The sequence below is a fragment of the Callorhinchus milii genome, unplaced genomic scaffold (genome assembly GCF_018977255.1).
Source record: "Callorhinchus milii isolate IMCB2004 unplaced genomic scaffold, IMCB_Cmil_1.0 Scaffold6, whole genome shotgun sequence".
NCBI lineage: Eukaryota > Metazoa > Chordata > Chondrichthyes > Chimaeriformes > Callorhinchidae > Callorhinchus > Callorhinchus milii.
The window spans coordinates 10739984-10875994 of NW_024704747.1; the positions used below are offsets into that span (position 1 = coordinate 10739984).

General features: G+C 42.2%; 4 protein-coding genes across 10 annotated transcripts; 2 read left to right on the forward strand and 2 right to left on the reverse strand.

Annotated features, from left to right (window-relative positions):
* Positions 1-6628: 6628 nt before the first annotated feature.
* lmln (leishmanolysin-like (metallopeptidase M8 family)) lies at positions 6629-37883 on the forward strand. Of its 4 annotated transcripts, none has more exons than XM_007909110.1 (17): positions 6629-6781; positions 7758-7855; positions 7980-8010; positions 8418-8500; positions 9040-9157; positions 11563-11741; positions 12392-12497; positions 13480-13574; positions 14211-14328; positions 14715-14822; positions 18084-18160; positions 23045-23155; positions 23571-23703; positions 25189-25348; positions 25592-25722; positions 26401-26459; positions 37825-37883. In XM_007909110.1, exons 1-16 carry the CDS (start codon positions 6686-6688, stop codon positions 26419-26421), a joined length of 1665 nt encoding a protein of 554 aa, XP_007907301.1. In that variant the 5' UTR covers positions 6629-6685; the 3' UTR covers positions 26422-26459; positions 37825-37883. The 4 variants fall into 4 exon arrangements, with proteins under 4 accessions (XP_007907301.1, XP_007907298.1, XP_007907300.1 ...); XM_007909107.2 differs by lacking the exon at positions 37825-37883 and adding an exon at positions 32169-33234 and having other exon boundaries at positions 26249-26459; XM_007909109.1 differs by lacking the exon at positions 37825-37883 and adding an exon at positions 32169-32228.
* On the reverse strand, positions 35268-49745 carry LOC103188923 (glycerol-3-phosphate dehydrogenase [NAD(+)], cytoplasmic). The gene is made up of 8 exons (XM_007909106.2): positions 49614-49745; positions 47410-47587; positions 44048-44188; positions 40737-40875; positions 39576-39688; positions 37282-37515; positions 36612-36718; positions 35268-36228 (listed from the first exon to the last, which is right to left on the reverse strand). The coding sequence occupies exons 1-8, from the start codon at positions 49655-49657 to the stop codon at positions 36132-36134; spliced, it is 1053 nt and encodes a 350-aa protein (XP_007907297.1). The 5' UTR covers positions 49658-49745; the 3' UTR covers positions 35268-36131.
* A 649-nt stretch (positions 49746-50394) lies between these two features.
* osbpl11 (oxysterol binding protein-like 11) lies at positions 50395-99459 on the forward strand. Of its 4 annotated transcripts, none has more exons than XM_042336130.1 (14): positions 50395-50414; positions 67160-67228; positions 68412-68587; positions 70141-70220; positions 70475-70660; positions 71744-71948; positions 74850-74998; positions 79163-79303; positions 89115-89613; positions 92880-93066; positions 93244-93327; positions 94579-94761; positions 95871-96024; positions 97083-99459. In XM_042336130.1, the coding sequence occupies exons 2-14, from the start codon at positions 67167-67169 to the stop codon at positions 97158-97160; spliced, it is 2184 nt and encodes a 727-aa protein (XP_042192064.1). In that variant the 5' UTR covers positions 50395-50414; positions 67160-67166; the 3' UTR covers positions 97161-99459. The 4 variants fall into 4 exon arrangements, with proteins under 4 accessions (XP_042192064.1, XP_007907303.1, XP_007907304.1 ...); XM_007909112.1 differs by lacking the exon at positions 50395-50414 and adding an exon at positions 54341-54836; XM_007909113.1 differs by lacking the exon at positions 50395-50414 and adding an exon at positions 54341-54836 and having other exon boundaries at positions 70520-70660.
* Positions 99460-103130: 3671 nt separating this feature from the next.
* tgfbr2l (transforming growth factor beta receptor-like) lies at positions 103131-111200 on the reverse strand. Its single transcript, XM_042336213.1, has 6 exons — positions 111193-111200; positions 110265-110467; positions 109038-109858; positions 106603-106744; positions 105452-105579; positions 103131-103725 (listed from the first exon to the last, which is right to left on the reverse strand). Exons 1-6 carry the CDS (start codon positions 111198-111200, stop codon positions 103492-103494), a joined length of 1536 nt encoding a protein of 511 aa, XP_042192147.1. The 3' UTR covers positions 103131-103491.
* Positions 111201-136011: the final 24811 nt, after the last annotated feature.

The window sequence follows — 136011 nt, forward strand, 5'->3', positions numbered from 1 at the left end:
CTATCCTGCTTCTGACATAACTTTTCCCGCATTGGAGAAGTCTTGACAATGTTTTTTTTGCATCAACATCATGTTCCTTGTTTCTTTCCATAAAGATATTAAATGCCCAATGACAGACTTTGTGATTCCTTCTTCATTCCTCGTGACAGGCTCTGCCACTCCACCCTTATTCCTGCAGCAGTTTGTGCAGTTATTGTGCAGTAGACACACAAATCTACTTCTCCTCCAGCTGCAGGTCCGCCGATGTTCTCTCGGCTTGTCTGGCGGACATCAGGCCTGGATGAGCGAAAACTTCCTACAACTCATTGTTGACAAGACAGAAGCCATACTCATTGGTTCCCGTCAATGTCTTCTATCCTGCAGCTCTGACCTCCTCAACCTCACCAGCCTATCCCTCAGACTTACCAAATACAACCTAGAGGTCAGGTTCAATCCACAGCTGTCTTTCCCTCGCCACATCTGGTCCCTAAACAGGACCACCTTCCTCCTCCTTCACTACATTACCCGCCTCCAACCATGCCTTACCTCAGATGCAGCCAAAATACTTGTCCCTGCATTCGTCACCTCCCGACTTGACTTTTCAAATGCCCCCTCTGTCGGTCTCCCCAGCTCCACTATGCACAGGATCCAGCTGATCCAAAACTCCACCACCCGTATACTCACCCGTAATAAATCCCATCACACCAGTTCTAGCCAGGATCCGGGGAGGTTGAGGAGGTCTAGCCTGGTTGTTGTTGTACCCCAACATCTAGAGCTCAGTACTGTCAAAAAAGGTAAAAGTGTCTTTCAACTTTCTGAGAAAGAAATCTACAGGGTATCTTTCAGTTATTAGAACTGGGGGTGTAGGATATCCTTTTAAGAAGTAAAAAGCAATTAAGAAAGAGTCAATGAGACAGGAATTGGTGGAACCATCGCTCAATGGAGTCCTGTAGCTCAGTGGTTAGAGCACTCGCTTTGCAAGTGAGACCTGAGTTCAATTCCAGGCAGAGCAAATGAAAGGATTATTATTATTATTATTAATGGGACAGAATGTGTTCCTGAGCTGTGGACAAGAAGATGATGGCAATGTTCGCCCCACTGGGAAGTTCACAGGGAGTTCCTGGTACCTACCATCAATGTAGTTAGGGCTTAAACCCACGCTTGTCGGATGTTGATCGACCAACTGGTGACTCTTCCTTGGAGGGGAAGCAAGTGGGGTCTTTTGGAGCTGAACTGGCTCCAAGGTGATATGCCTGGCAATGGAATGTCGGAATTGAGCCAACCCTCTGTGGCGGTCTCGATAGTCAGGTTCCTGAGCCAGGCAATTCCACAGTATTCCAGGGCATTGCTGATGACAGCACAGCCTGGCTCATTGGCAGAACCTGGAAAGGCAGACCAGTCACTGGGGGCAGGGAGTCATCCCACTCAGCTCCTGTTAATCCTCCAAGCCCTGGATAGGACAAGCAGCGGGAAAGCTTGCCAGACAGCAATATCAATGGCAAGCTTTGTGGTTTTAGCTGGTTAGACTCCAGCAGTACCCCAAGGGGTCCCGAAGCCTTGGCTCTCGCTATCCTGCGCCTAATACTTTCCGGAATTAGGTAAGCAGGATGTGTCCCTCCAGGGAGAGAGTCTGCATTCCATTCCAACAATCTATCTCTGGGATTTCCATGGTGGGTGAGACGCATGGAAATCTCAGCTTGGTTTGAATACTCTTAAGCATGGTGATTGGTATCCGCACGTGTCAGACACCCGGCCGACCAAAAAAAGACAGGAAGTACAAAAGGACACTGGGAGTGGGATAAATTTGTGTGATTATGATTATTGGATTGGAGTGCTTTGAGTCAAGGATAAATTGACTTCTGAACACACGCAGGCTTTGAATTGAGAGTTATTACACAGTGTTAGAAGCAAACCAAACATGGAATGGAATAAAGTATGAGATGGGAAATGGACATTAAAAGAAGCAGAATGTATTCAGGAAGAATATTTTCAGATTAAGTGTAAATACTGGGACTGCTGAAGTTATTGGGAAATGTGAGACAATTGGCACTGGTTTGAAAGGGGTTTTCAGAATCTGCAATGGCCTCAAATTTGCTGCAACTGCAGCAAAGACAGCAAACTGCTATTTTCCTGAATGTAGCAGAAGAAACAAGAGAATACTTTGAGACTCAACAGTGGAAATGCCTCTGGAGGATATAATGAACATTATGTGAGTAAGGTGCCTTGGACAATGTGATTATTGCCCGATATAAATTTGGCACAAGAAAGCACCAGCCCATTCAACTATTCACCCATTATTTTGCAGTGTTTAGATTATTAAGCATGACATGCAACTATGAAGCATCTATGGCTTCCAACTATGGAGTGATGATCAAGGATCAGGTTGTGATTGGGATCAGAACCAACAGAATACGCGGTAAGCTTCTAAAACAGGAAGATTTGGCTTTGCAGACAGCATTACAGATAATAAATGTGGAATAATAACAAGAATAATCTTTTCATTTGATATAGCACCTTATCACGTCTTTAACACTTCTCATAGCGCTTCACAAAATATACTGTAAAATGTGATGACTATCTTTTGTGGGCAAAATGTAAATGTGGACATGAAGGATACTGAGCAAAATACGGAACAAGAAAGGGAAATAGATGAACTCACTAAGAATTAGAGCTATAACGACTTGGATGTGGAGTATGCAGTACAGCAGGTAAACAGACCACGACAGGACAAATCCAAAAGAAAAGTGAGAAATGCAGATGAGAGCACTCTTCCAGATGATGTCCAGCGAAGGGAAGGAATGTTATATTTGTAATAAATATGGGCACTATGCAAGGAAATGTGAAAATAGACATCAAGAGCCCTGAGAGGAAATATAAAACAAGGCAAGAGTTCTCAGGAGAGAAGGATTCGAGCCAGAAAGAAATACAAAAGGACAAACATACAGAGAACAAGAATAGTGAGTGAGATCAAGGTGCAATAAAATGGTGGACAGCTCGAATATGGAATCCAGCAGTAATGAAAAGGAAGACAAGTACATTATTGATGTGATTTGAATACAGTAGACGAGGATGATGATAAGAAAGAATCTGTGAAGAAACATGCCTGAGAGGTTACCTCTATGTCTAACAGTGTGAGTGGTAACATTGAGGGAGAAAAACAGATCAATGACTGGAATAAAAGTGATGAGTAGCAGAATAGGGAGCTGGAGGAGAGAAGCACACAGCAGAAGAACGAGCTGAGGAAGCTGGAGAAAAAGGAATGGAGAGGGATAAAGAAAAGATACACCAAAGGGGAAAGAAGACAAAAGCTGGAAATAGAAAAACAAGAATTTGAATAAAAGTGACAGCAAATGGGAGAGGATGAAGTCAATGATAACCCTAAAGTTTTGAATTTAGAATATGATGAGATTATGAACCTTAAACAGACTGGGTCTCTTCAAGTAAAGAACTTAAAACAAAGTTTGAAAAATGGGGAAGGTTATCAGTAGGAAAAAATGCAACAAAGAGAGAAGAAAAAAACATTAGAAGAGCAATGGATCTTGAAAAGAAAAAAGGAACTGAATCAGTTTAAAAAAGAAGAAATTTGGAAGCAAATTAAATACATTACCCTCTTATGATAACATGGAGGTAGATTCTGCTTCCAAATTTTATAATGGATTGGTCACTCAATCCATGACTGTTTGTGGGACGCTGCTGTGCGCAATTGGCAGCCGCATATCGCCCACAAATATACAGTTAAATCACTTTACAGCATATTCAGTGAAACACTTTGAGACATCTAGAAGACGTGAAAAGTGTTATATCAAATGCAAGGATTATTATTATTACAGTGACAGTCGCTATTGCCTGTCTCCCCTCTCTCCAGTCACAGTCTGTATTGCCTGACTCGCTCTCTCCAATCACAGGGTCTATGCCTGCCCCCCCCCCCCCCCCGCCCCCCCTCTCTCCTATCATAGGTTCTTTTGCCAATCACTCCTCTCCCCTGTCGCAGGCTCTATTGCTTGTCCCCACTCTCTCCAGTGACAGGCTCTAATGCCTGTCCTGGTTCTCTCCAGTCACAGACTCTGTTGCCTGACCCCCCTCCCTCCAGTCACAGGCTCTATTGCCTGTCCCCACCTTCTCCAATCACAGGCTCTTTTGCCTGACCACCATCTCTCCAGTCACAGGCTCTATTGCGTGTTTCCCTCTCTCTATTCACAGGCTCTGTTGCCTGTTCCCCCCTCTCAGCAGTCACAGGCTACATCCCTGTTCCCCTTCTCTCCAGTCACAGGTTCTATTGTTTGTCCCCACTCTCTCCAGTGACAGGCTCTAATGCCTGTCCCGGTTCTCTCCAGTCACAGGCTCTATTGCCTGTCACCCACTCTCTCCAGTCACAGGCTCCATTGCCTGTCACCCACGCTCTCCAGTCACAGGCTCCATTGCCTGTCCCCACTCTGTTCAATCACAGGCTCTTTTGTCTGTCCACACTCCAGTCACAGGCTCTATTGCGTGTCCCTCTCCAGTCGCAGGCTCTGTTGCCTGTTCTCCCTCTCTCCAGTCACAGTCTACATTGCCTGTCCCCACACTCTCCAGTCAGAAGCTCTATTGCACTTCACTCCTCTCTCCAGTGACAGGATCTAATGCGTGTGTCCCTTCTCTGCATTCACAGGCTCTATTGCTTGTCCCCCCTCTCTCCATTCACAGGCTCTATAGCCTGTCCCCCTCTCTCCAGTCCCCACACACTCCAGTCACAGGCTCTATTGCCTGTCACTCCTCTCTCCAGTGACAGGCTCCATTGCCTGTACCCACACTCTCCACTCACAGGCTCCATTGCCTGTCCTCACACTCTCCAGTCACAGGCTCTTTTGCCTTTCATTCCTCTCTCCAGTCACAGGATCTATTGCCTGTTATCCCTCTCTTCAGTCACAGGCTATATTGCCTGTCCCCACTCTCTCCGGTGACAGGCTCTGATGCCTGTTCCCCCACTCACTCCAGTCACAGGTTCAAGTGCATGTTCCCCCTCTCTCCAGTCACAGGCTCCATTGCCTGTCCCCACTCTGTTCAATCACAGGCTCTTTTGTCTGTCCCCACTCTCTCCGGTGACAGGCTCTGATGCCTGTCCCCCACACTCTCCAGTCACAGGCTCTTTTGCCTTTCCACTCTCTCCAGTCACAGGCTCTTTTGCCTTTCCACTCTCTCTCCAGTCACAGGCTTTGTTGCCTGTCCACCTTGTCTACAGTCACATGCTCTATTGCCTGTCCACCCTGTTGCCAGTCACAGGCTCTGTTGCCAGTCCACCCTCTCTCCAGTCACAGGCTCTATTGCATGTCCCCCTCTCTCCAGTCACAGGCTCTATTGCCTGTTCCCCCACTTTCCAGTCACAAGCTCTATTGCCTGTCCCCCTCTGTCCAGTCACAGGCTCTATTACCTTTCCCCCTCTGTCCAGTCACAGGCTTTATTGCCGGTCCCCTTCTGTCCAGTCACAGGCTCTAGTGCCTGTCCCCCTCTGTCCACTCACAGGCTCTATTGCCTGTCCCCCTTTGTCCAGTCACAGGCTCCATTGCCTGTCCCTCTGTCCAGTCACAGGCTCCATTGCCTGTCCCCTCTGTCCAGTCACAGGCTCTATTGCCTATCCCCTCTGTCCAGTCACAGGGATATTGCCTGTCCCCCTGTCCAGTCATAGTCTCTATTGCCTGTCCCCCTCTGTTCAGTCACAGGCTCTATTGCCTGTCCCCCTCTGCCAACTCACAGGCTCTATTGCCTGTCCCCCTCTGTCCAGTCACAGGCTCCATTGCCTGTCCCCTCTGTCCAGTCACAGGCTCCATTGCCTGTCCCCCTCTGTCCAGTCACAGGCTCCATTGCCTGTCCCTCTGTCCAGTCACAGGCTCCATTGCCTGTCCCCTCTGTCCAGTCACAGGCTCTATTGCCTATCCCTCTGTCCAGTCACAGGGATATTGCCTGTCCCCCTGTCCAGTCATAGTCTCTATTGCCTGTCCCCCTCTGTTCAGTCACAGGCTCTATTGCCTGTCCCCCTCTGCCAACTCACAGGCTCTATTGCCTGTCCCCTCTGTCCAGTCACAGGCTCCATTGCCTGTCCCCTCTGTCCAGTCACAGGCTCCATTGCCTGTCCCCCTCTGTCCAGTCACAGGCTCCATTGCCTGTCCCCCTCTGTCCAGTCACAGGCTCCATTGCCTGTCCCCCTCTGTCCAGTCACGGGCTCTATTGCCTGTCCCCCTCTGTCCAGTCATGGGTTCTATTGCCTGTCCCCCTCTGTCCAGTCACGTGCTCTATTGCCTGTCCCCCTCTCTCCAGTCACGGGCTCTATTGCCTGTCCCCCTCTGTCCAGTCACGTGCTCTATTGCCTGTCCCCCTCTCTCCAGTCACGTGCTCTATTGCCTGTCCCCCTCTCTCCACTCACGGGCTCTATTGCCTGTCCCCCTCTGTCCACTCACGGGCTGTGTGTCCCTGAGGCCGGAGCTGCTCGGCTCGGGTTGAGGGAATGCGCTTGCGTGGCCGGTGATTGCCGGGCGGGCGGTGCGGTGCGGTGCGGGCGGTGATTGCCGGGCGGGCGGTGCGGTGCGTGGCCGGTGATTGCCGGGCGGGCGGTGCGGGCGGTGATTGCCGGGCGGGCGGTGCGGTGCGGTGCGGGCGGTGATTGCCGGGCGGGCGGTGCGGTGCGGGCGGTGATTGCCGGGCGGGGCCGCGGGGCCTGTGCTGCCGCCTCAGGATGTGGTGCCTTTACATTGTGGCGGCGATGGTCTGTGGCGGCTTTGACCCGAGCACTGGCCATGTGTGTCAGCACCGTGTGCCCGTGTCCGGGGAGGTGAGTGGGTGAGTGGGTAAGTGGGTGATGGGCGGCGCTGAGAGCACTGATCGGCCTTTTTCATACTTGAATGCAAATTGAAGGATTATTGTTCAGGTTGACATTCCCCTCTGTGGTGGTGTTGTATTTGTCACCGACTCATCCGTTATATCGGGCGGTGCTGATTGTGAGGTGAGGCCGAGCCCCGGGGCCGTGTCCGCGGGTCTGAGGCTCCGGCGGTCACACTGACGGGGCTCAGGGCCGTTTATACTCGTGGTTTGGGGCGTCCAACCGGAACAGTGTGTGGCCCAACAGCTATTATATAATATAGCCAAACAACAACAACAACTTGCACTCACACCGCGCCCTTCAGGCGGACAGTGGCGGAGTCTGACCCCGAGCCGCGAAGTGACCATAAACACGATCGAAAAGTAATGTCTTTAGGTGGGATCTGGAGGGGCGGAGAGAGCGCCAGAGTTTCAGGGCGTAGCGGCTGAAGGCACAACCACCAGTGGTGGAGAAGAGGGGACGAGGGACAAACGGGAGGCCAGAGCCGAGACAACAGGTGGAGGCGTGGGGGGGGCGGGGAGCAAAACTACAGGCAAATACACTATTTGGTTGGTAGAGGTATTAAGGTCAGTCAATAATATGGTAAACGATAATAATCATTGCATTTAATATTGGGCTTTTTGTAGAGAGGATGTTTCAAAGAACGTCACAGGATTTATTGTAACTGTAGAGCTGTCTATGATGGTGAACGTGGCGGCTGGTCAGTGTGCGGCTGGTCTGTGTGCGGCTGGTCTGTGTGCGGCCGTGTCCCATGAATGAAGTGAAGAGGTGATGAACGGGTGGGACGTTGGGTTTAAAACATTCTCCAAGTTTTAATAAACTGGTGGAACAGTGGGCTGAATGTCCTCCTATTCCAGTTTTCCTGTTAAAGTATCATTCATTGTGTTTTGGTACTTTTATATTAATCTTTCTTCAATTTTTTTCCTAGGTGGTTTACCAAGTTTATTTAGAGCCAAATCAAATTGCTAAGAGAAGTATTGATCAGCAATTAAGAATCAAAATTGTATATGATTTAAGCATCGAATAGTGAGTATTTTCAAAATTCAAGTTAGTCATTTTAGGAATGTTGAATTCACCAAATTGAATTATTAGTTTTTAATAGTTTTTAACTTTGAAATTAATCAGTTTTATTTTAAAATTCTTATTGCAGTCTAACCTGGGATAAAAAACGTTTAGTAAAGGTATGTATAAAAAAGTTTTAATATCACTATTTAGCGCTCCGACATGTCTTTCCGACATGAAGGGAGCTTTACAAGTGTAATTTGTTGTTGTGTATTTTTTACCTATAAAGCACACTAAATTCTATTTTTATTATACTATTGCTTAAAAACACAAAATTAAACCAGTGATTTGTTTCTTTTAGATTTATAGGTCCAAATAAATATGTAAAATGGGTTTAAAGTTGAGACATATTCGATTATCTGAATACTCCGAAACGCTAAGAAAATATAGTAAATTTAGAATCAGATGGAATTTCTTCCCACTGATGTTTTTTGTCAAATTAGAATTAGGTTGGATAATTCTCATTAGATTTAACTCTAGTTGATGCATAACATAATCATCTCTATTTGTTTCCTTTCTGTTTTAGAATAAGTTGTTTCCAAAAGCAATTGATTATTTGCAGAAAACAATCCAGATTCGCAAAAGAGTTGGTTCAATTCTGCTAAGCAGGTATGAAGAGACTCTGTCTTGTATTATCCTGCAAAACATTTCATAAATGATAATTACTTTGTTTTTCTACATTAAACTTGGGCAAGTTTCCTTACTCCACACGCCTAATAACAATCCCTCCAAAAACAATAATAAATTGGTCATTTTCAATCTACGACTGTTTGTGGGACATTCCTGTACGCAATTGGCTGCCGCGTTCGCCCACAAATATACAGTCAATTCACTTTACAGTGTGTTCTGTGAAGCGCTTTGGGACATCCTCCTGACGTGAAAAGCGCTATATCAAATGCAAGGATTATTATTAGTAGTAACTAATATGTTGAGATCCATGCATTATGCCAATAATTTTAAATGTTTGTATTTATTAATCAACTACTTTTTAAACAAGAATGCAAATACTGTATTACCAATTACAGAAATGCCCAGATGGATGTTAGTGCGCACTATCAATGAAATCACTGCTATGTGCTTTACTTTATATTTATTAATTATTTACACTATAAAATAGTAAAACTAAAATGTTAATCTAATTTTTAAAGGAAATGTGCAACTGATCAATATTTAAGAAAGAAAGATGACCCATACAAATATTGTCAAGGTGCCTGTGCTGAGATCACGAATTGTGGTCCAGTGATAGTGCCAGAAGAACATCTACAGGTAATATTCCAACATTCAATTCTTTATCTTCATTGGTGACTATGAAGGGTCAAAATGTACAGCCTGCAAGGCAAGTGGTGATTTGAAAGTGGATACACTTTAGTTGTTAATTTTCTTTCTTTCCTCTGACTCCTGTGAGGAAATGCTGGACTTCCTCGAGTCCAAAATCGAGGGAATCCTCGATTTTGGACTCGAGGATTCTGCCACTGCAGCCACTGCCAGCTGCCACTGCCCTCCCAACTTCCAGCCCCTCCCTACACCACCACCCCCCCCCCCCACCACACTCCGACCACTACCAATCCCTTCTGCCACACCTTTGAACCTGTCACCCCCTCCTTTGTCATCACCATCATATCCTCCATGAAGCTCACCACCTGCTCCCTGGACCCCATTCCCCACCCCTCCTTAAATCCCAGCTCCACCTCCTTACCCCACTACTCGCCGACATCATCAACCTCTCCCTGTCATCTGGCACTGTTCCTACCCCCCTCAAAAGAGCCACTATCACCCCCACCTTGAAGAAACCTTCCCTTGACCCATCACAGCTATCTAGCTACCAGCCCATCTCCAACCTCCTTTAAGGTACTTGAGAGAGCCATTGCCTCCCAGCTTCACTCTTTTCTCCTACTCCCTCCATGAGCCCCTCCAATTGGGTTTCTGTACCTCTCACAGCAAAGAAACTGCTCTGGTCAAGGTCACAAATTACATCCTGACCACGTGTGACCAGGGCTCCCTCTGCCTCCTCGTCCTCCTCTACCTCTCCGCTGCTTTTGACACTATGGACCACTCAATCCTCCTCCACCGCCTCTCCACCCATCTCAACCTTCAAGGTTCTGTCCTTGTCTGGTTCAGGTCCTACCTTTCACGCGCCTTCACTTCGTCTCAGCAAATGGCTTCTCCTCCAGCCCCCCGCATGGTCTCGTGCGGAATTCCTCGGGGCTGTGTCCTTAGTCCCCTCCTCTTCACCCTCTATATGCTCCCCCTTGGTGACATAATCCGCCAACATGTTGTAAATTTCCACGTATGCGGATGACACCCAACTCTATCTCTCTGCCTCCACCCTCAACTCTAGGACTAGTGGCGTCCTGACCGACTGCCTGTCCGACATCAAGTCCTGGATGAGGGACAACTTTCTCCAACTGAACATCAGCAAGACCGAGGCCCTCCTGATTGGCTCGCGCCAGCACCTCCGCACCTCAGGCGCTGGTAGCATCAGCCTCCACGGCTGCACACTCAACCTCACTAAGCCAGTCAGGAACCTGGGTGTCTTGTTTGACCCTGAACTGTCCTTTCTCCCCCACATCCACACCATAACCGGCACTGCCTACCACCACCTCTGCAACATTGCCAGATTCCGCCACTGGGTCACCCCTCAGGCTACCGAAACCCTCACCCACACATTTGTCACTTCAAGGCTCGATTATGGAAACTCTCTCCTCATCGGCCTTCCCAACTCTTCCCTTCACAAGCTGCAGATCATCCAAAACTCTGCAGCTTGTGTACTTTCGCGCACCAGGCTCCGTGACCCCATCACTCCCACTCTCGCCCGACTCCACTGGCTCCCCATCCCCCAGAGGATTGAGTTCAAGATTCTCGTCCTCACTTTCAAGGCCATCCATGGCCATGCCCCCTCTTACCTCTCTGACCTGCTGACTCCCTACCAACCTGCCCACTCCCTCCGTTCAGCTGTAACCCGCCCTACCATCGGTGGCCGGGCTTTCAGCCTCTCTGCCCCCACACTCTGGAACGCCATCGTACAGTCCCTTCGCCTCACTTCCTCCCTTACCTCCTTCAAGGCTAGTCTCAAGACCCTCCTCTTCAATCATGCCTTCGGTCGCCCTCCCACCTCTCTGCCTTCCCTCACCCCTACCCCACCCCTCCCCCACGCTCGTGTCCTGACCCCTGACTGTCCAGGGCCTTGGAACGTCCTCCTGACGTGAAAGGCGCTCTATAAATGTAATTTTGTTGTTGTTGTTTCAGCGGCAGAGTTCGGAACTCTGCTGCCCACATATTGACCCGGACTAAACTCCACTGGCTCCCCATCACCGAATGGATCAACTTCAAGATCTTCACACTCGTGTTCAAATCCATTCACTCCCTGGCACCTCCCTACCTCTCCGAACTCCTCACTCCCCAATCCACCACCTCTGCTCAATTGGCACCGGCCTCCTGCTCGTCCCTCATAACCTCCGCCCCACCATCGGAGGTCGCGCTTTCAGCCACTACCCCCCCCCCAAAACACTCTGGAACACTCTCCTTCAATCCCTCCGCCTTGCCCCCATTCTCCCCTCTTTGAAGTCCGCCTGAAACGCAACACTAATCTTTTTTAAGAATGTAATTTTGCTGCATTGGTCATTGTAACATTATGGTAAGATATTAATGATTTGTTATTGGTGGCTATCCAGCAATGCAGGCTATGTAGTGAAACTGGAGGATCTTGTGGGTTCTCAGGGCTACCGAATGGTCCAGGAGTCCAGGATGCTGACTTTATCCTGTACGTGAGTGCACTAACTACAGAGCGCTGTGGACAGGAGAATATTGTAGCCTATTCAGCTTCTTGCCAGCTTGAAGCACAGCTGGATAGGTAAGGTTTACAACAGTGAGCTTTTGCATAAATTGTTTTCAAACAATGAACCATCAAAGTGTTTGCTGTACCAAGTTTTGCACTATTTGTATGAAAAAGCAAAAGGAGAAATATAACTTTTGATGCAAAGATATAGTGTTAAAAATGCGAAATAGGTTGGGGTTTATGAGTATCTTGTCAATGTATCATATATTGGGGTAGCTGATCATTGTTTACCTCAGTTAAGAATCCATAAAAGATTGCTAGTTGTTCCCCATGTTCCTTAGTGCAAGAGAAGTTTTCTTTAGACATACTGCAAATTGTTTATTTATATATAAAAACTAGACCTTTATATATGTATAGTCTGAGATTGTTAATGAATAATACTGTAGTTCCACTATTATTGGTTACTAATGTTGAGGTCTTCATTTATACAATAAACTGAGTTCTCCTCTGTTGTCCATTGTGTGTGTAAAAGTTTTTTTTATACACCAACTTGCAAACAATTCTGCTTTCTTTATCATTTTTAATAAAACTATTACATAATCATTGCATTTTGGTTGAATTTGGTACTTAATAAAAAATGAGTTTTAATCTTCAACTATCGTAAAATGCAAAAACCTGTACACTGTTGCATTTAATTTGTAATTTTTTTTGTTAAAATATTCCAGGCCAATTGCAGGATATGCAAACCTATGTCCAAACATGATCTCTGCTGAGCCACAGAAGTTTGTAGGCATGTTGTCTACAGTAAAGCATGAAATTGTCCATGCATTGGTATGTAAATGTGAATGTTGGTCTTTCCTCTTAGAAATGAAAGCTCATGTTTTACAATTTCATTGGGATTTAGGAACTTTTCTACGGCAAAACTTTCATTTTGAAATTTTAAAGTTTTGTTTCATCACAAATGAAATGGTACACTTAAATCAGAATTTTTCCCAAATTTAGTACTTAATTGAATTTAAAAAATCAGAAATTCAAGAAAAATAGCCCTTTTGTTAATTTTTTGAAATTGTTTGAAAAGTATGTTTGTTTTAGTAGCAAAATATTTATGGCTACTTCAAAGGATCATTTTATCCCATTACAGTAAATCTAGAGCATAGAGAGGGTTTTTCTTTTCAGGGAGAAGTTTTTTTTTTGCTCAGCTGGTGTCCTGACACATGCAGAAAACCCATCACTCTGCTTAAGAGTGTCCAAACCAAACTGAGAATTCCATTATTCCCACCTACACATAGAAATTCCAGAGATAGACTGTTGGAATGGAATGCATTCTCTCCCTGATGGGAAGCAACCTGCAAGCGTGTCTCCTTGGAGCCAATTCAGCTCCAAGGAGACCCCGCTTAAGGAGAGTTTGAGCTGCCTAATAAGCTGTTGATGATTCAAGTAAACTTATAGCATTATATTTGAAACAAGGCATTGAATTACTTTTGTGTGAAAAGACATGATTGGTGAAACGTGTTAAAAAAAACAGTGTTGATTTAAAAAAAAAGTAACAAACAAGAACGAGTAACTATAAACCAAAAGGAAAAGATATTGTAGTTTCAGTAATAAGTGGGAAGTGATAACGTCATGATATATGAAAAATGCATGGAAATAATTAAATAATTACTTCCCAAAAATCTGGAATTGACAATTGAGAATAATTATTATTGTCCTATAAACAAAAGTATAAACTTGTTATATTTATATTGTTGAATTATCTATTTTAAGTATATTTTCTTTAAAATATTATTTATATGTTTTCATTTGACTATTTTAGGGTTTCTCTGCAGGACTGTTTGCTTTCTATCGTGATAATGAGGGGAAACCACTGACTACTAGATATGCTAATGGTCTCCCACCTTTTAATGAAACGTAAGTTGAAGCAATTATTATCTAATTCTTAAACAATTTAAATTACTAATTATGAACAAACAATATGTAATATAGTCAGTATTGTTGTGGTTTCATAAATGCTAAATACAGTAGCTGTGGAAATGGTCATGGGGTTTGCGAGATATGGTCCAAAAAAAATTCAGTTCTGGACATATGTTGGATTACTAGGCCCACAATTTAGCCATGCAGTACAACTACTTTGCAAACTTAGATGCATGCTGCTTCATGCTTGTTTATAACTGGATTTTCTTCTGCCAGTAGTGCAAAGGTAACTATTTTTATGTACTCTTCTAGTGAGGCAGAAAAAGATATAGACAAGAGAAAGTCAGAGAGAGGAAGAAGTGGTGCAGTGTGGTACTATTGTGAAAGTACTTTCTGATGGAACAATGTAGCACTATAGTCTATTTGTATTTTGTGTGATACAAATTACCTGCACTGTTTGCTTATGCATAATGGGAGAGGACCAAACGAGTGCAGAAAATGTAACCATGCAACTTTCACCTACAAAACACAGTCTAAATGAAGTCCTGTGAAGCTCTTTGAAATATCCTCCCAATGTGAAAAGCACTATATGAAATACAAGTATTATTATTATCTATTATCGTACTTGAACAGACTTGGCTTGTATCAGTGGAGCGATAGAGTCGTACGCAAAGCAATAAGGTTATGGAATGTGAGAGGGAATAGCAAACTTCGCCATGAGGTCTTTCTTCTTGTAACTCCACATGTTGTTGTGAGTATAACAAAATTTATGTTTTATTCAAAAACAATTTAAGTTTTTATGATTTAGTATTTTTTCATGTGCTTAGTTGTGCTTGCATTTTCTTGGCTTAAATTAAAAAAGTGACGTTACCCACAATGAAACTCAGCTCAGCTACTCTCTTGAATGTGCCTTATAAGCTATTTGAAGCCTTATAAAGACACATAAAATTATGTTAAAATTAACCAATCAGAGTTGCCTTTGTCCAATTTACTTCCATAGAAATAAAATCAGCAGAGTTAAAATACCTACTTTGGTAATAAGTTCTGTTATGGTTTGGAGAAAATGATGCATAAAAGTTCAGGCATAGGACTGTTAATTTTCCCACCAGCAGTAAATTTCACCATCCCTCCCTGCAGAAAGAAGCTCAGAAACACTTTAACTGCACAATTCTTGAAGGAATGGAGCTTGAAAATCAAGGTGGAATGGGCACAGAATTGAATCACTGGGAAAAGAGATTGCTAGAGGTAAGATTATGTGAAAAGTAAATGTAAGTCACTTTAGTTCCTTAAATTCTGATTGTTAATTAGTTTTGGCAACAAAAGTTAAATTATGCAGAGAATGAATACAACAACAACGTAAGCACGGTCGAAGAGGAAAGTTTTCAGGCAGGACTTCATAGAGAAGGGGACAAGGCGGAGGGATTGAGGGACAGTGTTCCAGAGTTTCGGGGCAAAGTGGCTGAAAGCGCGACCTCCGATGGTGGAGTGGAGGGTGCGAGAGCCGAGTAGGAGGCCGGTGCTGGTCGAGCGGAGGCGCTGGGTAGTGGATTGGAAAGTTGGAGAGATGCCAGGGAGTGAATGGATTTGAACACGAGTGTGAGGATCTTGAAGTCGATCCATTCGGTGATTGTGAGCCAGTGGAGCCTGGCCAGAACTGGTGAGATGTGGGTACGGAATTTGGTTCGGGTCAGTATGCGGACTGTAGAGTTCTGAATGAGCTGGATCTTTTGAATGGTGGAGCTGGGGAGACTGACGAGGAGTGCATTTGAGTAATCCAAGCGCGATGTGAAAAACGCATGCACGAGGGTTTCGACTGCATTTAGGGTAAGGTACGGTCGGAGGTGGGCAATATGGCGGAAGTAGAAGAATGCGGTCTTGGCCAAGGACCGAACTTGAAAGAGGAAGGACAGCTGGGGGTCAAAACCGGACACCTAGGTTACGCACTGGTTCTGTGAGTCTGAGGGAGAGCCCAGGGAAGTTGAAGAGTTTAGATCCGCAAGACATTGACAGGAGCCAAGGAGTATGGCTTCTGTCTTTTCCATATTCAGCTGCAGGAAGTTTACACTGATCCAAGCCTTGATATCTGCCAGACAAGCTGATAGAACATCGACAGACCTGGAGTTGGTGCTGGAGTAGGCAAAGTAGATTTATATGTTATTCACATACATGTGGAAGTTTACACCATGTCTGTGGATGACGTCGCCCAGAGGGAGCATAGAGAAAAGGAAAAGAAGAGGGCAAAGGGTGGAGTCCTGGGGTACCCTGTAGATGACCAGGCGGGGGAAGGAGGAGAAACCATTTGCTGAGATGAAACGGAGGCGGTTGGTTCAGTAGCACTCGAACCATGCGAGTGCAGTCCCACTAAAGTAGATGAGGGAGGAGAGCCAATGGAGGAGGATGGCGTGGTCGACTGTGTTGAAAGCGGCAGAGAGATCCAGGAAGACGAGGAGGCAGAGGGAGCGCTGGTCACAGATAGAGAGGGTGTTGTTTGTGACTTTTACAAGCGCTGTCTCTGTGCTATGGGCAGGGCGAAAACCAGACTGCAGGGGCTCAAGGAGGGAGTGGAGGGAGCAGTATGAGCGAAGTTGATCTGCAACAATGCGTTCCAGGACTTTGGAAAGGAAGGATAGGTTGGAAAGGAAGGGACGGTAGTGTGAGAGATTAGAGGCATCGAGGGTGGGTTTTTTGAGGAGGGGTGTGATAACAGTGGTTTTCAGGGGGAGTGGAACAGAGCCTGAGGAGAGTGACTGGTTGACCATGGGAAGGGAAGCTTGGGAGATGAGGGCCACCCCACCCGCCACATTATTTGGGGTGGGGGGTGGTGGTGAAAAATGTAGCCAGGAGGAGAGGCTTCAACGAGGGGTAAAGAGTCATTGGGGAAGAGCCAGGTTTCTGTAAGCCCAAGAATATCAATGTGCTCACCCAGGATGAAGTCATGGATAGTAAGGGCTTTGTTGGAGATGAAGTGGACATTATGGAGGGAAATGCAGATAGGTTTGCAGGTGGGGGATGATGATAGGGAGCGTGGTACAGAAGATTTGGGGTGGTGGGAGAGAAGTGTCCATGGAGTTTGAAGTGCAGGGAGAGTTGGAGAGAGTATGGATGATGGAGGGGGAAGGGGTGTTTGCCTTTTGGAGGCGGTTGCTGCAGAGAGTGTGTGCAATGGGACAGTTGGGGTGGTTGCTCTGGGACAACCAACTCCGGAAGCCATAATGGGCCTGGTGGAGGATGCCCAGGTTGGAGCAGAGGGAGGTAATGGTGTGGTCCAGGAGAGAGAGAAATCGAGGAGGGTGGTGGGAGAGAAGAACAGTGGGAGTAGCGGAGTGTGGGGGGGTAGAAGCAGGAACATTTTCAGGGGGAGCAGCTCAGATCGGGCGGGAGCAAAAGTGCGCTCGCAGAGACCAGAATCGAACAATCAGTATCATCAATGATGCAAGCAGTAACAGCCCGCGAGCTACGGAAGACGGCGTGGGTGGGGAGAGAGAGGGGATGGCGGTCATGGCTTAGGTGGCAGAGACCAGGAGGGAAAGGAGGACAAGGTAGCAGAAGGAAAGTAGAATATACACTATACTTACCCTCCTTTGAGGGATTTGAAAAAGCTACCAGATGTAACGTCACACTATACTTACCTGGACGGATTTGAAAATGGCGCCCGGAAGTGATGACCGGCTTCAAGATTCGGACAATTTTTGGGCGGGGAATTTTGAAATGGCGTCACCGTGCTTGAAGCAGCCGAAACTTCGCTTTGCTGGTCGCTCACCCCCGTTCATTCATCTGCCTGTAGCCTCTGGTTAGGGTTCTCACCTAGCCAGTGGCTTCCACAGCCTACCTCGCCCAGCTTTTGTCGATCAAAATCTTCAACCCTCGCTCCTCATGTCTCCCTCTCGATTTACCTCGGTTTCCTGAGGCCCCGCCGCTCGCCGGCTGGCGACTGTCCCCGACGCTCGCTGACTGGAGACTCCAAAAAATTATTACCTTCTAAATCTGAACGCATCATAAAGTTTAAACTGTGTATAATACCATGAAGTGGAAGGTGACAGGTTCAATTTGTATTCTTTTATAAACTCTTCCAATTGTGCCTCCCCGCCCACACTACTCACCATTATCAACCAAATCCCCAAATCACCACTGATATTTGTTTTACATCTTCTGCCATGTTATGTTGCACAAGCAATGATGAAGACCAGGGAAGAGCTCTTGGTTGATAATGGTGAATGGTGACCAGTGTGGATGGGGAGGCACAATTGGAAGAAAGTAATTTATAAAGTGGGGATCATACCTTCACTCAAACAAATGCTTAATTTATCCATCAAAATTAATCTTATCCATTAGCGTTTTTGGATAAATCTTTTCCGTTTCCTTTGGGGCAGGAGGGATATGAAGTGGTCAATGTGGAGTCACAAATAGGATGTTTGGCTGGGTTGATGCCTTGTTTAAGTTTTTATTCTTGCATTAATTTGTGATGATAATTTGTCAAATACACTGCTTATATTTTCTTCCCTTCAGAATGAAGCAATGACGGGATTCCATACACAGAACAGGGTATTCTCTCGAATAACCTTAGCAATATTGGAAGATACTGGGTAAGATAAATAATTGTTCAAGAGCAACTTCATAAGAACATGGGAACTGTGTCATTGAGAACTTTTTTTCTTCTTGTAAGAACATAAGAAACAGGAGCAGGAGTAGACCATTCGGCCCCTCGAGCCTGCCCTGCCATTTAATAAAATCATGGCTTATCTTCTAACCTAATTCCATTTACCCGCCCTATTCCCATATCCCTTAATCCTTTTAGTTTTTAAAAATCTATCAATCTCAGTCTTGAATATGTTAAATTCTTGTATTCAGCTAGACAGTCATAATATTTAAATCTAATGGGATAAATTATCTTCTTTGTCCATTCTTGTTTTTGTGCGTATCTTACACTTTTGAGAAGTTATATCCTTGTATTGACATTTTTGGTGGAAAATGCTGCTTTGCACTTTAAGAAGAAAGAGTAGGAGGCAGAACTTCTAATGAGTTGCTCCAAAGAGAAATCCACAGATTTGTACATCTGTTTACTGGGCTCGTGCTGAATATTTAAGACATGGACATCTTTCAGTTGGTAGTCAGAACTAGCTCAGGTACTGCTGGATACCCCTTAAGAAAATAAGGACCAATTAACTAGTACTAATAATCCTTGCATTTGATATAGCGCTTTTCACGTCGGGAGGACGTCCCAAAGCGCTTCACAGAACACACTGTAAAGTGAATTGACTGTATATTTGTGGGCAAACGCGGCAGCCAATTGCGCACAGCAATATCCCACAAACAGTCGTAGATTGAAAATGACCAATTTTTATTATTGTTTTTGGTTTTGGAGGGATTATTATTAGGCGTGTAGAGTAAGGAAACTTGCCCAAGGTTTCGCCCCGCCTGGAATTAAACTCAGGTCTCTCACTTGCAAAGTGAGTGCTCTAACCACTGAGCTACAGGACCACTACCAATGAAAGGGGATCAAGAGCAGAAAGGAGGGAGAACTGACTAGAGGGTTATGTACTGTTTGATTTGTAACTTGTGAGCTGAGAATAAAAGAGTTTTCTACACATTGAGTGTTGAGAACATAACGTGTCAGAAGTAAAACTGACAGATTTGGAAAAGACTAAGAGATTGAACAAGGAAGATAAAAGAAGACAAAATGAGTGTTGGAGCAGCAGAGCCGGATGCCATGACAAGATATGTGCAAATACCACGAACATTGAGGTTAGATGGTAATTTAAGACATAATTGGCAAAGATTTGAGCAGGATTTTGAAATCTTTGCACTAGCCTCAAATGTGACGAAATTGCTACAAATACAGCAGTTGGCTATTTTCCTAATGTGGCAGGAGAAGAAACGAGGGATTACTTTGCAACTACGGACAAAAATGTGGACATGACATTAGGTGCGATGTTAGAGGTCATGCATCTAAGATGTTGTGAACATAACAATGTCACAATAGATAGATACAAACTTGGAACAATGAAGTAAGGGCCTATGGAATCATTTCATCAATACTATGCATTATTACAATCACAAGTATAACATAATCATGGACTTGAAGAGCTGATCAGTGACCAAATTGTAATAGGATTGAAAGATATTAAAATACACAGCAAGCTCTTGAAATAGAAGACTTTAACGCTCTAAAAAGCTCTGTGAATAGTTGGTATAGAAGAAATATCCAAAACACACATGAGGGACATTGATAGAGATGCAGAAGAGAAGATGGAAATTGATGAATTAGCTCAAAGAAGAAACTGGATTGATTCAGATGAGTACGGAGGATATACAGGCCTAAAAGGCAAACAAATATAGAGGAAACTTGAAAAGTGTGGATTAGTGCATCCTTTCGGAGATGATCAGCGGAAGGAAAAAAGTGCTATATGTTATATGTGAGCATTATGCAAGACAATGCAGACGTAGACAAAGAGAACTTGTAAGGAGCGATGACAGAGGAACCCTGGAGAAAAGACTTAACAGGATAAAATTATTACAGAAGAGCAAATAAGCCACAGAGAACTAGAATACAGCAAATAAGATCAAGGCAGTATGAAATATGGGACAATTCTGATATGGAATCTGGAGTGACTGAATAAGAAGAGGAGTATAATGTTGATGCAATAAAAATCATTAGGAGATTGCAATAAGAAAAAGGAAAAAAAGGAGTGGATGGTATCGCTATGGTGCACAGCGGAAAGGAAATGGTTACGGTGCAAATCAGATACAGGAGCTCAAGCCAGTGTAATGTCAATAGAAGAGATTCAGCTGGGAGAACCCAATAAAGACAACAACAACAACAAAACTCCATTTGTATAGTGCCCTTCACATCGGGAGGATGTCCCAAGGCGCTGGACAGGTAGAGTTACATACCCAAGCTGAGCGAAAAAAAATTGGAAAAAGGCAGGAGCAGATTATTGGCCTACAACAAAGAAGAGATTGAGACAGTGGGCTCCAGCACTAAAATTTTACAATGTAAGTGCAGCGGTGACAATATCTATGGATGCAAGTCAGTCAGGAATAGGAGCATTATTAATGCAAGAAGGAAATATCATAGCATATGCATCTAAGCCTCTCTCGGAAATGGAGAAAAGATATGCCCAGATAGAGAAGGAGTGTTTAGCTGTGGTGTTTGGGTGCAAAGGATTCAAGCAATATGTATTTGGGAAAAAAAGTGATTATAGAAAATGGTCACAAACCATTAGAGGCCATTCTGGAAAAAGGGTTCAATGAAACACCATCAAGACTACAAAGAATGAGAATACAGCTACAGTAATATAGCATTGAATTTCAGTACAAACCTGGGAAAACACGATATGTGGCAGCCACCAGTCAAAAGGCGAATAGAGAAGACAAGCAACTAGAAAAAGAAATGGAATTCTAGGTATGGGAAATAGCAAAGCAACAAGACAGGAGAAAGAGATTAGAGAAGCAAACGAAAGAGATAGGATAAGTAAGGAAATTCAGACAATGCTAAAAAAAGTCATGGTCTAAAAACCGAGAAGAGAGGCACCAGAAGAGGTCCGGCCATAGTGGGAGTACAGAAATGAAATATACCAGTGAAAAGGCATCATGTATTGAGGAGATACAATAATTATACCAAAAGAATTAAGGAATAAAGTATTGAGAAACATATGAAGGAGATTTCGGAAAAGAAAAAGCCAAAAGAGCGAGAGAAGTAGTGTTTGGGCCGGGCATAAATAAGCAGATAGAGGACTATATCGGAAAATGTGAAACATGTGCGAGATATCAAACCAGGAAAGACACAAACCAATGATATGGCACGAGAAACCAAGTAAAGCCTGGACCAAAATAGGAACTTGTTTTATTAGATATAGTGAACTGACTGCACCCGTACAGTTTCGCTTGCAACCAAAGGATCCAATCTGGAATGTAGATTTCAGTGATACCACACACAAACCATTTAACATGCCCTAAACACTTTCTGTACACCTTAAGCAAAACTGCCATACATGTGTGATGAGCTTTTTTAGGTCATAGCTCATCAACGATAGGTGATTTTCCCCCACCCCAACAAAAAATATGCCCATGCCATTCCACCTTTCAAGACCTTTCTGATGAGGTATAAATCGATGAGGTATATAACTTCAATCGGTTAATGCGTTATTGGTGGACAGACACACGTGCGATGTGTGAGCTGTGCTTGGATCTCTCTCGGATCCTGGTGCTTTGTTAGTCTGAGCTGGCCTCAGGCTTCATTTTAATCCTCTCCTCCCTCCCTCTTGACACACACTTATATATATGTGTGTGTGTATATATATATATATACACACGTAATATATATACACACATGCTTATATAACCTTTCACCTCTACCCCCTCCCTCCCCCAGAATCACTCTTATCCTTGAGAGATTATGGAACTCAGTGTATATTTTGGGGGGCAGAGATTTAATTTTAAAAATGTAGCATTGAATTATTTTCACCACTCTTCCCTCCTTCCCTCTCTCTGTCCACCTCCCGATGTATCGCTCTCAAAGTGTGTGTGATTTCCACAGTTGCTACTTTGTCACAGAATACGATGCATACCCAATATTTTGGGACTTAATTAAAGCATTTTTTAATATCATTCATCAACAATAGGAGATCCATCCCAAAACTATATGCCCATGACACTCCCCCATGCAAGACCTTTCCGGTGAGATAGAAATCATGTCTCTACGTCAGTTGCGTTCTTAGCAGAAGACACAAAGACAGACATTTATTAGTATTGATATACAGAATTGAATGACACAACTATAGTGGNAAAAAACAAGCCCAGCATAGAATACAAAAATACAGCATAAAATACAAAATTCATTAATTTAAAACGAAGGAGTGAATGACATCACTGTGGTGCACAGAATTAATTAATTTAAAACTAATTAATTTTCAAGCAAGGAATACAAGGCAGTGGGAAATAAAGCACAAAACTTCACCAGGGTATACCCAAAGCAATGGAATGGTGGAGCGGGAAATACAGGCTATAAAGAAAATGTGGAAGAAGACAGTCAACACAGTTCTTTTTAATGTGAACATTTCCCCTCTTGTTCTCCCCAGTTATAAATATTTTTCCTCTTCACATCCGAATTGAAATACAGTAATTACACTTTTCAGTAAAATCCTGTGAATCTATGTAAGTGCTTTTACTTGTTTCAATGTTGTTATAAAGCACTATATCAAATTCAAAGTTATTATTACTGTTGTCAATCAAAAACTCTTCCTACAAGCTTTGATTCTAACTCATCCTTTTCAGGACATCATGATTACAGAACCACTTATAACTCTCATTCTCAATTTTCTTATACAACTTTCAAGTAGTGCCAAATATAATGAAAACTGTAGCATTATTTTCTGAGTTACCTTCTGACAGATAAAAAAATGAATGTACTGTATTCATCAATCTTGATACTATTGCAAGTAACATTTCTATTCCTCTCATCCCTGCAGTTGGTACAAAGCTGATTATAGCATGGCAGAGAAACTAGAATGGGGTGAAGGCATGGGCTGTGACTTCGTAATGAAGAGTTGCAAGTTTTGGATCGATCAACAAAGACAAAAGTAAGATGGACTATGTTCTTTTTCTTAAAAAGACAGTGCCTCTATTACCTATCAGTTCCTTGAAAGTAGTGAGGTGTTTAATTATTAATCAAATTAATTGATACATTTTGTTTAAGGAGAAAATGGATGAAATAGCTATCTTAATTTGGTGAGAGAATGAGGTGCAATTTCTGCATATATTGGAGCTCACATTATTGTATGTTTCAGCTACTCTTTTAATTTCACAATTCTCAGTTGAAACTTTTCTGACCGCACTTAGGTGAGACATTGCAAATAAAAACCAAAAAAAAACAGTTAACAAAGATAGATTTAATGTGTTCAGCCATCTTTTCTCACTATTAAAAAAAAGTACTAAAAATGTTGGTCTTTTGAAAATGTAACCAAATTGTGGTAGTAATGATTCTTTTATTTTCAGGAATCGAAATGTAACCCCATATTGTGACACATTGAGAACAACACCATTGCAGTTGACATGTCGGCAAGACCAAAGGGCTGTGGCAGTGTGTAATTTACAAAAGTACTCAAAACATCTGCCAGCAGATTATCAGGTATATAATTATAAGCACTTTTAAGGTTGTCTACCAATGGAGTCGTCATTTTCTTTCATATAAGTGCTTGAACATAATAATAATAATCTTGCATTTGATATAGCGGTTTTCATGTCTTCTAGACGTCTCAAAGCGCTTCGCAGAATATGCTGTAAAGTGAAATGACTGTAAATTTGTGGGCGAAAAGCAGCAGCCAATTGTGCACAGCAGTGTCCCACAAACTGTCGTGGATTGAAAATGACCAATTTATTATTGTTTTTTGTTTTGGAGGGATTATTAGGCGTGTAGAGTAAGGAAACTTGCCCAAGGTTATAAACATGAAACAATACTGCTTCCTTATTATTTGCCAAATTTGTTTCGATAAAGATTTTTATTTCATGGCACATAGTGGAGTCCTGTAGCTTAGTTGGTAGAGCACTCGCCTCACAAGCAATAGTCCCTGGGTTCGATTCAACAACAACAACTTGCATTTATATAGCGCCCTTGACGTGGGGTAGCGTACTGGGCAGGGTGAAATGTTGGGCAAGTTTCCTTATTCTATACGCCTCTATTCACCTAGCAGTAAGTAGGAACCCGGTTATTAGTGATTGGCAGATCAGATTCTGGGGGTAATAATCCCTTAAAAAAATTCCAAAAAAGAATTAATAATTTGGTCACTCAATCTACGACTCTCTGTGAGACACTGCTGTGCGTAACTGGCTTCTGCGTTTCACGCAAAAAAAAACATCAATTCACTTTACAATATATTCTATGAAGTGCTTGAAGACGTCCAGAAGATGTGATCAGCCACTATATCAATTATTATTAGATTATTTACATAAATGGCATGGTTGTAGAAGTGTGAAAATCAAAATTTGACTATCTAAATAGAGATTAGGGCCCTTAATATAAATAAAGTCGTCTCCGTACAGAATTATCAGTGAAAGATAGTTCACATACAATACAAATTTAATTTTACATAGAGGCTTTCACTTTGGAAGGACATCACAAAGCACCACATAACACTACAGATTATTGAGGGACCTGGCATATCTTCTGTATCTCAGTTGTTGCAATTTTCCTATCACTTTGAGTTTTTTTTATGTCTGTGCTACTCCACTGTTTCCCAAACAAGCCCCTTGGGGTTAATATTGCTGCTGATGGTCAGTTACACAGGTATGGGGAAAGGACAGTCTTTTGCAAATATGATATTTAGGCCTCAGTGAAGTTGTATAATTATGTTTAAAAATGCGATAGTTTTCTACGTTCTAATGGTTGATTTTTATCATGAACTATAAAAAATTGGTTCTTGTTCCATTATTTATGCCCACATTGTACTTCATCACATTTGTCATTCTTTGTTTTGTTTACTTCTCATTTTAACAATATATACACCTCAATAATCGAATCCTCAGTATGCAAAAAAAAATTCTCAGTACTTGAACTTTCATTATCAAAACTAAATTGTTGTATTCTGTACTAAAGGTTTGTATTTCTGTTCTGCAGTATTTTGACTACCTTGATGGTATTCCATTCCGAGACCTGGAGTACTACGGTGGATCAGTGGAGATAGCTGACTACTGTCCTTTCAGTCAAGAGTTTAGCTGGCATCTAAGTGGAGAATTTCAGCGTGGCTCTGATTGCAGAATTTCTGAAAATCAACCAGGTCAGTTATTTAACACTGTGCCTAGTAATCTGGGTCATGGTGAAATAGACACTTTTGTAAACTTTGTATGATTTAGGAGGAAGAGGAGCTTTGACCTGGTTCAGGAACAGTATAAACATTCCATATATTTTTGTATGTTTTATACAAGAAGTACCACTAAAGTTATTCATTTTATAAAGTCATATCAGCTGCACTTCCTGCCCACAGTGCTCATTCACAAACTGAAATTAAATTTGATTTCAGAATCTTTGCGAAACTATGGTGCTGAAGAATATGGACCAGATTCTGTCTGCCTGGTTCAGAAGTCTCCATTTCTTATGCAGCAGTGTAACAGGAGACAAAGCCATCCAGACTGGGGCAGTGGATGTTATAAGGTGAGTTGAGGAAAGATTTTCTTTGAAGCTAATTATTCAACTAATTATGGATACTCGCATAGAGTATCCTTCAGAATATTTTTTTTGTAATTATATAAAAATTAGGGTATTTTGTAGGGTTTCTTTGTAAATTATTCTAACGATCATAAACTAATTTAAATGGTATTTCCAATTAAATGTAATTTTATCTTGTTTTATGTTGTTATTTTAATACTTCTAATTCTTTCAATGGGTATATATTTTTTTACATCAATGTACATCTTCATCTTGTAGAGTGATGGGAACTGACAAGAGAATAGAAATGGCAGAAGTTCATTTCCCAATTTTGATTTCCCTGATCTATACGTGCTCAAATATCAAACATACTAGTGAAGATAAAACAACAAAAGGGAAGGGAAAAACAAAATAAATTGTTTTAGTGGTTTGACTTTTTTTTAATGAACATTTGGAATGCAATATGAAACCGCCTATTGTAATTTGCTGAGGACAAATTAATTCATTAAAATACTTTTATTTTGTTGTCTAGATTTCCTGTTCAGCTGAAGGACTAATGATTTGGATAACTGACCAGTCTTATTTATGCAGTCAAGTTGGACAAGTCATATCAGTTAATGTTAAGATGAATGACTGGGTGTACACGGGAAAGCTTGTATGCCCATCTTGTTTTAATTTCTGCAGTTCCTGTCCACCGGAACATGATCTACCACCAAGAAATAAAACCAGGATGATTCCTATAGGTAATTCATTTTAATATTCTGCATCTTTCTTTGAAATGAGTTTGCACCAAATACAGGTATAAAAAGGCTATGGCTGATTAATTATATTTTGAACTTTAATTTAAAATTTGAGTTTAATTGAAGAATACCTTGTCTATGTATTACATTTTATAAGGTATTTTTATTTTGTAGATATAGTTTTAGTTTTTTCAAACTCGAGAGCATAAATGAACAGTCAAGGCTCATAGTGCAGTACATAAACAAGATTTTTTAAAAAAGACAGGAGAGAAGACAAGGTAAATCGATTAGAAGTGGTTAGTGACGGCAAGCTTGGGTTTTTAAAAACCTATATATTGTTAGGTTGAGACAAGCATCTGGGAAATAGTGTGTGCTAGGCTTAAGGCTGTGGAAAAGAACGTGTAGGTAGCTTGCTTAGAGTATGATGAACAAGACAATAATTTATTTTTGGAATTTGGTAAGTGAAAATCTCACAATTTTACCTTGTCCACAGAACTGAATAACATGCATAACATTCTCCAGAATATATCAATTAATGTAAATTTGTAATGTAATGTTCCTCGTACCTGCCATTCACTAGGGAGGTCTCAAACCTACACTTGTCATATGTCAAATGATCAATTAGTGATTATCCTCCTCGGGTGGGAGGTAAGCGAGGTCTCCTTGGAGCTGAACTCGCTCCAAGGTGACCTATTCAGTGATGGAATGTCAGAATCGAGCCCATCCTCTGTGGAGGTTTCGGTAATCCAGTTCCTGAACCAAGCAGGTCCACAGTACTCCAGGGCCCTGCTGATGACAGTGCCGAGGAGTTCTGTGGACCCGCTTGGCTCAGAAACTACCACCCTGGCTCACTGGCAGGACTAGGAATGGAAGATCAGTCACCGGGGGCAGGGAGTCTTCCCACTCAGCTCCATTAATCATGCAAGCCAAAGTCCTAACGGGTAGGGTGGCCCTAGCTGGACAAGCAGTGGGAATGCTTGACAGACTGTGATTTCATGGCAAACTATGCAGTTTTACCTGGTTAGACTACAGCACTATCCCAACGCACATTCACGGGTCCCCAAAGCTTGGCTTTTGTCAACCTGAGCCTAATACTCTCCAGAATTAGATACAAGCAGGATGCTTCCCTCCTGGGAGGGAGTGCATATTCCATTACAATAAATATCTCTGGAATTTCCATGTATAGGTAGGATGCATTGAAATCTGTTTGGTTTGGATAGTGTTAAGCATGGTATTGGGTTTCCGCATGTGTCAGACACCTAGCTGACCAAAGAAAAAAAGATGTAAGGAAACGACAACACAGAAGGCCATTCAACCCATTGTGCCTGTGCAACTCTTTGAAAGAACAATTCATTTGGTTTCATTTACCTGCCTTTTCTCCATATCCCCTCAAATTATTCATTTTTTAAAAAATGTGAGTTTAGTTACCTCTTGAAAATTAATATGGATCCTGCCCTAGCCACAGCCACATACATGGGTATGGCACATCCTAATAACCTTCTATGTTTAAAAAAACTTGCAAGGATTATTTAGGATTATTATACTCTTAACAACAACAATTCTTGCATTTGATATAGCAGCTTATCACATCTTCAAGACGTTTCAAAGCGCTTCACAGAATATACTGTAAAGTGAACTGTGAAATTGGGTTCAAGCGTTTGTCAGAAACCACACCAAGGATATTATTAAAACGTTTTATTAGCAATTGTAAAACCACACAAGTGTAAGCATCACATTACATCGACGCATTATCATTACTCGTCGCACTTAAATGACTACAAAAGCACTATCTTAACAAGAAACACTCAATACTAAAATTCTAAACATATATAAAAAAATTATGTGATATATGAAATGTGCCTAAATAATCTCTAACTGTTTTGTATATATGTTGGGTGCGTGTTTTAGTAAGTAGGAGAGATACTACCAAGCAGGCAAGAAATCATGACAAAGTTTTAAGGCTGGCACAAAAGTTAAACACAGTCTCTGTCTTGCTTCTAGCTGTAAATGTCTCTTGGTGGTCCACTCCGGCAAGAGCTGGACTTGTCCTCTTTCTCTCAAAGGCACTCTTCTTCCTCTCCATTGAGGTTCGTTCCCTTCCTCTCCTCAGAGGCTCACAGAGGCTCCTCAGAGACTCTCCCGAGGCTCTTCTCGAGGCTCTCTTTGAAATCTCCTCCCGCGACTCTTCTCTTTTCTTCTACAAACTAGTTCCCTTTGAAATCGTTTTGACCAGTTCACAAAGTTCTCACAGGTGGGACTGGCTTCTGATCCTTTAGGTCGCTCCCTTTGGGGTGGAGCATTACTGCTGTTGCACTTCTGAGGGCAGGTCTGTGCCCAATGCCCAAACTCACCACAAACATGACAGGGTGAGTTGCTTGGATTTCTGCCGGTACTGTCAGGGACACCAGCTCTGTTTTCCCCTGGCTTTCTGCCCTGCTTTCGTCCCTGGTCATTATACCGCGAGATCCACGTATTATACCCAGATTTTGGTCCTTCTACATAGCAAACCTCCTTTCTCCCCTCTGATCGTGATACCTGGTCTGAAGGTTTCTGACAGCCTTCCCATGCTTTAACTACCATTGAGAAAAGCTGGTTCCAATAATCCTCGGCTGTCACTATCATCCCTAGTTTAGCCTGGACTTTTGGGTGCAGTTTCTCCAAGAATCTTTGTTTATAACCTGCCTGTGGGGATCAGCATGGATACCGTTTACCTGGGATAACTCGAAAAGCACGGAGAATTGCCTATCGAACACGATCAGGTGCTCTCTTAAATCCTGTACAGCATTAACAAATTCCTGATCAGTATCAAACTGATTAATCCCTAACACCTGTTCTATCTACTCACTCACATACATTGCGCTCTTTCCCATTTTAAACACATCGGTAAGGAGCCTTTCCTGTAGTTTGGGGTTGATGGCTTTTAACAACACCCTGACCTGCTTGAAACTGTCTAGCTCGGGGTGTCGCTACACAAAAGCAGTCCACTCTCGGCTAAAAGTCAAGGGATGTTTTCCCGGGGATATTCTCCCTAGCTGTTTAGCCAGAGTGCTGCTGTCTGGCTGATAAAGGCGTGGTCTGGCAGAGGGGAACTCGTGGAGTGAGAATCGGACTATTTCCATTGCTCTGTCTTTGACGGGGAAGTGGTGTCGGGGAGTATCGGCTTTGGGATTCTGGGCGTGATAAGGCTTCGGAAGCGGAAGAGCAAGGGGACAGAGACCGTGCCCATCGACCTCCTACCTCATCCGAGACTGGTACAAAGCAAGGTGAAACTAGATCAGAACATCGGGCTCCAAGTTGGAGGGTAGATTGAACTGTGCAGGGGTCAGAAAGGGATTAGGGCAGGGGCGTTTATTGGGGGGTGACGTCTTGCTCAGGAAGGCTACGTTTCCTTGGTTTTGGCTGGGGGGGCTACCTTAGTCGACTCGTTCATGGGTTCGGTCTCGGGGAGCGGGGTGATTGCTACTGTTACCTCCTCCCTTGGGGTCAAAGGTTCGACTATCTGATCGCTCCGGGGTGCCGTTTTGATCATTGGATTGGTGGCAGCCGTCGCGATCTGGATAGCTGATACCAACGTCCTTTTCCAACCTAGTGCTGTCTGTAATTCAGCTATTTGTTTGGCGCACTCTGTGTGATCAGCAGCCCAATCTACCTCTTGTCTATGTTTCTCCATTTCTTCTCTTAATGCTCCCCGTGCATCTTCTAACTGGTGCTGACTTTCCTTAAACACGACCTCGAGTTCCGTTAACCGTTTCGCACTTTAAAATGCATTCTGACCCTGCTGTGCTGACGTGGTTACTAGATGTTGCTGCTAACGGTGCCAGTTAAATGGAAAATTTGCTTTACCTATTCACCATTCGTAGTTTGATGGTCATTGATTGGTTCAAGAAATACGCCTCTTGGTACTCTAACTGTTTGAGGGACTCCCTAATTATCTTTTTTAATTCCATATTCCTGCTATCTGCTCCGTTTTTATCAATGACCATGGCACAGTAAATTGCATATCGCAACACTTGCTCGGCTTGCTTTTCTGAGCGAATTGTTGTGACACCCAAACTTGATATGTCATCAAGCCAATCAACAGTTCCCTTTAGCGGATCTGCATGATTCTCCATGTTCTCATACAATACTTCTAACCCCGCATGGAGTACCTGTTTCCCTATGTTGTCAATATAGGTATCTAACATAGTTGGCCCTTCCTTTCCTAACATCTTGTTAGTCTTAATCCCCATCGTCTTCACTTATATTTTTGTGTGTATATATGTGACTTGAGTATGATTTGGTCAAACACTTGAGGTCCCTTTTGTTCGTACAGACAGTATTGCCGTATTGGCCCTTAGTCTCGTGACCAAGACTCTTGTCTGTCCCTTTGTGGTCGCTAAATTTGTGAAATTGGGTTCAAGCGTTTGTCAGAAACCACACCAAGGATATTATTAAAATGTTTTATTAGTAATTATAAAGCCACACAAGCATAAGCATCACATTACACCTGACGCATTATCATTACTCATTGCACTTAAATCACTACAAAAGCACGATCTTAACAAGATACACTCGATACTAAAATTCTAAACATATATAAAAAAATTATGTGATATATGAAATGTGCCTAAATAATCTCTAACTGTTTTGTATATATGTTGGGTGCGTGTTTTAGTAAGTAGGAGAGATACTACCAAGCAGGCAGAAAATCATGACGAAGTTCTAAGACTGGCATAAAAGTTAAACACTGTCTCTGGCTTGCTTCTGGCTACAAATGTCTCTGCTTGCCTCTAGCTGCAAACCCCTCTTGGTGGTCCACTCCAGCAAGGGCTAAATTTGTCCTCTTTGCGGTCCATTCCGGCAAGAGCTGGACTTGTCCTCTTTCCCTCAAAGGCACTCTTCTTTCTCTCTGTTGAGGTTCATTCCCTTCCTCTCCTCAGACCCTCCACTGAGGCTCCTCAGAGACTCTTGAGGCTCTTCCGAGTCTCCTCCCGCGACGTTTCTCATCTTCTACAAACTAGTTTTGGCTATTGATTTTTATACCCTTTCTCATACCCCTTTTTCTCCGTTCTATCTCTTTTCCAAAGACTTCTTTCTCACACTCTCTGCACTTTCCCAGGCATTCTTTACCTATCTTCAAGTTGTTTCTCCTTGTACCACTAGTAGTAGCTTCTGCAAGAGAACAATACTCCTCCTATTCCATCTTATCTAGCCTGACCAAACCACCTGACTCCATGTCCCTGAAGTTTCAGTCCTCCTTTCTAACTGTGTCCGTGTGACCTGCTCACTTTAAGCTTTTTCTCAGTTTTAATCCCTTCTCCAGCTGGTCCAATTATCCCAGATTCCTATCTCTCCTGCCCATAGGACACATGCCCTTGTAAGTGCACATGGCCTACCATCCATCCTCTAGATACAGCTATCCTTATCTTCTCTGGCCTTGGGTCACATTCCAGTGTACTCCTCCTGGCTCGGTGCCTCTTTACTAGAACTGTGTGTGTGTGTGTGCCACATGGTAGTATTTGTTTAATTTATTTTACTTAATTCATCTATTCACTACATGATCAATATTATTGATTTTTATACTATGATCCCAACTATAATCCTAACTATTACAGAATTGACTGTATATTTTGTGGGTAACAGAGTAATGTATCTATCTATGAAATATTGGTTAATAATAGTTAATTTCCTGCAGGAAATTTTGGTGAATAATGGCTTTTTGAACTCTTTCAGATCCCTGCTCCAGCTCATCAGGACTGGTGGTTACTCTTTGGTTGTTAGTGGCTAACGTCCTCCCTCTGGTGGCAGGATTTTTCCTCTGCGTATGGAACTAGTTACACTGTCCCACTGAGTAGCATAATAAGGTTGCACTGTTTGGACTAAAACACTGCAAGAGTACAGTACCCTTCTGAAGAAAGATACCAAGTGCTATTACCAAAAAGACTGAAGTCTTGTCTTGGACAAAGGAACAAAGCATGGATTGACCTTGTTACTTTTAGTTAATGAAACATTGTAAGAAATCATAAGTCAAAATGAAGAGGGTGCTGTTTTTGGTACTGAGCAAAAATGAACTACCTCTTTTAATACCATGTGGCAGAATAAACTAAATGTAATCTCTTCCGTGGCTGCAAAAACTCTAATATTCTGCAAATTCTCAGTGGATTTTAGCATTTGAATATTTTAAAACATAGGCACTAATGATTTGCACAGATGGTTTAATGGTCTTCAGTAGTGTGTCAATCCCACTTGATTACTTGCACTTCTGCTGCTTGCATTCTTTTCCTGTTTGCCTCTCAAAGGAACAAGCATTGCCTAGGTAATCTTGTTAATAATTGATTGAAATGCTAGAAAAATGATTCTAGTACTAACATCACAACTGTAAATCTAGATTTATTGCTTGAAGTACAGGAAGATATACTGTTGCTTATAATAAGGAGCATTGCTCCTTTCTCCATCACTATCTTGGCACTACAACAATTCTGGAAGCTGCAGTTTCACATTCTTGTGCAGTTATAAAGCAATGCATAGTAAACAATGTCCTCAGCAACAGACTCCATAACCTGGAGAGCAACAGAATCTGGTAGGAACTGCTATTTGAGGGTACATGACGCTATTTGAAAGAAAGTTACCTATTAAATATTTATTTGAGTTGGTACTAAACTTTTTTTTAAATAAACCAGTCAATCTTTTGTAACCATAAATTAAAGCACTCTTAAAATTAGCTTATCTGTTATCACTTAAATCTAATTGAATTTCTTCATAAAACTACAATGATTATTAATTTCCAATTATAATAATAATAATAATCCTTGCATTTGATATAGCGCTTTTCACGTCAGGAGGACGTCCCAAAGCGCTTCACAGAACACACTGTAAAGTGAATTGACTGTATATTTGTGGGCGAACGCGGCAGCCAATTGCGCACAGCAATGTCCCACAAACAGTCGTAGATTGAAAATGACCAATTTAATTATTGTTTTTGGTTTTTTGGAGGGATTATTATTAGGCGTGTGGAGTAAGGAAACTTGCCCAAGGTTTCGCCCTCTGCCTGGAATTGAACTCAGGTCTCTCGCTTGCAAAGCGAGTGCTCTAACCACTGAGCTACAGGACTCCACAAATTATTAATCTTGTCTGTGTGGGCAGCTTGTAGCGATTTGTGCAATACATAAATTATTTGACATTTATCAGACAATTCCAAAAGTATTAATCTCAGATAGAGTGCGTGGACATAGAACTTAGAACTGCTACTTACCATGTTCTTTCAATATCTTGTGTGTGATCCATCCGGCGCCACACCAAGAATCACAAGATGATGAAGGGGAGCAAATACTTTTTTGAGAAAAAAGTGACCATAGCTTTACCCTGAGGCTATGCATCCTGTTCTTAAGCTTTTGGCCAGAGGAGGGAATGGTTCTTCTCGAGTTTTGTGGGAAGAAATACAGTATGTGGATGTTAATCTGACTGTTCAAGAGCTACATGAATTATGTAAAGGAAAGCTTTCATATGAATTGGAATGTTTGAGTGGTTTTGAATATTGCTCTAAATGTGATCAACTTTTCTCAGTTTATATAAATGTTTACCAATCTTTATCTTCACTGTTGTAGCTTTCACAAGAATTGAGAACATTAATCTAAATGCTTTTAATACTTTTAGTTGTTGGCAACAATAAATTCCAGTGCTTGGAAACTAAGAATTGAATAGGAAACATGATTTCCAGGTGGAGCATGTTTTGTTATGAAGATCATATCCATTTGCTTTCACTTTGATTGACTGGGTCTTATCAGCCAAGTTGATGATGAGAAATGTCACTTAAAATGCCCTCTTACTTCATGGAACAGAAATGTATCAGTCATCCTGTTGTGAGACATAAAAATGAAAGCCAGGCTCCTTAACATTGGACATTTCTGCAATTTATTTGGTAGATACAGCAAAAATGCAAATTTTAAATGATTACTGAAGGCATTTATTTGATATTCCTTCTACTAGGTTACTGTTCCATGGGTAGCCTCTGAAATATTGGCCAAGTAACCTGTAGTTATTTGTGAGGCTTGACTAACATTTTGGTAGGTTATCAATCTTCAAAGGTCACCATTAGCCCTGCCGAGTGAGTTGATGGTTACACAAACACTTTTGAAATAAGAATCACTAGATAGCGATGAGGAATAAGAACTCTGACTTTTTTAACCCCTTTCCCTCACACAAACTTCTGCATATCTTAAAAACTAACTCAGCATAAGCCAGTGACCTTAAATGAGTGACCTTCTGGTCTGTATATTTTAGTGCTGAACCAGATGGTGCTTTTGCCCATTATGTTAATCCCGGTTTATCGCAGATTTTAATGGCACTGTGTGGAACAAAGATCACATTGAGAAGCCTTATAGTACAAATCTTAACATATTCGTGTACTTACAGAAAATTAGATCCGTATTCTCTTCAATATTCTATTTAACTCATAATGTGAATGGCCATAATTTTAAATTTTAGTTCAAAAAAGTGAAAGGTATTGCTTACTTATATTGGAACTGATCCACCCAATCAAAGCATTTTTTAATCTTTAATACTGAATTCAGTTTTTTTCTAAAAAAGAGGCTATTATCTATGCATTTGCATTGCAGAGTGAACATAATTTTTTTCTTTAAAAAAGCTCATTACAAACACTATCCCTTATTGTGCGTATTTTAATGATTAAGAGTTTTATGGATTAAGCCAGAGATGACATTCAAATTAGTTTTTTGTTTAAACAAGTGATTACCTTGACTACACCAATTGCAATAAAATGTACCCTAAGGCATACAAAATTGAAGTACATTCAAAGAAAATATAAAAACAAGCTCTTGGAAAGTTCTATTTTAATAACTGAGAGTTATGCAGTTGATGCCTGAGATATTCAGTTGGTTAAAATGTAGGCAATTACTGACCAGAAAAAAGCTTCTATAAATGAAATAGGAAAATAATGTAACATAGCAGGGTTATCTGGAATGTCAAGTTCTAGTTTTCATAATATTAAATCATTTTCCTTTTGATTATCTGGCCCCGATCCGATCATCGCATTGCTTCAGCTGACACTTCCATCTTTGACTCAACGTCCCCTCAATTTTCATCATATATAACTTTTAAAAGTTTCTATTTTTCATTTTCTGTGAGCAGTGTTTCATAACGTTTTATTTTGATTTGAACCTGCTATGCTTTCACTGTGTTTTAAAACACATTACACTAAAATTACATGGATAACCTGAGTTATCTAATTCTATTTATCCATGGAGGGGGTCCCTTGATTATAGCAAATCATCAAGTTCTAGAAATGACTACAAAGGTCAAAACTTATCAGTAACTCATTTAAGGCCAATATTTTTTGAAAGAATTCCAGGGCAGTATGCTTACACATTACACTAGAGTGAACCAGAAATTATTCATGACATTTTAGTAATAAAACATTAATAAATATCGAACATTTTGCAATGAGGTTTCACATATTGAAAACCATGTTTCCCTGCTTTGTTGAAAGGCAGAATTGTACAATATGTGGAAAACCATTTCCAGTGGTAAATCTCATTATAAAAAGCATTCTATTAAAAGATTAGCATAATTTTTCAAATACGATTGCTAAATAATTGGCTGCATTAATTGTTCTTCACCTGCAAACAAAAATGTATATGATTATAATATACCACATGAATTTCAGAGAGCCAGCTCAAGTTAGAAGTGCTCAGGGTGGTTTTGAAGGCATGTGATGAAGTCTTTGACTGGTCTACCCTCATAGCAGATTTCAAATACTGCAGCAAAGAGTGGAAATCTGTAAAAGAAAATCAAACACTTCAACCACCAACGTAATGTATGGGTATCCATGATGTCCTTGCATGGATTAGAACATGGGTTCATAACCTGATCCCCAACATAGCACAGGGACCAAGGGAAATTAAAAATGATTGTCCACAGGGAGCCTATTTCAGATTACCTTCATTCCTCTTGACAATAGAATGCTTTTTGCCCTTTTTCTTAAATTATTTATCACGGTTTCTAAGGTGCAAAAGCTAAACAGGATTATCCACTAATATTACCCTGTACCTGTCTGCAACTATGTCAGAAGGTTATTTTAAAAGTACATTCTATAAAATTCACACAACTCGTTGTTATTTTATGAACCAATAAAATTGTTAGTTTTTAAAAAAAACATACTTGTTCACTAAGTTCTTCTGTTTGAGAACCTTGTAAACCTCAGAGGATGTTTGAGGACCTTGAAGTTTTTGTCCATTCAGCAGCTCTTTCTCCAGCTCTTCAACAGACTGGCAAAATAGTGAATCAGTATGAGAGATATGACATCACAAGTATTCATTTTACTTGTACATAATTCTCAAAGAAAATTGTTCAACTAGGTTTTAAAGTGCTGCAACTCACTGCTCGATTCTCAAGTATTAAGATTTCTAGACTTTGTTCTTTGGTTCTCTAGGTTATGTTACATGTTCAGTATAAATATCACTGTAGTATTTATCTTGTATCTCAGAATTGATAGGCTCCTGAGCACAGGAATCCTGCTTATCGGCAGGACTTGGAAGGGCACACATTCACTGTGGGCAGGATTCCCTTCCGATGATCCAGGCTGGCTGTGTTGTCATCAGCGGTGCCCTGGAATACTGTGGACCAACCTGGCTCAGAAACCGGACTAAAGACCGCTACATTCCATTGTTCTAGCCTCGCTATAAACATGAAATGAAGAGAATGCACATAAACTAGGCACTATATTTACTCAGCTTTTTGTTAGACAAACACTGGAGTGAGTGAATTATAATTCTCAATTCACAGACCTATGGTGACTCACTTAAAAAAGACTAAATACTATAACACCTACCTTTCCAGTTCTCACAAACGCTTCTGCTACTCTTCTGTTTCGCCCTCCATAGCAGGTTGTGATGAGGTCAGCCACACCACAGCTCTCGAGGAATGTGGCTGATGTAACTGGTCCTTTACAAAACAATCTGGCAAAACATACCATTTCCATCAACCCCAGGCGGATTACGGCAGCTTTAGTGTTGTCACCAAACCCAAGCCCATCACAGAAACCAGCGCCAACGGCTACAATGTTCTAGACAGAAAAATGGAAGAAAAGACTTGGGTTGAAATCCAAAATAGAGAAGAAAATAGCTATACATCGTGAAGTTTGATAATGGGTTCTCATACGAAAATGTTATGTACAAAGTAAAATAGCAGAAACAAATAAAAATTCAGGGAAGCTTCCAGACTAAGGTTCTACTATTCAGCCTTTGCTAGTTCTGTAATAATTTAGGAAGAGTTACCTTATAAATGAAAGTTCAACTTTGAATTGTATTGCAGTATATATTCTGCAGTTTAATACATATTTTTAAACCTTTTTAAAAGATTTTTTTCCATGCAGCAGTGATTCCAAAATTCAAGAGAGAGCCTCAAGTGAAGAAACAGAGTCAACATCTTACTACGAAGAGCAAAACAGCAACTCTACAATATTTAACAACATTTCTGTAGGAGTCAATCTGGAGGCCAGATTAAGCAAATCAACTATAATAATTAAAGAATGAATAAACTAAAGCTAGTCGTAATCTAGTGAGAGTTTTGATAAGAACTAAGCTCTAGAATAACAGACATACAAGCATTACTGAACCTAAAATTTCAGTAATATCTCAACACACTGACTTAACAATGACTAAAACAGGGTGAGGCTTAACCATAGTTGCAAACAAAGCCTCTTAAAAACCAAATGTGCAATGAAAACAGAGGAGACTGCTTGATCCATCACCAGCTATGAGTATGTGTCCAGTGTAAAGTTCCAATCGAGAAATCAGCCGAACAAGGCAGACCAATAACTGGCGTTTGGCGATAATACCGGCCTGATAAGTTGAGCATTGTGACAGCTCAAAACTTTTCCGGTCACCTACAACTCTATGACCTGTAGAATCATTAAACGAATACTTATTGCATCACTTGCCATGTGCTAGCTCTCGTACTGTAGGAAAGCAGGTGAAGCTCACTAAAGTTGAATCACCCACATTCAAAATGGTTACTCTGGTAGACAAGCAGGAACACTACTCTCCAAACGAATACATTTTCTTTATGAATTCTCAGATTGTTATCTGTAAAAACTCAGTCTTTGGAATTCTAATAATGCTAACAGCCTTCGTTGAGATAGAGCTGACTTTCAATTCTGCCTAAAACTTTTTTTAGGGTAGGTTTTATAGTTATATATAATACATATATACACAAATCTGAAATGATTTTGCAGGTTTTGGTGGACAGCAGGATAATTGTATGTCCTGAATATAAAACTGGATAGAGAATAGAGCCTATGGGATTATAGAAATAAGATAGAAAAGGAATGTATTGTGATTATCTGGGATAGGCTTCACTAGTCCAGCTTGTTTGTTCACTAAATGAAGGCTAAATCCCTCCCTGTTGTGCAAGGCTTATGTAGCATGCCATCGAGATGACAAATGTGCTTACAGAGGGACAATTTTCCACATTTTCCATTCCCCTTCATATTGAAAATGCTAAGATAATCAATTTGACTAATACAATTTACTGCACATTAAACAGGTTGTGCAGGAAGGCACTAGTTACATATATATTACTATAAAATGTAAGCAACACACAGGCATTTGCTGATTGTGAAAAAGGATGAAAAAGTGATGCTAGTACTGAATACCAGTATATTGGGAATACTGAAAGTAAACAGCAAGGTTAAAAGAAAACAACAAGAAAATGATTTACCCAAACCGAATTAAATTAAAAGTAACCAATAAAGTGCTGCAAAAAAGATATGAATTAAGATCCATTAAGATAGAAACACATACATTGAAAAAATAAGTAAATATGTTTGCTAGAAAAAATAGCTACATATAATAATAACCACTTAAAAATATTATAAAATCATCTATTTAGAAAATAACCTCTATCACAAGCATGTTCTACATCAGGCAAGACTCCACTGTAGAATTGTTAAGGTGTATCTCTTCACACCACCCCATGCCCCTGAATAACTGAATATTCACTGTTTGCAGACTGATAGCTTTTTTTGTGCAGCCAATATGATTTTTTTACCATTAATTCCACAAGCTATTTAGGACCAAGACATAAATAAGACATAGCTCATAATTCATTAGCCCAAACAGTTACCTTTAAAGCACCACAAATTTCCACTGTGTCGCATTCCTCTACCACAGAAATTCTGAAATTCGGAGTTTGCATTAGGTCCTTGAGGATCTGTCCATGTTCTTTATTTCTGCAGCCTTAACACACAAATAAATGTCAGAGTTGCAGAATTCTGTCTTGACTGGAAACCCATATTTACCTGTTTCTAAAGATGAATAGATTACCCACATTTTACACTACCCATTACAACCAGGTTCTAAACCGGAATCTGCCATAGCAGCTTGGGAATTTAATGTTCCGCCTGCAAGAACATTTTCTGCACCCTATGTACTACGCACCTATTTTAAAGTATGGAGTTATGTTCTTTTTTCAGCCATGTAACCAGGAAGTGGATGGGCAAATCATGTTAAAAAATAATCTAAAACAGATCAGTTAATGAATTGCAACTTTTGTTTTTCAAATACTTTATTTTTTACTCAACCCGAGGCATTGACAGCATATTTTACGTTCAATTTCAGTGAAAAAGGGTCTAAAGTGCAACATTTGCAAACTGGATTTGTTGCATGAATTGCAACTTTTGGTTTCCGAATACAGTATTGTATAATTTGCAAACTGCAAAATGTTAGCTATTTTTCTTGTCAGTTTTTTTTCCAAACTTTGTTAGATTTCACTTCAGGAATGTTGCCACAGTTTTCACAATCTATTATTCAAAAAGCCAAGTTGTTGCATTAATTGCAACTTACATATTGCAAATATTCAATTTTAGCCTCACATTTTATTAAATATCACTGTTATTCACCCTCACTGAAACACAGTACCCTTCAATGTAGAATCAAAATCTGAAACAATCCCATAATTAACATATGGAAAGAATTCTGTTCTAGGTCAACCTAATTCTATGCAACCACATGAGAGTTTTGTAAAGTGCAGTTATTATAGTACATAAATAATATGGCCAGATCAGGCCCACTGACACCAAGGAAATGAAACCAAGAAAATGCAGTGTGAAATATTTTTGTGTGAAAGATTATTTCTATTTTTTAGGATTAAGAGCTTATGAAATCTGATTTCTAATGTGTTGTTTATGCATCCTCACACCATATTGAAAAACACCTTCAGTTAATGTTGGGCAAATACTAATATAGATCACCAAAGCTCAGAAACCCACAGGATCATATTTCTTACCAATTGTTGTTTCACAGAACTTCTCCTCTGCTACCTCACTGGCAATGTTGGCACCCATCAGTACACTCATTTCAATGCCAAGTTTCTCCCGAATAATATCAGATATTAGGTTCAGGCCTTCAGGACCTTCATCAATTCCCTATTAAATTAAGCACTAAAAGAATAAATTTGCAATAATACAGTTAAACCAACACTGTTAGACTGAAAGAATTTTGATGAAGCAATGTTTAAGGACTTGCATCTTAATACATCAGAACCTCTCAAAGCACTTCACACATAATTATTGTCCAATATTATTTGATTATATGTAGGCAAAAGTAAAAGCCGTATAACACCAATAAGGTCTGAAATAGCTGATTAATCTGAAGGATTATTAGTCTGGATATTAAATATGAAGATTAAAACCTGCTATCACATCAATTCCAAACTCATTTTCATAAAATTGGACAATTGGAGAAATATATACAAATTGTATTATAGCTCTTCATAAAGTTATAGCTTTTTTTCTATTTTCTAGATTCATACTGAAATTTATATTAAAACATATTGCTCCCAGTTCAAATGTTTACATCTACAACAAACATACATTGCACTTTGCTTTAAAAGACACCAATTTATGCCAATCATTTACAGTTCTAAGATTTTTTCCTATTTCTTTACTGCACATCAACTTAAATTACAGATAATAATAATCTGTGCATTTGATATAGCGTCTTATGACTTCTTCAAGATATCTCAAAGTGCTTCATAGAATATACTGTAAAGTGAACTCATTACATTTTATGGGTGAAACGCGACAGGCAGTGTCCCACAAACCGCAGTGTCCCACAAACAGTCGTGGATTGTGTGACCCAATTTTTTTTTGAATGGATTATTACCCCCGGAAAAGGGATCCACCAATCGACTAACAACCAGGTTCCTACTGACTGCTACGTGAACAGAGGTGTGTGGAGTAAGGAAACATGTCCAACATTTTGCCCTGCCAGGAATTGGCTCAAGCCTTCTTGCTTGCAAGAATAACCACTAAGTTATAGACTTCACAAATTTCACCAAGGTTTATAATTGCCCAGTTTTAAACTTGGCCAATATTGAAAAACAAGTTGTTGAGAAAAAATATCACTTATACTACCAAAGAGCTATAAACAACAGGAAGCAGTATTTGCCTGGATCACTCTGCAGTAGAACAATAAAGTTCCTTTTCTAAATAGATGTGCATTGGTCTGATTTCTTCCATTTATCTTTTTAATTTTTCTTAAAAGCTGATTGATCTGAGATCAGAAAACATTTCTGCATACTGGGGATTGTGAAAATGTGAAATGCTTGCCTCAGGGAGTTGCAGAGGCAGAAACATTTGGAATGTTTGAAAGTAAATTGATAGATACTTCAGAATTAACAGTATTGAGGAGGATGGAGCAAATGCAGGGAAAAGGAACTGAAACATTTGTCATGATCCAATTAACAGGTGGAACAGGACCATGGGTTGAATGAGCTTCTGCTGTTTACATTCCTATCCTCAGCAGAACCAACTTTCATTGTGTACTGACAGTTAGCCCTCATTCATTTCATCTCTAATACCCGAGTTCAAACTCACAATGATAAGTCTTTTGCTTTACTACCTCCGGTCCTAAAGGAATACATTTCAGCAGTTTAGTCCAGTTCTCACACTACAAAACTGATCATACTTCAGCATAAATTGAGACTAAAGTGTTTTCATTCAAAGAAGTCTGGTGCGGCAAGTGGAAAACGTCACACTGGTTCAATACCTTTTTGAGGCTGCAGTTAATGCATATTGTCGAGGGAGAAGGTTAAGGTTTACTTTGCATCATGGTTTTACTTATCTGGGATTTTTTTAAATTGAGAAATGTAGGTGAACAAGGCTGAAAAGACAATAAATTGTAGTTGGGTATCTCTAAGACTGAGTTTTAAAAGATTGAAGTTTATAAAAACAATACTGACCCAGAAAAAAACTTTAATGAAGGATAAAACTGAAAACAAATTCCACCATTATTCACCATCTTTACTTTGATAAGAAGAAAACATTTTATTGGTTGTCGCTTGCTCGCTGGCATGCCTTCTAACAAAAGTGTTCCACTTTAGGAGTGAAAGGTTAATTGCTGTGTTTCTATAGTGCCTATTTTGTCCTGTAAACTAATTCCTGGGCTCCTGCTGTGTTAGTGCTGGTGAATTCAGGATTGTTGCACTCTCACCGGTGAAGGACATTTTGTAGAAGAGATCTTCTGAGCAAACAATGTGGGGGGGTAGGGTTGAGCTACATATACTGTTCAGAAATGTTACTACCTGATATTCCTATGAACAGAAGGATCTCTGCTAACAGTATTTGTTTCTGCAATCCTTATTACCCCTCCTTTATCACATTGAAAAGATCAGCAAAATAGTAGACCAGGCAGTTTTGTAATGAGAGAATTATCTACTTAATCTTTTCACAAGTTTTTCTCAATAATTACTGTCTTGATATTGAATAGCAAAGCTTTAACATTATGAATGGAGCATTTTTCTTGTATCAATTCACACACCTTAATACAGTATTATAAATACATCTAATTATGGCCTATTAAGGAATTAATCAGTTACATAGCAGATAGTGTCTTCAGTAACATAAACATACTCAAGGTCAGGGAAGTGTACAATGGAAAATAAGTTAATAAAAAATTTGAAAACACTGAACCTGCAGGAAAAGGATTTTTTTTAAATTTCAGTTTCCAGCAGCATTTTCTTTTGTTATAAATAAAAGTCTGGCTATAATGTATTGAAAACATTGTACAATTTTGGTATTTAGTAAATATCTGAATACAAAAACAGTTAAAAATGTAGATTGTTACAAAACCTACTTATATTTAAAATCTGCTGTTCCCAAATTTCTATGATCAGATTTTAAAAAACACCACTCAATAACTAAATATATTACACAGTAATACATAATATATAATGATATTACATGTCAATTTTCAACTCCTTTTAAAAGCTTCCCTTGGTGTAAGACCTAACAGCGCATAAATTCTCTCTCCCTCAAATCACAGAAACTACATGAAAAATGTCTGCACCAAATACACATGTGTATTACTGTACTTGCAAAGACTGTTGTAAAGAAAATTGACTGAAATACTAACTTTATATATTCATGAAGATACACAAGAGATTAAAATTCTAACTAAACTGTTCTAAATAATAAGTGGAAAAATGAGCAAGGAAAAAGTATTGACACAAGTTTGTTTGAAAAATGTGCCTTTATTACGGTGAAACTTCCAGGCTGAAACATTATTTTTTTCATTTATTAAACTTTAAAACCTCACCTTAATCAATGAGATTCCAAATGCATCAGATTTCACACGATCTTTCATCTGATCACAAAGACGTCCAATAAATTGATGAGGTAAAACAAAGACAAAAATATCTGCTCCATCTGATGCTTCAAGGAGATCTGGCACAGCAACCTGTAAAGTAAAAATTATTTGAGAGCATTGTGCACTCAGTTACCTTACTAAAACATACCGAAGGCAACTTACAAGTATAAGATTCTGGGTGAACTGAAAAATAAGACTTGTTCCGAAGGTGGCTACCTCAATTTAATGCTGTGGGCATTTAGTTTCCACACAACTCCCCTACCCCATCCACCAAACAAGGCCTGATCGCTGATGGTGGAGGGGGTGGCGGTAGGGGAACTTGGAGCAGGCCGGAACCTGCTGAGCGGAGAGAGTGGGCAGGTCTATATGGAGTTAATAGTTCACAGAGGTAGGGAGGAGCAAGACTGTGGAGGGCTTTAAAGGTGAGGAGGACTTTGAACTATCCTCTGGGTGACAGGGAGCTAATGGAGCCAGGCAAGGATGGGGGTGATAGGGTCACAGAGCCTGGTGCAGGAGAGAACACGAGATTCAGAAGACACAAGTTCTGAATAATCTGCAGCTTGTGGAGTGAAAAATGGGGAAGGCCGACAAGTAGCGAGTTAGCATTGTCAAGACTGGATGTGATGATGAACACGTGGATGAGTGTCTCAGTGGCCTGAAGGGTGAGGCAGTGGCGATGCCAGGTGATGTTGTGGAGGTGGGGGAAGACAGAAAGGATCATGGTATGGAGAAAGGTCAGTTGAGAGTCAACAAGATGCCAAGGTTCTGTACTGGCTCAATGAGGTGGAGTGTGCATCCCTGGATGACGATGATGTTGTCAGTGCCTGAGGTGTGCAGGCACTGGCGGGAGCCAATCAGGAGATCAACAACAACAAATCACACTTGTGTAGCGCCCTTCACGTTGGAAAGGTGTTCCCAGGGCGCTGGATAATCAGGGGTTTTGGACCCAAGCTGGGAATTGGGGTCAAGAGAGGTGGAGGGCAGGGGAGGTTGAGGTGGGAGGGTGGCCATAGGCATGATCGAAGAGGAAGGTCTTCAGACAACAACAACAAAATTATATTTCACATCGGGAGGACGTCCCAAGGCGATGGACAGACAGAGTTACGGACCCGAGCTGAGGGTCGGGGTGGGGGAGGGGGGGAAGCAGGGAGATCGAAAGCACGGTCGAAGAGGAGGGTCTTGAGGTGGGTCTTGAAGGTGGCGAGGGAGGAGGCGAGATGGAGGGACGGCGGGATGGAGTTCCAGAGGGTTGGTGCAGAGTGGCAGAAGGCCCACCCGCCAATAGTGGGGCGAGCAAGGCGGGGGACATGAAGCAGGCCAGAGCCCGCTGAGCGGATGGAGCGAACGGGATGGTAGGGGGTTAGGAGGCCACAGAGGTAGGAGGGAGCAAAAACTTGGAGGGCTTTGAAGGTGAGGACCAGGATCTTGAACTGTATCCTCTGTGTGTTGGGAAGCCAGTGGAGTTGGGCGAGAATGGGGGTGATAGGGTCACAGAGGCTAGTACTGGAGAAGACACGGGCTGCAGAGTTCTAGATGATCTGCAGCCTGCGGAGGAAGGGGTTGGGGAGGCCGACAAGCAGTGCGTTTGCATAGTCAAGTCTCGATGTAATGAAGGCGTGTATGAGGGTTTTGGCGGCCTGCGGTGTGAGACAGTGTCGGAGCCGGGCGAAGTTGCAGAGGTGAGGGAAGGCAGAGCAGGTCATGGAGCAGATGTGGGGTAGAAAGGATAGTTGAGGGTCGAACAAGACCACAAGGTTCTGGACTGGCTTTGCAAGGTGGAGTGTGCAACCATGGATGGTAATATTCTCAGTGTTTGAGGTGAAGAGGCGCTGACGGGAGCCAATCAGGAGAGCCTCGGTCTTATTGACGTTCAACTGAAGAAAGTTTGCTCTCATCCAGGACTTGATGTCCGACAGACATTCTGTCAGTGCAGCAGTGGTCCTGGAGTCAAGGTTGGAGGCAGAGAGGTAGAGTTGGGTGTCATCCACATTCATGTGGAAGTTGAAGGACATGACTTGAAGGAGGCAAGAGAGGGTGAGGCGGAAGGATTTCAGGATAGGGTTCCAGAGTGTGGGGGCAAAGATGCTGAATGCCCGAATACCAATGGTGGAGCGGGAAGTGTGGGGGACCTGGAGCAGGCCAGTGCCCGCTGAGTCGAGAGAGCGTACAGGCTGTTATAGGGTTAGGAGGTCACAGAGAAAGTTAGCTCTTATCTAGGTCTTAATGTCTGACAGACATTCCGTCAGGGCATCACTAGTCCTGGAGTTGAGGGTGGAGGCAGAGAGATAAGAGTTGGGTGTCATATGGAAATTGATCCCATGTCTGTGGACAATGTCACCAAGGGAAAGCATGTAGATATTGATGAGGAGAGAACCAAGGACAGAGCCCTGAGGAATGCCATACAAGACTGTATGGGGACTGGAGGAGAAGCCGTTCGTAGAGACAAAGTGGAGGTGATGGGAAAGGTAAGATTTGAACTAGGCAAGGGCAGGAGAGTGAAGATTGAGCTGAGAGAATGGTCAACAGTGTCAATGGTGGCAGAGAAGTCAAGGAAACAGAGACCTGTGACCCTTGTTACAGGTGGACAAAATGTCATTCGTCATTTCAAATATAAGTTGAAATTTTNAAAAAAGGAATGGAGGACGAAGAGTAGAAATATGCACACAAATAAATGAGTAGAAGATCAATACAAAAAACAGTCAGGGAGAAACAGCCTCTAGAGATCTGAGGTGGGAAGGAAAGCTACAGATCTGGGCATGTAAGGCACATCAAGTGAGGACAGTCGAGTGAGAAAAGTTGTAGAACTTCCAAATGATCTCCTACAAGGCTGAATTCAATTAATTAGCATTTTGTATGAAATCCAATGTTCGTATTTTAGTTATAAGCTATTCATAACACTTTCATAACACTCGCGCACCAGGCTTCGTGACCCCTTCACTCCCACCCTCGTCCAACTCCACTGGCTCCCCATCCCTCAGAGGATCAAATTCAAGATCCTCGTCCTCACTTTTAATGGCCTTGACCCTTCCTACCTCTCTGACCTGCTGACTCAACTACCAACCTGCCCGCTCCCTCCGTTCAGCGGGCTCCAGCCTGCTCCATGTCTCCTGCCTTGAAATTGTAAGAGCACAAAATAAAGGCATGTCAATTTGTTGGTATCTGTGCCACCAGGATCTGATGAAGTTTTAGTTTTCCTACAATATTTCTTAGTAGCAAGCTGACCAAAAGCAAATCACTAAAGTGCCATTTTGGTGAATGGAAAGTGTGGAAGAGCCTTGCTTCAAGTTGATATCATAAGCTGAATAACTTACCACATTATCTGGAAGTTTGTGACCTGGCAGGTACTTTACATTCTCATGTTCTGTATTTATTATTTCTGTAAGTTTTCTACCATTTATTATTTCTTCAAAAACCCACATTTTGACTGTTGGGTCAAATTGGTTGGGTTTTGCAACATTTTTACCAATAATTATGGCCACTGCAGAGCCCCTGAAAGAGGTAAATACACAGAATAAGTTACAAATTATACCAAACACCTCAAAATAAGAGTGATCTTTTCAAAACTTCAGAAAACAATCACAATCAATAGAAAGTAACGCAGTAAATATATTGTCAATTAGAATGGTGCACCTTGTGGCACCTCTCCTCAACAGTTTGGGAAGACCTTATAAAAATGTCGTAATGTTTTAAAGATGTAATTACACTCATGAGAAGTTTTTTCCTATTTCTAGAACTACTGTACTTGGTTTACTTATTATTGTTCTAGAAGATGAAACACACTGGCAATATTGGAATAAGCATTCTACATTTACTTTGTGAACTTTAGTTTGAGGGTTAGACAAAAAAAAACATTACGGCACATGTGATCTCTTAATCCAGCCTTCTGAAGCACGCAACCTCTTATTCAATTTTCAAATGAAGCTTATTCTACATAACAGAGACTGGGTATTTTTGGTTTATAGTCTTTAGATCTGAGATTTAGTAATTTGACAAAATACAAAATAATAAAGGGAATTGAAGTGGTTGATAAAAACTTTTTTTTCTGCAGTAGCAGAATCCAGATAGGTGATAATTTTAAAATGAGAGCTAACCAATTAAACATGAATTCAGAAGATATTTATTTTACAAAAAAGAGTAGTGAGAATGTGGAGTACACCACTCGATGACATAGATACAAAATTAGTTGAGGTATATAAGTGGGAAATAGGTACTTCAGAAATTAGGGTATTAAAATGATGTGGAGAAAATGTGATGGTAAGCAGAGTTTCTTTAAAGCTGAGCTGACTCGAGGTGGTAGGGTATGGCAATGGAAAGTTGGACCCTCTGTGGTGATCTCATTGTGTGGTTCCTGAACTAGGGAGGTCCACAGTGCTGCAAGGCACTGTTGATAACAGACGAGCCAGCTGGCTTGTCAGCAGGACTTGGAGGGCAAACCAGTGTCTGAGAGCAAGGATTCTTCCCACTCGGGTCCAAAATCATGTCCAAATCCCTGACTGAGCAGCGCCTCGGGAAGTCCTCCCGACATGAAAGGCACTATACAAATGTAATTTTGTAATTGGATTAGATTGTATTGTTAACTGTGAAAGCCGAAGCCCTAATGGGGTAAGACGGTCCTAACTGGACAACCAACAGAAAGCTTGGCAGGTAGTACTTTCAATGGCAAACTGTGCATGTTTAATTGCTTATCTCCAGTAGTACCCTCATTGAACATTTTGATGTCCCCAAGCATTGGCCCTTTCAACTTGTGCCTAATTCTCTCTGGAGAAAATGCACATTCTATTCCAAAACCAGGAAACATTTCATGTGTCAGTGGCATTCATATGTGAAAAGCTCAGTCTGGTTTGGTGATACTTTTAAGTATGGTGATGGGTTTCCGCATGTCTCAGAAATCCAATTAACCAAAAACAAATCACTAATGTGCCATTTTGGTGAATGAAAAGTGCGAAGCCTCAAGCTGATGTCATAAGCAACCCAATATTTTAATTATGCAAATGTTACCATCACAACATAAATTAATCACATTAATCAAGTACATTAGAAAGTACATTTTCTGAACACTGCTCAGAGAAACACTGCCCCTTTAAAATATGATGCGAAGATCAGAGACGATACAGAATGTAAGTAAATGGTATTCTGGTACAGCGTTTTTCAAGGCTTCAATAGTATATGTATTTTTAAAGAGGGGACGCTGTCGTGTGTGCAACCCATTACCCCACATAGCGCTGTGGTTACCATTGCCAAACCGCTCCATTCTCTGGATGTGTAATCGTAGGTTAACGAATTTGACAACGCCGACCTGTTCAGCCACAATATCGCATAATACCCAGCAGGCGTTCATGTTCCCACACTGCAACGTTTATTGGGATAGAAAATAGTCCCGAGAATTTATGATCCATAATTAAAGAGTCACAAGACTGCATCTCCCTCGGGTAACGCGCCTCTCGTCGCCACCAGAAATCTACAAAGAATAGCAATGCCCAAAAGGGACAGTCGGTTACAGGAGTGTTGCACATACCAGTTGCCCGATCCAACGATACAGATCTTTTTAAGATCAGACATGTCCGCGGCGTGTTGTAGCTGACAGGTCGCTGGGATGGCTCGGGAGTGTTTTGGACTTTACACTCGGAGGGCAGTCACTCGGAGCTGCGGTGACTTCCTCACTGCCCTTCCCGTAGTCAGTGGTTGGTTCGAGGCGGTGTCGATCACTGGCGAAGTCCCACTGTGTGGAGGAGGAAGGAGGAGGAGCTGTTTATTGAAGGCTTTAATCTGTCGCTGCGATTTGGGCTATTTCTCCACTGAGAAATGATACATTCGTGCAACTTACAATGTTTCGGTGTTTTATTTTTAATTGTGGATTGAAAGGAAACATTATAATATTAAACAACAGTCCGTGGATTTCAGTGCACAAAAGCTGTAACTTCCTGGTTCAGTGAAGGTGTGGAAGCGACAGTAAGGCACCCAGACCGCAGCGCCATATCATTAGCATTTGGAACTGATTTTGTTCAAGTTAGAAAATAAACTGACAGAAATATACCATCGTTTAAAAAGCACAAAAACAAGATATCGTGGATCCAAAGAAATGTGCCCATTATGAGGCTGTCGAGCCATCTGACGAGGAGGGAGGAAAATCAATTACAAAAACTTGCATTTATATTAGTGCCTTTCATGTGGAACCTGGAACACTTTACACACACGCGGTTGGATGTGGAACACGGAAGGGAGAGACATAGCCATCGACATGATTGAAGAGGAGGGTTTTACGGCGAGAATTAAAGACAAATACGGGGAGGGAAGATGTTGGGGCGTAGTATCTGAGGTTCGGCCATTGAGCGTATTAGATTATATTCTGTTGCTTTTCCCATTATTTATTTCAATTTTGATTGCTTGCATTGCTTTCTTGTGTCATCTCTTTCTTTAGTTTTGATATGATTAAAGCTTTTGATTCCCACTTATTTTGCATTTTATAAAAGATATTCAGATATGACTAATAAAACATGCAGTCACTGATTTAGAGGTGTAACTGTGACCCATGGACCCCAAGGGAAAGATCAATTAGCATATTAGGAACTCACAATTTGCAGATTTGATTCAAAATGTTTGGATGTAAATATGTGAATTGTAGTTTCTTAAAGATCATTCTCATGATTAATGTGTAAAAAAAACACAGTACCCTGAGTTAATTTTCTGTCATTCGATGGAGTATCCTACAACATCTTGGTTTAAAAATTATATCACAAAAAAAAGGCAAAAAAGATGAAAAAATATTCTGAAGCAGAGATAAGTTTTTATGAGGAAGTAGCTCTGGCATGATGACATTTTAATGATTCTGTCTACATTGTTCTGGTATCTATTTGACAGAAGCCATATTTATTATTCTTAGTTATTCAACAAGTTTAATACATAATAATACAACAACTTGCATTTATATAGTGCCCTTGACACTCGGTAGCTTCCTGGAGCACTTGATAGTGGCAGAATCTGTCACTGAGCCAGGGGGACAGGGAGGGAGTAGGTGACTGTAAGGATCAAAAAGGAAGGTATTTTGGTAGATTTGAACGTGGGGAGGAAGGGGGCAAGGCAGAGGGATTTGAGGAGATAATTCTAGAGTTTCGGGGTGTAATAGCTGAAGGCACGGCCACCAATAGTGGAGCAGAGGGGATGAGGGACAAAGAGTAGTCCGGAGCCAGCCGAGTGGGAGGTAAGCAGGTCGGATAGGTAGGGAGGTGTGAGGAGGGCATGAACAAATTTGAAAACGATGTGATCCGTTCGGTAATTAGGAGCCAGTGGAGTCTGGTAAGGACTGGTTTGATGGGGTTACGGAGTTTTGTACGGGTGAATATCCGGGCGGTGGAGTTTTGGATTAATTCAGTTTTGTGTACAGTGGAGTTGGGGAGACAATAGCAACAAAATTACATTTATATTGCGCCTTTCACATCAGGAGAATGTCCCAAAGCAATGGACAATCAGTGTTTCGGACCCGAGCTGGGGGTTGGGATCGGGGAGGGTGGAGGGCAGGGGGAGGTAGGAGGGTGACCAAAGGCACGGTCAAAGAGGAGGGTCTTGAGACAGGTCTTGAAGGAGACAAGGAAGGGGCCGAGGCAGAGGGACTGTGGGATGGAGTTCCAGAGGGTGAAGGCAGAGTAGCTGAAAGCCCGCCCACCAATGGTGGGGCTGGTGAGGCAGGGAACGTAAAGCAGGCCAGAGCCTACTGAGCGGACGGAGCGGGCTGGTTGGTAGGGGGTTAGGAGGTCGCAGAGGTAGCTGGGAGCAAGGCCATGAAGAGCTTAGAAAGTGAGGACCAGGATCTTCAACTGTATCCTCTGAGTGATGGGAAGCCAGTGGAGTCGGGCGTAGATGGGGGTGATAGGGTCGCGGAACCTGGTGTGGGAGAGACCACAGAGTTCTGGAAGATCTGCAGCCTATGGAGGGAGGAGCTGGGGAGGCTGACAAGCAGGGAGTTTGCGTAGTCAAGTCTCAATGTTATGAATGCGTGTATGAGGCTTTTGGTGGTCTGCGGTGCAAGACAGTGGATGTGGGATATGAAGGGTAAGTGTAGCCGCGTTGTCTAGGTTCGCCTTGCTTCCAGGGTTGCCAGAAATTAAAATATGTTTGTAGCCCAAAGTCAACCAAGTACTAGCCCAAAAGTAGCACAATATTAAAGGTGGCATCCTATGGGTAGAGGAGTGGCCAATTTAGGTTTACTGCTTTTGAAACTATGTAAGAAAAGGTCTTTTTTTTAAAAAAGTTTTTGCAACAACAACTTACATTTATTTAGCACCCTTCACGCTGCGTAGTGTCCCGGAGTGCTTACCAGTGGTGGAGTCTGACCCCGAGCCAGAGGTAGAGACATCATCAACCTGTCCCTCTCCTCTGGCTCTGTTCCCATTCCCCTAAAAACTGCCACCATCACTCCCACTTTGAAAAAACCCTCCCTTGATGCGTTGCAGCTATCAAGCTACCGGCGCATCTCCAACCTCCCCTTCCTGTCCAAGGTCCTTGAAAGAGTTGTTGCCTCCCAGCTGCGCTCTTTCCTCTCCACCCATTCATTATTCAAACCCCTTCAGTCGGGTTTCTGTGCTGCCCATAGCACAGAAACCGCCCTGGTCAAGGTCACCAATGACATCTTGACCATCTGCGACCAGGGCTCCCTCTGCCTCCACGTCCTCCTCGACCTATCGGCCGCATTCGATACGGTCGACCACTCTATCCTCCTTCACCGCTTGTCCTCCCACCTCAACCTTCAAGGCCCTGTCCTTGATTGGTTTAGGTCGTACCTCTCCCACCGTCTTCATTTTGTTTCCACAAACGGCTTTTCCTCCAGCCCCCGCACTGTCTCGTGTGGTGTCCCTCAGGGCTCCGTCCTCGGTCCCCTCCTCTTCACCCTCTACATGCTCCCCCTTGGTGACATCATCCGCAGACATGGGGTTAACTTCCACATGTATGCCGATGACACCCAACTCTACCTTTCCTCCTCTACCCTCAACTCCATGGCCACGGCCGAGTCCTGGACGAGAGACAATTTTCTTCAGCTCAACGTGTGCAAAACTGAGGCCCTCCTGATTGGCTCACATCAGCACCTCCGCACCTCAGGCGCTGACAGCATCAGCATCCAAGGCTGCACTCTCCACCTCTCAAAGCCATCAGGAACCTCAGTGTTCTGTTCGACCCTGAAGCTATCCTTTCTTCCTCATATCCGCGCCACCGCCTTCCATCACCTCCGAAACATCACCAGACTACGGCACTACCTCACCTCTCCCGCTGCTGAAACTCTGGTCCACACCTTTATCACCGCAACGCTGGACTATGGGAACTCTCTCCTCGCCAGCCTTCCCGGCACCTCCCTCCACAAGCTGCAGGTCATTCAGAACTCTGCAGCTCGTGTACTGTTCCGCACCGGGCTTCGGGACCACATCACTCCCACCCTCGCTCGCCTTGAGTCTGAAGGAGAGCCCAGGGAAGTTGAGGAGTTTGGACCCGCAGGAAAGAAGATGTTGACGGGAGCCAAAGAGTATGGCCTCCATCTTGATGACATTCACTTGCAGGAAATTTGTGCTCATCCAGGCCCTGATGTCCCTCAGGCAAGTTGACAGGATATCAGCAGCCTGGCGACACAGCTGGAAGAGGGGAAGTAGATTTGGGTGACATCCGCCTACATGTGGAAGTTGACTCCATGTCTGCGGATGACATCGCCAAGAGTGAGTGCGTAAGTGACGAAAAGAAGGGGGCCAAGGATGCAACCTTGAGGTACCCCGAGGATGGGAGAAGGAGGAGAACCCATTTGCTGTGATAAATTCATAGAACCATAGAATTGTACAGAAGAGAGGGAGGCCATTCAGCACATCATGTCTGTGCCGGCTGTTTGAAAAGAGCTATCCAATTCAATCCCACTCCCCCGCTCTCACCCCATAGCCATCCCAAATAATTATCTACTTCTCTCTTAAAAGTTGTTATCGAATCGGCTTCCACCGCCCTTTCAGGTTGCATTCCAGAAATTGTTGGCAGTTTGTCAAATAGGACTCCCAGGTTTAAATTTTAAAAATGTTACAATTAGGCACCAGCCCAAAGCTGCTCTTTCACGCAACAAGAAGACGCCGCAATCGGGAGTAAACCCGCGCAACCTGTCTGGCCATAGTGCCGGGAAGGGGATTGGCTGTGCCCCTCACAAGGATGGCGCCCGGTGGCAGCGGCGCTTGACCCGGAAACGCTAGTCTGGGAGCCATGACCCTGCGCGGCCTCGGCTTGTGCGGGGGTCGCTCTCACTGCCAACGTTTTGGAGTCTCGCGGTTAAGTGGCGGCTTCATTAAAGCTGAAGGTTTATCATCATCGTCGTCGTCATTTGTTTTTGTTAAATCATTACCGCTGACCGTCAGACGTGCGCGACGCCGCGATGCGGGAAGAGGTAGCGCTGTAGTTGTGTGTTGTGCTGAAGGAAGCGACTCCGGAGCGGGGACAGTAACCGCGGCCCTGGAGCACAGGGGCACAGGGAGCACAGCCCCGCTCCGCGCTCTCACTCACGCTGTCCTGCCCCTGACTGACTCCCGCTCAGCCTCCGGCAACGGGCGGGAGGAGGACAAGCCGAGCTGCCCTGACTGACTGACTGACTGACGGGAGGCTCGATAATGCAAGGAGGGGACTCAACGGTTTCAATTCCAGCCTCCATGAAAGTGCTTGAACCTGAGGGGAAAGCGGAGCCACCCGTCCACAGACTCCCGGCCAGAGGGAAGGGATGGCAGTATAGGTAGGTCCTATGTGTGCATTAACTGCACGATCTAACCCGCAGTTCTGCTGGGCTCTGCATTACAGCCAGGTCCGAGAACACGGCTGGACATTACTGTTGTAGTTGTAAACCTTACTGTCTTCAACAACAATTTGTATTTATATAGAGCCTACACGTAAGGAGAACGCCTCCAATTTTATAGAGATCGGGTGGAAGGAAAGTGGCCAAAGAGAGTGGTCTTCGGGCAGTTTTTGAAAGCAGAGAGGGAGGGGTTGAGGTGGAGAGATTTCAGAAGATTGTACAGGAGCAAAGTAGCTGGAAGCTGATCTGCTGATTGCAGGGCAAAGTGGGTTGGGGCATGAAGCAGGCCAGAGTTGGCAAAGGGTAAAGAGTGGCCATGGAGTCGGGTCACAGGAGATCATGGTGTAGGGTGGAGAAAGACTGTGTATCCAGACTCCACTATGCAAACTCCCTGCTTGCCGGCCTCCCCACTCCACCCTCCACATCCTGCAGATCATCCAGAACTCTGTAGCTCGTGTCCTCTCCTGCACTAGGCTCCACGACCCTATCACCCCTATGCTCGCCCGCTGCACTAGCTTTCTATCACTCAGGATACAGTTCAACATTCTGGTCCTCACCTTCAAAGCCCTTCACGGTCTTGCTCCCCCCCCCCCCCCCACCACTGTGACCTTCTAACTGCCTACCAACCTGTCCGCTCCCTCCGCCTTGCCCGCCCCACCATTGTAGGGCAAGCCTTCAGCCACTTTGCCCCCAACCTCTGGAATTCCATCCCACAATCCCTTCCACCTCGCCCCCTCCATTGCCTCCTTCAAGACCTGTCTCAAGACCCTCATCTTCGACCATGCCTTTGGTCACCCTCCTACCCCTACCCTCCTTGCCCTCCACCCCTCATGATCCCAACCACCAGCTTGAGTAGGGATCCCTGACTTGTCCAGTGCCTTGGGATGTCCTCCTGACATGAAATGTAATTTGTTGGTATTGTATGTATTTGAAGGTAAGGAAAAGGATCTTAAAGGTTGGAGCTAGTTGAGGGTGATGGGTTTGTGGAGCTTAGCGTGTGAGAGAATATGGGCTGCATTTCTGCAGTGCTGGATGATGTGGAGCTTGTGGAGGGTTAAATTGGGGAGGCAAGAGAACAGGGTTCGAAAAGTCGAGTGTGGAGGTGACAAAGGTATAGATGAGGGTTTCAGCTGGATTGGAGGATGTGGAGGCAGGTGATGGAGAAAAACAGACTAAAGATTTCAAGGAGTGTTGAGGGTCAAATAAAATGTTGAGGTTTCACATCAGCTTTTGTGAGTTGGAGTGAGCAACCGGGAAGGTTGAATCAGTCAGTGCCTTAAGGTGAGGAAAGTGCTGGCCCAGGGAAGAATAGCTTCAGTTTTGTTGATGGTTAGTTGGAGAAAGATGATGTTCATCCAGAACCTTATGTCTGACAGGCAGTCTGTAGAGGCTGAGAGATAGTTGGATGTCATTTGCGTACATATGGAAGTGGACTGATGCATGCAGATAACATCACCAAGGCAGAGCATTCAGATGAGGAAAAGGAGAGATGAGGTAAGGATAGAGCTATGTGGAACAGCGAGGCAGTGGCAAGGGGAGAAGCTATTAAAGTAAAGATATGGGACAGGTAGGAGTGAAATGTGGTAAGTGTAGAGCTACTCAGGTGTACTAGGAAGAAGAGATGGTAAAGAAAGATGTAGTGGTTGACCATAACAAAAGCGACAGTGAGTTCAAGGAGGACAAGAAGTAGCCTTCTCAGACACAGAAGATTTCATAAATGCCTTTGTCCTGGGCTGTCTTGGTTCTATGGTCAGTAAATATTAGAAACATAAAGGGCAGACTGAATTCTGTTGGTGATTTGCACTAACAAAGGAAATGAAAGAGGTAACCAATTGAAAGTACTGCTAATCTCTCTTTTCCTCGACTCCCAATTAGATTACTGGGCTCTTAGACATATATGCTGCAATGTCATAAGAAATGGTGGAATTTACTGGAACTGAAATAAACAAAAGCAAACTACACATTCATTCTGGAATAATTCTGGTTAGAAAGCTTTCTGTAGCCAAATAAATCAAAAGTTTTTCTAACTTAAAACACAGTGTTGTTCAGTTACACTTTCCAGGAATTGTTTCAGTCGGAGTTTGTTTGACTGCAGTCTAGAGTTTATTTTAAAGGTGTACTATTCAAACTAATAGGGTCGTTTCACTTTTTCCTGTTGGAAAAGTGGCATAGTCCACTCTGCAGACATCCGTGTTTGTCTTTGTTTGTGCTGCCTTCAAGTCCATTTAATAATGTATGTAGAAAGGAATCTTACAAAATAGTTCACCCTCTGTTCAACCGTCTTGTTTTGGTCGATTAATTCATCCTCTACGATGTATTTGTATACATCCACAGATACTGTATTCCACCCTCGCCCCCCTCCACCCTCGGTCTCCGGGGCCCCACCCCTCCAACCTCGGTCTCCGGGGCCCCCCCCCTCCACCCTCGGTCTCCGGGGCCCCCCCCCTCCACCCTCGGTCTCCGGGGCCCCCCCCCTCCACCCTCGGTCTCCGGGGCCCCCCCCCTCCACCCTCGGTCTCCGGGGCCCTCCCTCCACCCTCGGTCTCCGGGGCCCTCCCTCCACCCTCGGTCTCCGGGGCCCTCCCTCCACCCTCGGTCTCCGGGGCCCTCCCTCCACCCTCGGTCTCCGGGGCCCTCCCTCCACCCTCGGTCTCCGGGGCCCTCCCTCCACCCTCGGTCTCCGGGGCCCTCCCTCCACCCTCGGTCTCCGGGGCCCTCCCTCCACCCTCGGTCTCCGGGGCCCTCCCTCCACCCTCGGTCTCCGGGGCCCTCCCTCCACCCTCGGTCTCCGGGGCCCTCCCTCCACCCTCGGTCTCCGGGGCCCTCCCTCCACCCTCGGTCTCCGGGGCCCTCCCTCCACCCTCGGTCTCCGGGGCCCTCCCTCCACCCTCGGTCTCCGGGGCCCTCCCTCCACCCTCGGTCTCCGGGGCCCTCCCTCCACCCTCGGTCTCCGGGGCCCTCCCTCCACCCTCGGTCTCCGGGGCCCTCCCTCCACCCTCGGTCTCCGGGGCCCTCCCTCCACCCTCGGTCTGCGGGGCCCCTCCACCCTCGGTCTGCGGGGCCCCTCCACCCTCGGTCTGCGGGCCCCCCCCCCCCCCCCCACCCTCGGTCTGCGGGCCCCTCCACCCTCGGTCTGCGGGGCCCCTCCACCCTCGGTCTGCGGGGCCCCTCCACCCTCGGTCTGCGGGGCCCCTCCACCCTCGGTCTGCGGGCCCCTCCACCCTCGGTCTGCGGGGCCCCTCCACCCTCGGTCTGCGGGGCCCCTCCACCCTCGGTCTGCGGGGCCCCTCCACCCTCGGTCTGCGGGGCCCCTCCACCCTCGGTCTGCGGGGCCCCTCCACCCTCGGTCTGCGGGGCCCCTCCACCCTCGGTCTGCGGGGCCCCTCCACCCTCGGTCTGCGGGGCCCCTCCACCCTCGGTCTGCGGGGCCCCTCCACCCTCGGTCTGCGGGGCCCCTCCACCCTCGGTCTGCGGGGCCCCTCCACCCTCGGTCTGCGGGGCCCCTCCACCCTCGGTCTGCGGGGCCCCTCCACCCTCGGTCTGCGGGGCCCCTCCACCCTCGGTCTGCGGGGCCCCTCCACCCTCGGTCTGCGGGGCCCCTCCACCCTCGGTCTGCGGGGCCCCCCACCCTCGGTCTGCGGGCCCCTCCACCCTCGGTCTGCGCCCCTCCGCCCCTCCACCCTCGGTCTGCCGGGCCCCTCCACCCTCGGTCTGCCGGGGCCCTCCACCCTCGGTCTGCCGGGGCCCCTCCACCCTCGGTCTGCCGGGGCCCCTCCACCCTCGGTCTGCCGGGGCCCCTCCACCCTCGGTCTGCCGGGGCCCCTCCACCCTCGGTCTGCCGGGGCCCCTCCACCCTCGGTCTGCCGGGGCCCCTCCACCCTCGGTCTGCCGGGGCCCCTCCACCCTCGGTCTGCCGGGGCCCCTCCACCCTCGGTCTGCCGGGGCCCCTCCACCCTCGGTCTGCCGGGGCCCCTCCACCCTCGGTCTGCCGGGGCCCCTCCACCCTCGGTCTGCCGGGGCCCCTCCACCCTCGGTCTGCCGGGGCCCCTCCACCCTCGGTCTGCCGGGGCCCCTCCACCCTCGGTCTGCCGGGGCCCCTCCACCCTCGGTCTGCCGGGGCCCCCCCACCCGCCCCTCCACCCTCGGTCTGCCGGGGCCCTCCACCCTCGGTCTGCCGGGGCCCCTCCACCCTCGGTCTGCCGGGGCCCCTCCACCCTCGGTCTGCCGGGGCCCCTCCACCCTCGGTCTGCCGGGGCCCCTCCACCCTCGGTCTGCCGGGGCCCCTCCACCCTCGGTCTGCCGGGGCCCCTCCACCCTCGGTCTGCCGGGGCCCCTCCACCCTCGGTCTGCCGGGGCCCCTCCACCCTCGGTCTGCCGGGGCCCCTCCACCCTCGGTCTGCCGGGGCCCCTCCACCCTCGGTCTGCCGGGGCCCCTCCACCCTCGGTCTGCCGGGGCCCCTCCACCCTCGGTCTGCCGGGGCCCCTCCACCCTCGGTCTGCCGGGGCCCCTCCACCCTCGGTCTGCCGGGCCCCTCCACCCTCGGTCTGCCGGGGCCCCTCCCCTCGGTCTGCCGGGGCCCCTCCACCCTCGGTCTGCCGGGGCCCCTCCACCCTCGGTCTGCCGGGGCCCCTCCACCCTCGGTCTGCCGGGGCCCCTCCACCCTCGGTCTGCCGGGGCCCCTCCACCCTCGGTCTGCCGGGGCCCCTCCACCCTCGGTCTGCCGGGGCCCCTCCACCCTCGGTCTGCCGGGGCCCCTCCACCCCGTGCCCCCTCCACCCTCGGTCTGCCGGGGCCCCTCCACCCTCGGTCTGCCGGGGCCCCTCCACCCTCGGTCTGCCGGGGCCCCTCCACCCTCGGTCTGCCGGGGCCCCTCCACCCTCGGTCTGCCGGGGCCCCTCCACCCTCGGTCTGCCGGGGCCCCTCCACCCTCGGTCTGCCGGGGCCCTCCACCCTCGGTCTGCCGGGGCCCCTCCACCCTCGGTCTGCCGGGGCCCCTCCACCCTCGGTCTGCCGGGGCCCCTCCACCCTCGGTCTGCCGGGGCCCCTCCACCCTCGGTCTGCCGGGGCCCCTCCACCCTCGGTCTGCCGGGGCCCCTCCACCCTCGGTCTGCCGGGGCCCCTCCACCCTCGGTCTGCCGGGGCCCCTCCACCCTCGGTCTGCCGGGGCCCCTCCACCCTCGGTCTGCCGGGGCCCCTCCACCCTCGGTCTGCCGGGGCCCCTCCACCCTCGGTCTGCCGGGGCCCCTCCACCCTCGGTCTGCCGGGGCCCCTCCACCCTCGGTCTGCCGGGGCCCCTCCACCCTCGGTCTGCCGGGGCCCCTCCACCCTCGGTCTGCCGGGGCCCCTCCACCCTCGGTCTGCCGGGGCCCCTCCACCCTCGGTCTGCCGGGGCCCCTCCACCCTCGGTCTGCCGGGGCCCCTCCACCCTCGGTCTGCCGGGGCCCCTCCACCCTCGGTCTGCCGGGCCCCTCCCCCTCGGTCTGCCGGGGCCCCTCCACCCTCGGTCTGCCGGGGCCCCTCCCCCTCGGTCTGCCGGGCCCCCCCCCTCCGCCCCTCCACCCTCGGTCTGCCGGGGCCCCTCCCCCTCGGTCTGCCGGGGCCCCTCCCCCCTCGGTCTGCCGGGCCCCCCCCCTCGGTCTGCCGGGGCCCCTCCACCCTCGGTCTGCCGGGGCCCCTCCACCCTCGGTCTGCCGGGCCCCTCCACCCTCGGTCTGCCGGGCCCCTCCACCCTCGGTCTGCCGGGCCCCTCCACCCTCGGTCTCCGGGGCCCCTCCACCCTCGGTCTCCGGGGCCCCTCCACCCTCGGTCTCCGGGGCCCCTCCACCCTCGGTCTCCGGGGCCCTCCACCCTCGGTCTCCCCCTCCACCCTCGGTCTCCGGGGCCCCTCCACCCTCGGTCTCCGGAGCCCCCCCCCTCCCACCCTCGGTCGGTATGGTGTGGTATCAGTGAGATATCTGTGAGGTTGCTGAAAATCTAAACTCTTCCAGTGATCTGTAGCCGAAAGGCATTACTTCCACGAGTGTCAGGTTGAATGAGTTTTTTTTGTATTTATTGAATTTTTTGTGTTCATCTGTCCCCACCCTTTAGAACTGCATCCCACGGTCCCTTTGCCTCATCCCCTCTGTTGCCTCCTTCAAGACCCATCGCAAGGCCTTTCTCTTTGACTGTGCCTTCGGTCACTCTCCTACCCTACCCTCCCTGTCCTCCACCCCTCCTGATTGCAACCTGATTGCTTTGGAATGTCCTCCCGATGTCAAAAGGCGCTATACAAATGTAATTTGTTGTGGATGGGTAATGGAGAAGAAATTAAAATTCCAGTGCAGTGTGATCTCTAATTCCACAATACAGGTGGTAAAGGTATATTGGTATCTAATGTCTAAATTGGTAATATCTGATTGTGTACAACACTAGTTAAACTACATCAAATAAACATTATACATTATTGCAATCTACAATGGTGTCTCAATAGCTTCATTTAAAAATTTGAACTTACAATTGATGTAGAAATTATATATATTTTGAGGGGAAACTGTTTGGTAAATGTTTATTGCTTCTGTTTGAACAATATATTACAATAATTTAGAATCATAGAATCAGCACAGAAGGAGGCCGTTTGGCCCATCGTGTCTGTACTGACTCTTTGAAAAGATTGGGGCCTTTGCCCAAATAAATCCCACTCCCCCGATCTCTCCCCAAAGCCCTGAAAACTTGTCCTCCCCAAATAGTTACATAATTTGTATGTATATACCAGAGGGCTGCAGAGTTTTGGATGATCTGCAGACTATAGAGGGAGCAGTTGGGGAGGCTGGCAAGCAAGGAGTTTGCATAGTTAAGCCTCGATGTAATGAAAGGGTGTATGAGCATTCTGACAGCCTGCGGTTTGAGACAGTGGTGGAGCCAGACAAATGTTGCGGAGGTGGGGGAAGGCAGAGCGGGACATGGCACAGATGTGTGATAGAAAGGATAGTTGAGGATCAAACAAGACCCCAAGGTTCCAAACTGGCTTATTAAGGTGGAGTGTGCAACCATGGATGGTGATGCTGTTGGCGCCTGAAGTGTGGAGGTGCTGACAGGAGCCAATCAGGAAAGCCTCGGTTCTTGTTGACGTTCAACTAAAGAAAATTAACTCTTATCCAGGACTTGATGCCTGACAGACATTCAGTCAGGACAGCAGTGGTCCTGGAGTCAAGGGTGGAGACAGAGAGGTACATCGCATACATGTGGAAGTTGACCTTATGCCTGTGGATGATGTCACCAAGAGGGAGCATATAGATGTTGAAGAGGAGGGTACCAAAGACAGAGCCCTGAGAAACGCTGCACTATACGGTGCAGGAGCTAGAGGAGAAACCGTTTGTGGAGATGAAGTAGAGGTGGTGTGAGAGGTACGATCTGAACCAGTCAAGGACAGAGCCTTGAAGGTTGAGGTGAGAGGCGAGGCGGTGGATGACTGGTTGACTGGTCACCTGTGCTTTAAGGGAGCGGAGGTGGCTGGTGTACCATTGTGACTGATGTGAATAGGAGACGGTTCAGGAAGAGAGGGAAGCAAGGAAATCGAGAGTGAAGGAGAGGGAGCTGTGGAGAAGAGTGACCGAGGAGGCCAGGTCATTGCGGGAGGAAGCCCAGAGGGGGAAGGAGTTCATGTGACTCCCAAGGCAGCTGAGAGGGAGGGTGTTGGGATTTCTTTCCAGGGGTGGTAGGAGATGGGGTTGGGTGGCGGTGGGAGAGGGATTGAGGAGTTAAGTTAGATGAAGTGATGGTCCGAGATCACTTTGTCGATGATGAGTGGGGTCTGAGGCCCTGAGTTATTACAAGGGGGTGACCACAAACGTGGGTGGCAAAGTGGATGTGGAAGGAGAGGTTGAGGGAGGAGATAAGGGAGGAGAAGTCAGCAGAGGTAGAGCAGGAGGGGGTGAAGTGAAGGTTTAATTTGCCTAGGATGAGGAGGCGTTCGGAGCAGAGGGACTGGGAAGATAGTGGGTAACATTAAAGGGAATTTTAAAATATTTTACAAATACATCAAGAAAAAAAGTTAGTCTAAGGTAGGGTGGGACCAATTAAGGACCAAGGCGGAAATCTTAGTGTGGAGGCAGAGGGCATGGCTGATGTACCAAATGAGTAGTTTGCATCTGTCTTCACAAAAGAAGTGGAAGCACCAAATGCCGCAGTATCGGAGGAGAGGGTAGAGGAAATGGATAGGATAAGTATAAACAGAGAGGAGGTACTGAAAAGGTTGACTGGGCTGAAGGTAGATAAGTTTCCCGGTCCGGACGGGATGCAGCCAAGGTTACTATGGGAGGCACAGGTACAAATAGCGGAGGCTTTGGCTACAATTTTTCAATCTTCGTTGGACACAGGAGTGGTGCCAGAGGACTGGAGAGTGGCCAATGTTACTCCCCTGTACAAAAAGGGACAGAAGGACAAACCTGGGAACCACAAGCCAGTCAGCCTAACATCAGTAGTGGGGAAACTTCTGGAGACTATAATCCGGGACAGAATAAATCTTCACTTAGAAAAATATGGGTTAATTAGGGACAGTCAGCACAGATTTGTTAAAGGCACATCTTGTCTAACGAATCTATTAGAATTTTTCGATGAGGTAATGGAGAGGGTGGATAATGGTAGTGCAGTTGATGTAGTTTATACGGACTTTCAAAAGGCATTTGACAAAGTGCCACATGAAAGACTTGTAAGAAAGATAGAAGCCCATGGTATAAAAGGGACAGTGGCAGCATGGATCCAGAACTGGCTGGGAGACAGAGAGCAGAGAGTTGTGGTGAACGGCTGCTTTTCTGACTGGAGGGAAGTGTACAGTGGTGTCCCCCAAGGATCGGTATTAGGACCACTGCTCTTCTTAATATACATAAATAATCCAGACTTGGGTAGAGCAAGTTAAGTAGGGTGGTAAACAATGAGACAGATAGTAGCAGGAAGACAGAATGGTAAAATGGGCAGACACATGGCAGATGAATTTCAATGTGGAGAAATACGAGGTAATGCATTTTGGTAGAAAGAATGAGGGGAGGCAATATAGGCTGGTAATACAATCTTAAGGGGGGGTAAAAGAACAGAGAGACCTGGGGGTTCAGGTAAATGAATCCTTGAAGGTGGCAGGACAGGAAGATAAAGCTGTAAAAAGGGCATATGGGATAAAAGGCTTTATAAATAGGGGCATAGAGTACAAGAGTCAGGAGGTTATGATTAACCTGTATAAAACACTGGTTAGGCCTCAGTTAGACTACTGCGCCCAGTTCTGGGCACCACACTATAGGAAGGATGTTAAGGCATTGGAAACGGTGCAGAGGAGATTTACGAGGATGGTACCAGGAATGAGGGACCTTGATTATGAGGAAAGGCTAGTGAGGCTGGGATTATTCTCATTGAAGCAGAGAAGATTACGAGGAGACCTCAAAATCGTGAGGAGATTTGATAGGTTAGAAAGGGAAAAACTGTTTCCACTGGTGGGTTTGTCGGTGACTCGAGGTCACAGATTTAAAATAGTATCTAAATGAAGCAGAGGGGAGGTGAGAAGAATTTTTTTCACGCAGCGAGTTGTTCGAATCTGGAACAGATTGCCTGAAAGGGTGGTGGAGGCCGATTCAATAACTACTTTTAAAAACGCGGTGGACGGGTATTTGAGGAGGATGGGTTTGCAGGGTTATGGGGAAAGGGCTGGGGAGTGGGATTGACATTACATTGCTCTTCTCAAAGAGCCGACACAGACTCGATGGGCCGAATGGCCTCTTTTTGTGCTGTATGATTCTATGATAGGAGGGTGGAGATGTCGAGGATGAAGGTGGGAGAGGGCTTGGGCGGGCGAGAGATAAGGAGAATTTTGAGGGAAAGGTTGGAAGGGTAAGGTGCTCAAAGGAGGTGAAGCTTCCAGAGGAGTAAGGGGATAGGCCAAGTGGGGACCGGGAGATGAGAGCCACACTGCCACTATGGCGGTTAGGTCGTGGGGTATGATGGAAGGTGTAGCCGGGTGGTGTGGCCTTTATCAGGCGGAATGTGTTGCCTACAGTGATCCAGATTTTCAGTGAGGGTGAGAATGTTGATGTTTTTGTCAACCACAACAACAAAATTACATTTGTAAAGCGCCTTTCACGTCGGGAGGACGCCCAAGGCGCTGGACAGACAGAGTTTCAGATCCAAGCTGGGGGTCGGGGTTAGGAAGGGTGGAGGGCAGGGGTTTTGACAATGAGGTCATGGATAGTGAGTGTTTTGTTTGGAGAGGGAGCCCACATTTTGTAGGCTGATGCGAAGGAGACAGTTGGTGGCAGAATGTTTTGGGGGAGGGGGAAGACTGACGGGGAGGGTAGTGATGTGGATCAGGGAGGAGAGGTTGGCCCCTGTTGTCAGTGACCAATGGGCCTTGCAGTGAGAATGGGGAATAGGGCAGTCACAGTGACTGCTGTTGGACAACCAGTGGCGTCTGCCACGGTGGGCCCGACAGAGGAATCGCAGGCTGGAGCAGAGGGAGGCTGTGGGACAGTCGAGCAGAGATAGGAGTCAGGGAGGGCGGAGAGAGAAGAGGACCGAGCGGGAGTAATGGAGGATAGGGGACAGGGGTGGGAGCATTATGGGGAAGCAGCTCGGGTCAGTGAGTCCAGAGATTCAAAGGTGGCGGGCGGATGTGACATCACGTGGCAGCCAGTCTCTGGTTGGATGTTGATCAGGAGAGTCAGTGATGGTCAAGGCGGCGAATCCCACGTTGGCTTTGTGCAGCTCAGGCTCAGGTAGGTGGACCTCGGTCCCCAAGTTGGATCTGGACACCGTTTGGGGAATCGGGCCCCATGTCGGTGCTGCCCTCGAGCCCCACTCGGCCTCGCTTGCGTGTAAGCCAGGGGCCCTGCCCCAGCCGTGTCTGGGTTTGTATGCGGTGCTGGGCCCTGAGAGCTCCTGTAGCCTCGCTGGTGTCCCCCCCACCCCCTTCAAGAAAAAGCCACCAAGTTTTTGCTAAAGAAGCATTTAATATATTTTTTGCAACAATCTAATATGTGTTTTCTCATGTTTGGTTTTTATTAATTATTATTATTAATAAGCTTTAAAAAAAGTAGGCTGGCAGTAAAATGTACCTCAATAGCAGCAATCAACCCCCTACAATTTTCCGCAAAATGCACAAATCTCCCTGCAATTTGTGGCAAACACATCCGCACTTTTTCGACCCAGTTTATTACTCTCTCTCTCAAATTTTTGAATGTAGCCCTTTGATAAAGGGTTTTCAGTAAAACAACAAAACTATTTATGTAAAATTAACCCCTTATAGCCTCAATTGCAGTGATATAAAACATCAGGGCTTTATGTTTACATTTTCTTAATACTTTACACTGCAGAACGTCTTGGTAGTCTGTTCCAGGCAGGACTGGTATTCTCAGGCACTGTTGGTGATGAACCAGCCTAACTGGCTCATGAGCAGTACTTGGAGGAACAGACTAGGCTATGCTTCTTTCCACTTATCTGAAGATGATCTTGCAAATTAAAGCTAGGATTGACAGATGAACATAGCTAAACAAGCAGCAGGAAGCAAGCTGTGTGATTCTAGCTGGTTAAACTCCATGAACAGCCTGTGCCTGGCAAAACTCCCCATGAATGAGAGTCTGCACTTCATATCAGACATCAGAAACCATACATATGTGTTACTCATAGCCTCTAAATGCCAGGAGTGAGCCTTCAGAGCTAAATCTAAGTAAGCGCTCTAAACTGCCTCATCAACTTGTGTAAAATCATTAGGTCATGAATCAACAAGTTGCCTCAGTCAAAGAGAACTGATTGATTTGTACTTGTGAACAGGAGGATATCAAGGTGATTTCTGTGGCTCCTGCAAGGCTACTGTGCTCTTGGCTCTTAAAGGTACAATTTTCTGTAGTTTTCAGCTATTTATTGATGCATATACAATATACATATTGTATGCAGAAGGATAAAGAATGAGGACAATATTTCAAGATAGATTAGACTATTAATTTCATGAATTATTGATTTCTGTAAAATAGTTTACTACTAGATAGTTTTTAATATGAATTTCAGTTACTAATTTTTTTCTGAGAAAAAGTGCAATATAGATGTTAAATTTGAAATGCATGTATTTGAATCAGGATGGATGAAATATTAAGTTGGCCTTTTTGTACAAACTAGCAGTTGCCATGCGACTAATCTTTTTTCTTTTCACCTACCTCAAGTGTCTGTGGAATGTGTACTCTTAGTACAGTAAGATTATTTGTTCTTTTTGAGTTTTGGGATTATCTTTCATTGTTTGTTTCTTTTATAGTGATCATATGGAGAACGTATGCGGATACTTGATGAAATATACTAACCTGGTTACTGGCTGGCAATATCGGTAAGTTAAATATGTAAAATTTCTCAAATTTTATAGCTGTGTTCTTTCTCAATCAAGCCTCTACTTGTTCAGGTATACCATTTGTTTCTTTTTGTCTTGCTCTTTGAGTATGCCTCCCCTACCCTATCCTATGTGAAAGGTGTTGTATAAATTAAGTTGTTTAATTGATGTAATGATGAATTTCACAAATGCTTTGAAAACCCAGTTACGTCTGTCTGTCGTTTGTCCTAGTTTGTCAAATCTGCTCCGATGTCCGCAGAGGCTGATTCACGTCCTTTGCGAACCTCAAAAAATTATCATCTGATTGTTGTTCCTTTCTTTTTCTCTGGCCTTCACTCTCCTTTCACTCTCCCCCTCCTCCAGTGCACATTTTCTGTTACCTATTTATTAATACAGTGGAATCCGCTTTAGGCGGACGACAGGTAAATCAAACAAAACGCCTGGTCCGATTTATTTGTATTCTTATCTGTCTTAAATCTGTCAATTGATCCGGTTAATCCAAGTAAAATGCCGTGCTGGTCACTTCCGAATGTGCAGGAGTCAAATTGCAGAGCCACTTGTGAATGGGTGGAGCCCAAACATTCACAAGTTGTTCCAAATATGTCAATCACCTCAGCGCCGCCATTAATTGGTCTCCTTCCTGTCCAATGGGAACAACACTGGGAGTGAGGAGGGGCTGCTGATCCCCTGCTGGGTGGGAAGGTATTTTGCAGCCAAACAAAGGTTTCAGTATTTTACTGAATTCTGAAAGAATACAGGATTTTAACTTTAACTCCTTGGTTAAAATATTTGGTATCCTGTTTGGTCAATTAACATTGCTTTAAGTGAAACAACATTATTATGTATCATATGGAGTCGGCTGGGCTCCTCTGCTGGGCGTGAATGGTATTTCAGGCAACCTCGGATGCCTATTGAGCCAGACAAAATGGCTGACTCTAATGTGTCCAGCTTAACCAGCTTCCTGTGTACTTCTATGCTCCTTGCTCCTCTGAGCTTCCTTTTTTTCCCCCTAAATTTCCATTGAATGATCCCATAGACTTGCCCCCCCCCCCCCCACATTCTCATTTTGATAAAAACATTCTGTACAAGATGAGGAAGCTGCATCATGTTGAGTTAATGTATCTAAGCATTTGATGAACAAAGAAAAGAAGTGTTCTTTGTGGTGATCTTTTTTTTGCTCTAGATTCTTTGTTTTAAATAATGAAGATGGATTATTAGAATATTTTGTCAATGAGCAATCCAGAGGTCAGAAACCACGAGGTACTTTGCAGCTTGCGGGTGCTGTCATTTCTCCAAGTGATGAGGACTCGCATACTTTTACAGTCAATGCAGCCAGCGGTGAGCAGTATAAACTACGAGGTACAGAATTGTTCATAGTTCCATCCTTAACTTTTACAGAAAAAAGTTGAGACAAAAATTTACATCTGCATGTTCTTCCTTGGTCTGAATATACATATTAATGCAGTGTTATCCTAATTGTATTTACTGACTTAACAGTATTACTGTATTTTGGTGAAGCATAATCACTGAATCTGGCTAACAAAAGATTTTTTTGTAGCTTCTGTTCACAAAATTACAAAATCACTCATCTTGAAATATGCTTTAATAGAGTTGGATACATCCTGAAACAGCTTTAGACAGAATTGTTTTTCTCTATGATTATTATCTATATCATCAAATCATGCTGATATAATTTGTCACCCACCCTCCTAGAATTCTGTCTTAGATAGGTCTATTTGAATGGTTCAGGTCCTACCTTTCACACCGCCTCCACTTCGTCGCAGCAAACGGCTTCTCCTCCAGCCCCCGAACCTTCTCGTGGGGCGTTCCTCAGGGCTCTGTCCTCGGTCCCCTCCTCTTCACTCTCTCCATGCTCCCCCTTGGTGATATCCTCCGCAGACATGGGGTAAATTTCCACATGTATGCAGATGACACCCAACTGTACCTCTCTGCCTCCACCCTGAACTCCAGGTCTACTGGCGTCCTGACCGACTACCTGTCCGACGTCAAGTCCTGGACGAGGGACAACTTTCTCCAACTCAACGTCAGCAAGACCTCCTGATTGGCTCGCGCCAACGCCTCCGCACCTCGGACGCTGGTAGCATCAGCATCCTTGGCTGCACACTCAACCTCCCTAAGGCAAGGCAGGATCCTGGGTGTCTTGTTTGACGCTGAACTATCTTTTCTTTCCCCACATCCACACCATGACCGGCACTGCCTACTACCACCTCTGCAACATTGCCAGACCCCGCCACTGCCTCACCCCTCAGGCTGCCGAAACCCTCACCCACGCATTCGTCACATCAAGGCTCGATTATGGGAACTCCCTCCTCATCGGCCTTCCCAACTCTTCCCTTTACAAGCTGCAGATCATCCAAAACTCTGCAGCACGTGTACTATCGCGCACCAGGCTCTGACCCCATTCACTCCCACCTTCGCCCGAATCCACTGGCTCCCCGTCCCCCAGAGGATCGAGTTCAAGATCCTCGTCCTCACCTTTAAGGCCATCCATGGCCTTGCACCCTCTTACCTCTCCCTCTCTGACCTGCTGACTCCCTACCAACCTGCCCGCTCCCTCCGTTCAGTGGGCTCCAGCCTGCTCCAGCCTCTCTGCCCTCACACTGTGGAACTCCATCCCACGGTCCCTTCGCCTCACTTCCTCCCTTACCTCCTTGAAGGCCGGTCTCAAGACCTTTCTTGTCGATCGTGCCTTTGGTTGCTCTCCCACCTCTCTGCCTTCCTTCACCCCTACACCACTCCTCCCCATGCTCAGGCCCCGACACCTGACTGTTCAGCGCTTTAGGATGTCCTCCTGACACGAAAGGTGCTCTATAAATGTAATTTTGTTGTTGTTGAATGATAAACTAGGGTTTCTGCAATTACTCAGTTAAAATAAAACTTTTTCATTCTAGCCACTGATGCAAAAGAGCGTCAGCACTGGGTTAGCAGACTTCAGATTTGTGCTCAACACCACACAGAAGCCATTGGCAAGGTAAGATGGCAAGGTTTTCTATAATTCCTATATTTCAACACCGTATGATACAGAGTAAATTGTAAAGTACATTTATAGTAACTGCAATTGCATAATTTGTCATTTTTTAAAATTGTTTTATGAATGAGGTTTTTGTAACTGCAAAAAAAAATCACAAATAAAAGTTTTGCCCATGATGGTCTGTAGTTTTGATGAGCCAACAACCTCCACCAGATGTTTTTGTAGACAATTATTCACATCCTATTTTAATCCAGAATAATCCACCCTTGAAATCTCGAAGTTTTTCCCTGGCTTCTCAGGGAAGCAGCTGTTCTCCAAGTTTACAGAGAAGAGCGAGCCAGAACGCTGCTGCCTTCTTTGGTGTGACTCATCACAAAGGACTAGCTTTGTCAAAGCGATCTCACACCTTACAGCCAGACCACTTGGTGGAAGTTCGAGAGGTTGGTATTACCTTCTTCCTAATATGCTTGCATGTTTTGTTCTGGAAACTCTCTTGGAATAGGGCAACTCCATCAGGACACAGCGCAGTTGAGCATTGGTTCACTTGTAGCGTGAGTGTACTGTGAGCTACACACTTACACCCATCTTCCAGGCTGACTAGTCAACTTCTGTTGCCTAATAAATGGATACTTTCTAGGTTGTCAGGTTGCCGTTGACTTCATTTACTCCATATGCATAAGAAGTGCTGCTGGTGTCATTTCTTGCACACTACCATCTTGCCAGATACCATGCACAGAAAATGCTGTTGGGTGTCACTTGGTAAAGGAAGTGATGTCAGCAGCGTACCCGGAAGTGGGACCAGCAGCCATTTTGTTTCACTGATCCTTTATAATGTGGTTATAATTTGTTGGAACTGGGAAACCACGTTATAATTTTGTTGCTTTTAAAGATTAGTTGTATTCAATCCAAATTGTTCAAAAGGTATTTAATGCAGAAAATATGTAAACCTTCAGAACAGGTTACTAGAAAGGTTGAGGCCCAGACACTGAGTATAGGCGAAGTGAGTCTCTGGGAAGGTGGAATCTGGGAAGATGGTAGTGAGTATTTGGGAAGATGTGATTGAAATGGAGTCAAAGGCTTCTTTCTTCCGAACTGATCTTGTGAAGTGAATAGAACTGCATGGCTCATTTTCAAGTCTTCTGTTTAAAATGACAATTTAAAAAAACATACAGAAAATAATGTGATAGAAACAGATATTTATGCACAGGAGGTCATTAAACTCACTGAGTCTGTGCCACTATGGTGACCAGAGAAAATTAGAATTATCAAGCCTGCAGTTGATGTGTAGGGGTTTTAGGCAATGATGCAAAAATCTTGAGTAATGAAGGAGAGACCAATTTAAACACTAGAGCAATATTTTCTGAATGTGAATTAAATTCCTCACGTGGTAAGACCTAGTATTTAAGTGATTAAAGATTGTGGTAAAGTTTTGGTTACAATTCTATTTAAAAAAAGTGATCTACATTTTGAAAATTCGCAAATAAATGTATTTTGTGCTTTAAACACCACATTTCACTGATTAGATGATGAACCAGGCTGAAGGCCAGCACAAGAACCTAGTGCGAATCATTGAAGCACTTCCTTCCTCTGGAGATCAGATATCTGCACTGGATCAAGACTTGCTCATGTTGAAAGCCACCACAATGGCAACAATGAACTGTCTGAATGATTGCTTCCACATTCTGCAGCTCCAGCAAGCAGCCCATTGGAGAGGTTCTTATTCTTCAGGTGAGAAATATGAAGAAGATAACAATGTTTTAACTGCTTAACGAGAGGGGAAGAAAGAAACTTTGTTAGGATTGGAATATCACTTTTGATTATTCACAACTACACTGCGGTAAGTGAACAGAACAGCAATCTCCAAATTGCTGTTAGTGTGGCTGCCGTGTTTCGCCCAAAAAACACACACTCCACTTGACAGTATATCTTGTGAAGTGCTTTGAGATGTCTCAACGACACGATCAAGCGCAATATCAAATGCAAGAATTATTATTATTTTTATTTTATTGAGTGATTATTCTGAGATAACATTGTTTCAGTGGAGCGAGAAGCTGGCACATGTAGAGTTCTGATTTTACACTTCAGGAGCAGCGTAAGCTGATGTTGAAAGCCACCACAATGGCAACAATTAACTGTCTGAATGATTGTTTCCACATTGGGAGAGGGGCACGCAGCTCCCTCTGCCATGGCTCCCCCACTCCGCTGCGCCCTCCTCCTCCCCCCCCCCCCCAGTTTCCCCCGCGCTGCCACCACCCGTTGACCCCCACCCGCGGCTGCCCCCTGCCTTGCTCCCCCCTCCGCCCTGGCCCACCCTTTGCCACAAATGCTCTTCTCTATTACAAACATGCTAAACAGCCCCCCCCCCCCCCCCCCCCCCCATACCGCTGCTTCCGGAGGATATCCCAAGGGACTGGACAGACAGAGTTTCGGACCTGAGCTGAAGGAAGGGGGGAGGAGAAGGGGGAGAGCGGGGGAAGCAGGGCGATTGAAAGCGCGATCGAAGAGGAGGGTATTGAGGTGGGTCTTGAATGTGGCGAGGGAGAGGGCGAGGCGGAGGGACTGTGGGATGGAGTTCCAGAGGGTGGGGGCAGAATGGAAGAAGGTTTACCCACCAATAAGTGTGGTGAGCAAGGCGGGGTATGTGAAGCAGGCCGGAGCCCACTGGGCGGAGGGAGCGAGCAGGATGGTAGGGGGTTAGGAGGTCACAGAGGTAAGGTGGAGCAAGACCATGGAGGGCTTTGAAGGTGAGGACCACGATCTTGAACTGTATGCTCTGTGTGATGGGAACTAGTGGAGTCGGGCGAGGGTGTAATGAAAGCCTGTATGAGAGTTTCAGTGGCCTGTGGTGTGAGACTGGCGGAGCCGGGCGATGTTGGGGAGGTGGGGGAAGGCAGAGCGGGTCACGGCTCAGATGTGGGGTAGAAAGTTGAGGGTCAAACAAGACCCCAAGGTTCCGGACTGCCATGTGTGCAACTATGGATGGTGATGCTGTTAGTGCCTGAAGTGTGGAGGTGCTGACAGGAGCCATTCAGGAGAGCCTCGGTCTTGTTGACGTTCAACTGAAGAAAGTTAGCTCTCATCCAGGACTTGATGACTGACAGACATTCTGTCAGGACAGCAGTGGTCCTGAAGTCGAGGGTGGAGGCAGAGAGGTACAGTTGAGTGTCATCCGCATACATGTGGAAGTTGACCCCATGTCTGCAGATGATGTCACCAAGAGGGAGCATATAGATATTGAAGAGGAGGGAACCAAAGACAGAGCCCTGAAGAATGCCGCACGATATGGTGCGGGAGCTATAGGAGAAGCCGTTTGTGCGGTGAGGTGGTGTGAGAGGTACGATCTGAACCAGTCAAGGACAAAGACATAAAGGTTGAGGTGAGAGGAGAGGCAGTGGATGAGGATAAAGTAGTCGACGGTGTCAAAGGCAGCAGAGAGGTCAAGGAGAATGAGGAGGCAGAGGGAGCCCTGTTTGCAGATGGACAAAATGTCATTTGTCACTTTGACCTGGGCTGTTTCTGTGCTGTGGGCAGCAGGGAAACCTGATTGAAGGTGTTCTTGAAGGGAGTGGCGGTAGAGGAAGGAGCGAAGCTGAGAAGCAACAACTCGTTGCAGGACCTTGGAGAGGATAGGGAGATTGGAGATGGGGTGGTAGTTTGGGAGTAGAGATGGGTCCAGGGAGAGTTTTTTTTTTAAAAGGATAGGAGGAATGACGGCATTTTTTAACGGATTGGGAACAGTACCAGTGGACAAGGAGAGTTTTATGATGTCCGTGAGTAGAGGATCAAGGAGGTGGAGCTGGGAGGTAAGGAGAGGGGTAGGGATGGGGTCAAGGGAGTAGGTGGTCTAGCTCAAGTGTCAGAGGCCTGTTAACAGATCATCTATCAAGTCCCTTAGGGAACAGGAAATCTGTAAGAGAGAAGATCCAATGAGGAATATATTAAAATTAGAAGGGGGGGGTGGGAAGAAAGGAACAAATTCCAAAGTAGTTTTTTAATCTTCTGATTGACTTTATAGACCACCCTTTATAAGATGATTTTAACCTTTTTGAAAATGATGAATTTTTAATAATTTATTAGGTAATAAATCTACTTGGTTCAGGATCGGAGCAACCTGAGATTGGTGAAACATTAACTGGACTGTTTGTGAGGCAAATTGTATAGCTCAACTTTTGTCATGTGGTTAAAGGAATATTTAATTATTGATAAGAAGTTTATGAACAAAAGTGGTTAATAGACAGTAAGGATATTCTGCAAAAATATTCCATCTCCTCCCCAAATTGTATTCAATTTGTACTTTGGATTATTTTATATTCGTGCTTACAATATCAGAAATGTTTATGGTTACTTGTTTTTGCAAAAAACTTCATACATCATTACTAGACTTTCTAGACTGGTATCTGATTACTACTATTGGATTTCAGCAGGTTTGACAAGCATACACTATGACTGGTCCAGTCAGAATCCTGATATTTTATTGACGACAATAGGCGTTGCCTGAGACTTCTACCATAGGCTTTTCCTTTGTATGTTTCATTTTGTGCCCGAGATACACTACTGATTTCAATGGCAGTAATCTTCTGCCAGGTTTGATTATGAAAAAGTTTGAAAATAAATTACCATTTGTTTCAGGGACAACTATTGAATGGTTGGAACCCAAATTACCACTTTCGGATCATCTTAAGAATGGAAATGGGCATCAGGAATTCTCAAATGAGCAAGATCAGTCAGGAGCTGTTCGAGAGGAACAGCCAAATTCAGAACCCTGCCAATTGATGCGGGTAAGATCATTTGGAACATGGTACTTCTTGGTACCAATTTGTTACTTTTGTTAATGACATATCGATATATTTTAACAATGATTTTTCATTAAGTAAATAACTTTGCATCTTTCCAATCTGAAGTCAGAACAGTGTGTCAATTTTTAGTTTTAAAAAAACAAACTCCACTTATTAAGTAATGTTAAGAAAAACACAGTTAAACTGACAGCTAATGGTAACATACTTTCTCTTTTAAAAGAGCTTACAGCTTTAAATTTTCTTTCAATTATGTTTTTGAAATTTTTTTATATACTTGAGGTGTGGCTCTTTTACACAATTTGAATAAATGCTAGTTGAATGTTTTCCCTTAGGGGAAATCACTTGCCTGTGAACTGCATGACCTAAACGTTAAAGTTCATTTCTGGGAGGTGAAGGATAATTGATCTTAACAAAGATGGATCAGGATCATCATTTGAATGTTGTTAAACTGAGATACCATTTGTCTTGCAATCAGGTGGATGTTAAAAGTTTCCCTGCTTTTATTTCACGGAAGATTAAGGAGTTTTTCCCAGCTTTCCTAGCTAAAATCCCGGTTTTGTCCAAACTCACCCGACATTGTTGGTACAATGTAGCTGTTATGTTTGCCTACATAATGTTTGCTTTGATTTTTAAATCAAATGACTAAGTGGTAGCACTCTTGCCCTTGAGTCAATGGTCCATGTCTCTGACAGTCTCGCTCCTTCCCTTGCCTCTTTAAGGCCCGTCTCAAGACCCTCCTCTTCCATCGTGCCTTTGGTCACCCTCCTATCCCTGCGCTTTACCCCTTCTGATCCCAACCCCAACTTAGTCCAAATCCCTGACTGTCCAGCCCCTTGGGGCGTCCCTCCCATCCCTCTCCTGATTTAAAAGCCGCAAAACAAATGTAATTTGTTATTGTTGAGTCAGAAATTATACAAGCCCATGTCAGACATGAACTCGCATAGACCCATGCTAGTGGTAGGAGGGTGACCGAAGGCGCGATTGAAGAGGAGGGTCTTGAGATGGGGCAGAGAGACTGAACGGCATGCTGTGCGCAGTTGTACTGTGGCGTTCACCTACAAATGCACAGCCACTCCACAGTAAATCTTGTGAAGAGCTTTGTGCATACTTCCTACATAAAATAATAATAATATTAATCCTTGCATTTGATATAGCGCTTTTCACGTCGGGAGGACGTCCCAAAGCGCTTCACAGAACACACCGTAAAGTGAATTGACTGTATATTTGTGGGCGAACGCGGCAGCCAATTGCGCACAGCAATGTCCCATAAACAGTCGTAGATTGAAAATGACCAATTTATTATTGTTTTTGGTTTTGGAGGGATTATTATTCGGCGTGTGGAGTAAGGAAACTTGCCCAAGGTTTCGCCCTCTGCCTGGAATTGAACTCAGGTCTCTCGTTTGCAAAGCGAGTGCTCTAACCACTGAGCTACAGGACTCCAGGCTACAGGCTCTTTATCAAGTGCAAGGATGATTATTAACACTAAACGATTCTCATTTTGTGGCACAATATTCTTTTACATGAAAAATACTACGTAAATTTAAGTTTTTATGATGTAGAACTTTTTAAGTACATCCAATTACAATCTTTCTTGTTAGCTTGATTTGAAAGTTGTTTAATTTTCAGTGTTTCACTGAACACTTTTTTGTTAAAACCAGCATCTATTTTAGAAATGGACTCGCCCCATTACTCTGCTCTCAATTTCTCCATGTACTTTCAAAAAACACTAGGGTCAAATTTGGGAGATGTCTCTTTTGTTAATTGAATTTTATCCTATTATAGTACCTAATTTATACAATAGCTGGAATTGTTGCTTTTGTGTCTTACAAATTTTGGCGAAGTCTCTACCTGTAATAGATCCAGCACCGAAGGATATTGAATGACATTCTCTACTGCTAAACCAAATACTAAACCCTGAGGTAACCAGATTAATGGGGGGAGAGCTGGTCTGGCAACATAGATTTTGTGGCTAATTGCTAATCCTAATCCCTAACATATAAAAATAAAATAAGTAAAAATAAATCCTGCCTAACATTTAAAATAAAAATGAATTTAAAAAATAGGCAAAAAAACAATAGTTCTGTACTCACCAATAATGCGATGCAGCTCTGTTGATACGCTCCGTTAAAGCAACAGTCAAGCTGTGGGCATCATGTTTCTGGTGGGAGTTTGAAAATGCGAGGTGGATTTTTGAATCGCAGAATTGTTTTTTGGACCTGGTCCAGCTAATTCCAAATTCTAGATACTATGGAGTTCACTGTAGTTTACTATTTTTTAAGTTTTTATTTCAAGTGTTTCTTTAACATGTTTTCTTTTCTGAGTAACCTACTTTAATAAAGGTTTTTAAAGATCTTGACTGCTTTGACTTTTGGACTATTTTAACTCTACAATTACGAAGCTCTACAAACATGTCTGACAACAAAAATCAAACTTAATGTGGTTAATAAAAATGGTGCACTTTCCTTTTTGACCGTGCCTTTGGTCATCTTTCCTCCTCCAATCCTCTTCCGGTGCAAACCTCATTATCCAGCACCTTGGGAAGTCTTTCTAAAGTGAAAGCCGCTGTATAACTGCATTTAGTTGTTATTGTTGCTACCTGGATAAACTGTAAAGTTGGGAATATCATTAAGGGTAGACTTTTAATCCAAAAGGCAGGTAACTAAGGCAAACTACTAGCAAGCCCTTGGTCTGATTGCTTATCTTTGAGTTCCCTGATCTTTGCTGGTAAAGAGCAGTTGGCCTTAAGGTACACAGGTCTAAATTTATAATCAGAATGAACTCACCAATTACATTGGAAGTTGAATGAGAGTAGCTTTTATCTAACTACAACAACAAAATTACATTTGTATAGCGCCTTTTATGTCGAGAGGACGTCCCAAGGAGCTGGACAGTCAATGTTTCGGATCCGAGCTGGGGATCGAGATCGGGGAGGGTGGAGGGCAGGGTGGGGGTAGGAGGGTGATTGAAGGCTCGGTCGAAGAGGAGGGTCTTGAAGGAGGCAAGGGAGGGTGTGAGATGGAGGGACTGCGGGATGGAGTACCAGAGGGTGGGGGAGATTGGCTGAAGGCTTGCACACCAATGGTGAGGTGCCGAGGCGGGCGACGTGAAGAAGGCTGAGTGGAGGGAGTGGGCAGGTTGGTAGGGGGTTAGGAGGTCGCAGAGGTAGGGGAGAGAAAGAGCATGGAGGGCTTTGAAGGTCACCTGCATCCTCTATGTAATAGGAAGCCAGTGGAGTCGGGCGAGGATGGGGGTGATAAGGTCGCGGAGCCTGGTGCGGTAGAGGACACGGGCTGCAGAGTTCTGGATGATGCGGAGCCTATGGAGGGAGGATTCAAGGAGGCCGATAATCAGGGAGTTTCCATAGTCAAGCCAGGATGTTATGAATGCATGTATGAGGGTTTTGGCAACCTGTGGTGTGAGACGGTGGCAGAGCCGGGTGAAGGAGGTGGGGGAAGGCAGAGCAGGTCATGGCACTGATGTGGGATAGAAAGGATAGTTGAGGGTCAAACAAGACGCCAATAATAATAATAATAATCCTTGCATTTGATATAGCGCTTTTCACATCGGGAGGACGTCCCAAAGCGCTTCACAGACCACACTGTAAAGTGAATTGACTGTATATTTGTGGGCGAACGCGGCAGCCAATTGCGCACAGCAATGTCCCACAAACAGTCGTAGATTGAAAATGACCAATTTATTATTGTTTCGTTTTTTTGGAGGGATTATTATTAGGCGTGTGGAGTAAGGAAACTTGCCCAAGGTTTTGCCCTGCCTGGAATTGAACTCAGGTCTCTCGCTTGCAAAGCGAGTGCTCTAACCACTGAGCTACAGGACTCCACTGAGCTACAGGACTCCAAGGTTCCGGAATCACTTAGTAAGGTGGAGTGTACATCCTTGGATGGTGACACTGTCAGTGCCTGAGGTTTGGAGTCCAGAATCTTTCTAAAGAATATAAATCATTTTTTAACATAAAACAATTGCTTCAATTGGTCTTTAAGGAATTTTGCCACCATTGGATTCTACTCACACAAGCTGATTTCGAGGCATGAACACCATTCAAGATCCTTAAGCCTCTTTCAAATTGATTCAATTAAAGTGAAACCTAGATGGCTAAAGATGTTTTGACCAAGTTATTTCTTTCTGTAGGAGCCTGAAGAAATAAACCCCGATGATGAGACAGAAGATACCTTTGAGAACAAAGAGGATGATCTTGGAGCTGTGGAAGAAGAACGTAGTGTTATATTACATTTGCTCTCTCAACTGAAGCTTGGTATGGATTTAACACGAGTAAGTACATAACTTCCGTTATGATGAACAAGCAGTTTGTAGGGTTTTTTGTATAAGGATGCCGTATAATATGGTAGACCTGTTCATGTGGTCTCTTGTGTTTTAAATGGTAATCCGTATGTTTTTTGGCAAGAGTTTTGTGAAATTTGACATGCACTGTCTCTCACCGCAGGCCACTGAGACCCTCATCCATGCGTTCATCACATCCAAGCTCAACTGCACGAACTTCGTGCTTGTCAGCCTCCCAAACTCCTCCCTCCACAGGCTGCAGATCATCTAGAACTATGCAGCCTGTATCCTCTCCTCCACCAAGCTCCGCGACCCTATGACTCCCATCCTGGACCAACTCCACTAGCGTCCCATCACTTAGAGGATACAATTCAAGATACTGGACCTCCCCTTCAAAGCACTCCACGGCCTTGCTTCTCCCTACCTCTGTGACCTCTTAACCCACTACCAATCTGTCAGTTCCCTCTGCTCAGTGCAGTGGGCTCCAGCCTGCTTCACGTCTCCCAACTTGCCTACTCCACCATTGGCAGACGGGCCTTCAGCCCCCACCCTCTGGAATTCCATTCCACAGTTCCTCTGCCTTGCCGCTTCTCTTGCCTCCTCTCAAGAACGTCCTCTTTAACCATGCCTTTGGTCAGCCTCCTACCCCTACCCTCCCTGCCCTCCATCCCTCCTGATCCCAACCACCAACTCGGGTGTGGTTCCCTGACTGTCTAGCGACTTCAGATGTCCTCCTGACGTGAAAGGCGCTATACAAATGTAATTTGTTATTGTTTCTTTCTTTGCAGGGAGCAGAACATTTTAGTAATAAATTCTTTGGCACCAGAATTTATTCTGAATCTCATTGCTGACATGTGCTCCATTTCCAGGCTGGCCTCTTAACATTGATCACAAAAAATCTATAATCTTTGGTGCCTTTCCATTGAACAATGTTTTGCCTTGTACGGAATTTGATGCAAAAGGCTCTTCCTCTATATTACTTGCTTTAATTGCAGAATTTGCTGACATTTAATTTTCCTTTTAAGAAAACATTTTTTTTCCTGAGGACATAGACTATTCATTTATGTTTTACCCTGGAAAAAATGGAACCAAGAAGGTTCTTACCAAGAAGAATCAACCTCAGATATACTCTTGGAACAGCAGCCTTACTGATTGCTGATGCTCACACACAGGCCACACTCAAGATTTTGAAGTCAAATCAAACAGACAGGAGTGCTGTGTCCCAAGTGCACTGAATGACATTTCCTCAGAGCAGTCTCTACATCTCTACACATCTTGCTGCGTTCCTTTAATTTAGTTTTGCAAGATTTGGAAAAGATTAGCGGGAAACATAAAAGGGAACATTAATGTCTTTAACAAACATATAACCAGTAAAAAGAAGGTCAAGCAAGGATGGGCCTGATTAGGAACCAAAAAGGAAAACTTCTTGTGGAGGCAGAGGGCATAGCTGAGGTACTGAATGAGGACATTGCATCTGCCTTTACAAAGAAGAGGGTACTGCCAATGTCACAGTAAAGGAGGAGGGGGTAGAGAAATTGGATAGGATAAAAATACAGTGCGGGTACTTAAAAGCTTAGAATCATAGAATATTACAGCACGGAAGGTGGCCATTGTGCCTGTGCCGTTTTTTTGGAAGAGTTACCCAATCAGTTCTGCTCTTCGCCCATATCCATGCAATTTTCTTCTTTTCAAGTATCTTATCTAATTCCCTTTGAAAGTTATTATTGAATCTGTTTCCATCACCCTTTTAGGCAGTGCATTTCAGCCCGTAGCAACTCCCTGTGCAAAAAAAAATTTCTCATCTCCCCTCTGGTTCTTTTGCAATTATCTTGAATCTATGCGCCCTGGTTACTGACCCACCCACCAGTGGAAACAGTTTCTCCCTATCTACTCTATCAAAACCCCATCATAATTTTGAACGCATCTAATAAATCTCACATTAACATTCTCTGCTATAAGGAAAACAATTTCAGCTTCTCCAGTCTCTCCACATAACCAAAGTCCCTCATCCTTAGTACCATTCTGGTAAATATCCTCTGCACCCTATCCAAGGCCTTGATATCCTTCCTAAAGTGTGATGCCCAGAATTGGACACAATATAGCATAACTTATAACAAAACTTCCTTGCTTTTGTACTCTATGCCTCTATTTATAAAGCCAAGGATCCCATATGTTTCTTTTAACAGCTCTATCAACCTGTTCTGCCACCTTCAAAGACCCATGTATGTGAACCCACAGGTCTCTGTTCTTGAAACCCCTTTAAATTTATCATATATTGCCTCCTCCGAAAATGCATCACTTCACACTTCTCTGCATTAAATTCGATCCGCCATGTGTCTACCCTTTTACCAGTCTATCTATGTTCTCCTGCAGTTCTGCTACCATTCTCCTCACTGTTTACCACAACCCACCTTTTGTATCTTCCACAAATTTTAAAATGTTGCTCTTTATGTCCAAGTCATTCACATATATCAAAAAGAGCAGCGGACCTAAAACCAACCATTGGGAGACAACACTGTATACTTCGCCCCAGTCTGAAAAACAACAATTCAATACTACCCTCTGCTGTCTGTCTCCCAGCCAATTTTGTATCCATGTCTAATTTTATTCCACGGGCTTCAATTTTGCTAACTAGTCCATTATGTGGCACCTTATTAAACGCCTTCTGAAAGTCCATTTACACTACATCAATTGCACTACCTTCATCAATCCTCTTCATTATATCATCAAGGACCTCAATTAGGTTCGTTAGACACAATTTGACTTTAAAAAATCTGTGTTGACTGTCATTAATTAACTTATGTTTTTCTAAGTGAAAATTAATTTTGTCCTGGACTATGGTCTCTTGAAGTTTCCCCACCATAGACGTTAGGCTGACTGGGTTGTAGTTACTAGGTTTATCCCTCTCCCCTTTTTTGAACAGGGGAGTAACATTAGCAACCCTTCAGTCCTCAGGATCGGTTTTAGGTCCACTGCTCTTTTTGATATTTATGAATGACTTGAACTTGGGTATAGAGAGGTTAGTAGAAAAGTCACCTAGTCCAGATGGGATGCATCCTTGATTGTTGAGGGAAGTTAGGGTGAAAATAGCGGAAGTTCTGGCCACAATCTTTCAATCTCCCTTGGAAATGGGAGGGGTGCCTGCGGACTGGAAGGCTGCAAATGTTACACCCCTGTTCAAAAAAAAAAAAGGGAGAGGGATAAAGCTGGTAACTATAGGCCAGTCAGCCTAACGTCGGTGGTGGGGAAACTTCTAGAGACCATAATCTGGGACAAAATACATTTTTACTTGGAAAAAAAATAGGTTAATAAATGATAGTCAACATGGATTTGTTAAAGGCAAATCATGTCTGACAAATTTAATTGAGCTCTTTGGTGAAATAACAGAGGGTTGATGAAAATAGTAGTGCAGTTGATGTAGTGTAGGAAAAGTAAGATAGAGGAAGAGTTTATAGAATGTATTAGGGATAATTATCTAGATCAGTATGCCGAGGAGCCAACCAGGGAACAGGCCATGTTAGACCTTGTTTTGTGTAATGAAGCAGGGCTGATCAGCAAACTGGAATTTAAGGCTCCTCTAGGGCAAAGTGATCATACTTTGATAGAATTTAGCATTGAGTTAGAGAGAGTAGTTAAGTCCGAAGCAAAGGTCTTAAATTTAAGTAGAGCCAACTTTGTTGGTATGAGAGAGGATTTAGCTCAAATAAACTAGGAAATTAGACTTAAAGATTTGACAGTAGACCACCAATGGCAGACGTTTAAGGAGATAGTGCAAAATTCCCAGCGAGCACGTATTCCTTTGAGGAATAAGAATGCCACGGGAAAGGTGGCCCAACCGTGGCTAACTAGAGCAGTTAGGGAAAGTATGAAGTTAAAGGCAGAAGCCTATAAAACAGCTAAGATGAGTAGTAAACCCGAGGATTGGGAGAACTTTAAGGATCAACAAAAGAGAACCAAAAAAGTGATTAAAAGGGAGAAAATGGAATATGAGGGCAAACTAGCGAAGAACATAAAGACAGACTGCAAGAGTTTTTACAAATATATTAAGAGGAAGAGGCTGTCCAAGGTAAATGTGGGTCTGTTACCGGCAGAGACGGGGGGAATTACAGTAGGGGACAAAGACATGGCAGAGTCATTAAACAAGTACTTTGCTCCTGTCTTCACCTTAGAAGACACTGAAAACCTACCAAGAATAGAGGGGAACCAAGAAGACAATGTTAGCGAGCAACTTGGGGAAATTAATGTTAGTAAAGAAATGGTTTTAGGTAAATTGTAAATTGAAGAGTGGCTAACGGGTAGAAAACAGAGTAGGGATAAATGGGTCATTCTCGAATTGGCAGGATGTGACTAATGGAGTGCCACGAGGATCAGTGCTTGGGCCTCAGCTATTTATAATTTACATCAATGATCTAGACGAGGACATTGAATGTGACGTATCTAAACTTGCGGATGACACTAAACTAGGTGGGAGAGTAAGCTCTGAGCATAATGCAAAAAGATTTCAACGGGATACGGATAGGTTTGGGGAGTGGGCGAGTAGGTGGCAGATAGCATTTAATGTGGGGAAGTGTGAAGTTATTCACCTAGATAGAAAAAATAGAAAAACAGATTATTTTCTAGAGGGGGAGAGATTAGATAGTGTTAGTGTTCAGAGGATTTGGGTGTCCTTGTACACCAGTCTCAAAAAGTTAGTTTGCAGGTTCAGCAGCAACTAAGAAGGCGAACGGCATGTTGGCTAGCGTTCATTGCAAAAGGTTTAGAGTACAAGAGTAGGGAAGTCTTGCTGCAACTGTATAGGGTCTTGGTGAGACCGCACCTAGAGTATTGTGTGCAGTTTTGGTCTCCTTATTTAAAAAAGGACATACTTGAAGGGGGTGCAGCGTAGATTCACTAGGTTAGTTCCTGGGATGAAGGGACTGACCCATGAGGATAGGCTGAATAAACTAGTGCTGTATTCTCTACAACAACAACAAGATTTCATTTATAGAGTGCCTTTCACGTTGGGAGGACGTCCCAAGGTGCTGGACAGTTGGATCAGGATCCGAGCAGGGGGGAAATGGTCAGGGTGAGGGAAGGGAAGGGAGGGAGCGAGGAGGGGGTAGAGAGTCGAGAGGGGAGCTGAAGGCACGATCAAAGAGAAAGGTCTTGAGACCGGCCTTGAAGGAGGAAAGGGAGGAAGCAAGGCAAAGGCACTGGGGGATGGAGTTCCAGAGCCTAGGGGGTGAGAGGCTGAAGGCCCGGCCACCGCTGGTAGGGCGGTTGGGGCGGGGGATGTGGAGCAGACCGGAGCCAGAGGAACGGAGGGTACGGGCAGGTAAGTTGGGGGATAGTAGGTCGGAGAGGTAGGAGGGAGCAAGGCCGTGAATGGCCTTGTAGGTGAGGATGAGGATCTTGAATTCGATCCTCTGGGGGATGGGGAGCCAGTGGAGGCGAGCGAGGGTGGGAGTGATGTGGTCGCGAAGCCTGGTGCGGGACAGTACACGAGCTGCAGAGTTCTGAATGACCTGCAGCTTGTGGAGGGAGGTGCCGGGAAGGCCGGCGAGGAGAGAGTTCCCATAGTCCAGCCTTGAGGTGATAAAGGCGTGGACCAGAGTTTCAGCCGCGTGAGGGGTGAGGTAGTGCCGTAGTCTGGCAATGTTTCGGAGGTGATGGAAGGCGGTGCCAGTTGTGGCGCGGATATGAGGAAGAAAGGACAGCTCAGGGTCGAACAGAACACTGAGGTTCCTGACTGGCTTTGAGAGGTGGAGAGTGCAGCCTTGGATGCTGATGCTGTCAGCGCCTGAGGTGCGGAGGCGCTGACGTGAGCCAATCAGGAGGGCCTCAGTTTTGCGCACGTTGAGCTGAAGAAAGTTGTCTCTCGTCCAGGACTCGATGTCGGACAGGCAGCTGTCAGGACATCGGTGGTTGTGGAGTTGAGGGTAGAGGAAAGGTAGAGTTGGGTGTCATCGGCATACATGTGGAAGTTAACCCCATGTCTGCCGATGATGTCACCAAGGGGGAGCATATAGAGGGTGAAGCGGAGGGGACCGAGGACAGAGCCCTGAGGGACACCACACGAGACAGTGTGGGGTTTGGAGGAAAAGCCGTTTGTGGAAACAAAATGAAGACTGGGAGAGGTACGACCTAAACCACTCCAGGACAGGGCCTTTAAGGTTGAGGTGGGAGGACAAGCGGAGGAGGAGGATAGTGTGGTCGACCGTATCGAATGCTGCTGATAGGACGAGGAGGCAGATGGAGCCCTGGTCGCAGATGGTCAAGATACCAGACGGTTTCTGTGCTATGGGCAGCCCGGAAACCCGACTGAAGGGGTTTGAATAATGAATGGGTGGAGAGGAAAGAGCGCAGCTGGGAGGCCCCAACTCTTTCAAGGACCTTGGACAGGAAGGGGAGGTTGGAGATGGGCCGGTAGCTTGATAGCTGCGACGCATCAAGGGAGAGTTTTTTCAAAGTGCGAGTGATGGTGGCAGTTTTTAAGGGAATGGGAACAGAGCCAGAGGAGAGGGACAGGTTGATGATGTCTGTGATAAGTGGGGCAAGGAGGTGGAGCTGAGAGATAAGGAGTGGGGATGGGGTCAAGGGAGCAGGTGGTGGGTTTCAGGGACAGGATGAGTTTGGTGACAGAGGGTGGGGAAACGGGTTCGAAGGTATGTAGGGGAGGATGTGTAGGTGTCGGAGTGTGGGAGGGAAGGGGTGGGGGGTGGGTGGAAGTTGGAGGGGGAGTGACCACGGAGCGGATTCCCTTGATTTTGGATTCAAGGACTAGAGTACAAAAGAATTAGGGGAGATCTTATTGAAACATATAAGATTCTTAAAGGGCTGGATAAAGTAGACACTGAGGGGCTGTTTCCCCTGGTAGGAGAATCTATAAGCAGGGGTCACAGTCTTTAGAACAAAGTTGAGGAAACATTTCTTCACTGCCCCAGAAGGCTGTAGATGCTGAGTCCTTGAACATTTTCAAGGCTGAGACTGATAGATTTTTTAAAAATAGAGTGATATGGGGATAGGGCAGACAATTAGAGTTTGGTCAGAAGTTCAGCCATGATCTTATCGAATGGCAGGGCAGGCTCGAGGGGCTGAATGGCCTACTCCTGCTCCTAATTCTTATGTTCTTATGTATATGGACTTCCAAAAGGTGTTTGATAAAGTGCCACATAATAGACTAGGTAGCAAAATTGAAGCCCATGGGATTAAAGGAACAGTGGCAGCATGGATCCCAAATTGGCTGACACAGAGAGTAGAGAATAATGGTGAACGGTTGTTTTTTAGACTGGAGGGGAAGTATACAGTGATGTCCCCCAAGGGTTGGTATTAGGTCATTGATCTTTTTGATATATTAATGATATTGTGTATGGGGGCAAAATTTTAAAGTTTCCAGATTATAGAAAACTTGGAAAAGTAATATACAATAAGGAGGATGGTAGCAGACTGCAGAAGGACATAGTGGTGAAATGGGCAGATACGTGGCAGATGAAATTTAATGTGGAGAAGTGTGATGTGATGCATTTTAGGAGGAGGAATGAGGAGAGGCAATATAAGCTAAATAGTGAGTGCAGGAACAGAGATCTGGGGATTCACAAACGCAAACTTTGAAGGTAGCAGGGCAAATTGTTGAAGCTGTTAAAAAAGGATATGGGTTTATAAATCGAGGCATAGAGTACAAAAGCAAGAAAGGTATGCTAAACATTTACAAATCACTGGTTAGGCCTGAGATAGAGTTTTGTGTCCAATTCTGAGCACCACCCTTTAGGAAGGATGTCGGGGTGCAAAGAAGATTTACAAGAATTATACCAGGGATGAGGGACTTCAGTTATGTGGAGAGTCTAGATAGGCTGGGATTGTTCTCCTTAGAGCAGAGAAGGTTGAGGGGAGATTTAATATAGGTGTTCAAAATGAGGGATTTTGATAGAGTAGATAAGGAGAAACTGTTTCCTCTAGTGGGTGGCCAGTAACCAAAGGACACAGATTTAAGATAATTGGCAAAAGAACCAGAGGGGAGACTAGTAGGTTTGTTCTACCTAGCAAGTTGTTACGATCTGGAATGCACCGCCTCAAAGGGTTATGGAAACGGATTTGATAGTAGCTTTCAAAAGGAAATTGGATATGTACTTGAAAAGGAAAAAAAATTGCAGGGCTATGGGATAAAAGCTGGGGAGTGGGATTATTTGGATAGGGCATTTCTCTAAACCTGAAGGTGTGGGTTAAAATAAAGCCCTATCTATTTTGTGTCTCCTGTGGCATTGCATTTCTGGGTGGACTGAAATGTAAAGGAACTTTTTTGAAAGGTACTCAGACAGAATGGCCACAATTATTTCTTAATTCTTTGCATTATTTAATATAATGTACAATAGAACAATTTGAAATTTTCTTATGAAGTTATTTAACCTCCATTCTAATCCAAGTAATTCAAAGACTATTGTAAATACCTATATTTTAAATCTTTAAATCTGGAAATCTTAAAAAGTAAAGGCAAAGATGAGGCTGTGTGTAATACTATATTTTTAATAGGAATTGATTGCCTTTTTGTGCTCATTCAATTTGAGATTTTAATCTAATCCTTGGCTAAACCGAGTTTAGCAAATCGAGAAACCACAGTGTCATAGTGTACATGTTGTTAATCGGCAAATGCAATAAAAACCTATAAGATCATCAAAGGGCATGATAGAGTAGATAGTGGGAGATTGTTTCCCCTGGTTGGAGAAACTAAAACCAGGGGTCACAACCTTAAAATCAGAGGCCAACCCTTTCACACTGAGTTGAGGAAGAACTTCTTCACTCTGGTGAATGTATGGAACTCACTACCCCAAAAGGCTGTTGATGCTCAGTCCTTGAACATATTCAAGACTGAGATAGATAGATTTCTTATTGCAAAAGGGATTAAGGGATATGAGAATAAGGCAGGGTCAGGTTATTAGCTGGAGTTAGATTAGAAGATCAGCCATGATTGAATAGCGGGGCAGGCTCGAAGGGCCAAATAGCCGACTCCTGCTCCTACATGTTATGTTATGTCCACCCATTTCACAAAGTGATTATTCAAATTAGGTCATTTGTCTCTCTGGAGATGAGTAATAGATTTGCCTTTGTTTGCATTACAAAAATAAATTTATATGCTCATTAAACATATATAACTTGAATAATGCATTGTGCTGAATTGCTCACATTCCTAAATGTTATAAGTGGAGAGATCTGTCCATTTACCCAGTATGTCTGATACTCTGCTGTATACTGAAATGAATGAGAGTTAATCCCATTTCCTGTTCATTACTTCACATTTCCACACAAAATATCTGCTTCCAAAAATCTTTCAATCATATAATGTGCCAAAAAAGCTACAATTATAATCATGCCTTCAATAATGTTCAAAATAAAAATCCTTTTATTTAGAAATGGAGCGTAGATCTTGGTGAGCTCCTGAAACCAATATTTCACATTCACTCGGGCTTTGAAGACAGAGCTGTGAGTCGTAGCCCATATGCACCTTATCTCCTTTTCCTTATACAATAAATGGTGTGTCAAGACTATTAAGTTCAAGATCAAGGAAGTCACTTCAACTGACCTGAAGACAAGATGGAGGAATTGATTGGATTCTTATTTTTTTATATGACATGAAATGTAAAATTTGTATTTAGCATTATGTGCAACTCTTTATTATAATATGAAAGTGGCTTTTCAAATTAGTTATGTGCAGTCTTTACCATAAAGTCACTCAAGAGAATCTGAAACTTCGGTACTATTTCCTTATGAATAATTTAATTTTGGAAATACATTATGGGTATCTCTGAATTGCTTTTTGTATGCACTGTAGGTGGTTCTTCCAACCTTCATACTGGAAAAAAGATCATTGTTGGAGATGTATGCAGATTTTATGTCCCATCCAGACCTTTTCATTGCTATCACTGATGGTGCTACTGCTGAAGAGAGGATGATCAGATTTGTTGAGTATTACCTCACCTCATTCCATGAGGGCCGCAAAGGAGCCATTGCTAAGAAACCATACAATCCTATCATTGGTGAAACATTTCACTGCTCATGGAATGTACCAAAAGACCCAGAAAAAAACAGTAATTCCTGCAATACCTCAGCAGAACGCTGTCTGCAGAACACCGAGTGTTCTGATGAGACAGAGATAAAAATTCATTCAGACTACTACCATTTGAGATTTCTCGCAGAACAAGTATCCCATCATCCACCTGTGTCAGGGTTTTACGTAGAATGTGAAGAGAAGAACATGTGTGTAAACACTCATGTATGGACAAAGAGCAAGTTCATGGGCATGTCTATAGGAGTGGTAATGGTTGGTGAAGGTAAGGATGCAAGTGCTTCTATTTCAAATAGCGTTTATAAGAAATGCATTTGTTTTAAGTACAGTATTAAAAATGTATTATATTGAACTTATGCATGCAAATAGTTTTGAAATCAAGCCAAATTAAGAAATCAATTAGGCCTGATTATGGAATAGGCACATGCCTATTAGGTAGAAGCCTAAGATAAATTCTCATAGAGCTAAACATGTATTGAAGTTCTGAGAAAGGTATCAGCGAATACCAAAAAAAAGTTGCAGGCAGCAAATATCCAATATAATATGTAAACTGCTGACATATTATAATGATAAGGAATATCCTTGAATCCAAAAGTAGTGCCATAAACATGGAGGATTGTTAACTCAACGTCAAAAAGGGGCAACATGACTATAACTATAGAACAGTTAACCTAACCACCACAGTGAGCAAACACTTTGAGGCCATGTTATGGAATAATAATAAACATTTCTAAAAACATGAGTTAATTAAAGCCAGATCTTGCTTGACAAATCTGATAGAATTATTTGAAATTAACAAGCAAATAGTTAAAGCACATTTCACAGCATTAAGTGATTATGAATTTTCAGACGGTGAATTTTCAGGTAAGGTGTCGCATTAGAATTGTTAATGGAGAAGTAGCTATATGGTGGAATAGATGCGTGAAATATAGGAAATGGGCAGGATTGGGAGCACATAATTATTTGGAATAAAGAAATGTAAATAATTCTTTTCACCTCCCCTCTGCGTCTTTTAGATACTATTTTAAATCTGTGACCTCGAGTCACCGACAAACCCACCAAAGTGCATTACCTCGCCTTTCTCCACATTGAAATTCATCTGCCATGGTGTCTGCCCATTTTACCATTCTGTCTACGTCTTCCTGCTACTATCTGTCTCATTGTTTACCACCCTACCTAACTTGCTCTACCCAAATCCGGATTATTTATGTGTATTAAGAAGAGCAGTGGTCCTAATACCGATCCCTGGGGGACACCACTGTACACTTCCCTCCAGTCAGAAAAGCAGCCGTTCACCACAACTCTCTGCTCTCTGTCTCCCAGCCAGTTCTGGATCCATGCTGCCACTGTCCCTTTTATACCATGGGCTTCTATCTTTCTTACAAGTCTTTCATGTGGCACTTTGTCAAATGCCTTTTGAAAGTCAACTGCACTACATCAACTGCACACCCTCTCCGTTACCTCATCGAAAAATTCTAATAGATTCGTTAGACAAGATGTGCCTTTAACAAATCTGTGCTGACTGTCCCTAATTAACCCATATTTTTCTAAGTGAAGATTTATTCTGTCCCGGATTATAGTCTCCAGAAGTTTCCCCACTACTGATGTTAGGCTGACTGGCTTGTGGTTCCCAGGTTTGTCCTTCTGTCCCTTTTTGTACAGGGGAGTAACATTGGCCACTCTCCAGTCCTCTGGCACCACTCCTGTGTCCAACGAAGATTGAAAAATTGTAGCCAAAGCCTCCGCTATTTGTACCCGTGCCTCCCATAGTAACCTTGGCTGCATCCCGTCCGGACCGGGAAACTTATCTACCTTCAGCCCAGTCAACCTTTTCAGTACCTCCTCTCTGTTTATACTTATCCTATCCATTTCCTCTACCCTCTCCTCCGATACTGCGGCATTTGGTGCTTCCACTTCTTTTGTGAAGACAGATGCAAACTACTCATTTGGTACATCAGCCATGCCCTCTGCCTCCACACTAAGATTTCCGCCTTGGTCCTTAATTGGTCCCACCCTACCTTAGACTAACTTTTTTTCTTGATGTATTTGTAAAATATTTTAAAATTCCCTTTAATGTTACCCACTATCTTCCCAGTCCCTCTGCTCCGAACGCCTCCTCATCCTAGGCAAATTAAACCTTCACTTCACCCCCTCCTGCTCTACCTCTGCTGACTTCTCCTCCCTTATCTCCTCCCTCAACCTCTCCTTCCACATCCACTTTGCCACCCACGTTTGTGGTCACCCCCTTGTAATAACTCAGGGCCTCAGACCCCACTCATCATCGACAAAGTGATCTCGGACCATCACTTCATCTAACTTAACTCCTCAATCCCTCTCCCCACCGCCACCCAACCCCATCTCCTACCACCCCTGGAAAGAAATCCCAACACCCTCCCTCTCAGCTGCCTTGGGAGTCACATGAACTCCTTCCCCCTCTGGGCTTCCTCCCGCAATGACCTGGCCTCCTCGGTCACTCTTCTCCACAGCTCCCTCTCCTTCACTCTCGATTTCCTTGCTTCCCTCTCTTCCTGAACCGTCTCCTATTCACATCAGTCACAATGGTACACCAGCCACCTCCGCTCCCTTAAAGCACAGGTGACCAGTCAACCAGTCATCCACCGCCTCGCCTCTCACCTCAACCTTCAAGGCTCTGTCCTTGACTGGTTCAGATCGTACCTCTCACACCACCTCTACTTCATCTCCACAAACGGTTTCTCCTCTAGCTCCTGCACCGTATAGTGCAGCGTTTCTCAGGGCTCTGTCTTTGGTACCCTCCTCTTCAACATCTATATGCTCCCTCTTGGTGACATCATCCACAGGCATAAGGTCAACTTCCACATGTATGCGATGTACCTCTCTGTCTCCACCCTTGACTCCAGGACCACTGCTGTCCTGACTGAAATGAAGATTTATTCTGTCCCGGATTATAGTCTCCAGGAGTTTCCCCACTACTGATGTTAGGCTGACTGGCTTGTGAAAGTTTGTCTTTCTGTCCCGTGCCTCCCATAGTAACCTTGGTTGCATCCCGTCCGGACCGGGCGACTTATGTATCTTCAGCCCAGTCAACCTTTTCAGTACTTCCTCTCTGTTTATACTTACCCTATCCATTTCCTCTACCCTCTCCTCCGATACTGCAGCATTTGGTGCTTCCACTTCTTTTGTGAAGACAGATGCAAACTACTCATTCGGTACATCAGCCATGCCCTCTGCCGCCACAATAAGATTTCTGCCTTGGTCCTTAATTGGTCCCACCCTACCTTTGACTAACCTTTTGTTCTTGATATGTTTGTAAAATATTTTAGAATTCCCTTTAATGTTACCCACTAACCTTTTTTCGTATAATCTTTTTGCCCCTCTTATTTCCTTTTTCAAACGTCTTCTGCACTTCCTATATTCTATTTGGTTGTCTTCTGTGTCTTGGGTTTGACATTTGTCATACGGGAACAATATTGATATTTATTGTTTCTGCATTTCCATTCAGATGATGTACATGATACAGATTATAAACGAATATCCTTTTTAACATTTTAGGTCTTCTATGTCTGTTGGAACATGGAGAGGAGTATACGTTTACCCTCCCTTGTGCATATGCTCGTTCCATTTTAACTGTTCCTTGGGTAGAACTGGGAGGAAAAGTGAATGTCAACTGTGCAAAGACTGGTTACTCTGCAGCCATAACCTTCCACACGAAGCCATTCTATGGTGGCAAGCTTCACAGGTACAGTTATCCCTAACAACATTAACATTATGGGTAGCATTTAAACTTCATAGAATTATACTTCAAGCTTTTATATTCTACCAAAAAGCAAAGTGCACAGAAAATGAAAGCACAATGAACTCTGAAATTTTGATCTATAGATTAAAATCATAAATATGAAATGTTTCTCTTTTTCAGTTTGCAAAACGCTACTTTGGAATTTTTGAATCTTTCTGGGGATGGGAGTAAGCGGGATCTCCTTGGAGCTGAATTGGCTCCAAGGTAACATGCCTGGCTGTTGCTGTTGGAACCGAGCCAGCTCTTTGTGGTGGTCACGATAGTCTGGTTTGTGAGTAAGGCAGGTCCGCAGTATTCCAGGACACTGCTGATGACAACACAGCCAGCGTGGCTCATCTGGCAGGACCTGGAAGAGCAAACTAGTCACGGGGGCAGGGGGTCATCCCACTCAGCTCCTGTTAACCCTGCGAGCCGAAGCGCTAATGGGAAGGGCAGTCCTAGCTGGACAAACAGCAGGAAAGCTTGCTAGACAGCAATATCAATGGCAAGCTTTGCGGTTTTAGCTGGTTACCCCAACACATGCTAGGGGGTCCCCAACCCTTGGCTATTGCCAGCCTTCACTTTATACTGTCTGGAATTAGGTAAGCAGGATGCATTCTGAGACTCTAACCTTGGAGGGTGCTTATATAAGTGCAAGTTGTTGTTGCATCCCATTCCAATATTATTTCTGGGATTTCCATGTGTAGGTGGGATGCATGTTTATCTCAGCTTGGTTTGGGTTAAGCCTGATGATGGTTTCTGCATGTGTCAGAAACCCGGCCCTCAAAAAAAATTACATTTTTAAATACCATTTAAAGGTAATAGAGTTTTTAAATTGAGCCATTGATAATAATCCTTGCATTTGATATAGTGCTTTTTACATCTTCCAGACATCTCAAAGCGCTTCACAGAATATACTGTAAAGTGAATTGACTGTATATTTGTGGGCGAAACGTGGCAGCCAATTGCACACAGCAGTGTCCCACATACAGTTGTGGATTAAGTGACCAAATTGTTATTGTTTTTTTTTCTTGAGGGATTATTATCAGGCGTGTAGAATAAGGAAACTTGCCCAAGGTTTTACCCTGCCAGGAATCGAACCCAGATCTAGCTTGCAAAGCTAGTGCTGTAACCACTGAGCTATAGGACTCCACAGTCCTGGTTACATCCAACTCATTTGAGATTGGTTCCTCTAATCACTGGATATAAAGCATCTATGGAATGAATTCAGAGTATCTTATCAAATGATGTCTGGCCTACTCTTTCCACTACCCTGCTTAATGTGTAAAGTGTCAGCATTACAGCTTTTCATTGAGTTTCTAACTGCAACTTTTAAGTGCTGAAGGAATTGAATAATCCAGTTATTTTAGTACAGCATTAGTGCTATGACAAGAAGAGAACTAAAACTGATTTTGAAGCTTGTTAGCTTGTGAAGTATTGAAATAATGTACAGAAATCTATAATATTTTACCACAGAGTGACTGCTGAAGTAAAGCACAATTCAACACAAACCATTGTGTGCAGAATACAGGGTGAATGGAATGGTACACTAGAATTCACTTACAGCAATGGAGAAACCAGAATCGTAGATGTAACTAAACTCTCAGTTATCAAGAAGCGAGTACGACCTACTGAGAAACAGAGTTCTTTTGAATCCAGGTAAAGAATTTAATGATGTACTAATATGCACTGTATTTAGACACTCAGGAAGCCTTTTAGATTTTTTTAATTATGCATTGCTGGAAACGGTCAGCATGTCTACCATTTGAACCATTGAGCATTGGATATTACCATCCCTCAAATGTAACCAAGTACTTTATAACTGGCAAACTATAATATTCTCACACTCTCAAGTCTCCTCATGCCATGACCTGATAGTGGGGCAGGCAACCTTCTGCCAGTCATCAGCCAATATGGCTTTGTACCAACTTCTGGAAGTGCTATAGTGGACTGGGGTAAATTACCAATCATTTTATTTTACGCCTAACTTCAGCATATCTAATATTAGGCTAACCCATTGTGTTAGCTTAATAAATAATAACTTTTGTCAGAGGTGAGAGCATAAAAAATGCTCAATGTATGCTCTGTGTGATCTCTAGACATATACGATATAAGAATGAAAGAAGACCAAGGTCCATCTAGTTTGCCTTCTACCATCCTGACAGTGGCTAGACATGTAATGTTCCAAACTATATACTGTATTTTGAGATATTATTTTCTAGCAGAAATCTATCTAATTTGTTTTTGAAACAAATGACAATTTCTGCTTCCACTGTCTCCCTAGGGAGCCTGTTCCATAAGTTTACTACTCACTCACAGTTCAGATGGTAAAAATATTTTGCCAGTCCTGAAGCAGATTCAGACTACAATAAATTATATAAAAACCTGCAGAATCTAGAACAGCAGCAAAATTATGATCATCTTCTAAAGAAAATATCTGACTCCCTTTAGTAAAGTTTACATATACAGTATTTTATTCAGGCTATCCATCTAAGGCCATTATTATCAATTCCTGAATTGAACTAATCATATGGGTAGCTGATATCTTGATTGGTAGAAGCTTCATTAAAAGAATTGACTGACCATATAGCTTTTACACATTGGTCAGTTATGACCATTACTTGTTCATATGGAGACCAGCAACTAAACTATTTTCATATTGTTTCTATTCATCTCTAATTTTACAAACCTTGAATGCTTTACAATGCTATAGATGCTTCAAGATTGTTTAAGTAAACTGATTGTTTTGCAATTTGTATATTTGATAGAAGGCTGTGGCAACATGTGACAGAATCTTTGCGTGTGAGCAACATAGACAAGGCAACGGAACACAAACGTTTACTAGAGGAACGTCAGAGAACAGAAGCTCGGCATCGTGCAGAGACTGAGACCCCGTGGGAGACTAAGTATTTCCTTCGAGAGGTAGGGTATTAACATGAATGCTCAATTTAAGTGAAAGAGCACATTAAATGTGACATTACAATGAAAACATGTAATTGATTGAAATCCAAAATTATTTCAGGAGTGTTCTGCTGTTCCTATCTTTTAGTGAATATTATTTCCCTGTACTCCCGTTTGTCTGGAAATTTCAGTGTTTTATGCACGGTGCAGCACAAGCGGGAAATGGGCTTTATTTGGAGACCCCACTGTTGTGATTGTCTGTGTGTCTCTCTCTATGTCTTTGTGAGTGTCTGTGTGAATGTGTCTGTGTGTCTCCTCTGTATGTATGTGTGTGTCTTCTATGTATGCCTTTGTGTGAGTGTGTTTATGTCTCTTTGTGTCTATGAGTGTGCGCATGTGTCTCGCTCTCTGGAACTGTGTGTGTGTGTGTGTGTGTGTATGTGTGTGTGTGTGTGTGTGTGTGTGTGTGCGCGGGCGCCCCACGGTCCCCCCTCAAAAAAAAATGGCCACCCAGTTTGTGTTATAGAAGCAATTAATAATTTGTTTTCAACAATCTAATATGCGTTATTTCCTCATGTGAAAAACTGTAGCAGCTGATAATAAAATATACCTCAATAGCACCAATAGATACAAATATTACATCTCCCCCCACAAAATTTCCCCCGCAATTTGGGGCAAATATTTCCGCACTTTTCTATTGGCCCAGGGCATCAGCAAACTTTGAGGGTGTGCCCCAGATTCCAGATCACTTACAATAAACTGAGGAAACCAATGATCCTAACATCGACCCCTGGGAGATACTAATATTTACATCTCTCCGTTCTCCATGAACTCCCACTTTCTGTTTCCTATCCTTGAACCAACTTTTGGTCAATGCTACCACTTTTCCAAGTATCTTATTTTTTTAACAAGCCTCTTATGTCGCACCTTATGGAAAGCCTTTTGAAAATGCATATATGCTACATTGATTATTTCTGGGGCACCTGATTTCAATGTTAATTGTATATCGAGGATTTTATGATTCAAAAGCTCCTGTAAATTCAACAATGACCTAACTTTGTTTAAAATTTGTTTTGTAGGGTGATGGATGGATATATCATAAACCACTATGGAGATCTACAGGAGCCAGCACTTCAACATCTGCACCAGCACCTTAAATACTGTTCAATTGAACTAGTGCAACATGGTTTTAAGTAATAAATGCTCACAACAGAAACGGTGACCAATGTTATTTAGTTATAATGGTTTCATATTAAAACTACATTGTAAAATGCAGTAAATCTCTAAGCTGATTTTATTCAACATTAGTGTGTGTATGAAATATTGTATGAGTGCTACAAGTACACATTGGCATGGTAACAATAAGAAGGCACTTTAATGTTACAGCAAAATGAGTGAGAAATTTTTATCTTCAGCTAAGTTTTTATATCTTATCCAAAACCTTTCAACTTAAATTGCTTTTTGGCAACAATCTTGTATTATTTTGACACCAGTACTTGAAAGAGGCAAAATTTCAGTGATTGATGCCTCAGAACAATGATTTATTTGTAATCAGCACAGAAGTACGGTGCTTTTTTTGGCTTGTTCCTGCAGTTGATGAGAATCGCTGAGATGCTGGACTATTGATTCAGCTGGCAGATTTATGGTAACAGAATGCCAAGAGGATCCTTTGATCCAGTCATTGAAGCTATTTAGTTGCACAATTCAGTGAGAATAGCTTATTTCGGTTTAAAACCTTGAAAGCATTCAGTAGGTCACGATTACATAAGCTGCTTAACAAATAGTCTATCCAAGAGAAAAGTGTTGTATGAAATTCCTTTTAACTACATACTTTAAAAATTGCAGGCAATTAAGAGTACCCCATAAGAGGGTAAGCAAACTAAAAATTGTACTTTTATAATTTACCCGTATCCTTGTGAGGTTATCATTCAAGCTACCTTAATTTTCCAAAGTGTGGTGCCTTATGCTATTTCTTGTAGCAGTCTTCCAATCAATGTATATGACGTTACCTGTTAGACTTAAACATGACTAAGTTAACTTTTCATCAGGAATTGAAAATGTAGTGAATTTTTGTGTGTTTCTTTTCAAGTTTCTCGCAGAAACAAATTGGCGTGAAAAAGGCTTACGATTTTACAAGAATAACGGTGACTTATGGTTGTTTGGGTTGTGTAAAAGACATTCAAGTGTAGTTGACGTGGATAAACTGAACTAAGGTCTTTTGCAAATATACCTCGAGCTGCCAGCACCAGTGAGAGATGTTTTATTCTACGGGTGTGCGACTCTTGAGAAGCTGGAGTCTTTCAATAAAAGCTGCTGACTAAGTGTTATTTCAAATATTAGATATCTACCTTTGAGTTATCACCTATATACACCCATAGAATAAATGTGGCTGCCCACACAGTGACAGGTGAAAGATGACTATCTGCATCTCTACTTTGATAGTATGACATAACGTGCATCTTCAGTTTGTAGGTTATCCATATGTCAGATATGTTGTATCACCCAATTTGTATGGGATTCTTTTTGTACAGGTTTTTTAACATTTTAATTCAACAGGACAAAAGGACAATTCTGAATTTATTTTGGGAGGAGTGGGAGAAAGACAGAGAGGTATATGTATATTGTACTGACTGTAGAATTTTCAGTTCGACATTTCTTGAAATGATGTGATATAAGAAGATCTCTTGCCAGAAAAAAAAGTTGTTTAATAATTGGAAAAGTGTGCAAACCAATACACATCACACTTTGGTGATGATACAGTCCTGTATATTTTGCAATCATGTGCAATGCACTGAGGAAACTTGATATGACACTCCTGTAGTAGTAGTACTAGTGGTAGTGGTGTGGAAAGATTGAATAAATGTACTGCACAAACAGCCAATTTTATGGTCCTTTTTTTTAAAAAAATCTTCTTAGATGCACTTGGTACTTTATTTATGAAAAATGCAATTCAAATATGTGCCATAAAACCAATATAATGAATATGAACACATTAGGTAAAATATTCTATGCATTATTTTGATAGGACACTCAGAGTCCCAACATGGGGCTTGAACTCACAACCTTCTGGCTTAAAGATAATCACTGAGTCAAGTTGCTGATTGTTTTGAAACTAAAGTTGAAGGCGTGCTGCAGGATACCTGAGAAAGCATTGGGAAAACCAAGAGTTTGTTTAGACCAGGTTGGTATTACATAAGGCCTGTCATCACAATACAAAGTGAGGATCTTGGAAAATTAAGACACAAGATTTGTATGCATAGTATTGTCCAATCAGGCCACAATATCTTTTAAAATCCAGATCTTGTCATCCACAGTATAAATACCAGTGAATTGCCTTCACATTAACTGTTGCTCAAACCTGAACGTCCCTTTGGTTATAAAATTTAAAGTGACACTTCAGCTCTATATGGATTTTAAAACTTGTCCTTTTTTGAAATTAAAAACTCATCTGGTAAATTTTGAATCGTTTTGTACTTTTCACCATTTTGCATGTATTGATTTACTCACATTTTTGTTACAACAAATGTGATGTGTGGTATATAAGGTATGATTATATAGGCTTCTCTGTGTGTAGATACTGGATTTGGGCCAGTATCAGGAAGTGGATTAAAACTTCAAACTTTATTTTTGTAATCTGATTTTTAATTGGTCTTAGTAAAGTATGTAAAATAATCCAGTTGAGTACTAAACACCTATTTTAACTATAATGCAGCAGATGTGCCAGGGTGGTTGTACAGTACTTTAAATGATATATACAAGAAAGTGAATAGCAACAAGTTTAAAATACTCATAGATGATACAGAGTTATCCAAATGATTGAAAACATTTTCTTGATACTTTCTCATCATGCCACAGAATCTGTAAAATTCTTTGTTGCATTACTCATTTAAACATTGTATTTGAATATTACACACACAATGTAAAGCGCATGGTATTTCACTACATTAGAGGTGTCTGCTTGAAGGTTGCAATAAATGTGATGTTCACAAATTCCAGTTACAATTTGATAGTTAAGATTTTTTTCTTCTAAAACAACATCCTACATATAATAGAACAGTTATCTAAATACTTCTTGATTGTGCTTTACACTTAAATCACATTGTACTTTGCAGTGAATCATGTAATAGTGATTTTTTATAGTATGATGTTTTAATCCCTCAAGAAAAACTAGTTTCAACATTGCTTTTAACTGACAATTTTGTTGAAACTGTCGTATGTGTTATAAAAATAAAAACGTGGTGTATTGAATGAAATGCTCATATTTCAGTCTAGAGTTCAATTGTTGTACATAAGCCACTTGACCTTTCATGCTTTGTGCCAATAAAATTACATCCGAATTACTGAATCCACTTACAATACAGGACATGCTATATAGTGGAACCCTGGATTAGTTGCCAAAATATGAATATGAGATACTAATACTTGTTATATAAGGTAATCTCACTTTAGTTGCTTTAATTACTAGCTGGGGCTTTGTAACATTAATTCAAAAAAATCCACACTTTATAACATAAGTTGGAACAAAACTACAAAAATTGAGTCCATTTAGTAACTTAATTATCAAACCTATAGTGAAGAACATGAAGGGAGATGCACAGAGATCAACAGAGGTGTATTCACTCCATTCGAATGGCAAGGTAAAGGGAGGGAGTTTAAATCTCTCTGTGATAAAGAGGATACATTTGCTGCGACAACAACAACAAGATTCCATTTATAGAGCGCCTTTCACGTCGGGAGGACATCCCAAGGCGCTGGACAGTTGGATCAGGACCCGAGCAGGGGGGAAACGGTCACGGGGAGGGAAGGGAGGGAGCGAGGAGGGGGTAGAGAGTCGAGAGGGGAGCAGAAGGCACGGTCAAAGAGAAGGGTCTTGAGACCGGCCTTGAAGGAGGAAAGGGAGGAGGCGGCGAAGGCACTGGGGGATGGAGTTCCAGACCCTCGGGGCTGAGAGGCTGAAGGCCCGGCCACCGACGGTAGGGCGGTTGGGGCGGGGGATGTGGAGCAGACCGGAGCCAGAGGAATGGAGCCAGTGGAAGGCAACCTTGTCATTTGCCTTCTCCCCCACAAGAATGATGATAATTAGGGGTAATTATTTTTTACCTCTATAACTAGCTCACAGTCAAAACTCACAAATTTATTTGGAATTGTACAGCTGCAGTTCCTCTCTTTGAGGCAAGCCAGATTAATGGAACAGAATGCGTGCATAGCAAACAGTTAAATTCAGATTTAAAGTAGTTTCTGAAACCATCTGTTATTCAGATTTTTGTAACCGACATAGATTTGAGGCTTTTACAAACTCGTTTGATCTTTACTCTTTACCAGCAAATTCCTTCATACAACCTGAACTTAAAGAATAAAGATCAGCAGCATGAATCTACATACTGCCCAGAAGAATGATATTATTAATTATCCTTGCATTTGATACAAATCAAATTATATCATTGCGAATAAACTTTTTAAAACTAGAACATTTCAACTGGACAAGACAGCTTTAATCCTGGACCTATCCCTCTTGTGGTATTGTTAGTGAAGTGTTCGGACTGTTTTTACTGCTCTGTTTTTGAGTCCTGTAGCTCAGTGGTTTTGAGTCCTGCAGCTTAGTGGTTAGAGCACTCGCCTCGCAAGTGAGAGACCTGGGTTCGATTCCCGGCATGTCGAAACCTCAGGCAAGTTTCCTTACTCCACACGCCTGATAATAATTCCTCAAGAAAAAAACAATAATAAATTGGTCACTTCAACCCACGACTGTTTGTGGTACACTGTTGTGCACAATTGGCTGCCGCGTTTCATCCACAAATATACAGTCAATTCACTTTACAGTATATTCTGTGAAGAGCTTTGAGACATTTCAAAGATGTGATAAGGCACTATATCAAATGCAAAGATTTTATATATAGCGCCATGTCATATCTTTGAGACATCTCAAAATGCTTCACAGAATATAATGTAAAGTGAATTGACTATTTTGTGGGTGAAATGCTCGGGAGGGGGTATTTAATGCTGCAGGGGCAATTACATTTTAACCTATTAACTTGCAGCTTCACAGACAAGACTAGCCAAAATGTATTTAGAATTGTACAGCTATAGCTTCCTATCCTTGAGGGAAGGCAGATTGACAGAACAGGTGCATCGTGAACAATTAATTTCTGACTTAATTGTAATTGCATTCTGAAAAATGGAATTATAAGAAATCTGTGGGATATGAAAAGACAAAAAATGTTTAAAAGCAACAACTAGCTTGGATAGAGAGCTTTTCATTCACAAGCAGGTGATTCATGCTGGTCTGTTAGCTCTACAAACACCACAGGTTCCCTCTTCAGTGGCCATTTTGTATGTATTTAGATGTACAGTGGGTGTTGGCAGGTTATTTGGATATCAGGAATAACAAATCTGAGTAAAATCTTATTTGAGGATGTGTCTACACAGTATTGAGGAAACCTGCACGTTCTCAACTTCAATGTGTTGTACAATTCATGTCAACACCAATCAACGATGATTTATCTGATTATAAAGTACTGTGGTTTGCTGTAATATTAGTGACAATTTATGCATAACACATGCATTTTTTAGGAAACTTTTAATATCAAAAGCTCAGGAGTAGAAATAGAGAAAAAATCATTTTAAAAAATTGTTTATAATTTAAACAATACAATTTTATACTTCCAGTTTTGTATAAAGTTGTTCCAATGTCTTAACCTTGTGTGACTATATATGAAGATTGCAACTCAGCAACGCAATTCTCATTTGAACCCTGATAACCAATATGTTTAAAAAAAGAATCTCCGAAATGGATTTTGAAAACTGTGTCATAGCCTCTCAATGTGTCTAAGGAAACCAAACCTGCCACATTAAAGGAACTGAATTCAACATCCCATTACATCAATTGTAGATTAAGATCATTAAAACCCATTACAAAAATGATACAATTAAAGCCGTAATTTGATGCCATAATATCTTAATATGCTAAGACAACAATATTAAGATAATATTTTTAAAATATGAATTTATAATATTTGGACTTCTGCCAAGTTAATCAAACTAACTGAAACTAAGTAAAGTTTTAAACCTTTTATTTTACAAATTACAATGTTATAATCTACATTATTTAACAGACGATTGATGTGCTGGATTGGCCTATTCATTGTGTTCAGGTATTAATTGAAAGTACAATTAATTGGAAACATTTTATGCTGTATCAGCATCAGCTTTCTACTCCAAGCATTTAGTGCTTAACCCATAACACGGGCAAAATGGCTGACTCAGGATTCTTTGGAGTATGATGGCTTGGAGTTCTAAGTTGAACAAATATTCTTAGATCAGCTTATACCATTATCTGTCGCCAACTCAATGCCATGAAGTCAATACCAGACGATTATGATGATGCACTGAATCTATGTTACATTCCTAGTTGACATCTTTCTTGTTTTTACTTAATGTTTCATGCACAAGGAGACCATAGTTTGTTTTTCTTTTTTTCCTTGTAGTTGTTCACACATCTGTGACTAGTTTGACGGTCATATTTTGGCCAACATGGCTTCCAGAATCTGATGGTTCACCAAGTATTTCCTTACTTGTTTCATTGTCCGTGTTGTTATTGAGAAAATCTTCACACTTCATCTGTACCATTAGATTGACTCGTTCAGCTACACAGTGTGCTGTAAGTCGTGCCTCGGGATCATGGTCCCAACACTCTATTATAGTATCACACAGGAAATGCATACCCTGTACAATGAACAGTGATAAATGATAAACATTGTTGTTACATTATAAAGATTGTTACATTACAATTAATTGCCACATGCCTTAATTTACAGTTGCTACAATATAATTTTTATTTGTACTATTAATGGCATTTACCATCACAATGGCATTAACACTGCATTGCCAGACTGCTCTGGCTGCCTGTTCCAGAGAGGATCGATTTCAAGATCCTCACCCTTGTATTTAAGTCCCTGCGCTCCTCTGCACCCCCCTACCTCTCTGTCCTCCTCTCTTCTCAAAACAGTACCCATTGCCTTCGTTCCTCCGGGTCTGGCCTCCTCCTCGTCCCCCGAGTCCTCCGCTCCACCCTCGGCCGCCATGCCTTCAGCCACTATGCCCCGAGGCTCTGGAATTCCCTTCCTCACTCCCTTCGCTTTGCCCCCTCTCTTCCTATTTTCAGGTCTCTGCTGTAGACCTTTCTTTTTGACTGCGCCTTTGGTCACCTTCCTCCCCCTCCCCCTGGCTCAGTCCCGGGATCCATTACTGTGAAGCGCTCTGAGAAGCCGTCCGGCGTAGAGGGCACTATATAAATCTAAGTTGTTGTTTTTGTTCCATGTAATGTGTCTTCTGTAATATTAGTGACAATTCATGCATGATGCATATTACCTTCTTAGGAAACTTCAATATCAAAAGCTCAGGATTTAAAAAGTTTATATATAAAAATGTATCATTTAAATATACAATTTTAATCTTCTAGTTTTGTTTAAAGTTGTTCCAATATCTTACTGAATTATTAAGATGATCCTTTGAAAATGTATGTGCAGATTTAAGCACTTTATTTTGAAAAGACAGTGACATATTGGACAGAGTCAAAACATTTTTTATAAAAGGTTCCTGGACCTTAAGATTTATGAGGAGAGGCTTGCAAACTGAATTCATTTTCATTCAAGAAAAGAAAAGCAAGGGAGGACATGATTCATGTCTTTGCTAAATGACAGTAAACTATTTTGATTTACATTGTATAGCACTAGAAGACAAAGGTTTAAATCAACAAACCTTAACTGGGCTGAGATTATAAAAAAAAACATAGTTAAACAGCAACACTGTTTAGAATTAGAATTGAAATTACAGATTTAGATATAGACCCACTTTAATCAAATACCCTACTTAAGATATTCCTAATTTTAAAGTTTCTGTATTCTGTATTCCAGGTGGCAGGTATAGTCACACAACAAATAAAATCATCTTATCCTGGTTTTATATTATACTTGGAAACTGAAGATTTAGCTGAAGAAAGTTGCCTAAGTCTGGTCTCCAATGTGTAGTGCAAATAGAATGACAATGACAATCAACATACATACTATGTGCAACAAAGGTTTGCAAAATGTGAATCTTGGAAAGGTTCTGGATGGCAGCTTATGAATGTTGCTGAACTAAGAAATCTACATTGAAAGTTATAGTAATCTTAATGTGAAATTAACAAGCTTTCAGAAGTATTAAAAACTGAAAGTTTTTCTTCAAAGATAATGGTAATATCTCCCTCTAAAATACATAACATGGTACTGCTGTTCCTTTTTTTAGATACCACATTCCTAAGACTTTCTTTTTCTTTTTGAACAAAAATAATTTACCAACTTGTATTAAGCACTCTGAGGTGCTATTCTGCATGATGGGGGCTATATAAATGCAAGTTGTTGTAAAATAGATAACCTCACTTACACTCCATTCTCTTTTATTCTTTACTTACTTTATGGAGTAGCCAGGTGCTGGGTATTTCAGGACGGCCTCTATCACGTAGCACAATATCTCTCATGCTTTCAACACAGGGGTGGTCACGTACCTTTGAGCCAAAGGGTGACTCATAACCTTTAACCTCTGTAAAAGAAGAATTTTAAAAAATGATCTATCAGTGTGCTACATCTCCATTTTAGACATCTGTTTTGGAGTTACTGTATATAATTCAAATAGCAATACAGTATGTTTAAAAATCAAAGGTTAGCTATAATTTTTAAATCTAGAAAACATTTTTTTAAGAATGCTCCAGAGAGCAGGACAAAATGGCAATGATGGGGAAGATGGGGTGGGGGGACAAGAAGCAAGCCAGTGTTTGCTCAGCAAAGGGAATGGTCAGGTCGGGAAGTCACAGGTAGGTTAATTAACTGGAAGACATAATGATACAGCACATTGGTTAGGAAGAAAAATTATGTTTAATATAAACATATTTGAACTTTAAACATATTAGAACTTTAGACATGGACATGCTCCTTGTATGAACCTCAGCACTGATTTTTAACCTACACAGTGAATACCAGCAGACTATTTGACTGAGCCCAATCAGTTCTGTACCTGATACTACATCCATATGGTTTTAAATGGTATAATATGGTAGAGATCCAGAGAGAAAATGCTTGGTTATTATTCTCTCTTTTTCTTACTGAGTACATTGAAGCAAATAGCATGTACTTCAGGAAATGTATAAAGAGCCCTACTTATTTGCCTATATTTTTAGAAATATTTACATTTAGAGGTCAGTCAGTCATTTAGAATAAGATAGTTAATAATGGCATTGCTCCCAGATACATTTTACAGGGTTGTGTAGGAAAGCAGACGTATCCAAATGGAGAGAGAAAAACAATAAAGTCTGCTGCCTGCTGGATTTAACCCTCCAATTGTTCCTACCTGGCATCAAATTTATTCTGATAAAAAGTGTGAAAAATGACTTTAGAAAAAATTCTGCAGATGTTGGAAATAAATAAAAACAGAAGTCACTGGGAAAACGTAGAAGGTCAGGCAGCATCTATGGAGACTGAAAAGTATGTTAACATCAAGTCGATGACGAAAGGTGAGACAAGGAAGTAGAAACATCTATCTCATTTTTTGACTGGACATATTACTTACCTCCAATTACTTCACATCTAGAAGCCATTTCCCATAAAACCAGGGCCATTGAGTAAATATCCATCTGCTTAAATGACTCAAGATCTTCTAGATTAACACGAGATTCTAGAACTTCAGGTGCCATGTATCTAGCAGTGCCAACCTAGACACAGAGATAAAGATATTTACATGGCCTTATGGTGGACCAGCAGATTATCAATCAACAAACACTGAATAGAAAATAGATAAACAGTGACAATAGTTTGGGGCATGCTTAGAAATCTAAAATACAATATTGTTTGCTAAAGTAAGACCAGATTTGCAGATAGTATATATACACAATTTGCTCAATTTGTAGATATATATATATTTAAATCTACAAATTGAGCAAATTTTACGAGAACTTAATTTTTTATCAGAGGATAAAATGGTCTACTTGCAACAATAGACTACGACAACAACTTGCACTTATATTAGCACCCTCCACGTAGGGTAGAGTCTCAGAGCACTTAACGGTGGCGGAGCCTTGAGCGCGGTTGAAAAGTAAGGTTTTTAGGTGAGACTTGAAAAAGGGGAGACAGGGAGCAAGGTGGAGGAATTGAGGGAGAATGTTCCAGAGTTTCGGGGCATAGTTCCATATCCTGGATTGTTGTTCAAACATTTGCATTTAGAAGAATTTAGCATTGGAAATGCAGTATATTCTTTTTTTAAAAATTCAGTAACAAAGATTTTTCTAAAGTACACAGAATAGTTTGATTTACAAAAGTTATAAAGTAATTATAGGATTCAGCACCACAACAAGATTACATTTGTATAGCGCCTTTCACGTCGGGAGGACGTCCCAACAAAACATGCACATTTTTATTAGTCCACAACCATCATCTGGGCTGTAAAGCTAGATTAAACTCATTCACTGGTAATTGCTATTATTTGATGTATTGCGCACTATTTTGATATTTTAAGTACAATAGATCTTTCCATATCTGGAAGATTGCAGTACAGAGACGATCACAAGAGGGCGCTAAACTCTTTTGTGATCCTTCAGCACTAGTAATGGAATTAATTGATGTGGAAATCTAAATATAGGTTGCATTTAAGCTAAACACAAGCTGACCATGTTATAAAGCAGTGGTTTGGGATCATTAACTCAGACCCCACATTATTAATGGATGCGTTAAAAAATGCCTACCAATCTGCACAGGAAGACAGCCAACAACCACAACAACTTGTATGTATATAGTGCCCTTCAGTGCAGGAAGCTGCAAATGTACTATCCTTCCAGTCCACAGTGCAAATGTACTGTAAATGGACCTGGAGCACATTTAACAGGGATGGTGTGTATTCACCTCCTCACACAGAAAAAACAAATTCAGAGAATATCCTAGGACAACAACAACAATACATTCGTATGGCGCCTTTCACGTCAGGAGGACGTCCCAAGGCACTGGACAGTCAAGGATCCGCACCCTGGTGGTTGGGATCAGGAGTGTGGAGGGTGGGGAGGGTAGAGGAAGGAGGGGAAGGCACGGCGGAAGAGGAGGGTCTTGAGACAGGTCTTGAAAGAGGCAAAGGAGTGGGATTCTAAACAAGGACATTCTCTGTGCTCCCTCAGCCATGTTGGAACAACAGTGCTGCAAGCCGGGGACATGTTGCTTGACTGCTCACTTATCCATCAAAGGAAACAACAGGACATGTTTCCTGTGTATCCCAGCTCCACAGGTCTTTAGTATCCTGAATGCTACCTTGCAAAACAGACATGAATGATATTCTCTGCTCAAACATTATTAAGCTACTGTTATCATCTTTTTGGGCTCCTGTATGACATCAATTAAGCAGCTTTTACAAGATCACAAGAGAGGTTTAGATGAAGAAACCCCTTCAATCTATTTGATCCCATTCATCCAGAATAGGCACTAACAGAGTACAGGAGAGGACTTTCTAATGTTGAGCAGGTGACTGGTAAGATGAGTGGGGTCTGTCAGTCAGCTAATCAGGGTAACCAATCTCTTTTTTGGAGCTCAGTGTTAGCCTCTGCTTCAATTCCAATAAAATCTGGAAGAGATTGATGTCTTTCCTTTTTGTTTGTGTGAAAAATTGCAAAATTGATAAACCCTTAATGTCCTCCCTTGTACTGCACAGAACTGTGCACACATCCAATTGGGATTATAATACCACCAGGGCACAATTTCCAGGTCACTTAAGAGCAGGAGAAATAAGCAAGAGGCACTGGAGTCATCGGAGGGCCTGTTGTAATAAAACATTGCTTCCCTCTGGTGGTTGTAGATCATAAGGGAAAGAGTCTTTAATTTTTTTTTAAAAAAGCTTCAGAACACAATGCGCACAGATTAAACCTGAGTGGGCTGATTTTGACCCTTGCAATCGGAAATATGAAGAATTAATGTAATAGGCCATATGGTTCGCTACAATATATGCTAGAAATGTCATTCCGGACTCACCTGACCACTGTTGGCAAAATTGTCTGCAGTTAGAGATGGGTCAAGCCGTAGAGCCAGCCCAAAGTCACACAGGACACACTCCCGTTCATTGTTAACCAGAATGTTTGTGCTTTTTATATCTCTGTGAGCTATAGGAATCTTTGGGGTGCCACAAGCAGTATAGTCACTGTGGAGGTGAGCAATCCCGTTTACTAGGGATCCTGCCATCATGTGCATCTCTGTCCAGGTCAGAATATGATTGGTCAAGTAATCCTGCAGATTTCCCATGCCGTGATAGGCTGTGATAAGCCAATATTGCTTTTCTATTCCTCTTCCTCTATCCTCTGCTGTCAGAAACTGCAATACACTCTCATGTTTGAGATCAGCATCAGAGAAAATCTTTCTTTCACTTTTCCATGATGTAAATTCCTCACAGGGGAAGATTTTCACTGCTACAGTTTCATACTGTTCTGAAGCACTATGTTTCAGCTTTGCTCTCCAGACTTCTGCAAATCTGCCTTTTCCAACCATGGCATCCAGTTCAATGGGCAACAATTCATTATTATGATTGAGATTGTTTGCACATGTTGCACTTATGTCAGAATGGCCATCATCAACCATCACAGTACACTTCCCATTGTACTCTCCAAGTTTTCCTTCATTGGCCCTGGTTAAGCTTTGGTGCTGTATCTGTTTCTGAGGCCACTCTTTGGTCACTTTTCTCTGTTCTCGGGTGCGATAGAGATAAAATCCCATTGTTACCATGAGAGCAACCAGAAGAGGTGGAAGTAGGCTCAATACAGCCACAGGAATCACCTCATGGCTTTGGGGTATTGGATACTCTGGAAAACAAATTCAGATGGTCTTGATAACATACATAAAATCTCACTGCAATGTTATCTGGGGTTATTCTCATATAGAGGGTAGCATGAAAACAATCTTCCCATCACATTAAAACTTCCAGTAGGGTTTTATATAGATTATGAATGGAAAAGGTTATATACATAAAAGACTAAGATGCAATATTGAACATATGTTCTTTCAGATCATGAATTTGATAACAATAATAATAATGGTAATATGGGCAGCTATAAATCACTTATTTTAGTTTAGCTGCTAAAACATCCTCAGCTGCATATTTATCAGTTTTATTGTAGTTAGTATATTAATCTGTATTGAAAGGCATTCACTAGGTTCCTGATTGAGATTAATGGAAAAGAGAGAAAGATAAAAATGGTTTTGACTCACCATTTATTTCTGGAGCAAATATCAACTTATCATTGCATTCATGTTCTTTGGTACAGCCACACACATAGATTATCCCTTCTTCTACCGACTGTTCAGTCATGAGACAGTTAGTCGTGTTGTAAATTGGTATCATTATGTCCTCCACAGGTAAATGTGGATAATGACACATAGTTTGAACGCTTGTAGATTCATTGTACCTTTTCCTGTAGGGAATAACAGAAGGCTTATTGAAGCATCAGATATAAAGTAAGAAAATAATGGATTGGAAAGAGAAAGGAGAAAACAAACTATTAAAAGAATCTCTGCTAGCTGCAATACAAATTAACTTTATTTTCTCCACCTTGGGTGAGAAAAAGTAATAATAATAATCCTTACATTTGATACACTGTCTTATCAAATCTTCAAGACGTTGTAAAGTGCTTCACAGAATACTCTGTCAAGTGAATTGACTTTATATTTTTGTGGGTGAAACACGGCAGCCAATTGCACACAGCAGTGTCCCACAAATAATTTATTTACTGATGAAAAGGAAGTTTCATGAGAAGAACAATTGTAAATAGAAAGGAATAAGATTTTTTTTGTGTTGGAGCGGTGATTTAAATGCAGCAAAATCCAATGCCACAGTTTTATAGCTACAATTCCTAACTAGAGAATTTGATTTCATATAATCATAGAATTATACAGCACAGAAGGAGGCTATTTGACCCATTGTGTCTGTGCTGGCTCTTTGAAAAGAGCTGTCCAAATCAATCCCACTCAACCGCTCTCTCCCCATAGCCCTCCAACTTGTCCTCCCCAAATAATTAGCTGCTTTACTCTTAAAACTTGTTATCGAATCGGCTTCCACCATCCTTTCAGGCAATGCATTCCAGATCTGAGCAACTCGCTGTGTGAAAACATTTTTCCTCACATGCCCTCTGTTTCTTACCCAAGCATTTCCCATAGTGTGAAGTTGCCCTAGGTCACTCTCACATACCATCTGGAAGCCAGATTTACACAGGCTGTACAGCATGGAAACAGACCATTTAGCCCAACTAGTCCATGTTGATGTTTATAGCCCACATGAGTCTCCATCCACTGTTCCCCTTTCCCCCATTGTACAACTTTATTCCTCTTAAATACAACTATTCAACCACTACTTCAGGCAGTGAGTCCACATTCTCACTGCCTCCTCAATTCTCTTTTCGTCCCCTACCCACTACCTTATATTTATGTCCCCTGATTAGAGACTCACTAACTCAGCAACACATAAACTGTGCTGGCCAAGACTTGGGAAGGAGGTTGCTTCCTGGAATAAAAAAAATAACTCCAGAAATAGGAGAAAATACATTTAAAATGGATCCAAAAGGAGACAATAAAAGTTCAAAAGTTATAACCAGAGTCATAACATATACTGCAATGAACAGCTATAAATCACAGACTTAATTCCTATTTTTCTTCTAGCTGTACCAGTTATAGGTGTTTTCATAATATGACTTTGAATTTATTTTGTTTCTAGATGTATTCCATGCTGCTACAGAATTCAAGAGAAGTAGATTCATTTTTTTTAAATATCTGAAAATATACACTGTTCCTTTTATACTTAAAAATTAATACTAATAATATACTAATAATCCTTGCATTTGATATAGCGCCTTATCACATTTTCTAGATGTCTCTAAGCGCTTCACAAAATATACTGTAAAGTGAATTGACTGTATGTTTTGTGGGCAAAATGCATCAGCCAATTGAGCACAGCAGTGTCCCACAAACAGTCGTGGATTGAGTGACCAAATTATTATTATTATTATTTTTGAAGGGATTATTATCCCCAGAAAAGCGATCCGCCAATCGACTAACAACCAGGTTCCTACTTACTGCCAAGTAAACAGAGGCGTGTGGAGTAAGGAAACATGCCGAATGTTTCACCCTGCCGGGAATTGGTCCTCTCGCTTGCGAGGCGAGTGCTCTAACCACTGAGCTACAGGGCTCCAATGTTGTGGAAAGCAGTATTACTCATAAAAATTAGAAATGTGATAAGACACAAATGTAAAAGGCTTGTAAAATGGTTTGCAAAATGGTTTAAAACACAAATTTGCTTTATTTCTGCAAATTTCAAATTTCAGTCTGATTAGTTTGATTGCTCAGTCTTTTATTATGGAAGGTCATTTTGAACAATGGAGCTGCTCATACACCACCTGATGGCCACAGTTTTTAGGTCATTTCCAAATTAACACTGAATTTCTGCACACCCTTACATTTTAATGATCTCAAGGCAAAGACTGTACAGGATTTCAGGCCTCGGTAATATGAACCTGATTTTTCACCTTCCTAGTCTAGGGGGCACTGAGGCTAATTCTTGTGCCCCCCAATGCTGCCTCGGGTAATATTAGCTAATGCAACCCAGAACAGGAATTGATCCTTTATGATCTGTACGACCAAGTTATGCATTTGCCAGTTAGTGCATTTAACCCTCTGAGCTATTGGTACAGCTAAGGTTCTGTTCTTTCATATAAAACCAATGTTTCATATTTCAGAAATACATTATGAGTTTACATGTGTTCTGCAACTGTTGAATCAACATCATGTTGAGTGTTTTATCTTATTTGGAGCATTTGAATTCCATGGGATATCTCTTTCAGCAGGAAACAATTAACACAAGCCTTTTCTAAGCATTTGTCTTTGATAGATTGATATAACAAGGTAAGATTTCCAATAGCAGAGTGTACAATGTCATTAATGAACTCTAGTGACTAAATGGGCGCTTTTGAAACATCTGACTGTAGCTTACAGTTCTTAATGTAACTATTATTTTCTGCAAAAAGTAACTGCTTCAATATTTCAGTCAACTATTACTGCTAGAAAACCTGGACTTCATAAAAACCCAATCCTAACAATAACAAAGGAATGTAATGTACGGCTATATAGATAAAGGCTGCCAGTGGAAGGACCAAGCCTAAGTAAATATCCAGAATGGAGCTGCATTGATAACATTCACTAAAATTTTAGTGTGTGTTTCTGCCTATGGAAGACGTCAATTATGCAGAATTGTTTTAAATTCAGATACACAAGACATGCAGTTTACAGAATCAAAAACTGACAAATAACACTAACCATATGGCAACACATATTTCCTCTGAACTTTCACAGTAGGAATTAAAGGTACAATTACTGTAACAAATGTTGTCTTCACATATTGGATTTGTACGGTCGCACCACCTGCATAGATTTGTGTCCAAGAAGCTTGTAAGGACGAGGGTATTCAGAACTGCAAATGCAAAGAAAAATAAGTACAATTAATCTATTTACAGTTGATACTAAGTTTGGCAACATTGAACACAAAATCAAAAGTACAAAATCAAAGTGAATATATTCTATGTTTATAAATATGGGGCTACTTTAAAGGGACTGCAACATCTTGCAGAAAAACCTGAAATCTCACAATAACAATCTACAAGTATGTAGACACATATGAACCCAATGTGCAATACATGAGGAGCACTGAATTAAGTAACAAATAAAATCCATATGCTCTGTCTCCTACCTTTTTGTGCTGTTTGGCTAGTAGGTTTTACCCAATGCCTAAACATTTGCCATTTTTTCCAGGGTGGGGGAAATGGCATGGCATTGCTTGGGATTTGCCAAAATCCAACATGCACACTGAGGAACTGCACAACAGAATAGATTCTTTGGTTTCTGATTGATCAGGGATATTGTTTAAAAATATTCAAGAAACATCTACAACAATGTTCAATATCTCCACCCTGGCCACATTCACAGTTCTATGTCATTCAGTGATTCAGACCCTTTAACATAGATTTTGTTAAATTCTAAATAGTTGTTACGTTTTTGACACAGAAGGTTGACAGTTATAACATTAGATCTCCAACTCTATAACAGGTCTAAAATAAAGTGACAATGGGAAATTTCAATCCATTTACTACCAGATATGGGCTTATACGTGTAAAAGCATAAAGATAAAGACAAAGTGTTTCGGATTTCCATTGCTATGTGAATTTATTCGGGATAAGTCTGATTCACTATTCACATTCCCTTTTAAAGATTACAGATTGATCTGATTTAGTGAAGAAAGTTACTGTTTGCTTCAGCCCCCATCAAACTAATAGGCTTCATCAGGCAACACAGAAAAGTTCTTAAAAAAGGGTGAAATCTAAAATCTAAAAATGGTGAAATCTAAAGTTGTTTTGAACTACCTGTAGTTCAACACTATACAGCAGAAGCATCTGAAATGTATCTATAAAAATTCATCAGAATTTCCCCATCAGCAAACTTGTTATGGCCCTCTATTTCTTATTTCCTTTATAGTCCTACGTGACCCTCAGAAAGCACAGTCCATATCTTGTGAAGTGATCAGTCAGTTTTACCCAATTTTTGGCTCTTTGAGGATGGCCAGTTACATGTTTGGGGTAGTTTGGAGCTGTGTAAAAGGCTGTGATTGACCAACTAAGATTGCAATCTTCTATCAGTAAGAACATTAACTTCTTGGAGTGAATTGTATCCCAGCCCCTTCCCCCACAGCTACATTCTGACTGCCACATCATTCATATTAACTCTAATTAAATCCAGATGACCAATTGCAAATTAAGCCTTCGATGATTTAATAAAGCTGCACAAACATAAAAAAAGAAGATTGTGCATTTATGAAGGAGTTCCAGATGTTCCCGAGGCAAATGCAAAACATCAAAATATAAACTTCAAAAACTTTGGAAGAGACACTAGAGTGAAATAAACCTGATTAAAACAGCTCATTTTCCCAACTAAAAATAAAACACGTACTTTACTTTCCTAAGCCAAATATAACCAAGTATAAGTTTAAGTTCGGATTAAGTTTCTAAACACAAACATGAAATGGGGAATGTTGCCAGATTCTATATGATTATTACAGTGTTTGCTTAAACTAGAAAGTATAAGAGTTAAGTTAACATGCACAAAGCACGGAAACTGAAACAGTATGAAGTGAGCTGTGTTTGTTTCCACCATTGTTCTGGAATACACTGGCATCAGTTACTGATAACTAATTTTCTGACTTTTGTCTCATTAAATAGAAAAGTAAAGAAAACATGACTAAAAGGCTTGGTAAACTGCAGATGGATATAAACAATTTTATTGTCAAACTGCAGTATTTACTTAGAATCATAGAATCGTACAGCACAAAAAGAGCCCATTCGGCCCATCGAGTCTGTGTCGGCTCTTTGAAAAGAGCAATGCAGCGTCAATCCCACTCCCCAGCCCTTTCGCCATAAACATGCAAACCCGTCCTCCTCAAATACCCGTCCACCGTGTTTTTAAAAATTGTTATCGAATCAGCCTCCACCACCCTTTCAGGCAATGCGTTCCAGATTCGAACAACTTACAAATTAGATGTAAGAAAGTACTCGGAAAGTATTTCTTAAAATGTACTTTATCACACTTACCATTTATTCTTTATCTTTTTAATATTAGTTACTGATTTCACTTACTTTGAAATGTAAGAGTTTGGTGCAGGAGCTGCAGAGTTACACCGAATCCTAAAATAATATGAGTTTCATTTTTATCTATTTTTCTATTCTATCTATTTTTCATTCTCTATCAAAGTGACATGAGAGCAATAACTCCAATTGCATTATAGGAAAGAAAACTGCTAAAAAGCATCAAAATAAATCTGCTCTACAATATTCAGATCATTTTAAAATTTATTTAAACAACATTGAAAAGCTAATGTCTATCATAGAATCATAGAATTATACAGCACAGAAGGAGACCATTTGGCCCATCGTGTCTGTGTCTTTGAAAAGAGCTATTCAATTCAATCCCACTCCCCCGCGCTCTCCCAATAGCCCTGCAAACTTGTCTTCCTAAATAGTTATCTACTTCTGTCATAAAAGTTGTTATTGAATCGGCTTCCACCACCCTTTCAGGCAATGCATTGCAGACCCGAACAACTCGCTGTGTGAAAAAATTTCTCCTCACTTCCCTTCCGTTTTGTTTAACAACTATTTTAAATCGGTGTTCTCGGGTGACTCATCCACCAGTGGAAATAGTTTCTCCCTGTTCACCCTATCAAATCCCCTCATAATTTTGAAAACTTCTATTAAGTCTCCTCTTTAACCTTCTCTGTTCCAAGAAGAATAACTTTGAACTCACATAGTCAAGGTTGACTTATTCTATTTACCTAGCAGTAAATAGGTTGTTAGTCGATTGGCGGATTGCATTCCAGGAGATAATAATCGCTCCACTCAATCCACGATTGTTTGTGGAATATTGCTGTGTAAAATTGGCTGCCACGTTTTACCCATAAAATATACAGTCAATCCATTTTACAATATATTCTGTGAAGTGCTTTGAGATATCTCAATGGTATGATAAGGCATTATATCAAATGCAAGATTGCATTTGAATAAAGCTTGAGAAGTTTGAAGGAACAGTGAGCATATATAACAATATTGGTGTCAGCCTGGCTGATTTGGTAACTAAGCTTCTGAGATAGAAGGCTGTGGGTTCATGCACCACATCAAGACTTTGAACTCACATAGTCAAGGTTGACACTGTAATGCAATAAAGGAGGTACACTGCCGTGTCAGAGACACCATTCTTCTGATGAGACGTTAAGCCAAGCCAATCTGTCTGTCAGGTGGATATTACAGATCCAATGGCACCATTCGTAAAGAGAAGGGAATTTCTCCTTGTCCAAACACCCCCAGATAAAATTGCTCATTCACTTCATGATTGTTTGTGAGATATTCCTGTATGAAAATTGGCTGCTATGTTTGCCCACAAAACACACAGTCACTACTCTTTATGGTAGATCATGTAAAGCACATTGCAACATGAAAGGTTCTAAACCAAACGCAAGGATTACTATTTAATAAAATAATAAGACACAGATAGAAGCAGCTTTGCTGCTGTACCACTCATCTTTTCTTCCTTATCAATTTGAGTTACCAACTGAGCCAAACAGTTTCATCATTTCAACTTCTGCCTCAATTTAGATCAGCTAACAGCACAGACTGGGAATTGAACTGTGACTTCCGTGGTTTGTGTCGTTTAGTGCTGCACCCTTACTGTTAGACCATTGTGAAGCATATCTCATGTTTTTTTTAAATCTAGAACACCATTGACCCTAACAAGGCTCTTGCTGATGGCAAAGCAACTCCCAACAAAGTGATGCAAACAGAGACCATAGGATTCTCTAATTGTTGGGAGTTAATTTTATTTTTTTGAAGTAATCTGAAAGAAACAATTCAAGCTGCACTCGACTTCTGATGAAAAATAATAGCTAAGAGTACTACTGTATCTTGTTGCACCTCCAGGTCAGTAATAACATGCTATTTCAGTTGCCCTCCAGCCATTTTCCACATCATTTTTAATACGGTCAGATGGAAAGTGGTTTCATTTTGATAATAATGTCCCTAGTCACCACTGAATGAACCCTTCTACACTCTGTCAAGTTCACAATTTTGGCAGTGTTTACTCTCTGCATTAACCCCTTGAAAACTGGATATTCTTTCCAGCTTTCAAACTACAGTACATGTGTTTTCCATCAATTAACATCTCCAAGTATTTTATCTGTGTAGTTTTCTAAAGATTAATGTTTTTTTGTCATATTAAACAAATTAATGCAGTCACGCAATACAATTTGATTGATAGCTTTTTCTGAATAAACTACAAAGTTCTTGTTTTAATTTTTGGATGTAAAAACATTACAACACCCCTCAAGGCATTTGGGTGACCGCCCTGAGATTGTTTCCACTTCCATATGCAAAAACATTCTGGGGTTAAAGATGGGACACAAGCAGTATTGAACATCACTAACACTACCCTGCAGCAGGAGAGCATCCCCACTGTAGGAGCACATCCTTTTAGCGAGTTTGACCACAGTGTCTTCTAGTCATTCGCAATCCTGAAAAGTATTTTTGTCTTTCACAGTACTTACTTGTTCATTTACACTATGAATTAAATCCTGCACCAGTATACACAATGAACTTCTTTCCCAGTAGACAACCTTTTGCTAACAGTGTATCAGCTTCTTTCTTTAATGCAGTGACCTTCTGGACAGCATAATCCACAGAGTGAGACTTGGTTATGGTGATATTCAAATGATGGAGTTCAACGTAGCAGTGAAAACCCAGTCATTATACAATATTCTAATGTACTGTGGTTGGTTACTCTTTGATATCCTTCATGGCTACGGGGAATTACAGTGTCACACTACAATTCTATTCATTCACTGACACCATATATATACAGTCTATATATATACATATATACAGTCTAAAGGCACACAAACATCAAGCCAAAACAGCACTGTTTCCTGACTTCAGTTTCAAAGCTGAATGCTATCACGGTCTTATTACCAATATATTGATTGGGAATAAGAAAACGGCAATACAATGCACAGTGGTTCCCCTCACCATTTTCTTCTTCTCAGAGATTTGGGACATCCTCCCGACGTGAAAAGTGCTATATCAAATGCAAGGATTATTATTATTTGCAAGCAAGAGACCTGAGTTCAATTCCAGGCAGGTCAAGGCGAAACCTTGGGCAAGTTTCCTTACTCCACACGCCTAATGATAATCCCTCCAAAACCCAAAACAATAATAAATTGGTCATTTTCAATTTACGACTGTTTGTGGGACATTGCTGTGCGCAATTGGCTGCCGCGTTCGCACACAAATATACAGTCAGTTCACTTTACAGTGTGTTCTGTGAAGAGCTTTGGGACGTCCTCCCAACGTGAAAAGCGCTATATCAAATGCAAGGATTATTATTATTATTATTATTCCCTTTCTTGGGGATTATGTTATTCTGTGGTCTAAACGGACCTTCAATGGGTTCAAGCATTTAGTTTATTTGAGAATCACTAAGACTAGTGTATATACAGTGTATACAAAAAAGACAAGCACCTTGGGCGTAGGGACGATGTCCCAAGGCACTGGATAGTCAAATAAAAATCTCTGCTGCCATTCTTTTTTGAGTAAATCCAAAACAGATTCCCTGCCGCTTTATAGGAGCACAACTAGAAATATGGCCACAGCCAACTAATGAGCAACATTCCTTGGAAATTGTGGTTTTGAGCTCTTTCATTTAATCTTGTGACAGTAGGTCTCCACTCTACATTCACCTCCACAGGAGATGGAGATTTTATCTGTAAAGGACACCAGGCCTATCTATGTTCACTATACATTAACATTCCAATTTTAATGGTGTGAATTATGGCAATGTAAGAAACACTACTAGAAACATATGTTGCGTTTACATCAGGGTCTTGAAGAGCCAACTTTATAGTCCCGTGGCCGCTGGCACTTGCACTGTAGCAATTCAAAACCAACATCATGTATACAAACTCCTTCTAACATTTTAAGTGGCAACTTATTTTTACCAGCAAATTTTCATGGCTGTTTAGTTGCAGATAAATGAGGCAATAACTCCCCACCCCCTCCTCCCCCATCACTGGCCTGTAGGCTGAAGAGACATTCTAAACACAAAAAGTGTATATTCCATGTAACTTTTATTTAATGATACTTCTATATTATTATTCACATTTATTGTGGTTACTCTAGTGGTATTGTATTATTCTGATTACTTGAGACACATATTCCTAACTACTTGATGAAATGCATACTGGTCTAGCCATTGGACTATGCACTGATATAATGGAGAATACAAAATAAAACATTAGAAAGCCAGTCATAACTTAAAGAATGGAATGCTCTTGCATAAGAGTGAAAGCTTGGTCAAATGTTAACTGGAGATATGACTAGAAACTTGAATTCATTTCAGTTTCATTTTATTTTCCTATATCAGACAGGCGAACTGCAACAACATTTTATTTTGGCATTATGGCTATTCCTGGCTATTCCTGGGCTACATATTACTTGACAGGCAAGGGTTGTTTTATTGAGCTATTTCCTGTGGTTAGATTAATTCTTGGACCTGATCATTTTTATGACCAACTGTACCAAATCACTTGGCCACATAGTTTAATAATAATAATTATAGATGTTTACAAGAAATTGCAGTTTCCAGTAAATATTTAAACACTGACTTAAACACGATCTCTTTTGCTTTATCTAGGTCATGACAGAGCTTTAAAATGAATAATTCTGCTCACTCCAGCTGTTGATAGCACATTCTGAAACATATCTTACATTTCTACTTTTTAAAACAGTTTGCACATTGAAAGTGAATTGGAACAAGAATATTACTATATAAGATGAAGAACTAATCTGTTATCAGCTCATGGAAATTGTTAAACTAAGCATGTCTCATTCAGTTCTCAGTTGAATTTACCAAAAAAACAGGCCAGCTCTTACTGGAATCCAGTCAGAATACCCCATGGGCATTATTTTCTAAACACCATTTCATGCATTTGAGGTCTGGGGTTGCTACAATGTCTTATTTTCCTGTTAGGTGAACATTACTTTAACTATTTTAGCACCATACCATTTAATATTTAATGAGTCAATCAAGGACTTGCATCATGTATTCAATTTATCTTGGAGATAAGTAGGTGGCTACACTCCTAAGTATTCTCTATTTCTTCAAATCGCTAAGCCTGCCACAATATAGTATGGATTTTACAATTGCCTACCGACTGTTACATTTACACACTGAACTCTTCGGCTTGTTCATTTCTTTCTTTTTTTAAAATGTTTTCATTGAAAGAAAGTTATGAGAATATAGAATGTACTTCCATAGAAAGCCTTAGATAGAAAATCAATTGAAGTATTTAAGAGGGACTTAAATAGGTATTAGTTATTGTATTAAGTGATTATGGAAAAAATGAGTATTTGAAAGATAAAGATCTGCCATAAACTAATTAAATAATTGTGCAGGTTTGATGGGCCAAATAGTCTATTTCTGTTCCTATTTTTCTGTGTTGTATGAAAACAACAGGCATCTGAGTGAAGGGTAAATGGGAGAGAAAAATAACTAAGAAAAAATAGCAATACACATCTAGGTTGCCAGTTCTTTTGTGCAGAATGAATATCAAATTTGCTTTGTATGTTTACACAGATACAAACTAGGACCACCATTAATATTTATGTTTTGTCCTTCCTTTGAATTGATTAATGTATGGTTGCTTTGTTGAATACATATCAGCAGTTTTAGAAATTAGCTTAAGATTTCTGTTTGGTCAATATTGATAAAAAGGAGTAAACTTTACAATTCTCTGTTGCATTACTGTATGGACTCAACATGCCACTGGGAATATTATTAGATAAATGGATGCTTTAACAAGACTTTAATATATAATAATATTAATATTCCTTGCATTTGATATAATGCTTTTCACATCTTCTAGACATTGCAAAGCGCTTCAAAGAATATACGGTAAAGTGAATTGACTGTATATTTGTGGGCCAAATGCAGCAGTTAATTGCTGTCCCACAATCAGTCGTGGATTGAGTGACCAAATTATTATTGCTTTTTTATTTTCTTGAGGGATTATTATCCCCGGAAAAATGATCCGCCAATCAACTAACAACCGGGTTCCTACTTAGTGCTAACAGAGGCATGTGGAGTGAGGAAATTTGCCCACCATTTCCCCGCCGGGAGTCGCATACAGATCCTCTCGCTTGCGAGGCGAGTGCTCTAACCACTTAGCTACAGGACTCCAGTATAAAGTATAATAAATGTCTGACAGTAACTTTCACTCGATCTGCAGAACTCTGGTTCAGCTTTTAGCTTGATCGGTGAAATTATAAGCACTGTTCCATTGAATTACTGCCTTGCATCTTGGCTACTTTGCCATCAATTAGCTCTCGGGGCACAACAGACAAGCAGAGCTACATGCAATTACACCGTTGAATCCCTATTTATTGTATAGGACACTTTTCAAAGAAAATCCCACTTCTGCCTGAACATCCATCAGTCCATTTTTACTGTCATTCATTCGCTAGGGTTAGGTTTTCAATTCCTTCTAAATGGACAATATGCAGTTGTCCGAATGTCCATGATAATCACACACTGTAAAGAGGGCAATTTATTTTTATTATAAAGTATTTAAACCTTTGACAGAAAACAATGGAGATGGCACAACGACAACAAATACGGTTGCTCTGCGGCCTGGTTGCAGTTTTAAGCCGAGCGCAGGTTACGAGAACAGACAGACTCTCGGAAAAGCAATCAGCCAATGGACTAACAACCATGCTCCTACTTACTGCTAGGTAAACAGAGGCGCGTGGAGTAATGAAACTTGCCCAACATTTCGCCCCGCCGGGAGTAGAACCCAGATCTCTTGCTTGCAAGGCGAGTGCTCTAACTGCTGAGCTACAAGACTCCACAATATAGGAACAAAGTAAGATATAAATTATTGCTGATGAACAATTCTATGCTAAATGTTAACTTTAGTTCATGAAGTTTGTTCATCACTTTTCAATCATGCTTGAAAACAAATAGCATCATTCTTTGATGTTGCAAAGAAGAGAGGATATGGCCCATAGGTACATAATGTTATTCATCTCCAGGGACTGGATGGTTGCCACATTAAATAGCAAAAATCCTGGCAATTGATTAGAAAAACAACAAATAATTCAAAATAACTTGGCAAGTAACTATGAAATTGAGGAAGGCAGACAAGATCAAACTGGTGAAAAGAATGAATGCAGAAAAATAAGAGTATAGGCATAGGCAAAGAAATGAAAAAGCTGAAAAGAAAGACGTAAACAGAGACAGTCTGCCTCTGGGTTCACGTGTAGCAATGGGTGTCCACACAAGTAACAGCGACAGAAACTTGACTTCTGTTATTAAATGTGGGGATTGCATGACGCTGCCTCTGTAATGAATTCAGACCTACAAACTAAACTTCAGAATATTAATTTTTGTATCAGTAGTAGAGGTTTTGTATCAGTTGTAGAGTATGTGTAAACTGTAAATTCTTCTTAATCACTTTGCAACTCTACAAAAATCCAAAAGGTTTGCCAAGCAATTCAATGGTAGACAACAGGGAATTTCACAATTTCATAAACTTCAAAGAAATATATGCATCTTAAATAAAGTTATAACATTTCTTCAGGAGTGGGGAAAAGATTAAATATTTATAGAAACCAATAATATTTTAACACTGTTGATTTATAAAATATTCTTCCTCTCTATAGATCACTTATATTGACACTTTATTTCCAGGGATAGGACCTTTTTTGTACATTGATACATGTTGACTAAATAATATAATTTTATTTAGTACATTCTCAAGTATGGAATTATTAATCATTAATAATTGATTGAAAATGATATAAATAGAATCTCTAATTGCAAACAACTTATATTTAATGTGCAGAATGTTGCTTCAATAATAATAAGTCCTTGAACTAATTACATTTCTAATCATTTTCTTTAGACAAAACATGATTCAAATTTTTTAACTTATGGAACGGAACCTTTTATTACTCTGAGACTCTGATATACCCTTTGTCATCATTTGGTACTGCTAGCTAAAAACAGAATAGTATCCACATTGACATGAGAAGTGTGCTTTTCAAGTTAGCATAGCAATAAGGGTGTAAAATAGGTGTTTTTTCTTTGCCCAAGAGATATGTTATAACATTTTGTGCTAATGTTATTGTTATTATCCACCAGTAAAAGACATACAGAATCAAGATCTCTATTTAATTTCAACTCACAGCTGGTAACAAAAATTAATTATCTTTGCTCTCACAAAGTTCGGTAACAGTGAGTAAGGACAACCAGCTGCTGGGTTGTATTAAAAGGGCAATATTTAGCTGAAATAGTGGGGTAATCCTGCCACTTTATAAATCGCTGGTGTGACTGCACTTGGAATACTGTGTACAGTTCTGATCACCGCAATACAAAAAGGATATTGCAGAGATTGAGAGGATACAGAGGAGGGCAACCAAAACGATAGAGGGGATGGACGGACTGGACTGCGAACAGCGCTTAGACAAATTGGACATATTCATTCTGGAGAAGAGAAGGTTGAGGGGTGATATGATTATGGTCTTTAAGATTCTGAAGGGAATATATATTGTAGACCAGTCCACTGATGCCTGTGGATGGCATCCAGCCTTGTTCTCTCTGTGGGGAACATTCTCCCAGGACAGCGGCAGGTGCCATCGGTTGGGAGGAGGCAGCTCAGAGAGTGGAAATAATATCAGAAATAATAGAGGAGACGAGAGCGAGGAGGGAGAGAGAGGGAGGGGGTGGGTGGGTGGGGGGTGGAGAGAAATTGTAGGAAAAAAGGGGGAGAGAGAGGAGAGTATTTGTGTGAGAAAGAGGTAAGAAAGGGAGATTGAGAGAGACAGATTGAGAGAGAGAGTATGAGAGGGGAAGAGTGTGAGAGGGGGAGAGAGAGTGTGAGAGAGAGTGTGAGGGGTCAGGGAGTGAATGTGTGGGAGAACGGGAGACAAACAGAGGGAGGGGTTGATTGTGAGAGAGTGATTCAGAGAGGATGATTGAAAGAGTTTGAGAGGGGATAGAGAGAGTATGTGTGGGAGAAAAGGGGAGTAAGAGAGATGATCTTACAGAAACATATAAGATTATTATAGGGCTTGACAGAGTAGACAGTGTGAGACTTTTCAGTGTGATAAGACACTGTATCAAATGCAAGGACTAGTATTATTATTATTATTAGTCACATTAATACCCTCAATTTTGCTCAGTTCAATGTCCATACAACTATAGAAATATATGACACAGTAATAGGCTATTCTATTTAATTTTACACACCCACTAGGGTCAGTATTTATTCATTGCTGCGTCATCTCTGCTCTGAAATTCTATATTATTCTGACAATAAAAGCACTAACATCAAGTGTTAGAAAAATCTCTGATCTAAAATCTTTCTTAAAAGCAGAATTTCAGGTGAATTCCTTCTCCCTAGCCTTAAGAAGCTAAATTGTTTTGCATAAATGATCATGTTTTAAAGAAGAGGAATATTGAATGTAAAATAGAGAAAAAACAATATCTATATTAAATGCTAATTTTCTCTACATGCTTTATGTGTGCTACTAGCACCAGTAATTCTACTAACTAGAGAATATCTCACTTAATGTGAATATATATTTTACTTGCACTCAGTTATCCCCCGCTCCAGAGAGGCTGGAAAGAATAGATTTAGTGACACTAAAACTCTACACTGTATGATTTGTACTCAACTGCTCATAATTCTGCCAAATGACCTGTTGGAACTTCTTCTCCGTCAAATTTATTCATCTTATCTTTGTCATTCTCTTGTTCAGCATTAGGCTCTGCACAATGATGCAGGCTGTGAGGACTGCTAACCTTCCCATGGAACTATTTAGATGTGGCCAAAATCTTAAACCAATTTCCTCTCTAATTGATGAGTTATTTACTGCAATCTTTATATGACAGATACGTTTTTAATTATGCAACTGAATACTGATATTCACAGTGCAGAGAGACAAATTAAAAAAACACACAGTTCATAGCAAGAAAAAGTGTAAGGAGCTTAGCACAGCAGAATATGTACCAATAAAACTGCCATCACAGACTGAAGCTTTCCACTATATAAAGGACTGCAAAGTCAGGCTGTTTCCCAGAGAGCTTGACAGACAGAGGAAGAAAGCAGGGAGCTTAAACCTGACCTTTTGCAGTATTCCACAGCATTTCAATAGATTCACTTTTTTGAATAATGGGGTTTGTGCAGTATTAGGCCAGAATACTTCCCTCAACTGAGTTTCTGTTCTCATCTTTGCTGTCATAGGGAGACCAGGAACCTCCCCAACAAGAAAGAGAAAATCAGTGGAAAGTCATACCCAGGCCTTCGCTTGTGCAGTTTCTTAGTAGTTGGCTCAGAGTAGCATTGGCAGAGATCTGGGAGCAAATGATCTTCTTGCTGTCTCAACCATAGTTATTCCGTGCCCTAGGAGTCTGAGAGGATTGGTGAGAATAAAAGGAATTTCCTATTTTAAAAAACATTGTCAACACAGATTTGTTAAAGACAAATCATTTCTGACAAACTTAATTGAGTTCTTGATGATATAACGAAGAGGATTGATGAAGGTAGTGAAACTGATGTAGTGTTTATGGACTTTCTAAAGGCATTTGATAGGTGCCACATAACAGACTAGTTAGCAAAATTGAAGCCCATGGGATAAAAGGGACAGTGGCAGCATGGATACAAAATTAGCTGAGAGACAGAAAGCAGAGGGTAGTGGTGAATGGTTGTTTTTCAGACTCGAGGGAAGTATACAGTGGTGCACCCCAGGGATTGGTATTAGGTCCACTGCTCTTTTTGATATATGTGAATGATTTGGACTTCGGTATAAAGAGCAACATTTTAAAGTTTGCAGATGACACAAAACTTGGGAACGTGGTAAACATTGAACAGGATGGTAGCAGACTGCAGATACAGCCAGACTGGTGAAATCGGCAGACACATGGCAGATGAAGTTCAATCCAGAGAAGATGCATTTTGAGAGGAAGAATAAAGAGAGGCTGTTTACAATAAATGGTACAGTTTTAAAGAGGGTTCAGGAACAGAGAGACCTGCGGGTTCACATACACAGGTCTTTGAAGGTGGCAGGACAGGTTGATGGAGCTGTTAAAAAAACATATGGGGACCTTGGCTTTATAAAAAGAGGCATAGTATCAAAAGCAAGGACGTTCTGCTATCCCTTCATAAGTCACTGGTTAGGCCTCAGCTGGAGGATTGTGTTCAATTCTGGGCAACACACTAGGAAGGATATCAAGGTATTGGAGAGGATGCAGAGGAGATTTACCAGAATCGTACCAGGGCTGATGGACTTTAGGTATGTGGAGAGACTAGAGAAGCTGGGATTGTTTTCCTTAGAGCAGAGAAAGTTAAGGGGAAATTTAATAGAGGAGTCCAAAATTATGAGGTGTTTTGATAGAGTAGATAGAGAGAAACTGTTTCCACTATCTAGTAGGTCAGTAACCAGGGCACATCTATTTAAGATAATTGACAAAAGAACCAGAGTGGAGATGAGGAGAATTTGTTTTACACAGAGAGTAGTTATGGTCTGGAATGCACTACCTGAAAGGGTGGTGGAAATAGATTCAGTAACAACTTTCAAAGGGGAATTAGATAGATAATTGAAAAGAAAAACAGGATATGGGGAAAGAGCAGGGGAATGGGACTGATTGAGTAGCTCTTCCAAAGAGCCAGCACAGGCACGATGGGCCAAATGGTCTCCTTCTGTGCTGTAATATTCTATGATTCTATGATTCTATTGTATTTACGTCAATGCTTCTTGCATTATTTTCATGTAAGTGTAAATAAAATGTACAGTATCTATAATTCACAGCCTATTTAAACGTGTCTCATTAAGGCAACAAGGTCAAAATGTATAATTTCTGTCTGACAAATGGATTCAATTAGCAAAGCACAAATGTAACATCTTCTTGCACATTTCTAAGTCCATTATCAGCTGGTTTAGGAATATCTGAACTTTTAAATGGTACCTACAATTAATGCTTCATGTTTACCAAATTTAATGTGTTAAAGAATTGTACCATTATTGTAAAGCCAGAATGAAACAACTTTCACAAGATACGATATGCTGGCCAAGTACATATAAATACATAGTCTCCTGGGTGTATTCTTAATAAATAACGATATAAAATAAATTTAGATAAATTTATTTATAAATTATTATGGAGGTTCAAAAAACTTGCATTTATAGATGGAACATTTTCCAAATATCTGTTTCATTGCACTAATTCGCTTTTTTTTGCATGGTAGAAACAAGTTCCAAAATGGAAGCTTTCAACTTAACAAAAGAGCATAAAAATTTGCTAGGCGAAAGAAGACCTAATTTGCCTTTCACCATCCTGGCAGTCGCTAGACATGTCATGTCCCAAACTATATATTGTATCCTGAGATATTATTTACTAGCAGAAATCTATCTAATTTGTTCTTAAAACAAACAACACTTTCTGCTTCCACGATCTCCCTAGGCAGCCCGTTCCATAGTTTTACTACTCGCTCACTGAAGTAGTGTTTCCACAGATTTGTTCTGAATTTACCCCCCTTCAATCGCAGGTCTGTCCCCTGGTTCTACTGTTCAGTATAAGATAAAACAGCTCATCATGGTCTATATCAGGGTGATCCAACCTTTTGGCCACCTCAGGCTGGATTCCTTATTTGAGAAAGGTCCGCAGAACGCATCCAGCGTAGGACATTTTTTCTCCTTCTCTCCCCTCTCTTTCACTCGCACACACTCTCTCAATTACTCTCTTACTCCACTTCTCACACCTCTCACACTCTCTCTTCCCTATCACACACCACATCCCACCAACAACAACAAATGACAGAGTTTTCTGTGAAGTGTAGTGACTATGTATTTGTAGACAAATGTGGGAGTCAATTTGTGCACATCAAAGTCCACAAATAGTGAAGAAATGAATGATAATTTTTTTATCCGGAGGATATTTGACAAGGAAACCATAACAACTCCTTTTTCTTTTCATATACTGCCACGGGATGTTAACAAGTAGACGGGATGTCAGTTTAATGTCTCATCCAAAGGTCAGCACCTTTGATAATACAGCACTCCCCACCACTCCACTGTAGTGTCAGTATAGACTGAGTCTCAAAATTTGGATGTGGGTTTCAACCTTCAACCTTCTGAAATATTGGCAAGAGTTTTACTAAGCGAGCTAGGCTTAATCTTCTGGTAGCCTTTAATGTATACTGTCCCTTATGGCTGGATCATTGCTCAGCAGAAATTAAACCTACTTTGCTTACAACTAGACATATATATGATGCTATGTCGGGGCTCTTGAGACTGATAACTGCTAATGAGAAAATATTGAACACACACAAAGTTGCTACATTTAGCTGCAAGTGGAATACAGTATAATCTTATTTTTTTTCTTTTGACTGGGTTAATGGGTTTACCATTGTGCTGTTTCTTACTCTTCAAAATACTAGATTAATTTAGCATTTACTCTACGAGACTTTATTCCTTACCATAGGACGTTTCTGTCTGTTCCAACCAAAAATGTTTAATTTCCACATAAATCCATTTACTCATAGGGTTTAATTTTATACCTATGTGTTAATGTGTGTAAATAATAAAATCCGGATTTTAGAGACCAACCGTATGGACCGACCTTACTCAGGAAACTTTCAGCCAATGGAATTCTTTCATGGTGAAATTAATGTTGTGTGACAGTGCCTGTAGTTCATCCTTTATATGTTATATATATATATGTTATATATATTATACAGAATGTAGTTTTCTATATGATAGAACACTGTATATGCAGTATATGATAGTTTTCTCCATTTGCTATCCAGTGTTGTTTACAAAAATAATTTACTAATGGTCCGAATTCAAAACATTTAATATCAACACAGTGTTTTGTTTTAATCGACATCTAATCTGCTGCTCCTGGGAAATACTACTGAGCTCAGTGGTTAGAGCACTCGCCTCGCAAGCAGGAGACCTGGGTTTGATTCCTGGCAGGGCAAAATGTTGGGCAAGTTTCCTTACTCCACACGCCTCTATTTACCTAGCAGTAAGTAGGAACCTGGTCGTTAGTCCATTGGCGGATTGCTTTTCTGGGGGTAATAATTCCTTTAAAAAATATAACAACAATAAATTGGTCACTTCAATCCACGACTGTTTGTGGGACACTGCTGTGTGCAATTGGCTGCATTTCACCCACAAAATATACAGTCAATTCACTTTACAGTATACTCAGTGAAGTGCTTTGAGATGTCTCAAAGATGTGATAAGGCGCTATACCAAATGCAATAATTATTATTACTGATTTGAGGTTTTAAAAAAAAACTTTTAATGAAACAAGTTACATTTGAATTAGTCTATAAATGGAAAATCATTCCGGTTTGGTCTGAACTGACTTTTCTTCTTCCTACTTTCTCCTGCTCTTGTGCTCAGTCGCACGGCGAGGAACGGGCGCCACAAACCTCACAATCTGAACGTTTATCATATCCCAAAGTCGATCAGAGAATATTTTATCATGGAAACAATTAAGGTATAATCTTGTTGTAATCCTCTTTAATTTCGGACGTGAATAGTTCCGAGAGCAGTGCAACTTCAAGGGCAGTCCCCCACAAAGTACTGTTGTTTGTCTTAACTTTAAGAGTGACCTCTATTGGGCAAAAAGCCCAGTAACTGAGTGCCGCTCTCACTGCGCACAGACCATCTTCACATCTGTGAAATGTAACATTGTATGAATTTTTTTTCAACAAAATGCTCAAAACATGTTCTAAAAGTATATGCGCTTAACATTGTAATTCCAGCTGAGAATTCGCAAAAACGTTGTTGTGAGGAAACTACAGGGATGAACGCATCGCCTCGAAAATAACTTTCTTTGGGGTTGTGGTAATATACTTTGTGAGGGGTTATTTGCCGGAAAGCCATTCAGTTTGTGCTAAATCAATAACAAGAATTCGGTAAACGCGACGAATGTTATTAGGTATACACTATCTTTCACCAACTTTCATTCATATTAATGGCGGGGAAAAAGGATTTCGAGAGTATTAATGAACACAGTCCTACTGTTACACTTACAGTTCCATAAAAGATGATCTTATTTTTTATAAACGTTAAAACATTTAAATAGCAGTGTTTATAGGGAGGTTCCCCGCGTGTTTGTGACCGTGAGGAGTTTTCGTTTAAAGTATAAGACACTGTGGGTATCTGTTAATCTGAACCGCTGAGTTTGCGGAATACAATTAAGACAAAGTGTTGCCTTCGGCAAACCCCGGACACAGCGCACAGCCGCCAACCGACCACTGCGGTTCACAGTAAAACGTGGAGCTTTTTACTCCAGAGTCGATGGAATCAATTGTACAAAACGTCTCGATTAAGGTAGAGAATAAACAGTGTCCGGGGTGTAATATACCCTGTAATTAATATGATTTATGATCCCACATTGTAAGTTCTGACAGCGGATTATTTCTTTACTTACCGGAAGCCAGAATCAAGCCAGATGTTGGGGTTAAGACACTCCAGTCGCCCATTCTCCTTCGAGGTCTCCGATCATGAAAAGCCCCACTAAATGAACTATCGATCTGTGCTTCGTTTTACTTCCATCGGGCGAATTTGGTATAAAGATCGTAAGAGACAAAGTTAGGAATGATACGAGGCTGTGGGTGAGTCATGTTGGCGGGGGCTCTGCTGTAGGCGGATCTTACAGCTGTTCCAAACTTGCCTTTAAACTTCAGCTGCAAACCTTCACATGGGGCCGCCCAGGAGGAAGGCTTTCAAACGTCAACAAATCAACACTGACTTTCCACATTGGAAGGCGAAGAGTACCAGGTCACCACTCACCCTCGATTTTCCACTGGAATTTCCCAACACTATTTTTCATCTGTTTAAATCACAGCAATTCTGATCTGGCAAAATGATCACATTCCTTGGCGGCAAAGCACAATACCTCTTACCGTTAAAAATATCAATAAATATGCTTTTTAGAAAGCACTGTATCTTTATTGGTGCTTTTTAACGCTGACTAAATTCGTTGTCAAGCGTTCTGGAGCGCTGCCCTGCGCGGGGAGCGCTATACACACAGCTGTCATTGTTGTTTTCCATTCATAAAAGACCTTATTGTTTAAAACAAGCATTACACTACACCCAACCAAACAGCCTCCCCCACCATGGGTTTCTATAAAGCATCCATAAAGACTATTATTTTAATGTTTTATGTTTATAAAGAACATAACAATCGTTTTATGGATGTCGTAACTGTAGGACTGTGTTCATTAATATTCTCTAAATACATTTATTTTGTTGCCGCTATTAAACTTTCAAAAGGGAAACCATTCAAATAACAGCAAAAGTGCACGTTATATATAGCACATCCGAACAACTCTCTAAATAAGAAACACTTAATTTTATAAAATTATTCGCTTACATTTATTCTAAAGCAGTGTCCAAAATAATCTGAACTGTTCTATTTGAAGTCGACTTTGGGCATGAATTAGTTTCCTAACTTCTGAAATGTATTTTATTGACATTCCAAACGCAGCCAACTAACGCTACAGGAAATCGCATTTTCAAAGAAACGTGCAACAGCGATGAAATTGAATGAAATCAAACAGTTGGTGCAGAATTTGACAGTTTCTGAGAGTTGTGAATCATAAGATGAAAGAAAATTATATTGAGACATTTCTTTTAAATAAATCACTGTAGAAACTACTGTAAAGTGCATCTGACAAACAGAATCTCAGTACAGAATTTTAATTATTTTTTTGGGGAAAATTAAATATCAAAATGGCATAAAATAAAGCGTTTGAAATGAAATGAAGCAAATATGCTCGCAAATAATATCCTGGTGAAAATGAAAGATAATTTACAGTAGACAAGCAGACGTTAGACTACAACAAGTGGAGTTTGGAGATTGCAGCTTTGTAAGAAAATATTTACATCTAAAGGCAATTCTGCTATATGATTTTGCTGAAACATAAATGGTGATGGTTGTTTAAATATTCCTTATACTTTGTCCCTATGGAATTCTGGATGAAAGCATGAGACGTTTTAATGGTTAAATATATACCACATGAATTCATGCCCCTTTGTCCATTGTTTATTGTATGTTGATCTAAAAATTATGATGAAGATTACAATAGCATACACTGAACTATTTTTGTTTTTCCTGATTATGTGTTTTTTATATAAAAGTAGTAAATATAGACCACATAACTGTGGTTATTGATGATCCACAAGTGAGAACACTCATAAAACCTACAAGTCATAAAGTCCTCAGCAAGCTAGTTATATATTTAAAAACAACCATTTAGTGATTTTTGCAGTTTGTTTTCATTGATTGCAAGTCAGAGTTTCTGACAGACTTATTCAGCTTGGCACCTCTCCATAGGCTTGACGTTTTTTGAAAAAATACCTTGTATAAGATATGGAGAACTTAAAATTAGTCACAAGCCACAGAGTATAATAATTTAAGTAATTGTCACAATACTAGAAACTTCCCCAACGAATTAGAAACACAAGTATAATTTTGTTTTACAAAATGAAATCATATATTACCTAATAGCAATTTTCTAAGTGTTTTCCTGATAAGACACCATCATAGGTAGGGAAGGTAATGGATCAAATGATCATGGGTGGGTAGGGAAATGTCAGACATCTTTTGGCTACTAAAAGCGCTCTGAGATGCTACTCTGTGTTGAAGGCGCTATGTAAGTGCAAGGTGTTGTTGTTGTTGTTGTACCTTTCTGTGCAATAGCTGAGATAAGAAATCCATGGTGTGGGAGACTGTTTCGTTAGGTATGGAATTATGCTTATTTTAAGCATCCAGTGCTTCTTTACTTCCACCCTAACGAATGGAAAATAAAGTATTTAGTCAATGACGGTATCTGTTCGGTCTTTGTACTTATAGCATTGCATAGCTAAAGAGTAGATTGATGTCTGTTTACATTACACTGCACCTAGATAGTGCTGGTTTCTTATATCATTAGTAGTAATTGAAACATTTGATTGTAAATCAGAGCTCAGGTGGCAGTAAAGTGAATTTGGTTTCATAAAAAGAGGGGCCCATATCAACCTGTCCACTCCCTCTGCTCAGCAGACTCTGGCCTGCTCCATGCCCCCCTGCCCGGCCCGCCCCATTATCGACGGTCGACCTTCAGCTTTCACTGCTCCCGCCCTTTGGAACTCCTTCCCACATTCCCTTCGCCTTGTTCCCTCCCTTGTCTCCTTCAAGGTACGTCTCAAAACTCTCCTCTTCAACCGTGTCTTCGGCCACCCTCCTACCTTCCCTGCCCTCCACCCTCCCTGATCCGAACACACACCACCTCCCCTCCCCCCAACTCAGGTCCAAACCCCTGATTGTCCAGTGTAATTTGCACTGTATTGTACTGTATTGTAATAGCACTTTCGGAAANTTTTTATGAAAACTTTTTTATCATATTTTCAGTAACATTTCATCACAATTTTATTAAACATCCAACAGTAAAATATTACATTTACACCAACATTTCATAAGTAATTGTAACACGGGTTATGGTTTTAACATATGAAAATCAAATTTTGATTAAATGTTTTTTAGAACACATAATTTAAAATAAGTAAACAATCTCCAAAATTTATTTTACTTTTCATACGTTGAGTTGAGCTTTTTAAATACTTGTTTAGTTGATGTATGGCATTGATATTTATAGCCTGTCTTGATGAAGCAAAATGGAAAGGTAAGCGGTATATCAAGTGAAGTGTTTCAGATTTTCTAAACAAAACAAAATGTATTAAAAACAGCTAATAATTTCCATAAACTTCAACTCATTTAAAACTCTGCAGCTCATATTCTCTCCTGTACTATTTGTTCACTTCTTGCCAGACTTTGACTAGCCACCATTATCTCCTGTCCTGACTTTCATGGTCTTGCTCCTATCTATTTCTTCAACATTCTCCAGTCCTATTCTGCTGTCTATATCCTCTACTCTTCAAATTCTGGTTTACTGCAAGTTCCTCACTCACTCTGCCCCACTATTGATGGACAAGCCTTCAGCCACTATAGCACTAGTCTCCGTAACTCCCTTCCAACATGCTTTTGCTTCTCTTCCTCTCTCCCTGTCTTTATCACTGTCTTAAAAGCATATCTCTTTGCGCTTTTGATCAACATCCAAAATTTTCTCTTCTCCACACTTGGTGCTCTTTATTAGTATATTCATTAGGATAATTGAAAGTTCATCCATATGATCATAAAAATATCAGACACAGTAAGAGACCATTTGGTAATTTTTTTCATGTCAATGTTTGCTCCTCCAAGAAACTAATTATCGTATTCCCCTGCTCTTTCCCCTTTACCCTCTAATATCCTTCTGCATACGTTTGTCTAATTCCCTCTTAAATGTCCTCAATTGACTCTGACACACCATCAACAGCAGGCCTTCAGTCTCTCTGTCCCCACCCCTGGTACTCCAGGGAGTCCCTTTGCCTCCTTCAAGGCCAAAGTCAAGACGTTCCGCTTCCATCTCCACCCCCACCCCCTTGCCTTCCACCCCTGATTCCAACTCTCAGATCGGGTCTAGCGCCTTGGGACTTCCTCCCGATGCCAAAGGCAATTTGTTCTTGTTGGTAGTGGTAAACCATACCATGCTGCTGGCCAACAATCCTCCAGTTCATTGAATGAATGGGTCCATTTACTTCATAATTGTTTGTGGAATATTGCTGAGTGCAAATGTTCCTGCTCTTTCTTCTTTACATTCTAATATCCTTCCTCAGCGTATGCTTGTCCAATTATTATTTTTAAAAATACCCCAACAACAACAACAAAATTACATTTATAGAGCGCCTTTCACGTCGGGAGGAGGCCCCATGGCGCAGGACAGTCAGGGGTCAGGATCTGAGCATGGAGGAGGGGTGGGGTAAGGATGAGGGAAGGCAGAGAAGTGGGAGGGTGACCGAAGACACGATCAAAGAGGAGAGTCTTGAGACTGGCCTTGAAGGAGGCAAGGGAGGAATGGAGTTGCAGAGTGTGGGGGCAGAGAGGCTGAAAGCCCGGCCACCGATGGTAGGGCGGGTCGAGTGGGAGATATGGAGTAGGCCCTAGCCCGCTGAATGGAGGGAGCGGGCAGGTGTCAGCAGGTCAGAGAGGTAGAAGGGGGCAAGGCCATGGATGGCCTTGAAAGTGAGAACGAGGATCTTGAATTCAATCCTCTGAAGGATGGGGAGTCAGTGGAGTCGGGCGAGGGTGGGAGTGATGGGGTCACGGAGCCTAGTGCGTGAGAGTACACAAGCTGCAGAGTTTTGGATGATCTGCAGCTTGTGAATGGAAAGAGTTGGGAAGGTCGATGAGGAGTTTCCATAATCGAGCCTTGATGTGACGAATGTGTGGG

Coding starts and splice junctions, on each gene's coding strand:
- LOC103188923 (XM_007909106.2), bottom strand. CDS start 49,657: ATGTCTGATCTTAAAAAGATCTGTATCGTTGGATCGGGCAACTG. Junction 40,876..44,047: donor TTGGAATCTCATTGATTAAG/GTGAGGTTTTAA, acceptor TTAATTTAATAG/GGAATTGATGAAGGTCCTGA. Junction 36,229..36,611: donor CAGAAGAACTTAGTGAACAA/GTATGTTTTTTT, acceptor TTTCTTTTACAG/ATTTCCACTCTTTGCTGCAG.
- osbpl11 (XM_007909112.1), top strand. CDS start 54,718: ATGCAAGGAGGGGACTCAACGGTTTCAATTCCAGCCTCCATGAAAGTG. Junction 70,661..71,743: donor ACTTGGTGGAAGTTCGAGAG/GTTGGTATTACC, acceptor TTCACTGATTAG/ATGATGAACCAGGCTGAAGG. Junction 71,949..74,849: donor GAGAGGTTCTTATTCTTCAG/GTGAGAAATATG, acceptor CATTTGTTTCAG/GGACAACTATTGAATGGTTG.
- lmln (XM_007909107.2), top strand. CDS start 6,686: ATGTGGTGCCTTTACATTGTGGCGGCGATGGTCTGTGGCGGCTTTGAC. Junction 8,011..8,417: donor ATAAAAAACGTTTAGTAAAG/GTATGTATAAAA, acceptor TTTCTGTTTTAG/AATAAGTTGTTTCCAAAAGC. Junction 23,704..25,188: donor ATCTGCCAGCAGATTATCAG/GTATATAATTAT, acceptor TCTGTTCTGCAG/TATTTTGACTACCTTGATGG.
- tgfbr2l (XM_042336213.1), bottom strand. Junction 105,580..106,602: donor TAGATGTGAAGTAATTGGAG/GTAAGTAATATG, acceptor CTTCTTTTACAG/AGGTTAAAGGTTATGAGTCA. Junction 103,726..105,451: donor GCACCTGGCTACTCCATAAA/GTAAGTAAAGAA, acceptor TTCATTGTACAG/GGTATGCATTTCCTGTGTGA.